We start from the raw sequence: 113,903 nt of genomic DNA on the forward strand, positions 1-113,903 counted from the left end.
ACCAAGAAAAGAAGTCTATAGGACACAAATATGCATTTGTGTTAGTTGTCATGGAAAAATCCTATGATACCCAAAAATGTTCTTTTGGGTGATCAATCATTGCCAACAGCCTCTCAAAATATACACTCTCTCCTAAGTCTCACCCATTTCCTCCTCCTTGTGGCCATTCGCTTCTTCCTTGACAGTGGCACCATGTTTTTGTGGTTAAAAAAAAAACAGGACCGAACATGATATGTGGAGTCTCAAAACCTTCAAGTCACTTGCTTGATTAGTTTGGCACAATGTTTATGCCAGATGCCCTTCCTGATGCAACCCACCCATTTTTTTTTTTTCTGGCTAGTTATTCTCTCTGCGAGTGCCTGATGTGAGTTGTGACCTACTGTGACTGATTGCGAGTGTTCTAATTTTGTATTTGTGTGTATGAGAGACCGTTTTAGCGTTCAATAAGGGACTGACGAAATCGACCAGGTATTTTGTTTGCGGAGAATGTTTTGTTCGTTGTGCCAAGTTATCAAGAGTAAAAATAAAACAACTTTAAAAATACTTCTTACTTTTAAGTACATTTCAATCTGTACTTGTTTTCCTTTTACTTAAATAAATGAGTTGAATCTGTACTTCTACCAGAGTATTTTGGGGGAAATTGGTGGATTGACTACAACCCTTGTTGTAGTGTTGTTGAAACCTTTCACACAACACACACAAAAAGCCAGCTTTGACTGTTCGTGTGAAAGGTGCTGGACAGACACTGTCCTGTCTTTACTATGCCGCTCTGATACAACCTTGGGTCAACTTCAAACCCACTCATGTCTGTACCGTCCATACAAACTATCCACACTGAAAGAAGCCATCTTTTTCGAGGCAGTGTGAAAGGGGCTATAGGCCGGATGGTGGAGGCTCTGTGTCTCACTTCTCTCGCCCCTGAAATGTGCACACAGTTGCACCAAAGTCCCGCTTTGGTTGTTTTTCTTTACTGTTACAGCTACGAAACGCCAATTAGTTGAAAACACTGCGTGAAAGGCACTAATGATACCCGGTTACACAACAACACAATGAAGGCATGCTGAGGAGATACTGTGAACTGCATGCAATCAAACAGTCATTCAGCATTGAATATTTGCAGCGATTCAAGCATCACAACACACACGGGAGGTTTGTGTTGTTCTACTCCACAAGCCATGACAGCTCTTCACTTGTCTAAATTTAAACATGGTGAAAATGCTCGCAAGCGACAAAAATAAACAGTGCTTTTAAAAAGCGCCTGCAAGAGTTTTGACCTTTTCACACCAGCTGCGTGCTATACAAACACAGCAAACGGCAATGGGTTTTACTTTTTAATTCAAGGCATAAAAGTGTGCTTAGAAAACAGAAAACAATGACTTTAAGATTGATTTTAAGGGGGTAAATACTGCTAAAAATTATCAATACATTCTTCTTGGTTTGTTTAGCACTTAAAATCAGTAGGAGATACCTTAAAAAAAAAATAGTACCTGAAAGTCAGAGGTTTGGTAAAAATTGCAAGTGGTAGATTACCGATGGAGAGAGAAAAAAAAAATAATTTTTTTTTTGACTTTTTCACCCCAGCTATCTTCCGGCCTGTTGGATAGTTTACCACATGATATCAATACAGTGAAAGTGAGGGGATTCATTATAACAATAGTTACATACGTTTTACCTTCAACCTCAGCCCACCGGGGGTCGAATATCATTCAAAATAAATCGGGTCCTTCCCCAAAGAAATGTACGAAGTGCTATTAGTTCACTGAGAGAACAAATTGGCCATTCATGCAATATGTGCATTGTAAACAGACTTTTATTATTTGCTCATAATCATAAGCGATAGATAGCACTTGCATACATTGTTACCTTTGGCACTATCAACTTTTTTCTTGGCAGTATAAAACTTGAAAAATATCATTTATGACATCCACAAGCTACATAAAACATTCGGAAGGACATCCCTGAGTAAAGAAAATTCAAAATCAATAAATACATATAATAATGACATTCCTCCATGATTATAAACCAGACATTAGACAGTAAATTGGCTTTTTCAGCAGAAAGCGACTCCGGCTGGACTTAGCTCGGCTCTTTGTGCTGACCTCACGCATGCATTGGTGCGATTATTTCCCCAACTCATTTAAGTCGCATAAAAGCCTTTAATTAATAAGCACCCGTCCAATTGTCGCATCCCCTTCATGGTTAGCCGAGCATCGCTTCCCGGCTCCGCCGAGGCCAATCCTCTTAATTGAGAAGTGTCGCGACGAGCATCCGTAAACAGAAGGCACAAAATAAATAGTCTATTGTACATTAAGACAGCCCTGTATAGCTCATTTGGTATCATGTAATTTGCATTTTTTTCTCATTAAGACTATGTCCACAGATACATGGGTATTTTTTTAAATACTTTTCACCCCCCAAAAAAGTGATTTGAGAGATCCTTAAAAACACTTTAAAATAATGTTAAAACAAACTGGTGAATTTAGAAAATAGGAAATTTCACAAGCAGAGATGCTCCACAAAAAAAAAAAAACACTACAAAAGTGCACGCAAAATAAAAAAAAATATATGTACCAGGCCATTTTAGTTAAACAGACTGGTGAAGAAAGTCTCTAGGAAAAGGCATAAGAACAACTGTAGTGCAAGGAGGAAGGGGGGAATTATTTGTTTAACGATATTCCTTACAACCCTTGAAAATTATTTTTTATTTTAAAAGTGCATACCAAGTAACAGGTGACACTGTAACACCTACAAGGCTTTTATTTATTTTGTTGCCAATCAGGCTGAATTTATTTCTGGAAAAGGCACAAAAGCGACAGTGATGAATGTAGGAACGGGAGACTCTTATATAATACTTTAAAACACTTAAAAATGACATTAAAACAAATAATTACAAAACAAATGCATGCCAAAGCAAAAGGTGGCAATACAACATGTACCAGACAATTTTAGCTAATCAAAAGGCTAAAAAAAAGTAATTTCCGGGAAAGACAAGGAACCCCAAAGGCGAAATGACAAAAAGGGAGAATCTTATACGTACTCATCAAAACCCTTGAAAATAAAGTTTGAAAAGAAACAAAACACGATAAGGGTGCATGTAAAAGCAAAAGGTGGCGTTATAACCCCTATGAGACCATTTTAGCCAGTCAGCAGGCTGAAGAAAGTCATTTCCAGAAAAGACAAGAACATCAATGGTGACTATGAGGTCAAAATACTTTAAAAAGTATCAGTCTTTAAAAATACCCATGTTCACGTAGACATAGCCTCAGAGTGCATTAGGGTTTCAGTGGGGAGGCTCAGCACCGAAGTGCATTTAGTCATGTTTGAATGATGAATCACGGCATTATGTAAGCTTGGCTCACTGAACTTGTCTGCTTATGCTTCATCCACCGTTTCGGAGTTTTTTTTTTTTTTTTTTTTTAATAAATACCAGCTTTAGGAGCAAGGAACCTTTTTTGTTGCTGTTTCGGCGTTTTCACAGCTCACATCAGCTGTATGAGCGGGAAGACGAGACAAAGGAGCAGAGTGCGACTCGTCTGCCGAGATCTGTCGTCACCTCGGCCTCCCTCGGTGAGCCTGATGCCGGCGACACAAACGCTTAATTGTTGACGCGCAACAACCACAAAGAAGAATCACAACTGACAAAAAGCAGCGCGGTGCTTTTTGTGGTTAAGGTGTGCTCAAAAGCTGCCAAAAACTGGATATTTTTTAAAGGCATGGTGAAAATGTGATGTGATGACAATCCAGTTTCCTTGTCAGTGTTCCTAATGTAAGGTACTACTAATAACATTTACATACAACCCCAATTCCAATGAAGTTGGGATGTTATGTTAAACATAAATAAAAACAGAATACAATGATTTGCAAATCATGTCCAACCTATATTTAATTGAATACACTACAAAGACAATATATTTAATGTTCAAACTGATAAACTTTATTATTTTTAGCAAATAATCATTAACTTAGAATTTTATGGCTGCAACACGTTCCAAAAAAGCTGGGACAGGTGACAAAAAAGACTGAGAAAGTTGAGGAATGCTCATCAAACCCGTTTGGAACATCCCACAGGTGAACAGGCTAATTGGGAACAGGTGGGTGCCATGATTGGGTATTAAAGGAGCTTCCCTGAATTGCTCAGTCATTCACAAGCAAATATGGGGCGGAGTTCACCCCTTTGTGAACAAGTGTGTGAGAAAATAGTCGAACAGTTTAAGGACGTTCCTCAACGTACAAATGCGAGGAATTTAGGGATTTCATCACCTACGGTCCATAATATCATCAAAAGGTTCAGAGAATCTGGAGAAATCACTGCATGTAAGCGGCAAGGCCGAAAACCAACATTGAATCCCCGTGACCTTCGATGCCTCAGACGGCACTGCATCAAAAACCGACATCCATCCATCCATCCATTTTCTGAGCCGCTTCTCCTCACTAGGGTCGCGGGCGTGCTGGAGCCTATCCCAGCTGTCATCGGGCAGGAGGCGGGGTACACCCTGAACTGGTTGCCAGCCAATCGCAGGGCACACAGAAACCAACAGCCATTCGCACTCACAGTCATGCCTACGGGCAATTTAGAGTCTCTAATTAATGCATGTTTTTGGGATGTGGGAGGAAACCGGAGTGCCCGGAGAAAACTCACGCAGGCACGGGGAGAACATGCAAACTCCACACAGGCGGGGCCGGGGATTGAACCCGGGTCCTCAGAACTGTGAGGCTGACGCTCTAACCCGTCGTCCACCGTGCCGCCCAAAAACCGACATCAATGTGAAAAGGATATCACCACATGGGCTCAGGAACACTTCAGAAAACCAATGTCAGTAAATACAGTTCGGTGCTACATCTGTAAGTGCAACTTCAAACTCAACTATGCAAAGCAAAAGCCATTTATCAACAACACCCAGAAACGCCGCCGGCTTCTCTGGGACCGAGCTCATCTAAGATGGACTGATGCAAAGTGGAAAAGTGTTCTGTGGTCCGATAAGTCTACATTTCAAATTGTTTTTGGAAATTGTGGACATCGTGTCCTCCGGGCCAAAGAGGAAAAGAACCAACCGGACAGTTATCGACGCAAAGTTCAAAATCCAGCATCTGTGATGGTATGGGGCTGTGTTAGTGCCAATGGCATGGGTAACTTACACATCTGTGAAGGCCCCATTAATGCTGAAAGGTACATACAGGTTTTGGAGAAACATACGCTGCCATCCAAGCAACGTCTTTTTCATGGACGCCCCTGCTTATTTCAGCAAGACAATGCCAAACCACATTCTGCACGTGTTACAACAGTGTGGCTTCGTAGTAAAAGAGTGCGGGTACTAGACTGGCCTGCCTGCAGTCCAGACCTGTCTCCCATTGAAAATCTGTGGCGCATTATGAAGCGTAAAATACGACAACGGAGATCCCGGACTGTTGAACAGCTGAAGCTGTACATCAAGCGAGAATGGGAAAGAATTCCACCCACAAAGCTTCAACAATTAGTGTCCTCAGTTCCCAAACGTTTATTGAATGTTGTTAAAAGAAAAGGTGATGTAACACAGTGGTAAATGTTGACCCTGTCCCAGCTTTTTTGGAACGTGTTGCAGCCATAAAATTCCAAGTTTATGATTATTTGCTAAAAACTACAGTTGTTGACCAATTACCCCATGTAATTACTTTTAAAAGACAGTAACTTTCAAAAATATCAATGTGCTTGCTAAAAATTGTGTGTGTTTTTTTATTTATTTATGTCTTTATATATTCTTAGTCGTCCAGGTCATGGTAAGCTGCAAAGGTTGAATCGGGCCAGCTGGACTTTTCTTGTTTGTAGAATTTTTATTTTTTTTTCTTGTTTTCCGAATACGTTTAAAAATGGCTTGGGCAATGATGTTATTAGGCTGATGAAATGTATTACCTTTTGGAAGTAACTTGCCCAAAGCTGTTCCTCATACCAGAACAGAATGTGAGAGAATGGAAAACAACTCACCTGCCGTGGGTGGGTGGTGTGGCCGGCACGGCCGTGAGTGGTACGGCCGTGTCTAGCGTGGGCGGCATGCCCTCGTGCGTGGGCAACCACTTTTGGAGGTTGATGATTGTGTCCAACGTTCCCGGGGCGGTGTTGATGCGATTTGTGATGGGTGTCGGTCCTGGGAAGGCTCTGGAACCGAGTGAAGGGGATAACAGGCGGCGGGGTAGGCGGTCGCGGTCCCCCGGTGGCAGAAGTCGGCTGACCCTGGGATCCGGGGTGAAGCAGGGCTGCTTGGGTTTGTTGTCTCGGGTTCTGGAAGGTCTGCGCACTCTCTGTATGGGATTTAAGTGCCGCCTGAGTGAGGGCACTGGGTTGACGCTGGTTCGAGACTGGGGCTGCTTGGCGAGGTCGGCCAGGGCTGCGGGTTTGAGCCGCTTGGCTTTGCGCTTGGGCCAGTGCCGCCTTCTGTTGTTGGGCCACTTGTGCTTGGAGGAGGTGGTTCGGATCAGCCAGTGCTCTGGTATCCGAACTAAATGGGTCACTTTGTCTGAAAGCAGCTTGCTGGCTCACAAAAGGGTTGGTACTTTGCGTGGTGTCCTGGCTGGAGACGGGTTGAAAACCAGGTGGAACCGTCGAGTCTAGCCTGGCCCTCTCCCTTTGCGTCGGGGGTTTTCTGTGCAAGTGGTCAGCGGGTTCAAGTTGCGGCACTGTCAGGGTGTGCAAGTCCCAAAAATCAGCTGAGTGGCTCCTCGTCCGGTCCCCCCGACCTGCAGCGGCTGTGTCCTCCCGAAAAGCATTTCTACCTCGCGGCTGCGTTTGGTTTTGTCTCAAAGGTGGATGGTTGGTGTAGTCCGTAGTGTCTGAGGTCAGTCCCCTCGGAAGGGTCCCGCTAGGATACGCCGGTGTCCCTCGTAGGCGATCCCACGGCATCTGCCGGTGGGAGGAGGTACGAAGGCCTTCCTGTTGGTAAGTCTGTGTCTTGGCATTGCGCTGAGAAGCGTGCGAGTGTGTGTATCGAGTCGGGATGAGCCCTGGCTGAGCTTGAAGACTCGCAGCTGGACCCTGGTGGGCGGACCCGCTTTGCATTCGGGGATTTGACTGCACTGTGTCTATTAATTGGGTAGCATTATTAATGGTTTCCTGCTGAGGGAAGGCGTTAAGGTTGACATGAATGGTGGGCATCTGTGCATTATGCTGGGAACCTTGCGTCAGACTCAGCTGGACCCCCGCAGGTCGTTGACTGCTTTGGGCGGCACCTGTCTGGATGACAATGTTTGGATTGATCTGCTGCGCGTCTGCTCGCGTGAAAGCCGGGTTGTCGACGCCATTAAGCGGGTACGAGGATGCGTTGTGTCTAACGTCGCCTCGAAGTTCAGGCGCAGTGCCGTTTTGTTGCAAGTTGCTAAGCTGTAGTGCCTGCAGGTAGCCAGGCCTTTGGCGCTGGGTGGCGTACAACCCTGGGGGACGACGGGCTTGCGTGTTTGATTGAAAGACAGGGGGGTCAGGACCTTGGCTTGGATTCCTAGCGATGTTAACACGTTGATCTGGAGGCTTAATGGGGAAAGGGGAAAAATGAAGGACGATGGTTAGGTTTCAATGGACCATCATCACCACCATGCTGATAAAAATCAATCGAGAATCATGTGCTCGGAGGCTTACTAGAGGCCGGGGATTTGTGTGGTTCTTCTGTACCACGACGGCTTCTCCTTGCCTTTGTCGAGCTGTCACAACATAGCCTCAAACAATTACCAGGAGAGTGGCATAAAGTCCTGAACATAGCAATAGTGGTACCAGTGGTATACAGTAAATCCAGGATTTTGTGCCTGTCCAATAAAGAGCATGTGCTTGAATTAATTGTCAAACTAATTGCCTCAAATGAATGCCTCAGGAAAAAAAAGATGGCAACATCCTTTCTTCTTTTTTAAATTACCTTCTCTATGACGTGATAGCACTATGTGCCACATAACCAAATTACGCATGGGTGGTATTAAAACCCTGATTCATACATTATTTATTTGCGTAACAAGAAAATATTATAGATAAGATGTTAGGAAAACAAATAACAGGTGGTATGAGATAATGATACGACCATGTAGACATCATTACCAAATTATCACAGGGATGGATTTAAAGTCTGGATTCACTTACAGTTCATTTGTGGGGAAAAATGAAAATAATTTTATTCAATCTTACTATAAAAATACATTTGCACACGGTGAAAGCTAATCAGAGAACCGGAAAGAGGAGGTTTCCTCTCTAATGTACGCCTTACTTCCAAGGGACCTCTCTGCAGTTACTGCAAGTAAATAAACATACCCAGATACTATTAGAGGCAATAGAGTACCTCACATTAATTATTTTTGCACGGTGGGAAAACAAATGCCACACAACGTGTAGGTATCATTACACAGGAAGGTGTGTAAAAAATGTATTCATTCATTATTTACTTTTGGAGGAAAACAAAGAATGTTATTATAAAAATGCAGTTGTACCGAGTCAAAATCTAACTTGAATGCTCATGGCAGAAGCCAAAAGACATCTCTCTAATAAACGCCTTACTTCTGATAAACAATTGGTCCCGTTGTACACGGATTTGAGGTAAAATAGTAGCCGTCATGATAATTACTAAGCTTTACATGATCAGGAGTTTTGGGACCGATCGGCAAGTTACATCCATCCATTTTCTGAGCCGCTTATCCTCACTAGGGTCAGCGGGCGTGATGGAGCCTATCCCAGCTGTCATCGGGCAGGAGGCGGGGTACACCCTGAACTGGTTCCCAGCCAATCGCAGGGCACATACAAACAGACAACCATTCACACTCACAGTCATGCCTACGGGCAATTTAGAGTCTCCAATTAATGCATGTTTTTGGGATGTGGGAGGAAACCGGAGTGCCCGGAGAAAACCCACGCAGGCACGGGGAGAACATGCAAACTCCACACAAGGCGGGGCCGGGGATTGAACCCGGGTCCTCAGAACTGTGAGGCTGACGCTCTAACCAGTCGGCCACCGTGCCGCGATCGGCAAGTTAAAAAACAAAAAAAAATTATAACCAATCGTCGATACGATCATAAGATGGAGCAATGTGACTGTTTAACTGACTTGTTCATTTACTGTATATACTTGTGTACTGTATACCGAGTATCTTCAAAAGTAATTCTAATCAGTCAGGTCAAACCAACATTACAACATGACAGACATAATGGGTGCTAACTTACTGTAATTCAATTACTTTATTGTAATTCAATTACCTCACACACACCAAAACTTTAAAGCATGATTTGACAGAACGCTACGTACAACCGTTAGTGCTAGCACTAGATTGCTAGGCTACATAACGTTTTGTTGCCTGCTTGTGAGCGATATCGTATTAAAAGTCCGTGAACATACCTCAAGCAATCCTTGAATTAAAATGTCCTCTCCCGAGCACTGGTGACCACCAGCACACGTTTTCCCCCCAATTGACTGTCTGTTGTCGTACTAGAGTGGCTCCAACTACCGGAGACACATTCCTTATGTGTTTTTTGGACATACTTGGGAAATAAAAATGATTCTGATTCTGATTTTGTTCCTATAATACACACAACGCCATGGTAACGAGTGTATCCGGTCGCGTTTGAGTTCACAAGATAAAGCCCATACAAGACTTTATTGCAGTAGTCTGACATAGTGCAATCGTGAAATACCAAATTTGTCTTGTAGTCTGAGCCGCGCATTACGTGTTGTCTGTCTCAGACGTGTCCCACACCGCCAATATGTTTTAAAAAAATAAATAAATTATTGCCGGTCATATATTCACCGTACTATGTCAAAAGACGTGACAAGGCTAAAAATATTGGAATTTTTTTAATTCAAATATACTGTACACGATGGCGATGCGGAGTAAATGTCTTTTGTGGAGCCGATCAATGATTGGATCGGCGAATTATCACATTAAAGCCGATCAGCCTAAAATGCTAATTATCGGCCTATACCGATCAAGCCGTTCAGATCGGTGGAAAGTCTAATCATTACTATATCAACTTATCATTCAATAAATAAAATGAGACCTAAGTTTTTCCGGACTCGATAAATTGTCATTCTTGTGGTGAGCCAGTTGTGTCATTAGCCGCGAGTGGGCTCATGGAACGCCGGCAGACACTCTTGCCGGTGTTGGCTCCGTCCAATACTCCACAGCCTTGCTCCTTTTGCAGCGTGTAGATTCACACAACAGAGACACTTAAGGGAACCTTAACTGTTTATTGGGTTCGCTAGCCTGCAAGCTAACGAGCTAGTGGGTTAAGGAGCTAAACAGCTTGCTCCATCGCGGCGATGTTGTTTAAAACATCAGCGCTTTGCTCTGAGTTGTTTTGTGTGTTAGCCCCCAATGAACACACATGGGAAAGTTAACTGGTTATTATGTTCGCAAGCAATCGAGCTAATGAGCTAAGGAGCTAAATAGCTCGCTCCACTGCAGCGAAGTTGTTTAAAACGTCACCGCCTCTCTCAGAGTTGCTTGTGTTCGTCCCCAATTAACACAAACACGGGAAATTTAACTGTTTAAGCATAACCTCCGTAGCACACATTCAGTCAGTAGTACTACAGCGAACGTCAACGTATACTAGATTGACAGGTGAAGGGCTTGTCTTCAGCAGACAATAGAGAAACAAGAATGTTGTTATTATTATGACTTCCTATCATGATAACAATACCCATTTAAAAGAAAAAATCTAATAAAAAATAAGGGCGGGCCTTATTTTCCATGATTTCAGTGGCATTAAAAAAAATTTATCCTTAAACTGTCTTTAAAAAATTTTTACTGTGACAGGCCTATAAAATAGAATCACCAAATGTTTTATTTTTCTCCAAATTATGTAGACAAATATTGTTTTGGCGAGAAAAAAGAGAAAAAGTCACAACTATTCTGAAACTAATAAATGTCCTTACCCCGGCTCCTTAGCACGAGACACACCAGCAACACAATAAGCAGCACCAGGATGACGAGCAGCAGAAAGCTGCCAATCACGATGCCCGCCACTTCCCCAGCGTCCAGACAAGTGTCTGAAACACAAACAACAACAAAAAAACAAATCACAAGCATGCCCCAAGGCCTGTGAAACCTGTGATGTGTTGGCAGTAATTTCTAATGACGACTTTTTTTCCCGTAATTTTGAAATTTTTCAGTGGTCAATATTTTTTTTAAGTTTATAAATTTTTTTAAATGTACGACTTTGTTCTTGTAATTCATTCTTATGACATTAATACTTCTTAAAGAACCAAAAACTCATGACTTTTAATCTTAATTACGCCTTTTCTCAGTGGCTCCAAAACTCATTTATCATGTGATTTTAACAAGTGAAATTACATTATAATCACAAAAGTGCACCATTAATCTAAAACATTTTAATACTTTTTTTAAAATTGTAATTTTATGAAAAGGAAAAAGCCTGTTGCAAACACATTAGAATAAAGTCTAAATTGTAACATTACGAAGAAAATTCTCAAAACATTACTTTCATTTCACTTTATTCTATTTTTACAAATATTTTGAAAAGGCAAAATTGTGAGAACAGCCACAAAAGTATTAGAATTAACTCATAATTTTAACGACTGGATGTTATAACTTTATTCTCTTAACTTTTTACTTGTAATTTTACTGTATTTTTTTTCTTTTCAGTGTGGCCCTGTGGATATTGAATGGCCATTTAAAGTTTGTGGAAATCAGTTGGGGTGCTTTCTGAGTTATGCTGGTATAAAAAAAAAAAAAAAAATCCTTTGCCCTTTGAGCTTGGCAGAGGTAAAAACAAAGATAATGAGGCAAGAGAGAACAGATAAGAAGGGGAGATCGAGAAAGAAAAACAAATGAAACAAAGACCTGGAAGTGTGTGTGTGTGTGTGTGTGTGCGCGCGCGCGCGTCTAAGTCATCGAACGACTTTGACCACATTCCCGCCAGATCAATCTCCCAGGATGCATTGTGTCCCTCTGCTGTCACAAAGACAGATATGTGGAAGGTGGGCGGGTGGCGTTCTAAGACCCTCCGCCATCATTATCCGCCTCACAGAGGTCAGCCTTGGTCATAACTCACTTTCCACGGACACGTCCGTCGCGCGCTCCGACGTGCCGCTGGTGACGGCGTTTCTGGCGGTGCACGTGTAGCGGCCACTGTCGTCTGTGGACGAGGTCTGGACGCTGAGCACACCGCTGTCGGGCTGTGCCGACGCCACGGTCTCGCCGTCGCGTTGCCACGTGAAGAGGGCCGGGGGCAACGAGTCCGACAGGCAGGTGAGACGCAAGATCTGGCCCGCCTGGACGTCGGCACTGCCCACGCAGTCTTTGGGGGCGTCCTTGGTCAGGACTGGGGTGTCAGGTCCGTCTGGTAGTTAAAAAGATAAATATAGAAATCACAGTACTAAAAATGTTTAAAATTTGCCATGTGGAATGCTAAAGCGGTACAGTGGTTTTGCTGTCATCAGAGGACGGATACGGCTGTTGTTGTGCCCATTGTTCTCTTGTCGGACAGCAGAGTAAAACAAAGAAAAATAAAAGCCAATACAAATACATGGACAACAAACTGTGCAACATAATACCTTACTTCATAGCACATGGGGAATAAAAGGTTCAAAACAAGGTGCAACGATGATATTGGGACGAATGATGTGAGTTTTATTATTTGTCGCAGTGTTCCAGTCCTTTGGGGAAGAAAATGGAAAAGATGAACCAAAAGTAGTGCAGACTTTGGGAACTAACAGGTTAATAAAACTGTTGGAATGGTGGTTGTATGCATGGTGAGACAGCAAAGATTGGGAGGGGTCTTGCCAATAAGTGTTTTATCGATCATTTTATACAGCACAGATCTGTTGAGTGAATTTTTTTCTGATTAAACGAATTTGGGGTGCTTTTGGGGGGGTGGGGGGGGGGGGGTGGAACAGATTAATTGCATTTCCATTCATTTCAAATGGAGAAAGATGATTTGAGAGTATTGAGATGCGAGTGGGGTAATCGTATCTCAAGGCAATAACTTCTGATGCCAATTTGGAGAAATCCCACCCAGGCACGGGGAGAACATGCAAACCCCACACAGGCGGGCCCAGGATTTGAACCCCGATCCCTAGAACTGTGAGGCAGATGTGCTAACCAGTCGGTTACCGTGCCAGCATGCTAAGATATCATGTTTCGCTATTACCAAATTAACACAGGGGTGGTGTTTAAAATTTGTATTAATTCATTGTGTGTTGATAGGGGAAAAAATATAAAGAATGTTATAAAATAATAGTTTAAAAAAAAAAAAAAAAAAAATGTACTCGTGTCGTGACGAATGCAAAAAGGAGACACTGAAAGACAAGGGCTCCTCTCGAATATATGCCTTAATTATCGTAAATCGCTGGTACTCTCAGCAGTTGAGTAAAGGGGTGTCGAGTCCTTCTCGTGCGGTGATGGACATAGGAGGTTGTTATCAGCATCACAAGATACACTTACTATTGATTTGCTTTCACCTCCAAAGACCAAGCTAGACTTTCAGGAGTTGTTGAAGCCAATTTATTACCTGCACCAAGGAACTTGTGGTTTTCTTTGTTAATTAGCTAGCAGAAAAAATTACAATGGAGCTAGGTACCATTGTGGTTCAAGACAAGGGTGCAGTTCAGGTATTGTTTTGCATTTTAAGACCATTTCTTTGATTTCTCAGTGGCAATGTATGAATAACGACAAAATTTAAAGAAAAGTTACGAGAAAAAGGCTTAATGTTTGTTATGCGAAAACAAAAAATATAAACCTTTTCTTCAAGTCTTAACGTTATGTGAATAAAGTTGTTTTTGTAAACTTGATAATGCAAATCGTAACAATCGCTTATTTCAACTGTGACTTTACTTTATGGGGGAGGGGGGAAATCAGAAAGTTGTGAGCGTAATGTCATAATACTACAAGAAAAAAGTCAATATGTTACCAGCTTGCAGTTGAAATACTATGGGAAGAAAAGTTATTACAATAAAGGTGTAATTTTAAAATGTGACTAATGTATTTTTTTTTCCTACTAAGTTTACAAATATAATTTGCTCAATACTAGGGCTCTCCCCCGCAAAAAAACAACAACTTTGGTATCACTTCGACTTTTCGAAGATTTCTTTCTCGTAACTTTTTTTTGTCAATTTTGTCAATAAGATTAAAGTGTTAGTAAGAAATTAAGGATTTTTTAAAATCCAGATCCATGATTTAACCTAACTTTATTCTCCTAATTTACAGCTTTTTTCTCATGATTTTACTAGGACTTTAAAAAGTAAAAAAAAAAAGTCGGAAAATTATGAGGGAAAAAAGTCATTAGAACAAATTAATAATATTACGAGAAAAAAAATCGGAATGTTCTTGGGGGGAAAAAATGTCAAACAAATTTTGGGATGTTACATAATTTAGTGTTGTTATAATTTATGTATTTTCGAAAATAAAAAAAAGTCATTGATGTTACGCAAAACAAGTTGGAAAATAATTAATTTATGCTTTAGAAAAATAAATCACTGCAATTGGCTGGCAACCAGTTCAGGGTGTACCCCACCTACTGCCCGATGATAGCTGGGATATGATCTAGCACTGCCCGCCACCCTTGTGAGGATAAGCGGCCCAGATAATGGATGCATGGATGGAAAAATAAATCAAATAAATGTTACACGAATAAAGTGGTAATAGGAGAAAAAAAGTATATTACAAAAAAATTGGGGTTTTTTTCTAGATAAAAGTTGTAATGTTACGTGAATAAAGTTGTAAAATTAAGAGTAAAATTATCAAATTCACGTGAATAAAGTACAATGAGAAAGAAATCGTAGTTATTAGAATGAAGTCCTAATTTTAACAAAGAGCTAAATTGTTTTATTATGTTTTTGTTACCAACAACAAGCAGAAAAGTTCAATTTTTTTTTTTCCCCCCCAAAGTCTTTTATTAGACTGTACCCCACCCCTCCACAAACCAGTTAAACTGCTTACAACATACAAGGCCTTCACAAAAAAACTGAAAATGTGGTTAGTTAACACCTATAGCTGCCAACACTAAAAGACAAGTATGTTATGATGTTTTTTTTTGTTTTTTTTTTTTTTTTTTATGATCAAATGATTTGTGGTTTTATTCTCTCTTAATAGTATAGTAAGTCTTTATGTATCCTGTATTATATTGTCTTGTAGATGTATTTTACTGCTTTTTTACATCATGGCCAGGGGACTACAGATGAAAACTAGCCTTCTGGCTAATTCTGGCTTTTTTAACCATGTGTATTTCATGTGTTTTATGAAATTGCATTGTCCCCTTTCAAATAAACTGATTAAAAAAAAACAAAAAAAAAACGATTCTGTTGTTTTAACATAATGCTTAAAAATTATAATAATAGTACTGATTAGAATAATAAGAATGCTCGCTAACTCACAGAAGACGGTGAGACTTTGCGTGGCAGCGAGGGCGCTGACCGGGTTGCTGACTGTGCACGTGTAGTCTCCGGTGTCGGCCCGCTGGCCCGGGTTGATGACCAGCGAGCCGCCGGCGATGGTTATCCTGCCGTCTTCGGTGACTGTGACGCCACCCTTTCCCCACTGGAAGGTGAGCTCTGTGCCGCCCGAGGTGCACATCAGTGTGATGTTCCCGCCTTCCGTCGCCACCGACGGCACAGAGAGAGTCACCCCGGATACGGCGTCTAAAAAGAAATACAGTGAACCCCTGTTCATCACAGGAGATACATTCCAGGCCCACCCGTTACAAGTGAAAATCTGCAATATAGAGATATTTTTATAGTTATACTCACACGCCTTAAAGAAATCGAATCTTATTAAAAATGTCTAAACGCATTGTAAAGGTATTTGAACACAAAAATGACAAGCAATAAGTGTATAGAAAATACTGTAAGTGCATCGTGACCGTGGCACTTCTTTCCCACAGGCGAAGAAATTGTATATACTCTGAGATTATTTACTGAATATTTACTGTTGAGGAGCTGAAATTCCAAGGATTTGGACAATTTTAAGTTAAACAAGGTCCCTAAACAATGAATCGATTATCAAAATAGTTGTCGATTAACATGATAATTGATTAGTTGTTGATTAATCGTTGCACCTCTACACTATAAAAACAATAAAAGAGAATGTAAGTGGGGAAAAAATGGTATCCTAATTTTTATTACCGTATGTATGTCAAGGTATCACTGTCTCCTGTAAAAACCCATTAAAAAATTAAAAAATAATAAAAATGAAAAAAAAAAAAAAAAAAAGACTGCTACAAACCACAGATTTCTGCGATATAGTGACGATTTCTGTGACAGGCAAGTAGGTATCTACTCTTTCCACAAAATGTCTGCGCTATAGCGGGGTCGGCACAACAGAGGGCAGTTTGATGTTTGTGGTGAGGATACCACATACAGATGCGGGCACAGATGGCGAATAAAGGCCAGATGAATGAGTTGCGCAGAGATGCTGGTTGGCGGTCGGCCGGAGTTTAATCACTGCACAGGGAGCAAAGCTTCAAGAAACCAGTGCAAATATCAAGTACTGATGCAAGGGGCCGCTGGTTTTGAAGTCAATTGAACAAGGAATTTGATTGCGAATGGAGGACCAACTCGTTGGTGGAATCAATTGAAACAGGAGAGATACAGTATGTTCTATCCTGGTTGCGTAAACAAAGAGAAAGCAATGTGGAGCGATGCAACATAATATACTGTAGCCCTTTTTCTTCAAATTGTGGCCTCGGCGCTAAAATCAAATGCCGGGCGCGGAAACAACTGACCTCAAAAAAACATTTTTGCGAATAAGGTGACCATTTACCTCAACTCAAATTTGTGTGCTTCAATTCTTTCTTTTCAACTGTTTTGTACAAGTACAATTTATTTCATGACATTAGTAAATTGCTATATTATATATTTATTAAGAGACGTGGTTTTATTACAACCTAATGTTCGCTAGAATTGAAATTACCCCCCCCAAAAAATCTGTATATTTATTTGTCCTCCCCAAAAATAAAATAAAATGTTTTATTATTAATGATTATAATTTGTTTTTATTTTTTAAATTATTTTTATATATGATTTGCTTGGTTGTATGAACAGTGTCCTTGGGTGTTATCTTAAGTTAAATGACTACTACATACTGTATACTAATAAATGAATACTACATGTACTAATATGATCAATTATATTCAGCCACCCATAAATCCATTTTCTGAACTGCTTATCCTCACTAGGGTCGCGGGTGTGGTGGCGCCTCGCTTAGCTGACTCTGGGCAAGAGGCAGGGTACACCCTGAGATGGTCACCAGCCAAGCGCAGGGCACATATACAGTAAACAAACACTCATTTACACTCACATTCACACCTACGTACAATTTAGAGTCTTCAATTAATCTACCATGCATTTTTTGGGAATGTGGGAGAACACCGGAGTACCTGGAGAAAACCCACACAGGCATATGGGGGAAAACATGCAAATTTCAAAAGGCGAGGCCGGATTTGAACCCGGGTCCTTAGAACTGTGAGGCAGATGTGCTAACCAGTCATCCACCATGCCGCCCTCAATTATATTTATTTGTAAAATAAATAGATAAAATGCATGTATTATTGAATATTATAAAAATGTATTGTACAATGTTTTGTATTATTTCCAAATAGAATATTAACACATCCGCCTCACAGTTCTGCGGACCCAGGTTCAAATCCGGCCTCGCCTGTGTGGAGCTTGCATGTTCTCCCCTTGCCTGCGTGGGTTTTCTACAGGTACTCCCGTTTCCTCCCAAGAAATTGATTTAATAACAGTAGTAGTAATATAAGAAATATCAATTAATGGTCTTTAAAAATACATGAAATAACATGGTGTGTCGCAGGGAACAATTTTAACCCGTCCTATTAAATTTTTTCAATTCCCTATTGGCGGTGTCATCAGGAGGCATGGAGTGAACTTCCACAACTACAGTATTCTGATGATACGCAGCTATAAATCTCTGTCTCCTGAGGACATCAGTCCAATGGATACTCTTTTAAACGGTTTTAGACATCACATCCTGGATGGCAGTGAACTTTTCTCCACCTTAACCAGCACAAAACCGAAGTTTTAGTCATCAGCCCTGAGGCCCTAAGAGAGAAACTTTGTGACTAAGCAACAAGCACTGTTCTTAAAACCTTCCCATCTGGTGAAAAACCTAGGAGTTATTTTACACTCTGAGCTCACATTTATTCCACACAGTAAAAATGTAACAAAAATAGGTTTCTATCATTTAAAGAACATAGCCAGAGTCCACCCCATTCTCTCTAGAGGCCAACACGGAGACGCTAATGCATGTTTTTATCTCCAGTCGGATTGACTATTGGAATACCCTGCTTTCTGGTCTTCCTAAAAAAAACTATTTCAGCCCTACAATTACTAAAGAAACTCGGCAGCGCGTATCCTGACGCAGACCAGAAGGAGGGAGCACATTACACCACCTTGAGGTCTTCCTTTTAGTTACTGCAAATATCAGGACGCACACTTACGGTGAGGCATCGTTCCAGGTTTACACCCCCCCCCCCCCCCTTTACCTATGTATTGCACTTTGAGATGCATATCATTGAATAAAAAGTGCTCTATTAATAAAGTTTATTTGATTTAATATAAATATTACATAGAATTTCATTTTTTTAATGAATATGATTTAGCATTGTTTAAAGGCAACTTTCAGGACAATCGCCTATAACCAAACAAAAACATTTGCAAATGATAATTTCTCGAAATTTCAGACTCATTCAATAACATATGTTTTTAGTTGTTTTCTTATTTTCTATTATCATCCTCAACTCTTTTGTTGAAACTACGTCTATTGTTCATACAAGAAAAAAAAATATTGTTGAATAATTTATTCTATAATTCAGCTCCCTGATTATGTCGATGGAGGAAATTATCTCGAATGTCTCTAATGCGAGGGCTGCTGTGTTCCCTTTCCATTCGCCCCGCCAACTCAACTGCAAGCGTGTGCTATTTTCTGAGTGCAGCAGGGCCAGGCGTACAAGGACGTGACATTGGCGCGCTCTTTGGCGAGCGCGCACGACGCGACCTTTCCGGCAATAATTTGCTCCACCCGTCACCCCATTAGCGACGGCGCTAGGAAATGGAGGCATGCTGGACGACGACGTGAGCTGATCACAATAGACGCTCTGCTGGACCGGCCTTCATGCAAATCAATGCAAATAGTGCATGTAAATAAAACACAGAGTGCCCAATGACACATCTAAGAGTAGGCGCTGCATATCAATTGAGCGAAGACGACTGGAAATAATCCACACGGCAGACCAGGTTATGTGAACACACAAAGTACATGTCATGATCAATACGATAACTTCTTTCGTCAGTTATTCACTGTAACAAGTAATATAGAGGAACAAAGATACATTATTTATTGTAAATATAATTTTTTGAGCAATTAAGTACACAAGTATATACAATAAATGAACAGGTCATTTAAATAGATATATTCCTCCATCTTGTGATCGGATAGGTTATCGTTTTTTTAAACTTGCTGATCGGTGATCGGCCCAAAAAGTCCTGATGGTGTAAAGCCTAGTATGTACATAGTACATACTGTACATGATAGTACATTGCACACATGCAATTTTACTCTGTGGATTATATCAAGTAGTTCAACTGTGCAATGTGGCGGCTATCGTGAATAACTGTTGAGAGGAGCGATGACACACATTGTGTGAGCATATGATCGAGTTTTTCGCAGATGTTTTCAATTTTGGATTACAGTAATCATCCGTTTATTGCAGCGGTTACGTTCCAGACCACCTCCACAACAGACAAAATCCACAAAGTAATGACCAATGTTTATACTGATTATTGGTAACAGTGTATGCATGAAGCTTAATATATATAATACAATAAATACTTGGTCATTACTTTGTGGATTTCGTCTGTAACATTTTATTGCCCGCTTGTGAGCCGTACCGTATTAAAAAAGTACGTGAAGATACCTCAAGCAAGCCTTAAACGAACATCCTCTCCTGTCCTGAGCACTGGTGACCACCAACACCCCATTTTGTCTCATAATACAGTCGGCTCGCTCCACTCTTGCTGTCGTCGCCACGGTAACGAGTGTATCCGGTTGCATTTGAGTTGACAAGATAAAGCCCAATGTTCGCAAAAAACGGGACGCAGTGGTATCGGAATACAAGATTTTATTGCAATAGTCTGACAGTGCAATCCTGAAAGAGCAAATTTGTCTTTTAGTCTGATCCGGGCATTACGTGTTGCCTGTCTCCGACTCGTTGTCTGTCCCACACCGCCGAAATTTTTCTTTTTTTTTTTCCTTTTAAATAACTTCATTGGCCGTCAGATATTTACAGTACAACGTCAAAAGACACGCGACAAATAAACTAGCTTTTGGATTCAAATATACTGTGCACGCGGCGATCCGGAGTAAATGTCTTTTGCGGAGCCGATCAATGACGTCATTGATCGGATCGGCGAATTATGACATTAAAGCCGATCAGCATAAAATGCTAAATATTGCTGATACCGATCAGCCCGATAAAATAGGTGTAAAGTCTAGTACATAAAGTATAACTGATGCGTTCTACTAGTCAGTCCTTACCAAAAACCCTCAGAGGTACTGATCTGGAGTTGGGCGTCAGGCCCGTGGAGGCGAGCGGGACCACCTCCACCGTGTATATCCCAGCGTCCCCCAGCTGGGCGCTTCCGATGCGGAGCTGCGTTGCCGTGATGGTGACCCGGCCACGAAACTGCGGCACCTCGTTGATGACGGGGGAGCCGCCGGCGAACAGACCCAGCGTGACGCCCTCGTACAACCACGTCATGGACAGCACATCGGGGACGGTTATTACGGTGAACTGGATTTCGGTGCCGCTGAGCACAAGCACCGGGTCTGTCTGGAACTGGATCTGGATTTGGTCCTGCGCCCGCACAAAAACTGGAAGACAAACGAAATAGTTGAAAGTTGGGTTAGTTAGTCTTTTTGACTGTGAATTATTTTGAGTAATTCTGTATATTTCTATCATGCAAGTTGTTAGAAATAAGTGGCAAGTGGAGCAATCGTATTACTGATGACACGTACATTACATACGTATGTGCCATGTAATTTTTTATTTTTTTTTACTGTGGATCGTTGTGAGTCGTTCTGTTAATTTCTAATGTACAAGGTGGCAATGACAATCATGACATGTACATAGCACATGCATTGTGGTCAAGCGTACTGTGGAGTACTTTTTGACTCCAAGGATTACTTCCAGTCATTATTTTTTGTTCTTTGGTTTTTTTTTTACCTTTAGCTTTGATTATAGCACATATTCACATTAGCATTCTTTAATAAGCTTACATTTGTTTGTATCCAGTTACATCAATGCCTCAAGGAATTAACTCTGGTCATGTGTTTTACTTTTTCTTCAACATTTTCCAGTGTCACTTTGTTGTCAAAGTTAAACCTGTGTTCGCGTTCTTACAGAGGTTCACTTCTTTTTTTATACACTTGTTAAAAAAAAAAAGAAAAAAAAGTGAGACGCATGACATCGCATTACTAGCAGTCAACTTATTTTTACCCTTGTATGGCAAGTGGAGCAATCGTATTACTGATTACATTACATATGCATGTGCCATGTAATTTTAGTGTATGACGGTGACAAATCTTATTTCGTCATTATTATGACTGTAACATTTTGATCCTGGAACATAATATTTCTATTCTTACACTGTTTCTCCCACTATGAGATGAGTACAATCAAAATTAATCACTGCAGTAATTATCCCGACCTAGTTGGATAATTGTACCGAGCAAGCAATTTCCCTATAGTGTCCATATACTAGTGTGTATTTACTTACACAAAGTAGAGTACAAAGGACAAGCACAATTACCATTCAGGAAGACTCCAAAGTCCAATTACTTCATATTTTCATAACAGAGTTAATCACTCTGCATTATTTATTATTTCAGAAAAACTTCTATTAGGGGAAAAGGTAAAATACACTTTGCCAGAATGTCCTCAGACTGCCTGGTGGGCTCAATCACCATTTTGCCAAATCAATTTTCAACAGGCAGCGGGGAAAAATGACTATTTAATTAAATGAGAATGTTGGCGATTACGACTTTAATTATTATCTCTCATGCACGAACAGCGGGCCCCGGACGAGGAGCAAATTGAAACGTAATTTCAAATTCCCGGTGCCTAATTTTCTACGCTTGTTTCCCGCAACACAAACGCATAAAAAATTGTATCTTTGACGCTTGACCTTATTTATTTATTTTTTGTTCATGTGGGTGCACAAGGCAGTGTTGGTGGGCTGTGACAATTTAAAGAACACCACCACATCATCATGTTTACATTATGCATGCTCTTAAAGACAAACGTTCAATTTAAGGATAGTACTCTTGTTGCTCGTCTCCCAATCTGTGATGATGCCATAAAATCTAATTATGTATTTTTAGTGTCCAGAAAATTTAGTTAACAATAATGTTTATATTTATTACAATATATAAAAATATAATCAAAGAAATTAAACATTTTAATGTTCTTATTATTTGAAGAACAAACAAACCAAAAATAATAATGAATAAACATTTTTTATGATTTAATTGATTAATAAATTTACTATTTTTTTCCAAACAGCTTTCAATAAATGCCTGGTATGCTCTACAGTTGAGTCAATGGACAAAGAAGGTGACCATGTGAAAGTAATACAGTACTTATTACCGTACATACTATATTTAATTTTGGAAGATAAATATTACAAATATATTGTAGTTACTAATATTATCATCATCATCAATGGCAATGCAGCCCTATGGGGCGCACAAGCCAGTGCAAACTGTACGCCGGTTCCAAGCCCGGGTAAATGCAGAGGGTTGCGTCAAGGCTTCCAGCTTAAAACTTTGCCAAACAAATATGAGCGTTCATCTAAAGAATTCCATACCGGATCGGCCGTGGCCCGCGTTAACAATGTCCGCCACCGGCGCCGTTGACCTGCAGGGCACCGGTGGAAATTAATCTACTGTGGGTCGAAGACAAAGGAGAGGCGGAAAGGGGGTTCTTCGGCAGAAATCGGAGAGGAAAGCACAGAGCCTAGAATTGAATGTGGGACTTTGAATGTTGGGACTATGACAGGAAAATCTTGGCAGGTGGTTGATATGATGATTAGGAGAAAGGTTGATATATTGTGTGTCCAGGAGAGCAGGTGGAAAGGCAGTAAGGCTCGAAGTTTAGGGGCAGGGTTTAAATTATTTTACCATGGTGTAGATGGGAAGACAAATGGAGTCGGGGTTATTTTAAAAGAAGAAGAGTTGGCTAAGAATGTCTTGGAGGTGAAAAGCGTATCAGATCGAGTGATGAGGCTGAAACTTGACATTGAGGGTGTTATGTATAATGTGATTAGCAGCTATACCCCACAGGTAGGATGTGACCTAGAGGTGAAAGAGAAATTCTGGAAGGAGCGAGACGAAGTAGTTTTGACCATCCCAGACAGAGAGAGTCGTGATTGGTGAAAATTGTAATGGACATGTTGGTGAAGGAAACAGGGGTGATGAAGACGTGATGGGTAAGTACGACATCCAGGACAGGAACTTGGAGGGACAGATGGTGGTAGACTTTGCAAAAAGGATGGAAATGGCTGTAGTGATCACTTTCTTCCAGAAGAGGCAGGAACATAGGATGACCTACAAGAGCGGAAGTAGAAGCACGCAGGTGGATTACATCTTGTGCAGACGATGTAATCTGAATAAGGTTACCGACTGTAAGGTTGTGGAGAATGGGGCAAGATGGCATAGGAAGGTGGTGTGTAAAATGTCTCTGGTGGTGGGGAGGAAGATTAAGAAGCCAAAAGCAGAGCAGCGAACCATGTGGTGGAAGCTGAGAAAAGAAGAGTGTTGTGCGGCTTTTCGTGAAGAGCTGAGACAGGCTGTCGGTGGAAAGGAGGAGCTTCTAGAAGACTGGACCACTATAGCCAAAGTGATCAGAGAAACAGGCACGAGAGTACTTGGTGTATATTTTGTCAGGAAAGGAGAGAAGATGGTGGAACCTCAAAGTACAAGAAATCAGCTCAGAAGAAGTGGGGAAAATGAGAGGAGAGGAGAAAGGAATACATTGAGATGCGACATAGGCCAAGCAAGAGGCATATGATGACATGTATGCCAGGTTGGACACTAAAGAAGGAGAAAAAGATCTATACATTTTGGCCAGACAGAGGGATAGAGATGGGAAGAATGTGCAGCAGGTTAGGGTAATTAAAGATAGAGATGGAAATGTATTGACTGGTCCCAATACTGTGCTGGATAGATGGAAAGAATACTTTGAGGAGTTGATGAATGAGGAAAAGGAGAGAAAGAAGAGTAGAAGTGTGGTGGACAAGGAAGTGACAATGATTAGTAAGGGGGAAATTAGAAAGGCATTAAAGAGGCTGAAAAATGGAAAGGCAGTGGGTCCTGATGACATTCCTGTGGAGGTATGGAAGCATCTAGGAGAGGTGGCTGTGGAGTTTTTGACCAGCTTGTGCAACAGAATTCTAGCAGGTGAGAAGATGCCTGAGGAATGGAGGAAAAGTGTGCTGGTGCCCATTTTTAAGAACAAGTGTGATGTGCAGAGCTGGGGAACTATAGAGGAATAAATTTGATGAGCCACACAATGAAGTTATTAGAAAGAGTAGTGGAGGCTAGACTCAGGACAGAAGTGAATATTTGCGAGCAACAGTATGGTTTCATGCCTAGAAAGAGTACCACAGATGTATTATTTGCCCTGAGGGTGTTGATGGAGACGTACAGAGAAGGTCAGAAGGAGCTACATTGTGTCTTTGTGGATCCAGAGAAAGCCTATGACAGAGTGCCCAGAGAGGAACTGTGGTACTGCATGCGGAGTGGAGTGGCAGAGAAGTATGTCAGAGTAATACAGGACATGTACGAGGGCAGCAGAACAGTGGTGTGCTGTAAGTGTGACAGAGGAGTTTAAGGTGGAGGTGGGACTGCATCAGGGATCAGCCCTGTGCCCCTTCCTGTTTGCAGTGGTGATGGATAGGCTGACAGATGAGGTTATACTGGAATCCCCATGGACCATGATGTATGCAGATGAAATTGTGATCTGTAGTGAAAGCAGGGAGCAGGTGGAGGAGCAGTTAGAAAGGTGGAGGCATGCACTGGAAAGGGGAGGAATGAAGATTAGCCAAAGTAAAACAGAATATATGTGCATGAATGAGAGGGGTGGATTGGGAAGAGTGAGGCTACAGGGAGAAGAGATAGCAAGGGTGGACGACTTCAAATACTTGGGGTCAACCGTCCAGAGCAATGGGGAGTGTGATAAGGAAGTGAAGAAGCAGGTCCAAGTAGGTTGGAACAGGTGGAGGAAGGTGTCTGGTGTGTTATGTGACAGAAGACAGTGGTGAGGCCAGCCATGATGTACGGATTAGAGAAATCAGAAAAAAAAATTTGAAATGAGCTCGGCAAAGGGACAGCCAAGGTTAGATGTTTTGGAGACAAAGTTAGAGAGAGCAGACTTCGATGGTTTGGAGACATCCAGAGGAGAGATAGTGAGTATATTGGTAGAAGGATGATGAGGATGGAGCTGCCAGGCAAGAGAGCTCGAGGAAGAACAAAGAGAAGGTTGATGGATGTCGTGAGGGAAGACATGAGGGCACTTGGTGTTAGAGAGGAGGATGCAGGAGATAGGCTTACATGGAAAAGGATGACACGCTGTGGCGACCCCTAACGGGATAAGCCGAAAGGAAAAGATTATCATCATCATCAGTTATAAAATGTTATAACATTTATTTATAAACACCAAATATATGCCTGGTACCATTTTCCATTATGGACCACAGAGAAAATGAAATGATACAACGGTCAATTATTTATTTATTTATTACAGAATATGACAAAATAATATTGTTATACGATATAATATAAAAAATATAGATAAAGACTTTGCCACTAATAAACGGCGGGTACTATCTGCAATTGAGTAAAAAAACAAATGCCTCCCATGGTAATTGTGGAAAATTATAAAGTATAATAAGCCTGTTCACAAATAGAGGCCTCCCACCAACAAATGACACACCTCTAATAAACGCCTGGTACCCTTTGAAGTTGAGTAATCGGACCCCATCATTTGTTGTGTGTCATTTATTGTATCAATTTATTTTCATTTTGCTATAAAAACAAATGATTTTTTTATTTAATTAGTTTTAAAAAAAACATGAATGTTATGTTTATATTAGGTACCACTGGTCATGACGTGTTGCGTTCATTGTCAGATGCTTCGGTGTGTTTAAAAAAAAAAAAAAAAAAAAAAAAGGCTTTCACACTACATATTCAAATTTAAATTACGCTTTCTTACGCTGGTTAAACAAGCACAATGCGATATCATTGTCATTGATTAGCGATAATTAAAACCGTCAATGGACTAAAAAAATGTTCAAACTGTTAAACAATTACCGTCTCCTGATTGAAATTAGTGATTTACGAGCCTGAAATGAGACCTTGATGGCGTCACAACGGGAATGCGGTTGCGCTGGTTTGGGAGGGAAGACAAATATCTGAATAGAAGGCGACATTGCCGTGTGAAGTGGTTTTTTTTTGGTTTGTTTGTTTGTTTGTTTTCCCCCCTCCACCTCCCGTGGACGTGTTTGAAACACCACACAGCTCGTTTTGTTTTCGTCCCACGTCACCAACTAAGAGGCCATTTGGGGGCTTTTTTTTTTTCCCCCCCCTTTTTCTGGAGAAGCAAAAGTAAAGTGTCTATTTTTATTTGTGGTTACCTGTCAGTGAGAGCCCGACGACGAAGGCCACAAGTTGTCTCATCGTGTCGCCAGTTAGGACGCCCCGTGGGCAAAGTTGACCTTTACATCAGGCAAAATAGTGGAAGAGAAGCAACTTTTTGCTAGCTCTCAAACTGAGTTAAAGCTGTAAGTGACTTCCGGGTATTAAAACAAACAAGCTATCCTTCCTTTGTCGAGGAAATAAGTTTATAATTAACTTACCCGGGCAAGTTGTATTCATTGGCATTTTGGTAAGCGATTAAAGACATGCTAAACTAATGACGTCGGCTTCCGGGTTGTCCTCACACCCACCTGGCACTGATGCACCTGTTCTCTTAAAGGGCCAGCACACCTAACAACGCTTGAAAGTGTCTACATGCTTTTTGACGATATATATATAACAAATATATTGTGGGGGGGGGAAGAATTTATTTACAATATATTTGTTACAATATTGGTATAATACCATGGGAAAGTTTCTTTACTCAACTGCAGAAAAGCATGTATTAGGGATAAGGAGTTATTTTTTCCACAAATAATGATGTTTAATTATGAAATGTTAAAAAAAATGTTATGATAAGTCCAATGAGGCTCAATCTATTTTGTTTCCCTGTTGTAGTTAGCCTTTAAAAAATGAAATGTTTATTTAATGGCTGTATTATGAATACATTATTCATTTCCAACACCCAGAAAATATTTATGAGTTGGCAAAAAAGTATTCCAGCACCAAGCCGTATGGATGGGCTAAAGAAAAAGAAAAGAAATGGGAAAAAGTGAGTGAACAAACAATTTGTCTGCTGCAAAGCTGCACTGTAGGCAATGTTCAGTCTTAATCGCCTTCTTCCCAAACGCTTGCTGCCAGCCGGCTGAGGCATAATGTGAGAGGAACAAGGTCAACGGAAGACGCTGTTCAATTATTAAAGCGCACCCACACTCTTTCGCTTTGTTTTGCTTAGCGTTCTCCAATGCCCTTCAACACGTCTTGTTGATTTAATGATCAACATACAGTACATTACTATATACTGCTGTCTGACCTGTTGTGTTTTTCCCAACAGGGGGCAACGTGCCTGAAAAGAAGTGTTATATTGACATTTTTAATTCAAGGTATGTTTGTTTGAATTTACACTCAATTCATTCAATAGGATATAATGGAACAGACTGTTTTGAAGTCAAGGAAATTTCTCAAACAACTGAACTCAGGGTTCAAAAGTAGGGATGTCCCAATCCAACTTTTTCACTTCAAATCGGATACCGATATTGCAACCTTGAATTTTAGCTGATACCGATATCGGTCCCATCCAATATCAGCAATAATCATCCATACTTTACTTATTTTGTATGATGGAATGTTAGAAAAGGCTTGATCGAGTGATATTACTCAAAGAGCGAATAATACATCAGCAACAATAGGTATGAGGAAAAACTGACTTACATAAAGTAACTTTAAAAATAAGAATGCATGACTATTGAATCAAATAAATAAAAATTATATCAGCAAATCCTGAAAAAATAACCAATAAAACCAATAACAAAAATATATATATTTACCGTAAATTGCAACATTAACCACTGCTTAACTTAAACATAAGCATATTCTACATTTGAATAGATTCAATAAAAAATACATTTGAAAACCATGAAGAATAATCTCAATAAATAATAAATACAAATTATGCAAAGAAGATAAATTCAGTTATTATTATTTATTTTTTTTACTGTTAGTCTACTGTGGGAACATCATTTGCTGTTTCAACATGTGCGGCAGTACACTTTGGAACTTCTTGCACTTGCAGTAACAAAGAAAGTAGTCATGATGGAATACTGTGATTATAACTCATTCTTCACAGAGTGTAAGAATATATGACAGAGAATATTATTATATTTCCTGTTTTTATGTGTTTATGCAGCATTTGTGTACCAATATTCATTATTTTGAGAACTATAAGAGCCGCAAATCCAATGGTAATTTTCGTTAGCTCGTCATTCATTGCGTGTTAGCTTTGGCCTAGCTAGAAACAAAGGCTGTGATGTATTTGAACATTCAATAGGTGTAATTCTTTTGTTATGCGAGTTTAGTTTTAGAGTGGACTTCGAACCTGGAGTGTCAATAAACGACTTTAAGCCAGCAACATTCAGTGAAGTGCTGGAGCGGAGCTTGGAATGGACTGCTCATATAAGAGTGGTCAAATCGGAGATTTTAGATCCAATCCGATCCGATCTGATACTCGGTTTTTTTTGCTGGCATCGTACCGATTTCCGATCTCAAACATCTGATCGGGACACCCCTTCTCAAAAGCAAAAGAAGCAAAAGCAGCACTGGCTGTGTCAGAAAACATTGTGATGTAGAAAAACTGCTGACTTGAAATTTCACACAAAAGGCCGTGCTATAAGTTTGTAAATTGTTGTTAAAATCACATCGATTTGATCTTTTACCAAAAATGAACGTAAAGATTTTTGAAAACAAATATGATTGACTTGAAATTTCTCACGCAACGCAGTGTTGTCTAAAAAAAAGATAATAATAACGCAAAAGTAACACTTTCAATTGCTGACTTTAAATTTGCTAGCTTTTAAATTGTTAAAATTATATGAATTGATCTACAATGACTGTTCTAAAGATGGATTTCTGACCTATAATGAATCTTCAAAAGAAGAGAGACGGTTGATGGATGTCGTGAGGGAAGACATGAGGGCAGTTGGTGTTCGAGAGGAGGATGCAGGAGAAAGGCTTACATGGAAAAGGATGACGCGCTGTGGCGACCCCTAATGGGACAAGCCGAAAGGTAAAGAAGAAGAATGAATCTTCAAAAGATGTTTGAGCACAAGTCTGACATCCTTGAAATTTCTCACACCTCTCGAACTATGCAAAATTGCTAACTGTTTTTTCCAATCTTTGTTAAAACTGTTATTATTTATCCATGATATAACATGAACGTTCTGAAGATGTTTCAGAGCAAGTGTGGCTGGCTTGAAATTTCTCACACAACTGAAAGTGATGGACTCCATGTTTTTATTATTATTTTGCCATGGTTACCACGTTGCATTGTTCATCCAAACAAAGTGGACATACCTGCACAACAATTGCACGCCACAGGTCAGCATGGACACTCGCAGCTTGTGTGTCAATGCCCCCCCGCTGGTTAAATTCAGCAATAATAGCGTTCAGTGGAAGTGGGGGGCTGTGTGATTGTTCATAAACACTCTGCAAGGAGGCGAGCACATTGGTAGTAATCATCATAATGGCTCCTTTTCGTGCCTCCCCCTTCATCAGTAAGTGATGTCGTTACACCGCATGCTCACTTGCTGGGAAAGAGGTTGACAAAACAAAACAGTCTAATCGGCATAATGGCTGCACCGCCGGTGGGACAAAATGTCCACACAGTATTCCCAAGGGAATGTGGACTCTCAGGGAGAAATTCACATATAAATCCTTTTTTTTTTTTTTTTTCCTACGTACAATTCAGAAGCAAAGACAATATGTATTGTTCTCTCTCATGCGGGATAAAAAGGCAACAGCACAAAGACTATTTTATGATGTCGAAGTCCTGCATTGTCACCGGTTTCCCTTCATAAGAATAATGTGATCCAGTGGTGGACAAGTGGTCAGGAATGCAATCTTTGACCCAAACTTTGCTTCCCCTGACCGCAGCTGATGCTACACAGATACTGCAACGTGTGAGGAATTTCAAGTCAATCAGGCTCCAAACATCTTTAGAACATTACTTTTAGATGACATGGATCAATAATTCTCAGAGTGGTACGAGTACGTGTGAAATCATCACTGAATAAAACGCAAAAACAATGTGCATTTAAAATCTGAAATATAACCAAATATATTAGAATAAAGTTTGTAGCTATGCATACAAACTGCATTGTTTTACTTTTCCAGTACAGTACATTTTTAGTACAGTTCAGTTGTATTTAACTTTTAAGTACATTACATTTGCACTTAATTGTTGTTTTTTTTTTTTTAGAAATTGAGTAGAGTTTTTATTTACCTGTACTTATGGTGTCAATGTTCAAACTGTGAATAATGTCACAGTGGCTTTGATAAAATTATCGGTAGTACTGTGCAAGTATTTTATTGTTGGTCATTATAGTGTTGCTTGGAAAGCTAAGTATTTTGTAATGTGGGATTTGGTGTAAAAAGCTTGAGAATCACTGATATAGATAAATAAATAATAAATAAATAAAAAACAGCCAAAGTTGTTTTGTGAAATTTTGTCAGATTTTTTTTTTTTTTAACATGACAATGATACATTACTAAAACTGCCTTCTACCATCCGAAGAACATATCCAGAGTGAAGGCTTGCATGTGTCAAGCAGACCAGGAGAAGCTCATCCATGTTTTTATCTCAAGTAGACTTGACTATTGTAATGGTCTTCTGACTGTACTGTCTAAAAAGAGCATTAAAAAGCTGCAGCTCATTCAGAATGCTGCAGCTCAGGTTATGACCAAAACAAAGAGGTCAGAGCATATTACTTCAATTCTAAAGTCTTTACACCGGCTTCCAGTCAGCTTTAGAATAGATTGGAAAGTTCTGCTACTGATCTAGAAATCACTCAACGGTTTCGGTCCTGAATACATGAATGAAATGCTAATGGGATATAAACCCAGTAGGTCTCAGAGATGGACAGATTCAGGTCAAATAGTGGAGCACAGAGTCCAAAGAAAACATGGTGAAGCAGCATTTAGCCATTATGCTGCACACAAATGGAATAAGTTGCCAACAGAAGTAATGTCAGCCCCAAGTGTGAATGTTTTTAAATCCAGGTTAAAAACTCTTGTTTTTTTCCCATGCTTTTTGAGCATTTCCACTTTTAAATTATATTCTTTGCACTTTACGCGGTTTTAATTGTATTTTTTTCCTCTTTGTTTTAAGTTTATAAGCTCCTTTTTTCCGTTTTTAATAATGTAAAGCACCTTGTGTATGAAATGCGCTATATAAATACATTTGATTTGGTTTGCTTTGCTTTACATACATGCTTAGTGCGACTTGCCGACTTACACAGAGTTGTGTGGGAAATTTCAAGTCAGTCATAAATCTTTTTTAGCGTTTCAGAACATTAGGTGACAGCTAGGTCTTGAGGAAAAAAAGTAGTCTTTATGTGAAATGTCACATCAGAAAATATTTAATTACAGTGGGTTGTGACACCCGCAACATTATTTTCGTATTACTACCTTATTTTAGAACACTGATTTGTGTGAAATTAAAAAAAATGAAATTAAAATTAAAAAAATCTAATCAAGTCATATCGTTTTTTTATATATGTCAGTGTCGTTTAACACACTTTGTCCTACTTTAGAATTACTGAAGATTTGTTACTACAATTCACATGTGTGAGAAATTTCAAGTCAATTAGACTTCAAAACCTTTCATTTTAGATTATACATTGACTTAAATGTTCACACAAAGGCCTTGCTGCGAGTTTGGTAAATTGCTGTTAAAGTCAGTATTTTCAGTAATTTCAAGCCAATCAGACTTGTTTTCAGCCATTAATTCTAGCTGGATAAAATAATCTCATTTGGTCAGAGAATATTTGATGAGCACAGTATTATTAAATTGTCAGTTGGACGTTGCCATGGTTACATGCTATGCTAATGGAGACGCAGCTGTTACTATTGTGGCTTAGTGTGAGCTCGTTTTAACAATGGAGATATCTAGTCGGAGCCCAGAGGAAGCTTTTAGTGTACAGGAAAGAGGGGTGGATTCCAGTGCGAGGAAACCGCTTGAAAACAAGGTGTTTCCTCGCTCAAGCAACGTGACCTGCCCACACTTTTCCCAAGTCCGCGACATCCATCTCAACACGACGTCTCTGTCTATGCGTTGAGATTTTTCGATTTGTCTTTTTCAGGGTACTTTAGCAGCTGAAGTTTGACCATCAGGAAGGCAAAGAGAAAACTTCTGGGGAAGGTGGGTGAATTTTCAGGCTTTCCAGTCACGTGCGTGAGGACCTCAGTCCAACTCTGGGAAAGTTGCGATCGCGCCAGTGCTATACACGACAATTAAACTGAATGAAAGAAATAGCCTCAAAATTTGCATGACATTATTGTTTTTACTTCTGCTAACCACAAAAAGTCCAATTTTATTTTTTTGCGCCGTTTGTTGTGTATAAACAGCATTACGCCAAAACCATGCCAACGAAAAGTATGTGAAAGGGAAAGGCATGTGAGAAAGTTGATAAACTTAAAAAAATATATAATTAAAAAATATATATATTGCACATTTTTCTTTGGTATTTTTTGATAACATCCTGCATTCATCTTGCCATCAATTTTGACCAAGTTCCCCGTGCCTTGGTAGCTCACACATCCCCAAAACATCAGCAATGTACCTCTATGTTTCACAGTAGGAATGGTGCACCTTTCATCATCGGCCTTGTTGACTCCTCTCCAAATGTAACGTTTATGGTTGTGGCCAAAACGTTCAATTTTGCTCTCATCACTCCAAATGACTTCGTTCCAGAAGTTTTGAGGCTTGTCTCTGTGCTGTTTGGCATATTGTAAGCATGATTTTTTTTTTTTGTGGCATTGGCGTAGTAATGGCTTTCTTCTGGCGACTCAACCATGCAGCCCATTTTTCTTCAAGTGCCTCCTTATCGTGTATCTTGAAACATCCACACCACTTTTTTCAGAGAGTCTTGTATTTCAGCTGAAGTCATCTGTGGGTTTTTCTTTGCATCTCGAACAATTTTCCTGGCCGTTTTTTTTTTTGTTGGTCGACCTGATCGTGGTTTGGTTTCAACAGAATCTCTCATTTTCCACTTCTTCAATTCGAGATTGAACACTGCTGATTGGCAGTCTCAGTTCCTTGGATATCTTCTTATATCCCTTTCCTGTTTTATACAGTTCAATTACCTTTTCCCGCAGATCTTTTGACAATTCTTTTGCTTTCCCCATGACTCGGAATCCAGAGATGTCAGTGCAAGTTTCTGTCAGACACACACTGATTACAAGCAGACAGGTAACAGGTGTAGATGGTTACATTTAGTAGCCATTCGAACCAATTTGTGTCAACTTGTGTGCATGTTATCAGGCCAATATCTCAATGCTATGTCAACTTTTGATCAAGGTCATTGGTGTAGTTTCTGTTGTCATTATGATTGAAAAAGAGTGAACACAGTGGTTTGATAATAAATGGCTTCACCCAAGCACTAACCATGAGTGAAAGAAAGGTTTTTGTGTTATGATTCATAGTTCTGAAAAATAGCCAAGAAATCATACATTCTGCCAGGGTATGTAAAATTATGAGCACAACTGTATTTTAGATAATAGATTGGCTTGAACTTTCCCACAAAATCCTTTCACGTTTATTGTTTTCCATCTGTTCCAACCATCTGAATCTATTGTTGGCACTTTACACGACTAACTGTAGCTTTAAAAATAAAATCCCAAAACAAAATTTTATCTGCTAAATTGTTTTGGGTTTTTTTCAGCATTAGGACTGCAATTAACAATTATTTTAAGAATCAATTATCTGTCCATTATGTTTTTGTTTAATTGATGAATCGGATACAAAAAATAATTCCTTTATTTAAAAAAAGAGGACATTACTGTATTTCAAATTGGTCGCGCAGAAAATTCACAAAGATTCAGTGACTTGTTTGGTCAGGAAATAGGCAAAAATTAGGAACATTGTTTTCCAAAGTAAAAGCAGATGCTTGTAAATGTCTTATTTTGAATGAACACAAAGATAATCAGTCTGCTTTAATGGAGGACTAAAGAAATATGAGATATTTACTAACTCGAGAGGCTGAAAAACGATTGATCGATTATCAAAAAAAGTTGTCGATCAATTTGATAATCAATTAGTTGTCGATTAATCAATAATTTTTTGCACCTTTTAGTCAGCACATTTTTTTCATGTAATATATTTTTTGGGTCAAAAAATTGTTGACATGGATCAATAAAAGATGGGAGGCACTGTAGTAGACAGAATGGCGATGCTAAATTGTGAATGTTTTTTTTCCTATAGCAGTGGTTCTCAGTGGTATGTTGGCTCCCCCTACTGGTATGTGAAAGAATTACCATCCAAGTACACTTCAGTTGTATTTAACTTTTACGTTCAAAACATTTGCATTTCATCTTTAAGATACATTTTTTTTATTTACCTTTAATGTGCAATAGATTGAATTGAATCATTTAAATAGTTTATGTTCCTATAATTAAGTGCAGAGTTAATGTTAACTGTGCATAATGTTAGTGTTCTACAATAATATTCAACATACTTTCTAGGAATAAAACCTCTGTCTTGTTTTTTTTTTTACCAATACTTAGACCTTCTTTTACTGCATTTTAATTTCAGTCATGATGGTGGTACAGTATATGGAGAGCTAAGTATTTTTTGATGTGATACTACTTTGCTTGAATAATTCATATTATTATTAACGAAGTAACGCCATACGCTGATATCTGTGTGGGTTGTGTGTCCACATCAGCTGGCGTCATGGGTCTACTGGACTTCCTGTGCTGGAGAGCTGCCACACTGCTGCTTCTGTGTAAGTGATGAATTGCTTGTTTTTCTCATGTTGTCTATTGTCCCATGTACTGGACACGATGTAATAAGAACAAACTTTAATAACCTGCTCCACCCTGCCTGTGTCCCTTTATCACCATTTTGCCTGTCTCCATATCAAGTGGCCTTATTAGGAGTAATAGGACTTTAAATATGCTAAAAGGTCAATCAAAATCTCATTATGTGCACGTGTTTATGTTTGTATTGTATTATCTAGAATTTTGGCATGTAAAAAAAAAAATGTTTTCATATTCTTTTGTTTATATATTGTGTATTCCATATTAATACTGTACATATCTTACTCTTTTGATTACTTTTTTATTTTATAAGCATTTTTTAATTTTTCTTACATTTTTTTATTTTAAGATTTTTACTTTTAAAATAAGCATTTAAATCTGTCAATTTATTTGGGGGGATTTTTTTTAGGAAAATTCAGATTTAAAAAAAGAATTTCCTCATTGATGACAGTTTATTTTTATTTTTTTTAAATCAAATGCTGGAAAAGTGTGACGTTAACCATTGAACTGCAAACATCAGTACAAGTACAGTAGCCCCTTGACGTACAATTTTAATTAGTTCTGTGACTACGCTCAAAACACAATTTTGTATCGCAAATCATCTTCCCCCATTGAAAAGAACGGAAATGCCATTATATCCAGCGCCTCAAAAATAACACGAAATTTGCAATGTGTTTTTTAATAGAGCAAATAGCACTTTACAGTATTGTACTTTATATAAATATACTGTAGTTTAAGATTAATATTAGATTAAACGGTGCATTGTGATAATTCAATGGGCATTGTGCTGATCATTCTGGTGTGGGCGGCTCGGCTCGGCAGTATAATACATAGACATACTACACATAGCTTTAATGATGAAACACAAGAAAACCATGCAACGAAGCTGGAATAATATTCGTCGTTTTTTTTTTTTTTTCCACAGGGGATAAATAATATGTCTGTGACTGTTGTTGCGTGCTCCGTCTACATGTTGCTACTGCTTATGTTCAAATGTAAATTGTTTAAAGGTAAATAATTACGGCGACGTCGATCCTAGTTTTGTTAGTCAATGGTGTTTGTGTTTCTGTTACCATTAAGATAGTCAATTTTCATATGACAATGACAGAATCCTCTTTATTTGTCAAGTTTGTCAGAAACACACAAGGGTCTCGTGTCTCCGGTAGTCTAATACGACAATAGACAGCCATTTTGACAATAAATACTTTTGAGACACAAAAACACACTACGGAGAGTTACTTAGCCTCGAGCAATTTGATGACAAGAGGGAAGAAGCCGTTGGAATGTCTGCTGGTTTTAGTTCGCATTGATCGATAGCGCCTGCCTGAGGGAAGAAGCTGGAAGAGGTGGTGACCAGGATGTGGAGGGTCCAAGAGGATTTTGCACGCTCTTGTCTTAGTTCTGGCAGCATGTAAGTCCTCAAGGGTGGTTAGGGGGGGTACCGACAATTTTTCCGGCAGTCCTGATTGCCCGTTGCAGTCCTAGTTTGTCCTTTTTTGTGGCAGCACCAAACCAGACTGTGATGGATGAACACACGACTGATTCGATGTGTAGAACTGCCTCAGCAGCTCCTGTGGCAGGCCATGCTTCCTTAGAAGCCGCAGGAAGTACATCCTCTGCTGGGCCTTTTTTGAGGATGGAGTTGATTTTGGTCTCCCGCTTCAGGTCCCGAAAGACTGTAATTTGCAGGAACTTGAAGGTCTCGACTGTTGACACAGGGCAGTTGGACCGCGTAGGGGGCAGCTGTGGCAAAGGATGCTTCCTGAAGTCCACGATCATCTCTACAGTCTTGAGCGTGTTCAGCTCCAGGTTGTGACAGCCGCGCCAAAGCTCCAGCCGCTCCACTTCCTGTCGATACGTAGACTCGTCACCGTCTTTGATGAGGCCGATGACTGTGGTTTCATCTGCAAACTTCAGGGGTTTGACCGCCCGGTGCGTTGAGGTGCAGTCGTTCGTGTAGAGAGAGAAGAGCAGCGGAGAGAGGACACATCCTTGGGGCGCCCCGGTGCTGGTGGTGCGTGTGGGTGAGGTGGTGTCCCCAGCCTCACCTGCTGTGTCCTGCCCGTCAGAATGCTGTAAATCCACCGGCAGATGGCAGGCGAGACGCTGAGCTGGAGAAGTTTGTTGGAGAGGAGTTCGGGTTGATGGTGTCGAACGCTGAGCTGAAGTCTACGAACAGGATCCTCGCGTAGGTCCCTGCGTCGTCGAGGTGTTCTAGGATGAAGTGCAGTTCCATGTTGACTGCCAAATCCGCAGACCTATTTTGCTCGGTAGGAAAACTTTTGCTCGCAGCTCAAGTAAATAATAATTTTAAAAAAAAAAACGGCCAAACGACAGCTCGTATCTTGAAAAACGTGCAAGTTGGGTTACTCGTTAGTTGAGGCACCAGTGGCGCTCAAGATTAATATCACAAGGCAATGCCCATAAAACGCCAGTAGGTGGCAGTGTCGCCCAGCAAACATCTTGTTCCCATTAACGAGAGAGAATTCACTGTGAGTCGTCTGACTGTAATTGAATTTTTTTGCGCTTCGTACCTGAAAAATTCATAAAATATAGCACATCATATTTTTGTAAAAGTATTTTCACATGATTACTTTAGTTATGAAAATGATATTTGCATGACAATAAATACACTCTTGCCGCACGCAGTTCCCAACGGGCAGGAGTGCCTATCGGTGCACATCTCCAACGAGGAACCCCTGTACATCATCCCGGGCTCCACCCTGGTCCTGCGCGCCCACATCGAGTCCGGCTCCCCGGAGGAGGTGTCGGCCGTCACCTGGGCGCGGGAGCCCGAGAGCGGCGCCCCCGACGGGCGGGCCGCGCTGGCCGCTTGTCCCGGAGAAAGCCCCCGGCTGCTCGTCCAGTGCGCCGCCGCCCGAGCCAACGTGCGCGCCAGCGTGGAGCTCCAGGCCAGCGTCCTGCACGTCAGCGAGTACGCAAAAGCCGACGCGGGCGTTTACGCCGTCACCGTGACGGGGAAGGCGGGACAATCCAGCACGGCGCGTTGCATCGTCAGAAACTACGGTGAGATTTTAGGATATTACGTGCGGGACACAACATTAGGTACAACAGGTAGCAGGAGAGCATTCAATGAACAAAATGTTTGATTCGTTTTATTTATTATTTTTTTTTTTTAAGTGTTGGTTCTAATAGTTTGTCTACCTTACCGCAATAGGAAAAGGGCAAAATAATAGAAACATTGCAAAGCATTTTTTTTTGTGGTCAAATAAAAAGAAACAATATCTAAATATATAGTTTCTTTACCATTTAATAATGATGTAATTTAAAAACCTTTTTAAATCGTAATTATTACGCACAACAGTTTCAAGATGTTATAGCCCCCCCTTGGAGGGACAATATTGAGGTGTTTTTTTTCTCTCTTTATGGTTGAATATTTGTGTTAACCAGTATATTTCTTCATTTATTTTTATTATAGTCAGCTATTTTTATTAGCATTTAAATCTGTCAAGGAATAAATTTACTGGGATTTTGTTGTAATTTGTTTCCTTTTGGAGAGCATATTGAATGATTTTCTCCACATTTTTATGGTTATATTGTTTGTATTACATTATCTAACACATTTATTTTTAGAATATAGTATTCTTTATTAGCGTTTAAATGTTGTAGTTTTGTTTATTTTCCTCTCTTTATTTGGCACACATGGAAAGATTTACTATTTGTATCTTTATATATTTTATTTTATAATATATTTTGATTTCTTAGAGACCATATTGAATGTTTTAATATATATATATTTAATTATCTGACATTTTTATATTATTGAATACTTTTATTAGCATTGAAATCTGTCAGTGAATGGATTTTGTAGGATTTTCATTTACCTTTGAGGAGAGCATAATACAGGGTTTCTTTTATTTTGATGGTTTCATTTATATCTAAACAAAAATCTGTAATTGCTTTGAATATAGCATTTTTTTAGGGAATTTTTAAATATATTTTGATTCTATGTATATTTTGAACACTATTTCTATGATCAGACTGGTCAAGAAGCAATCCAACGTTACCTTTTTGAACTTTGTGTGTCCGTGCGGTGCAGAGGCGGTGCACCACGTGTCGGTGAGCATCAACGTGTCGCATTCGTCGCTGGTGTGCGGCGAGGCTTGGGGCACGGAGCCTCAGTTCAGCTGGCTGCACGAGCGCGACGCCGTCACCGGCAGCGTGGGCCGAGTCTCCACAGACGGCGCCACCCTGGTGGTCACCAAGGTGCCCATCTGCGGACACTTCACCTGCGTGGTCAGCAACAAGCTGGGCTACAGCTCCGCCACGTACACGGCCGGTACACAAATACATTTTACATTTCATACAGAGCAAAGAGTGTGTGAAATGGAAAACATCTGAACACTTAACTGTTATACGTGCTCGATGGGACTTAGTAGTTCTTCGAGATAAGAGCCGTCGTTCGGCCGAGTTGTGAGCAAAATTTGTTACAAGCACTAAATTCACAACAAGCAGTAGATAGTGAACAATTCTTTAAAAGCAAAACAAACAAAAATATTCCAAAGAAACGATAGCAACGGCGTGTTTAACCAAACCACATAAGTCCACTAGCTTAATGCTAACACACAATGAAAAACACTATAGGCATGCTAATGAAACTAGCATTGAAGTTCGTCTGTCCTTCCGTACATACCATACTGGTAACCTTCTTCCCTTGTGTCTTGACCTTGACCCCCCCCCCCCCCCTTCTCTTGGCCAGCACCGTGTGAAACGGACAGCATCAGCGGGTCGACGGTGGCGATTGTTTGCCTGGTGGTCCTGCAGATCTTAGGAGGAGGCCTGGCATTTCTACTGTGGAGGTACACAAACAAAAAATAGTACACGATATGGAAGGCTCCCCTCTGCCATTTTCATCATTTTGACCATTTCCAGGGTTCCTTCAAAGACAAATTAGTCCAAGAGATTTTGTCAAGTGTTTCTGAATGTGAACTAATTATGATAGACATATTTTGTTATTGGTAGATTTTTTATTTTATTTGACTTAGCAACATGAAATTTGTTAGGCATGTCTATCATGAGTAGACCCACAAAAAAAAGTCTCAAGAACCCATGTCTGAAAAGAGACAAGGTCTGTCATTTTGGTTTGAAGTGACCATTTTTGGCTCATTTTCCAGCGGTCCTTCAAAGATGAACTCGTCCTCACGATTTTTTCCGATGGCTACTAAATCTGAAATACGTATGCTTGGCAGATGGGTGATGCTCGATAGTGAACCATGTGAGTTTTGATCGTGTGGGCAGAGCAAGATGGCAAAGTTTGATGACTCTCCATAAAACACGAAATTCTCCTGCCTCCACTCGAGTGCATTTGAGACATGTCTATCATGAGTAGACTTACAAAAAAGTATCAACAAAAAAGTATCAACAAGCCATGGCTAAAAAAGTTCTGCCATTTTGATTTTATCTGCCCAATTTAGGCTTAACTGGGATATTGTTAGGCGGCATTCAAAGACGTACTCATCCTAGAGATCTTTTCCCACTGCTACCAAATTTTAGTAGTAGTTTATACAAGGTAGATGGGTGACGCCAAATTGTGAAAGATGTCAGTCTTGGTTGCTTGCGGGCGGAGCATGGCGGCAAAGTTTAATGATTCGTCATAAAACACGAAATTCACATGCCTCCGCTCAAAAAGAAAGTCTGCCACGAGGTTTGAAGCAACTATTTTAGGCTAATGTTGGCTATTTCCCATTGAAAATGTTTCCCCCCGATTACTACCAAATTTGAATTAATCATACTAGACAGATGTACAACACAAAAAAAATGAAGGATTTAATTTTTGTCATTTTCGCGTGTGCTTGTACCTGCTTTCTGTTTTGTTTTTTTCCTTCCCAGGAGGTACCGGAAAAGGAACCGAGGAGACAGGCTGCGTGAACATATGGACGACAACATTTAAAAAGTGCCCAGAAGCGGGAAGAGGAAATCTACATAATGAATTTGAGGAACTCTTTGTATGGTCATCAGCAGGACTTTCACTTCCAATTTCACATGGTGTAGTAGACTACAGGTATAGCTACACTGCCTCCTGCTGGGCTACAATTGACACTGTGTGTTTAATACTGTCACTTTCTCCTAATCTTTGTCTGCTGGGTGATTTAAAAGGTATAGATCTTCCAAATAAACATGCTCAACCAATATTTGTAATTCTAGCAATCACTAAAAAAAAACAAAAAAAACCCCAATACTGTTAAACTGGAAAGATAAACAAGCTATCAACATTAACCAATGGCAAAATCTTGTCATAGAGTATATAACACTAGAAAATATCTCTGCCAAATGTAATAAGCAAATGGATAACTTTAAGAAAAGTTGGTCACCTTTCATTCTCTGCCCTTGCCGGTCCTCCAGTTTTAATGCATCATACACCCATCTGTGGGGGGAGGGCAGTGTTGGGCTTGGGTGGACACTCGGCCAGGTGTCCTGGCAATCCGGCTTGCTCTCTGGCCCGCCATGCTTTCCCCCCGCGGATTTTTAATGCACCACATACATTCGCACATCCTTTGGGGTGCTGGTTGGCCTGTGTGGGGGTGACGGTTGCGGGTCATTATTGCCCTGTGACCCTCTCGCCTCACCCCCACCAGTCTCCCCAATTTCATTACACTATATCCCACCACACACACGATCAGAGTACAGGGATAACGGTTGCCAGGAGGGGACCTGATAACCATAGTAATAGGGTGGGTGGTGGGTTTTCACATTTCTCTTGGCTTGCCAACGTGGGGCCAATTGGATTCAAGTCTGGACATTTACTAGGCCATTCCAAAACCTACGTTTTGTTTTTCCAAGCCATTCAGAAGTTGACTTGTTGGTGTGTTTTGGATCGTTATCCTGCTGCAGAACCCAAGTGCACTTCAGCTTGAGGTCACAAACTGATGGCTGAACATTCTCCTTCAGGATTTTCAGTTAATGAGCAGAATGCATGGTTCCATCAATCACAATATGTTGTCCTGGTCCTGAAGGAGCGAAGAAGCCCAAGACCATCACACTACCACCACTATGTTTGACTGTTGGTATGACATTCTTTTTCTGAAATGCTGTGCTACATTCACGCCAGATGTAACGACACACACGCCTTGCAAAAAGATCAACTTTCATCTGATCAGTCCATATTATATATTCTCCCAAAGGCCTTGGGAATCATTCAGTTATTTTGTTTTGCAAAAGTAAGACAAGCCTATGTTCTTTTTTGTCAGCAGTGGTTTTTGCCTTGGAAGTCTGCCATGGATGCCATTTTTGCCCAGTCTCTCCCTTATTCTTGTATCATGAACACTGATGTTAACGGAGGCAAGGGAGGCCTGCAGTTCTTTAGAAGTTGTCCCGAGTTCCTTTGTGGTCTCCTGGATGAGTCATTGTACATTGTTTATAATCTTTTGTAGGCCGGCCACCCCTGAGAAGGTTCACCACTGTTCCATGTTTCCTCCATGTGAGGATAATGACTCTCCCTTTGGTTCGCTAGGATCTTAAAGCTTTAGAAATGTCTTTTGTCACCCTTTCCAGACTGCCCATCCATCCATTCTCAACACCGCTTATCCTGTTCAGGGTCGCGGGTCGCTGGAGCCTATCCCAGCTGACTTCGGGCGAAAGGCGGACTTACGCCCTGCACTGGTCGCCAGTCAGTTGCACGGCATATATAGACACAGACTCGCACTCACATTCACACAGTCACTGAATGGGAACGGAACCCACGCTGCCCGCACCAAAATCAGGCGAGTGTACCACTACACCATCAGTGACCCTTTCTAGACTGATTGATGTCTATTCATTTCTCAACTGTTCTGGAATTTATTTGATCGTGTCATTTTGTTGCAGCTTTTTTTTTTTTACATCTTTTGTCGGGACAGATTCTGTTTCAGTGATTTATTGATTAAACGGGTCTGGGGGTTATCAGGCTTGGGTGTTATCAGTAAAAATTTACCAAAAACTGGGATGAGTCACAATTAATTCATGATTTAACAAGGGAGGTAATTACTCTTTCACAGAGGGTTAGGTAAGTTTGAAGTTTTGTTTTCTTTTCCTTAATAAATGAAATAATTTAAAAACAACATTTTAAGTTCACCTGGGTTATATTTGTCAGATATTTGCATTTGTTTGATGATCGTAAACAGAGTGGGGAAACGATGCAAAATATATAATTTCGGAAGGGGATCAATACTTTTTCACAGCACTGTAAAAGAGGGAAACCATTTTGTGTGCAGACAAATGTAGGCTATTAAAACAGGTACTATAATTGTACATTTTAGAATCTGTACTATTTTGCTTAAGTACAGGAGGAAAATGAGTTTTTTCTCTCCCCCCCACCCCCATACAAGTATCTGTACTTCTGTTTACAGGTTATCATCTCACACACAAAGGTTAAATTCCGAATTATAGGAGGACTTCACCAAAAAGGTCTCTGTGCATACGACCAAGGTAAAGCAAAGCATTTTATTGCAAGTATTAGTCATACGTACATTTCAAACAGAAGCAAAGCAACACTAAAATATGCAAACAACCTAAAGGAAGAAGTTACAGAAAGGAATCGAGCATTCAGTACATTTGCGACAAATGCAAATCATGTAAGCGTCGTCACGGAGATCTTAGACATGCGACTGATGCAATGAAATGTTACGTTGTTGAAAAAAGTTTTAAATGACGTTTCCTTGGCCACGGACGAGCAATCGGGACATCTAATCTCTTTCGCAATATTTGGTTCAACGTCGGTATTGGAATGCTGACGGGGTGAAAAAAAAAAAGGATAAAATAAGTAATGGGGGGTTTACAGTATTTCGCTTTGTAACAAAAGAAAAAGTACAATCTTGTTTGCTCAAGTGCCGAAATACGCAATACAGGCACAGGTCTCGCTAGCTAGCCTCCTGATCGGGATCGGATCTTGTCGTCCCAATGTACTCGACGCTCGGGTTAGCCAGACAGAACAGAAAATATGCTGATAAAAAACTTGGACCGTCCCGAACGTACACAGTTTAGTGTAGCAATTTTAGTGGTTTTGGAAAGAGAAGAGACAAAATGTATGATCGGTTTCAAGTAGGCAGGCTTAGGACACACTTAAGGTTTTTTTTTTCTTTCCCCTTGACACCCGTCCTCCTGTGGCGCAAGAACTTGACACAAGACCATTTTGTAGATCCGCTAGTCACAAAACATTGTGATATTGTGCATGGGTGACATTTCAGGATTAACCTCAAATGCACTATGACCTTTACGGGTGTTCAACTGTTAATTTTTTCAGTGCTTTTTTTTTTACATCCAACTCTGCCTTTCTGTGACTCCTCCAGTCTCTCTGTATCTCTGTTGCAAACTGGAAAAAAATAAAAGGTTATAGTGCATTTTTGGTTAATCGGGAAATTTCACCCGTAAACACAGTGAAATCCTCCAGATGGAATTGACATGCCAGACACTCGGGTCCGAAACCGTTTGTCGGGACTGGCATTTGGAGGCTAAATTAGGAGGACGTCCTGTTTAAAAATCAGCCCGTTCGCAAACGCCTTTCGTTGTGCTTGCGTGTATGAAAATAAGGTTCCAAACACCTTCCCAAAAAAACACAATAATAAATATGCCATAAAATACTCCATATAGCTTTTATATATATATATATATATATATATATATATATATATATATATATATATTTCAATAACGCATTTAAATAGGATAACAAAAAGGAAACGTCGGCTCAAGAACACATTTTTAAAAAATGTGATAACTGTTAAGACAAATTTTATATATATATATATCTTATATATATTTTTTTACAATTATGTATTTGGACTCTAAAATAGTTCTAAGAATGTCAGGCATTACTCGAGCATGATAGATATACTCCTGATCAAAATTTTAAGACCAGTTGAAATTTGTTTATAATTTACATTTTCCACTGTTGAATCTTAAAAATGTTCTAGAGTTTCAAAATTCCAAAAGAAAAGTTATAAAATTGTTTTGGAGAAGGCACTTTATTGCAAACAACAAACTGAAAAAGGCCGTTCATAATCGGATCAAACGTTTAAGCCCATAGCTAAAAAAATAAAAAAATTAAATGGAAAGAAAGTTACAAAAAAATGACTTTTAATGATTAGCTCCACCATTCCTTTTGATAACTTATAAATAAAATAATAAAAATTAGTTTCAGGATGCTTGATACGAGTGGTTCCAGGCAGCTTGTGGGAACATTGCTCCAAGTAAAGATGTCAGTCAGTACCAGTAATCCCTTAATTTGGGTAGAGGATCATCATGTGTTTTGACAGACAGCCAATTGGATCCCCCGGCGCAGCGCCAGTGAAATTTTATTGAGTCTACCACTTGACGTTTTTGTTCCGTAACACTCAGGATATTTCAAGAAATTAAAAATGAATGTGTTACTGCATCCAACCTCAGCAGTGACGGGCCGTTGCAAGAGGGCTTTGCTTACGAATCTCAACATTCCAACAACGTTCAAAAACAAAAGTTTTTGACATGACAGTGTGTATATTTGACAGAAAATGACATTGGGCCTCATTCGCTGATAAACCAGTCATGTTCTCACTCTGTGCACAAGTTGAGCACATACGCAAAATCACAGTCAGATGCATGATGCTATATTCTTCACACCACCATTCATATGTTAGTGAATCAAAATATATTCTAAATGACGAGCTCGTGAAATCTGCATAAATCATTTCCCGATAAAAGGGCATCAATCTGGCGCATCTCAGCCAATGCATGGAGTTTTAGTCACAAGAGACAGCGCCAAAACCAAGGTCTTTATCCTTTTTTTTTTTTTTTTTTTTTATAAAAAGGTGTTGATATAATCGGAAAGCTTGCTCAACACAGAAACTGACAACATATAATAATCATGTTAATCAGTTATAATTAATACCGAAGTTAAATTACAGATTGTGGCACAAAATATACACGAAAAAACAATTTAAGCGCAGAGAATGAACACTGTATTGTTATTCATTACTCATTACAGAGTAGTAATGAATAAATATAGCACAGCAAATAGGCTTTTGTAGTTGATAAAATTCATGAAATTAGCGTTGGAAGTTAAAAGAGAAGAGAAAAAGAGTATATTGAGACAAATGCCTATAAATGACTGTAGTTCCAATATGTTGTGCATCTTGGGTAAAAGATGTGTTAGATGTTTTTTTGAAAGCTAATCCTGCATTATTTGTTCATACGCATGGTCTGAGGAGCTTCTAGATTTTGGTCGCAGAGTACAAATGTAGAAGAATTACAGATTTGTGCATCAAACGTGCATATGCACAATTTAAGCAAAAATCTGTGTACGCAGTTAGTGAATGACACCCACTGAATCCACATTTTTGCGCAGATCTTGGCTTTTAAAGGCTGTGGTCTTTTGATCAGCTGAATAATCCATTTCACTTTGTTGTTTGCAATACATTTCTTACTTTATTTCCTCTCACTTCAATTTGTTATTTTTGCATTTTGAAAATGGATGGATGGATGGAAACTACCTGAACCAAGATCCAACAGTGCAAAATGCAAATTATTGCTATTTTTCAACTGGTCTGATCAGGAGTGAATATGTATGTCATATAAGAAATTTGCATTTTTCTCTTACGACGTAGAACATTATGCAGCATACCAAGGTAAGTGAGGTGCAGTGTTTCCGAGAACTCCCCTATTAAAAAAAACAAAAAAACAAAAACAACACAGTTCATCCCCCACATCCCTACTAGACTGAAGACCCTTTCAGTCTACGCCCTACTGGCTCATTTCCCCCCCGACATTGCACTAGCATTAGCGTGTGCCAGGTCTCAGTGAACTGTTCAATACTGATGCTGGCCTCTATCTTTTTGAATGCCCTTCAGGACAAACAAAAGCTTCAGTCCTTATCCACCACCACCCACCACCATCTATAAAGGTCAGAGTGGTGATTAAAGACTCCGGGTTGAGACGGCACGGACTGAACGTCAAGAGTCTAAACGGCAGCCTCTAAAGTGCTGTGTTTGACATTCATGGTTTTCCACATTGCGCTATACCAACAACAACATCCAAGGTCCAAGACACTGCCAGTTTTGTTTGCCAGTCTCAGGGAGGAAGAAAAAAAAAAAAAAAAAAAAGTTTCTTGAAAAAGTAGAGTCAAGAGGAAAGGCACTTTCTGTGTGGACCGTTACTTTCTGTGGAATAACACCTTCCACTTTAAAGGGAGACAGCTTTTCTACAAAAACCTAGCAAAACGTCCTTTGAACTTGCACCACTCCCTTTCATGTTTGCTCATTAATTGGCAAGTGATGGTTTTCTGGCTAAAAGCAAAGCCTTGTAAACGTGTGTCAGACCACCACTAACCTTCCATGTTGTCACAAAGCTGTGACTGATAGAATATGTCATTGTTGAATCCAAATCGGAGACACCTCACCAACCATATATCACTTGCTTCAAGTTTAAAGGGGTTTTGTGTAGGAACTTGAGGGTAAAGAAACAAGTTCTCTGGGGTTGGGGGGGGGGGGGGGGGGGGGGGTGATTTGCCAGCATGTAAAATGTGTCCCAAGGGGGGAGGGGAGGGGGAAAAAAAACAAAAAAAAAAACATCCATCTTCCAACAGTTCTTAAGAGTGGTTAACATGCCTATTCGGGAGCATGCGTCAGCAGCAGGTGGGCAAAAAAAGGACAAAACGAAAGAGTAGGGTAGTGGGGGCAGTCCCACACCCATAAGGGTAGTGGGGGCATTTGATACAGACAGGGATAAAAGGCCTATCCCTCAATCACCGAAGTGGGGGGCCGTACCATACTCAGTGTTTTTGTGGGCTGCCTCAAATTCAATGGGTTAGTTTAGGTCATGTGATATTTAGCAGAGTAGTGGGGTTATCCCACGACCACCAGGGAAGTGGGGATTGTGTCACACAAATTTAAGTAGTAGGGATCATCCCGTACCCACCGGAGTATTGGGGACTGCCTCAGACCCAACAGGGTAGTGGGGACTGTGGCACACCAACCATGGTAGTTGGGGCTATCAACCAAGGAGATTGGGGGGGGTAATCACACACCTGCTCAAATACCTGTGCCACACCCACCTGAGTACCAGTTTTTCCAGCTTTCCTACCCTGCCCACTAGTCTGAAGAGATGTTCAGCTTTAGACTCTACATGGAGAAGCACCAGCAACTGCCGTATATGCCAAATTGTGAAGATGTTTTAAAAAAAAAAAAAAAAAAAAAAAAAAAAAAAATGTATAATAAATAAAAAAACAATTAAAAAACCTACTTCAGTCTTCAGACATCTTAAAAATGGATCACTTGCCCGTTGAAGAGCAGGTGTCAGCACCAGGGTGGACACACAAAAAAAAGCAAAAGAACATTCAGGAGCCATACGACATATTTTCTCTTTGAATACACAAACTAGCATTCGACGTCCGGTCGGCGGTTTCAAGTCCGCCACCCGATCGCTAACAGTATGACAGTCACAGTCAAGACACGTCACTATTTTGGACCACCCGCCACCGGTTGCACATACACACTATACAATTTACAGTGACACAAGTCAACAGTCTATTGCAATAATAATTATAATAAAAACTTTGTAATTAACAGTTTTTTTTGGTTTTTTTTGTTTTTTTACCATAACATACGATGATACATTTATTACTAAGAATAATTAGACTACATCTTTTTTAAACTGTTAGCAAAAATAATCGGTGTGCATTCCATCATTTCAAATGTACAAATATACTTTTGATCTGGCTTTTTTAAAAGGCTTTTCATCACAGAGGCTGAGACCACCGCAAGCTTCCACGCTGGAGGGAAACGCCTTCTGACGGTAGTCCAATGCAACAGCGGATATATAGACAACACACGTTTTCCAGACTGTACCGTTTTCAGGGCTACCCCCACATTCTAGACCTCTACCGTGGTACTGGGTGGCTGTCCCATAGAGGACAGGGAAATGGGAACCATCCTGAACCCAAAAAGGGTACTGGGGTTGTCCAACATCCATCAGGAGAGTGGGAATAATCCAAAATCATCAGGGAAGTGGGGGGCATCCAATACCCACCAGGGTAGTGGCGCTTTCCCACCATCACCATTCACCAGGGTAGCTGGAGTGGTCCGACACCCAAAAAGGGTAGTGGGGACTGTTCCATAACCACCAGGGTGGCAGGGCCGTACCACAGTCACCAAGCCGGAAGCCGCCCATCACATCACCCAAAATATGTAGATGGCCAATCCCACACCAACCCGAGTAGAGGGAAGCCATCTCACACCTATCAGGGTGTTGGGGCCAGCCTTAAACCTAGTGGGGTAGTGGAGGCCTAGCAATACCCAACCGGGTAGTGGGGCCAGGGAAGTCGGGAAGTCCCACACGCGAGTAGGAGGGACTATCGCACACCCACTGGAGTATTTTGGGTGAGCCCACCACTGGGGTAATATGATACCCAGCAGTGTCCTAGGACGATCACAAAATCACCCGGGATGGGAAATGGTGCCTGTCTCACACCCAACACAGTAGTGGGAGGGTCATCCCACACCCATCAGGCTACCGGGGGGTGCCCTGAGCTTTCCTGCTTTTCCTAACCTGCCCATTAGTCTCTAGTTCAGATTCTCCATCGGTTCGAGCACCACGCCTGTGTTCACAACCAGAACACATGCTTCTTTTAGTGCAGATATTTTTGTAAAGCAATATCCATACTACCCCCCCGCCCCCAACACACAAAAAAAACAAAAACAAAAAAAGCTTCAGACCATCAGCAGTGCAGACGAGTCGAGTGGTGACCACATGTTTTTAACAGAGCACACCGGATGAAAACTGGTCAGCCACTCGACTCTTCAGCTTTTTTTTTGGGGGGGGGGGGTTCTGAAGCCAGTCTCAACTTAGAACTATGATGATGATAAGACAATTGGACTGCTGTGTCCAAGCAAAGCTACCAGCTAACACTGCGGTACAGGCTAAAACATGATATACACACACCGACGTAAGGATGATGAAGTTGTGTAGAAAAGTCGGTTTGCCGAGAAGAACACGAGGCATCGGGTGAAACTTTAGTCGTTTTTTTTGTTATTTCGCCCGCTCGGCATGGCGCGATTCACAATTCCACCAGGCACTTAAATACTCCCGTCTTCTCTTTTATGGCCTTTGTACTCAATGATGCTGAATTCAGGTCCAGAATAAGTAATTCTTCAGGAATTCCAAAACGACGCACGCGTATAAATCCTTCAAGTAAGAATGTGAAACGTCGCCGAAACTGCACTTTGCACACCCAAAACAGGAAAAAAAAAACTGAAAAAGTGCCTGACAGTCTGCGAACCTCTCGCCAAACTTCGATTATTTCACTCTTCCCTTCCTTCTGCACATTATTGCACAAGTGGAGACAATCAGACATGATCTCCCACTCAAAAGGAGGAAAAATAAAGCGCTGCGAGGAAAATAAAATGGTTCCAGCAAGTTAAAAGAACATGTCAAAGCTTCACATGATAAAAACGACATGGGGATATAAAAAGAAACAACAGTGTTATACTTTAAATAAGAAATAAGTCCAGAGATGACTGTGATGAATATATCAAGACAAGAAACTAGTGACAGTGGATATCTTTAACCCTCCTGTTATGCTGCAGGTCAAATTGACCCGTTGTAAAGTTTAACCGTCTTATGTTGTGGGTTAAATTGAAATGAAAAGTTTAACCCAACTGTGACAATGTGGGTCAAATTGACCTATTGTAAAGTTTAACCCTCCTGTTATGTTGCAGGTCAAATTGACCCATTGTAAAGTCTAACCCTCCTGTTATGTTGCTGGTCAAATTAACCCATTTTAAGTTTAACCCTCCTGCTATATTTGGTTTGTTTTCATGGATCAATTTGACCTGCTATTTGATTAATCATACACAAAAAATGCAAATCCAAAAATAATACCAAAATATATACTTTTTATGAATAAGACCAACGAAATAAGATATCCTGAAATTTTGGTATATTCAAAAACAAAATCTTGATTTTTACACGTCAAATTGATCCAAAGTCGCACAAGAGAAACAAAGAACTAGTTACTGGTATTTCACGAGAAGGCAATGCAAACAAATGCAAATTCCTGAATAACAAAAACAAATACAAATCTAAAATAAAATACAAAAACAGAAAAAAAAAAGACGAGGGTAGTAACCCTAAAATGTGTGTATAACTTTATAAACATTTTTTTGATTCTTAATGGTCAATTGTACCAGCAACAGAACAGGAGAACCAACATTATTTCACTAGAGGGTAATGCAAGAAAGAAAGAAAGAAAGAAAAAAACAATTTAACAAAAATATTTTTTTAAAGTAAAACAAAATAAGGTGAGCAGAAGAAGTTTTAACCTGAATTTTTTTCACATTTAAAAAAACAATCCAGATTTTTAATGGTCGAATTGATTCACTGTTAAAATTAGGTTTGACCCACAGTAGAACAGGACGCTTTAGTGAGGCATTTTAGGGGAGGCCATTTTACCTCGTAGCCATCTGGTGGCAGTGTGCTCAAAGAACTGGTTATTTCATGAAAGGGAGGGAGGAAGGGAAGCAGGGAAAAATGAATTCGAAATCTGAGAACCTTCTGCTATACTCCCTTGTTTGCTTAAAAAAACACACATACAAAAGAATGTAAAAGTGCTGCTGCTTATTAACCGATTCGAGGTGCTGGGGAGCAGCTTGGTAGAATGTGAAGCGGGCGGGAGGGCATACTACAGCATATAAGTAAACACAAAAGAAAATAAGGATGGAAATAAAATGAGTTGGCTGGTTTCTATTGCATATTAGTGCTGAGTTTTGTTTTGTTTCTTTTTTCTGGGTTAAAGCAGCGTTTTTGCATCCTCAATCCAGTGTGGGGTGCCGCCTTCCTCCTCCCTGCTTCCTTCTGCACAGTGTCGGGTCCGGATTGACTAGGACAGTGTGTGTGAGGACTTTCTGACTGTCAAGCCATCTGTGAATGGCTGTGTGTGTGAGTGTTTATGCGTGGAGGATGGAAATGGGGGTGGTAAGTGGGTGGGTTGCAGCTCAGGCGAAGTACATGGTCCTTAGGGTGTCGTGGTGAATCTGGACAGCTTTGGCCAAGGCCTGCGGGTCTCGACCGTTACTCTGACCTGACACATGGCTGCCCTCGGCGCTGCACAGTGGAGAGAGACCAATTAGTGAGTGCAAAGATGAACCATTTCCAATAATAAAAAATCTTTAGGTTAAATTGGTAGTTTTCTATCAGCTAATCGAATACCGTAATTTCTCGTGGATGATGTGCATTTTTTTCCCCATAAAAATTGTCAAACGCCAATAGTGCGCATTATACATAGGGATAAGGTGAAATGGGAAGAGAAAAAAAACTTTCACATTTTATAAATGTATGCCGCCATCTAGAGGTTATGAAAAAGCTGCACAGTTTCTTTCCAATAGCCCATCGCCACCTAAAGGTTACGAAAAAGCTGTACACTTTCATTCAAGTATGCCACCGCCACCTAGAAGTTATGAAAAAGGTGTAGCCTACACTTCCATACCAATATGACAGGGGTACATATGACTGCATAGATCTACAGTTGTGCTCAATAAGTTCATATACCCAGGCAGAATTTGTGAATTATTATTATAATAATGTATTTATTTATTTTTATATATTTATTTTTTAAATACGACTGATAACTGAACAACAACCATCATTAATTTATTTATGGTTATGTTTTGTTTAATGATAATGCTTTTCTGAAATGCTTGACAGTTTAATTTGAATCCCATTAAAATAAAAGTAAGTGTGTTTCACATGGTCCTTCATGAATTGTACACATCTTACAAATTCTGCTTGGGTAATCAAACATATGAGCACTGTGTTTTCTCATTTACTAAATAAAGGTAGGGCTGTGTATTTCAAAATAAGTGCAAGTAAATGAAAAGAAAGTATTACATATTCAAATAAAGTGCTTAACTTCAGAATAATTACTTGAAAAAACTAAAAAAAATACAGACAATACTTCATGTGTTGATCATATGGATAGAAGCAAAATCATGCATTGTAAAAATGCAGAGAAAAAGGAAAATTGTTTCCAAATGATGTTTGCAAATGTCTTTTTGTCTTTTGATGAAAACAAAAGATAATCAGTCTGCTTTCATGAAGGACTACAGAAATCCAGGAAAATTTATTTGCTGAGAAGTGGACATCAGAGAATTTGGAAAATTTTAAGTTAAACAATTGGCTCTAAATTAATTGTGTCTTAATCGATTAATTGTGATACGATTACAAGAATAAAGTCGTAAAAGTTGTTCATCTTCGAGAAACAGCTGCAACGTTGCAAAAATAAATTCCTAATTTGATGAGAATACAGTGTGGTACCTTAACCGACCGATTTTTTTCTTTAACTTGAGAGCAAAAATTTGATACGAGCGCTGGATGGTGGCAGCAAACTTAAAAAAAAAAAAAAAAAAAAAAGAGCCCTGATGCTTGCTTCAAGAAGTTTTTTGCGACTCCCTGTTGGAAGTTTTCGGTCAATCTAAATAAAGTCCACTAGCTTTATGCTAACACATAATGGGAAACGCCATAAAGGGCTAATGAATAGCATCAATGAAGCTGTGTTATAACCCACAACAGATATTTGAACACAGACGGCTCAGCAACACATGTAGACGGACAATATAACAACTCTCATAGGCATTTGTATCCTCTGCAAAAACTACTTGTATTACTGCAGCCAAATGACCAGTTGTGACCGTCTACTTCGTGTACATCTGTATGTATGTATTAAACTAGTGGCCAAGGCGCACACACCAAAAGGAGCCGCACAATTAATTAATCGTGATAAAATAAAATGTTCAATTATTTACATTGTTTAATTATATTACTTAATACTTTACAATACTGTAGAAAATATTTTTTTTGTTAAAAATACACATTACAAAATATTTTTTGTTTTGTGTTACGAGCGTGGTCACTGAACCAATTAAACTCGTAAAGTCAACACACCACAGTAATAAGTGCCTTCAAAGTCCGAACCTTATGGGAATAACATCTTTTTAAGCAATAAAATTAGAATAATTGTATTGTTGGCGGCGGCACGGTGGATGACTGGTTAGAGCGTCTGCCTCACAGTTCTGAGGACCGGGGTTGAATCATGTATTATTTTGATGATTATAGCACATAGCAAATAAAAAAAAATAATTCCCCATATTGCGGCACGGTGGGCAACTGGTAAGAGCGTCAGCCTCATAGAGCTGAGGATCGGGGTTCAATCCCCGGCCCCGCCTGTGTGGAGTTTGCATGTTCTCCCCGTGCCTGCGTGGGTTTTCTCCGGGCACTCCGGTTTCCTCCCACATCCCAAAAACATTGCATGGAGAATTGATGGATGGTATTGTGGGCGACTGGTTAGCACATCTGCCTCACAGTTCTGAGGACCCAGGTTCAAATCTGGCCTCGCCTGTGTGTAGTTTGCATGTTCTTCCCATGCCTGCATGGGTTTTTTCCGGATACTCCGGTTTCCTCCCACATCCTAAAACTATGCATGTTAGGTTAATTGAGGCGGTAAATTGTCCGTAGGTGTGAATGTGAGTGCGAATGGTTGTTTATATATGCCCTGCGATTGGCTGGCAACCAGTTGAGGGTGTACCCCACCTCTCTCCCAAAGTCAGCTGGGAAAGGCTCCAGCACGCCCTAGTGAGGAGAAGCGGTATGGAAAGTCATATTGTTGAGGGACACAAATCATCATCCTCCGAGTGCATACCTTAAATTGTTTACATTTTAAGGAAGTATTAATATTTTTAGAGACAAAAAAGGGTTGAATTTTTTAATAATAGGGTTGTATTTTTTTCCAGAGAAAGTCATCATCTTATGAAAAAAGCCCCCCCCCCCCCCCCCCCTCAAGAAGTTCTAATTAAGCGAGCAAAAAGTCATTTTTCAGGAAGAAAATCCTGATTAGTCCTTTTTTGGGGAAAAAAAAACCTAATCTTACAAAAATATTGCGATGAGAAATTTTTCAATAAAAATCAATATTACAAGAATAAAGCCAGTTCATTTTTTTAGTCAATCTTACGACAAAGTCATCGTTTTCAAGCATTAAGTTTGATTTTTTTTCAAAGTTCGTCTTTTAGAAAAAATGCATATTTTGTCGAGGAAAATCAGAATCTTACAAGAATTATGTATTTTAATAATGTATTAAATGCAGGACTTGCGCCACGTTGACATACTCGTATTGTTCTCAACAAGGATCGGTAGGTTACGGTTTATCACAATTGTTTGTTTTTCACCGAATTGACAGTGCACTGAATTTCATGATGGTTACATCTCTAACTAGTATTAAATGGTGTCTTGTCCCAAGTTTGAAACTGAGCAAGATTCAGTGCCATTTTTCCCGGCATTCATACCGGAAATGCCATCCCGAAGGCCTCACCTGTCGTGCTCTTTGTCTACCAGATGGTAACGGGCACGGAAGGCCACCAGGTGGGCGTAGTAGGCAGGCGCGGGTATGGACACCGAACGGGTACAGCGCACATAGGTGTGGCACAACTGGTAGGTGAGCAGCTGGAACTCGTCGGCCGTGAAACAGTTGTCGTCCCACAGCACGTGGTAGTGGGAGGGCCGGCTGGTGCCCTGCGACACAGACGATACAAATATTTGGATTTCATTGCCAATAGTCATAATAAATAAAACAATATCATAACAAGAGCTTGCTTACCTGTATTCCAGCATGACTGCAGAGGTAAAAGTCAAACTCGTAAGGATGTGTGATGTCAGTGTCCACGGTCGTACCAGCAGGAATGTTTCCACTGCGTCCAACCTGACAAACATAGCACACATCACTTACTTCGCACTACAGTGTGGTGAAAAAGTATTGGCCCCCTTCTCAAATTCTTGTATTTTTGCATAGTTTACCCACTTTAATGTTTAAGATCAGGATTTTCAGTTAATGAGCAGAATTCATGGTTCCATCAATCACAATATGTTGTCCTGGTCCTGAAGGAGCGAAGAAGCCCAAGACCATCACACTACCACCACTATGTTTGACTGTTGGTATAATGTTCTTTTTCTGAAATGCTGTGCTACATTCACACCAGATGTAATGACACACACACCTTGCAAAAAACTTTCATCTGGTCAATCCATATAATATTCTCCCAAAAGTTGTGGGAATCATTCAGAGAGAGAGAGAGAGAGAGAGAGAGAGAGATCTATATATATATATATATATATCTATATCTATATATATAGATATAGATATATATATCTATATATATTTTTTTTTTTTGCAAAAGTAAGACGAGCCTATGTTCTTTTTGGTCAGCAGAGGTTTTCACTTTGGAACACTGCCATGCATGCGATTTTTGCCCAGTCTCTTCCTTATTGTTGTGTCATAAACACAGACTTTAACTGAGGCAAGGGAGGCCTGCAGTTCTTTAAAAGTTGTCCTAAATTCCTTTGTGGCCTCCTTGATGAGTCATTGCTGATCTCATTGGGTAATCTTTGCTGGCCGGCCACTCCTGGGAAGGTTCACCAGTGTTCAACGTTTTCTTCATGTGAGGATAATTGCACTTCCTATGGTTTGCTGGAATCGTAAAGCTTTAGAAATGGCTTTTGTAAATCTTTCCAGACAGATAGATGTCAATTACTTTCTTTTAAGACTGTTCTGGAATTTCTTTGGATCGTGTCATTTTGTTGCAGCTTTTTTACATCTTTTGTCCGTCTGGAGGTAATCAGGCTTTGGTGTGATCAGTGAAAATTAACCAAAAGTTGTGATTAGCCACAATTATTTCATGATTTAATAAGGGGGGTAATTACTTTTTCCACACATGACTAATACATTTGAAATCGTTTTTTTCCTAATAAATTAAATCACCATTTAAAAATAGCATTTTAAGTTCAGTTAAGTTATATCCATCCATTGTCAACACCGCTTATCCTGGTTAGGGTTGCGGGGTGCTGGAGCCTATCTCAGCTGACTTTGGGGCGAAAGGCGGACGACACCCTGAATATGCCACCAATCCGTCGCAGGGCACATATCGACACGGACAACCATTCGCACTCACATTCACACCGTCACTGAGTGGGAACTGATCCCCCACTACCCGCACCAAAGTCAGGTGAGTGTACCACTACAGCATCAGTGACCAGTTAGGCTATATTTGTCTGATATTTACATTTGTTTGAGGATCACAAATATTAAAGTGGGGAAACTATGCAAAAAAATATAAGAATTTGAGAAGGGGCCAATACGTTTTCAGGGCACTGTATCATCCATTACACACTTCATAATTTCCCTTTCAAACTCTTTTCCGTACTTCAACAAAAGCTTTATCATACAAGAATAAATTCTCATTTTATTTTAGAAGAGATTTAATAATGTATGATAAGTTTTTTTTTTTTTTAAGAGAATATCGTCTGATCTTTTGTTTTAGTAATTTTTTGAGAAGTTGTAATGTTACGTGAAGAGCCGTATTTCTGAGAAAAAAAAGTATTACTACAATAATGTATAAAAAAAAACTTAAGTTTTGCAAGAATGAATGTGTATTTTCTGAAAGTCAAATTTTTCAAGAAGGCCCTAATCTTACGAGAATAAAGTTTAATTTATGAAGAGAAAGGGGGCTGAAGAGTTTACAAAAATCTTTTTTCCAGAATTTTTTTTGTAATCTTGCAATAATAACAATTGATTTTATGACAGTCTAATTTTATGGAGTCAATTGTAATCTTACAATAAACTCATATTTCTGCCAAAACAGTCGTAATTTAAGTATAAATGTGTATTTTTTCCTTTCATTAAAGTCAGAATTATTCAAAAACAGTTTTTTCTTTCAAGAATGTGAAAGAGAATCTTTCAAGAGTAAAGGTGTATTTTTGGATAAAAAGTATTATCTTTTGAGAGTAAATTTCTATGTTGTAATAATAACTTCTTATTTTGAGAAGTCATTATCATTAGAACAGTCATTTTTTGAGAAAAAAAAGTCAATCATATTTTTTTAAATCTTAATTTTGTCATAGAAAAAAAAAGGTGTAATTTGCGAGAATATAGTTATGTTTTTCGAGAATGGTTTTATTTTTTCAAGAACGTCATAATCTTACCAAGATCGTCAGATTATATCAAGAAATTTGTTTTATTACAAGAATAGTTGTATTTTTATAAAATAAAACTACTTTTCCCCAAAAAAGTTATAATCTTTTGAGGATGGTCAATAAAGAAGAATAAGGTCCTATTTTTCAAGAATAAAGTAATATTTTGAGGAGGAAAATGTAAAAATCTTTGAAAATACTGAAGTCCTTTTTTCAATAGAGTAGTCATTTTTTGTGGGAAAAAAAAATCTTACGATAATAAATTGTATATTTATTCAAGAAATAAATTCAATCTATAAGAATAAAGTCAGTCGTATGCCACTGTGTCCAATCTTGACAAATGCATGTCCATTCTGACAACGCCGTCAGTTGGTTCCCACTAATACCACCCATTATATATTTTCCCATTTCCCCGAGCCCGCTTCTTAGTACTTTAACAAAAGCTTGTAGAAAAGTCAAATGGAAAACATTTCATTGCAGGGTGCTCTCTTAAAGAATTAAAGTCCCACTTGGAAGCTAAATTACTTGATGGAGCAAGCGAGTAGGTCCCACTCTTGGTCAAACGATTAAAAGCCTAATGTTTTTGAGAGCTTACGGCTCCATGTGAACAACACAAGCTGAGTATAAAGTCTCCGGGGGCCTTGAGTGGCACTCCGCAGCTCTTTGGGCCCTAATGCTTTAATCGAACACAAGGGCCAAAAAGGTGAATGGCGGACCCCGCAACAAAAGGTAATCAAAGTGGCCCATTCCGAGCGCTTTGCTGAGAGCTTAAACATATAGCAAGAGCAGACGTACTCGCTCGTTGCGGTCCGCGCAGAAGAGGCGTGTGTGGTGGCGTTTTTGCACCACGATGTAGGTGATGCCCGGCTGATACTCCTTCTCCAGGCTGATGCAGGCCTCGCGGATGGCCAGCAGCTCGTAATACAGCACCTGTACAACAAAAAGCACACACCTAATCCACAAATCGGCACACTCAAGAACAAACTATTCAAAACAAAACAAAAACAACCCAAAAAAAAGGGCTATTCGGCTTTGGGGAATTATTTCAGGTTGAACCTATAAGCTTTACGGGCTAACTTAATTTGACCTTTTCTAAACTTTTGAGTTTTCAATGCACATGTAAAACTATTAGCCGTTTCAACACTTTATGCAGTACTTGCTGTTCTTTGGCAAAATTCATTCATTGGTGTTTGATCCAAGAAAAAGTCTAAGGACGTCCACTTCTTTGCCTTTCTGTAACTCTTCCTAGTTCTATTTTGCAACCTACTGTTGACACTCGAAACTCCTTGGCCACTTCCCTCCTTAAACTGTACCTAGTATGCAACTAGACCTGAGTAGGACTACATTTTATATTAATCCTGAAATTTCACCTTGAAACCGAATATCCCTATCTTTTTATGATTAGTGCAAGTGAGAACCAGACCTGTCTGAACTGGCCTTCAGACACTCCATCCCTGTAGAAGATGATGCGGGTGGGCTTGTAACGCGTGGACTTGTAGAACTGGATGAGCAGCTCACGGACCATTGAGGCCAGATCCTGGATTACCTCCTGTCTGGGCCTCTGCACCCGCACGGTGGCACAGTAGCGGCTGGGGTGGGCGTCCATGCTACCCACCACCTGGGGGAGACAAAGCACATTGTGTCACTAACAATGTTTGGAAGATTACTTTGGAAATGTAGTTGGTTAAAATTACAAATTACCCTGTTGATAATATAATAGTGATGTAACTATTTCAATTACTTTCTCAAAGTAATAATTAATTACATTTTGATTACTTTTCTTAAGTAAGTTTGAATGAATGCATTAACAGGACCCTTGGATGTTTCCTCTAAAAAGAGGATCAAAACCTTAGATCATTATTTTGGAATTAATCACATATTTGTTCTTTACACAAATAATAAACCGATAACAAAACATGATGAAATGTAATTAAATAAAATGTGTTTGCTGCATTATAAAGCATGTGGAAAACATGACACCATGTTGACCTAATGACAAATGTGCATAATTTAGACAATAGCTTCATATGACAACCCAGAGAAGCCGTGGCATTGTTCCATAAAAAAGACCAAAATTATAAAGATGAAATTGTTCTAAAGTCAAATGTTCTTTTGTGTGTTCAAAAGCTTAACTATATATTATGAGTCTAACCTGGTCTAACTTTTTTGAAATCTCAGAAACTCAAAGATTGTGCCACAGGGTGGTACTTCCGAGGTCATATTGGGGAAAACTGTCATGTTTGAGACTACGGCAAGAGAGAGCCAATCATAAGAGTCGGCTTCTCAAAGGTTACCAAAATTGTAATCATGGAAATTTCCAAAAGTAGCTGTAATTTAATTACACATTTTCTCCTAATAATGTAACTGAGTAAAAATAACGTAGATTTTGTAATTAAATTACGTAATATCGCTACATGCAATTTATTACTCCCCAACACTGGTCACTAATGGGTAATGGTTACATGACAGTAATAGGGACACTGGCCCATTCTCTTGTACCAAGATTGGGCCCTGATGAATGTAATACAATGTAATACATGTAAACAATGAATGTGAAACTTACTGCTGCAATTGAGGGCTTCTTGCCATCTCCGGCAGGTGGATGTGTCACATCTGCTCCCAAAAAGATGACTGGCTGCTGAAACACTGAAGGCCTGTGAAGAGACGCACACAAATGAGATAGTCATTGCTTCAGTGAGTATTCGAATGTTCGAGAAGGGCACGCTTACCGTTGGTGAGGCACCAGGATGTTGTTGATGCCCCCCAGCTTGACGTTAATCTTGAGGCAGAGGTTGGAGAGGGTCTGGGGGGACGTCTTCACCACGTTCTTCACCTGGACGCACTGCGTGGCCATGCCCAGCAGAGTATCTCCCACACGCTTCACCTCAGCTAAATATGGACATACAGTGTCATCTTACACATGCCTCACTGAAAGTTAGAGATGCTTCTTTTTGATCCATCAACATTTTGTAAGATGACCACTTTGATGCCTTTCTGTGACATGTATCGCTCTAGAAACCACTTCCCAAGTCTGAGGAGCATCCTGTTTAAAGCTTCCCAAGGGCAACGCGCACTGTTGATCAATGGTTAAGTCTTATGATGTCAAAATGTGAACAGCATGCTGAAAAGACTAAATACCAATTAGAATTGAACTAGGAAATGTAATGGTCGATTAACGGATCAAATACCGGTTTGGCTCATTGTTAGAGAACAGCAAGTTGTCCAAAAAGTAATGAAACATTGAACAGTTGGACATTCAAAGTTTAGAGAAGGTCAAATTAAGTTCACCTGTATAAGTAATAGAGCATTTTAAGGTCATTCTCAAATTTCTCCCAAAATCTAGTATCCCAAACTTTTTGTGAGTACTGTAATCCCCTGCGGGGGATAGGGACCAAGTCCTGCTACGAATAGCATTTTTTTTTTGTTTAAAAAGCTAGTAATTTATGCACCAAGATGGTGCTAAATAACCTTTCTATAAAACAGTGCTTTGGCGGCAACTTGTGTCATCTTTGAGTGTTTTCGTAAGAGCATATATACAGTGGGCGAATTTTTGAGCGAATACTCTCCGGTGGTATGCGAAGAAGTCCTGCCTAAGTACAATTCAGTTATATTTAACTTTTAAGTTCAATACACATCTGAGAACCGTTTGTTTTTTAAACATTTCATATTTTTTTTTATATCTATTGTTTTTATTTTTATGTGCAATGCATTTTAACTGAATCATTATGCAAGTACTTGTTTTTATTTTTTCTATATTTAAGCGCACTATTAATTATATTGTGCATAATATAATAGTGGCTTACAATAAAATTAAATACTTTTTAGGAAAACCTGACCCATTTTTGATGAACACTTAGGCTGCTGCATTTAAATGTTGGTGGTACTCGAAGAGCCAAGTAAGTACTGCACTGACACAAAGCTAGGACTACCCAGGACTTTAAAGCAAAAAAACATTTTTTTCCCCCCTCTTTGGCCGTCACTCTGGTGGCTTCGTCAATTCTCTTGCTGGCCCTAAACTTTTACAAACAAATAGTTCACTGACCTAGAGGCAGAAAATGGACAGGTTGTTGCTTTGACTACTTGATGTATTTTAATGATAGTCATGATGGTGGTATTTGTTTTAGGTGGAACTAGGTGTAAAAAGTTTGAGAACCACTTTTGTAGTGTTTAGTTTGTCATGTTAAGACGACATCATTTTCTTACCATAGACAGGGGTTTTGCCGGGGAGGATGACAATGATGAGCTGCAGTCCGGCATATGTGTTCTTCAGGTGTCTGAACATGGGCTCCACGCTGTCCGCTCCCTGGGCATACTTGCAGAAGCACGGCTGGCCCTGGATGGGCATGCCGGCGTCCTTGGAGATCTTGCGTAGCTGGTCTGTGAACGCCCTAAAAAAACATATTGTAACAATAATACCTTGTCGAGAGCATCATTTAAAACTGAGGGATTTTTTTCTCTTCTGACTTGAGAATGTCCTCCCGACACTGGCGCTGCGTGGCAAAGCAGGCGATGGCCCACATCTTAATCTCCACACCAGTGTGGAACTGCTTGCCCCTCATGTCCCAGACACCGTGACTGGGCGTGGCCACTGTGCGGTTCTGAAACAAAAGGTGCAGTCTCACCGCGTATACTTGTGATTATTGGAGCAGACCATGCAGACATTCACAAACTAAAACACGCACAATAGGTCAAAGAAACACACATTATACATTGCGTATGGAAAGTATTAACTCGTGATGGGAGGAACAAAACACTGATGCGTCAGCACTGTGCCGAGCGCAAAAGAGTGAAACCCCATATTGGTGTGTGCATCGCTGTAAGAAAAAAATCATGTGACTGATACAGGAAGTGTGTCGTTTGGATGTGCCACACCAAATTGTGTTTGTAAGGAAACAAACTGTCGAGATGTTGCGGATTTGTTGGATGGAATTTTGCTGTTGGATTTCGGATTTTTGCTCGCCCTCACCTTGTTCCACTGACTTCATGGATCGTTCCAACAACTTTTACCCAGTCTGGAATAATTTTGATGCCAAATAAGGTAAATCTTTTTCTCCTTTGGGCATTTGCTGTTAGTTTTTTAATTAAATATGTTTGTAGTCTTTTCTGGTAAGAGATTTGAATTGTTTTCAGATAAATTAACTTCTTATTTTATTGTAGGTGAAGTGTCGGCTCTACTCCACAGAGCTATTTTATATCAATAAGAGCACTTCATCAATGCTGAGGGATAATAGAGCTCGGCATGGCAATGAAGAATTGGCAGATACAGGTATGTTGAAATTCTCACAAAGAAAATTGGAATTTTCAAAAATAGTTTATTACACACAAAAGGCATTGTGTGACTCTGTAATATTGTTTGTAAAAATGTGTCCTTTAATAAGCATTTAACAAAATATTTCCTTTTGGCTTGCGTTTCCTAAAAAGCAAGTAGTGGATGAGGCTGTGGTCAACATGATCATCAAAGACTGTCAGCCACTCACCATTGTTGAAAATGAAGGATTCAAGAGAGCTCCTGAAGCTCCTATCAACTTGCACTTAATTTTTTATGCTCACCATCTTCATCTGTACCCTGTGAAAGAGTTTTTTTTCTAAGGCAGGGGGAACTGGTGTCTAAGAGGAGAAATCACCTTGGAGCAAAGACACTTCAAAATATTTTGTTCAATAAAAATGCATAATGAATAAATTTTTATTCTTTTATTTCATATGATTGAACACTTACGTTAACAAAATTCCATACACAAGTTAAAAACTTTAACTACATTTTATTACAGACAAATTTGCTATATCTTTCATGCCAACTCATTTTAGCATTTACACAAACAAGGTTTTAAGCAAATTTTAAACTCTTCTCATAAACAACTCAGCAAACAAATTGAGAAAATTATACAATGATGAGATCATATTTTAAGTAAAGGACTAGCGATTAAATATTATTTTGCAGGCCGATGTTGGGTTTGCAGCATGTAAGCTTTTCCATCTTATTTTCATTTTGTTTACCTGCAATGATTTTAGAACTACTGCAGGGGTCACTATTGAGTGACCAACACAGTGTCAATACAGTGCCAACACAGTTTGTGTAGTGTGTCAATACAGTCCTTGAGGTATCATCATCCCATCACTAGTATTCACAGTGCTTCGTTTTTCCCCCCACATTTTCTTATTTGCATCTGATTTATTAAAATCAATTTGCAAAATATATAATACTTAACGTCGTTATTGGGTGCTTTGTATAGATTTTTTAAATTGTAAGTTAAAGCTTGGGCACAAATGGGTCTTCCAAATCGAAAATGGCCTGAAGCATACTGCCAAACTGGTTACAAAGTGGCTTAAGGATAAAGTCAATGTTTTTTTGTTGAGGGAGGGGGGGAATGGAGTGGCCATTACAAAACCCTTATCTCAGTCCTATTGAAGATGTATGGGTAGACCTGAAAAGGCATTTGTGAGTAAAGGTGGCCTACAAACTTGGCTCAGTTACACCAGTTCTGTCAGGAGGAATGGGCCGAAATTCCTGGTAACCATTTTGAGAAACTTGTGGAAGGATATCTAAAATGTTTGACCCAAGTCATACAGTTTAAAGGCAATGCTACCAAATACTTATATCTAAACTTCCGACTTGAAGAAAGTCATGAAAAATTGACTAAAAAAATCCTTCTCAATATTCTGACATTTAGCAAAGAAAAATGTTGGTAATCCTAATTGATCTAAACAGGAGAGGTTTAGTGTGATTTCATGTCAGACAGTGAGGGGAAAATGTGTGTAAATATCTGGTTTCAACTGTAGATTCATTAACCACATGAAAATATTTTTAAGAAGGCAGATCCCTTCACAAGTTGGGATTAAAAATAACTTTTTTCTCATGTAATATTCTAATTTCTTGAGATGGTGAATGTAAGGTTTGCTATAAGGTAAGCTATAATCATCAAAACTATAACAAAAACAGGAACCATTTCACAGTATGTGTTGTGAATCTGCATGATATTACAATTAGACTTTTCTTTTTAATTGAACTGCTGAAAGACGTTTTCTAGGCTAATCTAAATTATTGAGATGTACCAGTACAAGCAATAATAAAGACATATTTCCATAATATGCCCCCTTTAAAACTCTTTCAAGGATATATACTACAAAAATACATTCATTATAAAAGGATCTAAAACTATAACACAGACCCAATACAGACAGATGTTAATTCACATTGTGGCTCAGTCCCAACTTCATCCAACCTGGATCAAATTGTTTTTCTTTTTTTTTTTTTTTTCTTTTTTTAAAGCAATTGCTTTAAAAATGCATTCTCCCCACCATAACAATGTTAACAGATTGAGCCACAAGTAAGCACAACAAACAAACAAAACAAAACAGAAGCGAGTGTTAGTTCCCTCCTAAGGAAAGTGGGGAGGACAGCACGTCAGACAAAAACAAGAGAGAATGGGTGTGATTTAAAAGAAGGGTACCATAAAGTGCTCTGTGCTCACCCTGCCGCCGTACTGCAGCATGGGAGCGGGTAGCACTCGCCCCGTCACGTGGGCCATCTCGTCGCGCACTTTGAACTGGAACTCCTGGACAAACGGGTCGGCATCATAGTTGGCGCTGCGTACCTGAAAGACAGAGGAAGGTCAGCTTTGAAGACTAGATTTTGAGATAATGAAGATTTGTTCTGTGGAGCTCACCAGCCTGCTGATCTCTTCCTGTCTGTCAGGCGCAGAGCGAGCTGTGGCCTTGATCATGGTGGACGTCTGATTATCAGTCAGCTTCTTGATACATCGCTGACCGGCTACAATGTTACACACCTACCAAAAACAACAGAAAGCTTGATTTTTTTTTTCCTCCTATCTGGTTGTTTTTGTGTATGTTTTGGATGAATGGTCAATCACCTCCAGCGGCAGGTAGGTATGCTTTTGCTCCTGGCCAACTTGGAGACAGGGTAGGTGGGGGTATTTGAGCTGTAGGCTGTACTTCTCCCTGAAGTACTGGGCTACGGTGCGTTCCACGGTCTGGCCGTTCTCCAGCTGGAGGGGGAACCTGCAAGAGAACAACAAAGAGAGAGCTGAGATCAGACTCTTTGGAAGCTTATAGAACAATCTGGGAAGCTAGTTTAGGAATAAAGATTTCATGAAATATTTGGAATGAGGGTCTACGAAGCGTGCAAGGATACTGTGCCAGACACTGTTTAATTCAATGCAAAATATTTTATCGTGCTCACTGTACTAAAAAACATTTGGCAAGAACGTTTGAGAATGTGTCACCAGCTTGTGATCGCTGTCATCACCCCCCCCCCCCCACACACACACACAATTATTTCCATGTTTTGGCAGTGCCTCCAACTATTGGCAAGAAATCGCCACTTCATCTACAATCCGTTCACAGCTATTTTTGGTGTTCCATTGCCCCTACTCAGTCGCTGCGCCTCACAAAAACACACCATGGCCTTTGTCACCCTTCTGGCCTTTGTCACTCCTTGAACCATGAGGTCTGAGAGGCAATGCACTAAATTTAAATTGTTTGTACTGGTGTTCATGAGATATACACTATGTTTAATGGAATGTTTTTACATTTATGACACTTTTGGTAGAGGTGTCAAATTAACACGTTAATTGAGATTGATTAATTACAGTAATACTTAGTGCATTAGGTTTTTTTAATCGGGTTAATATACTTTTTAATCTATGTACTGTTTCCTGTGTGCAAGCAAGTTGTCCTGTGTGGCTTGTATTTGTTGCTTTGCCTCCCTCCGCTTGGTGGCGTTTTAGGGTAATTATTTTCTTGTTAAATAAGCCTCTTGTTGTGATAGGTAGATTTGCTTCCAATACAATCAGGTTTAGCCTACCACCTCAATGCCTGCACAGCTAATGCTAGCAGCAAAGATGTAGTGAGCCATTGCAGAACTGAACTTCAGAACACCTCGCGTATGAGTAGGTCTGAGAAAATTGACTTTTTAATGAACAGTGTTACTTTTGATGTGCTAATTTACAGCAATGTAACTGATATTTTATATTTTTATTTTATTCTTATCTGAAACAGAGCAAAAGCAACAAGTTCAGTCTTCAATACTACTTGTATGCTAAGAAAAGTGTTCTTACCGTTTTGAATGTGTTAACTTCAGCACCATTCCGGTTATCCTCACTAGGGTCGTGGGAGTGCTGGAGCCTATCCCAGCTATCTTTGGGTGAGAGGCAGGGTACACCCTGAACTGGTCGACAGGCAATCGCATAGGTTTTATATATTTTTTCTAATTATATGGAGATTGACAAAAGAACACAGCAATATTTCTCCTGGTGGCTGAAACTCAAGTTTGTAGCCAGCACTTAAGACTAGTCTCAAATCAAGGTGTGAATGTGAGTGCAAATGGTTGTTTGTGTGCCCTGCAATTGGCTGGCGACAAGTTCAGGGTGTACCCCGCCTCGCGCCAAGAGTCAGCAGGGATAGGCCCCAGCACGTCCGCGACACTAGTGAAGATAAGCGGTACGGGAAATGGATGGATGGATGTAATTGGATAGGACTCCATCTGTTATGTCAATCATTTGATCTGCCACAATTATAATAATTTAAGACTAAAATATCTCAAATTGAGGACTTTTCTCAGCATTTTTTAGGTGAGATTAAAAAAGATTAATTTGATAATTAATTGCAGATGATAATTAATATCACTAATTATTTTTTTAATCATTTGACAGCACTAACTTCTGGATAATTAAACAACACGAGGGCATTATTATTGTTTTCCCTGAGAAACAAACAAAAATATACATATTCATGCACTTTCAATTAGTCACTTTACCACTATTAAGCAAATAAATGTCATTTACAACTGGAGATTAATATGTTTAAGTGTAACTATAAGTAACAAATCATTCATGCTTAAAACTATTCCTTCCTTGAGTTTTGAGTCATTTAAAAAATAAATGAGATCACCCAAGATGACAAACGGTTCAGGGTTGTTTCCCTACTGGATGACTAATGCTGACTCTGTAATGAGCCAGTCGGTGAGCATCTGGTTTGCTGGGTTTTCAATGTGCAGCTGGTCTTAACAGCCCCCGTCCCGATGACCACAGAACCCGGATGCCTTGTGCCAGGCCCCGAGGGTGACTCACGTTTGATGGCTGGCTGGCCGGCGGGTCACGTTGCAGACACGATACTTCCTCCGCATGGTTCCACAGTGCGTCACTTCCACCTTCAAACCTAATGAATGAAACAAAAAACAATGTTTCTCTCAAACACAAGTAACTTGGGAGGACTAGTTGTACCACATGGCGGCTTCTTTACCTTTGATTTCTTTGGTGAATTTGACCCGGTGCGAGTCTGTGAGAGGGCGGGGCTGCTCGTCTATGTTGTGTATGTCCAGTACTTCACACATGAACTGGATGACCGGCTGGGCCTTGTAGAAGGCGGTGGCTGACACTGCCAGATAAAATACAAGGGACGTCATGGCTTGTACAGCCAACTTGTTAGAAACAAAACAAAGCAGCCAGCATCCAAGGACTTCAAGGGTACAGTTATGTAAAATGGACGCTTTAAAATGTTGTATAGAAATAGCTGTTTCACTGGAGTGCCTGGCTGTCCATCCATCAAGTGAACTTAAACCACCAAGTACAATTTTTGTGAGCTGCCTTTTTCTAAAAATTAGTCTGAGTGAGTTGTTCTGAATTTGTGTCCTACTGCTGTTACCAAACAGTCTCACTGATTTACATAATTCCACTATCACACCCAAGTTTCTTTGCCTAAGACTTGACAGCTAGCCTCAGTGAAGATCTGCCATTTTTCTGTCTAAAATGGTCCATCAAAGTAAAAAGGTAAGCAGAGACACACAAATTAGTTAGCGCTATCTTTTTATAATCTACACAACTTGATTGTTTGGTGAAGTTGTCGACATCATGGGAGTTGGTATTGTGTCTGATTTGGAGAGTTGTCCACTGCTTTCACCACGGATCAACACACTAACTGACAAGTGTAGTGTATGAAGTCCTGCCTTCACAAATCACTAACTGCCTCAGTCACAAACTGTGCGTACGGACAGATTTGTGCCTTAACCGTGTGTAAGCACGTTTGATGCACAAATTTGTCATTCATCAATATGTTCGTTTTTGTTCACACTGCGAACAAATCTAGAACCCCTCAGGACATGCGTACGCACAAATAATGCAGGCTCAGCTTTAAAAAAAAAATAAAAATAAATAAAAATAAAAATCTTTCAGCCAAGAGTCACAGAATATTGGAACTATAGTAATTTATAAAAACAATAACTTTGCCGATAACTAAATTTTTTTATTTGCTAATGGGTTTAATGTCCTAAATAATGAAAAGGTTACTTCATCACTTTTAGCCTCGTTCTGTTCAAGTGCTTTGTACAGTATGTGCATTTATGTGTGTGTGCCCACTGCAGCTATGTGTGCAGTCCAACTGTCACTCAACGAGCAGCAAGTGCGATCGGACCGCCCGCATTTCCTAGTTTTTGCAAAGATTCAGTATTCTAATCTAATAATGTTACTAAAATTTTCAAAATACCTTTACAGCAAAATAGACTATATAATTGGATAGAGGAGTGTTAAACGAATAAAATCAGCCCAAGTTTGTAAGAATCGGATTACGGGTTTTATGTCACTTTTTAGGTCAAAAATTTGCAAAACAATTCTGCCCAGAAATCAATGTAAATTATTAGGAAACATTTTTTTAACATTTTAAGTGAGCGAGTCTCAGCCATACAAATACAGTCTATAGATATACATATGTTTGTTAGGTTTTACAACAATACTTAACTATATTTACTGTATACATTTTAATGTAACTGTGGTGGATGACATAGCGACGCTTGCATTCATTGTTCCCAGCAATGATCATTGCGGCAAGTTCAATTCAAATGAACGGGAGTGGATGATGAGCATAACCTCAAAATAACCATCCAATTTCCGTACCGCTTATCCTCACTAGTCACCCATGTCCCCTTTCAGATCATGTTCCCTATTATTGGGCTAACAATTCAACCTTTGGTCAAGCTTGGCTGCCCTAAGATTCTAGACGCTAGTATAGACACTATGATATGGACTAATGAGAACTAAGGTGTTTTCCATATTTACACCATGTTCAAGCATAAGGGTGTCCACACGTGCACTTGTCCAACAGGACACCCTAGGTCGCAGTTCGATGATCGACTTTGTGGTCGTGCCATCGGACTTGCGGCCGCATGTCTTGGACACTCTGTGAACAGAGGGGCGGAGCTGTCAACTGATCACCACCTGGTGGTGAGTTGGCTCTGATGGTGGGGGAAGATGCCAGTCCGACGTGGCAGGTCCAAACGTATTGTGAGGGTCTGCTGGTAACGTCTGGCAGAATCCCCTGTCAGAAGGAGTTTCAACTCCCACCTCCGACAGAACTTTGCTCATGTTCCGGGGGAGGCGCGGGACATAGAGTCCGAGTGGACCATGTTACCCGACTCCATTGCCGAGGCGGCCGACCGGAGCTGTGGCCGTAAGGTGGTCGGTGCCTGTCGTGGTGGCAATCCCCGAACCAGTTGGTGGACACCAACGGTGAGGGATGCAGTCAAGCTGAAGGATTCCTATCGGGCCTTTTTGGCCTGTGGGACTCCTGAGGCAGCTGATGGGTACCGGCTGGCCAAGCGGAATGCAGCTTTGGTGGTTGCTGAAGCAAAAACTCTACTATGGGAGGTGTTCAGTGAGGCCATGGAGAAAGACTTCCGGATGGCTTCGAGGAAATTCTGGTCCACCATCCGGCGTCTCAGGAGGGAGAAGCAGTCTACCATCAACACTGTGTATAGAGGGGATGGGGCGCTGCTGACCTCGACTCGGGACGACGTGAACCGGTGGGGAGAATACTTCGAAGACCTCCTCAATTCCACCGACACGCCTTCCCATGAGGAAGCAGAGTCTGGGTTCTCTGAGGCGGGCTCTCCTATCTCTGGGGTTTAACCACCTTGGTGGCAAGGTCCCGGGGGTGGATGACATTTGCCCAGAGTTCCTAAAGGCTCTGGATGTTGTGGGGCTGTCCTGGTTGACACGCCTCTGCAACATCGTGTGGACATCGGGGACAGTGCCTCTGGATTGGCTGACTGGGGTGGTGGACCGGAGGGTGTGTTTGTTCCAACTACAGGGATATCACACTCCTCAGCCTCCCTGGTAAGGTCTATATAGGGATGCTGGAGAGGAGGGTCCGTCCGGAAGTCGAATCTCAGATTCAGGAGGATCAGTGTGGTTTTCGTTCTGGCCGTGGAACAGTGGACCTCGGCAGGGTCCTCGAGGGTGCATGGGAGTTCGCCCAACCAGTCTACATGTGTTTTGTGGACTTGAAGAAGGCGTTCGACCGTGTCCCTCGGGGGGTCCGTCGGGGGTATAGGGTACGAGCTGTGGGTCGTGACCGAAAGAATAAGATTTCGGATACAAGCAGCCGCAATGAGTTTCCTCCGCAGGGTGTCCTCCGGGCTCTCCCTTAGAGAAAGGGTGAGAAGCTCGGTCATCCGGGCAGATCTCAGAGTAGAGCCGCTAATCCTCCACATCGAGAAGAGCCAGATGAGGTGGCTGGGATATCTGATTCGGATGCCTCCCGGACGCATTCCTGGTGAGGTGTTCCGGGCACGTCCCACCGGGATGAGACCCCGGGGACGACCCAGGACACGCTGGAGAGACTACGTCTTTCGGCTGGCCTGGGAACGCCTCGGGATCCCCCCGGAAGAGCTGGATGAAGTGGCTGGGGAGAGGGAAGTCTGGGCCTGCTGAAGCTACTGCCCCCGCGACCCGACCTCGGATAAGTGGTAGAAAAATGGATGGATGGATGAGCTTTGCAGGCAGACCAAAGCTCATTTACATTTCGCATGTTAATGACAAATCCGCCAATTCCAAATGCTACGCGTAAAAGACCAACTAGAATAGCTTGAAAACGGACATTCTGGGCATTTCCAACTCAAATTATCTTGCAAACATGATACGAGCACATCAAAGATTATGGGGGGAAAAATATTAAAGGGGACCTTTAATGAGCGACACTAAAGACATCTGCCAAGTTACAAGCATTTTGGTAATCGATTCATCCTTTATATCTATTTTCTGACATTACAGACACAAAACAGTAACTGAATCATAATCACGTTGTTTTAATTTAAAACAATGAATAAAGGGACTGAAATAAAAAAAAACTTTTATCCGATTAATCCAAAAATAATTAATCGACAGATTAATAGACGATTAAAATAATTGTTAGTTGCAGCCCTACACGCAAGAGCAAAAAGATTCTCACACACAAATGGCCATTTCTCTCATTGTCTCATGTACACACGCAGCGACTACACACAGGAACACTCCACGGCAATCTCACACACAAAACAAACATATGGCCACCTCTCGCACACACGCACATACCCCCAACCACACACACACAGCCACATCACACACAGCCCTCCCTCACACACAGCAGACACACACACACTAACCACACAGCCTCCCCCCCCACACACACAGCTCCATTCACACAGCTACACACTGCCCTGTTTCCATAGCAACCAATTACTCAGCTCCCACCCAGCCCAAAGGACCTTGCTTCCTTCCGGCCACAAATGTACACACCCGTCATTTCAATAGTCCTAGTCACAAGTGTAATAGAGTAGTCCACAACCTGCCGCTTACCGTCAATGTTTAGCATCATCTTCCACATGGCGGGGCGCACCGATTGGTGGAAGCCGAACCACACCTCCCGGCCTCCGCCCAGAGGGTGATCATAGCCCTCCGGAGATGAGAAGAAGGAACGGCCCACCGGCGTGTATCTACGGGGAGGAAACGTCTAAATGTCAATCATGTGCAAACACGGACGTTATGGAGAGTTGTATTTATGCATAGATTTAATTATTAGATAGCGGGCACGAATCTGGATTTTTTTTGGTGCCAAATTGAGTTCCCCAGTGGTTCCAATAAAATACGAAGCGAAGACATCAATTCCTAATACTTTTTTGTCATTTTGAAATGTTGAGCAGGAACAGCAGCACCTTTTCTTTCAACTTCATCTTAACCATCAGCTTTACAGATGTCACAAACATTAGCTTAAAAGTAAAGGTTATCACTTGCAATGAAATGTTTGTGTCACTTTTACTTACAGTTCCCTCTTTTTCTCTTGTGCTGCCTTACTTTTTGATTGCAATTTTTGGCACAAACATCTCACATGGGCAGGCTTCATGAGGAATGCATCCTCAGTGGCTAATTCGTTTTGAGTGACAGCTAATGCCCCAGGATGTGATGTCTTTCCGTGTCCCTAAACAGAGTGAGTGACAAGGATCCAAGAGTCAATCACCCTAATGAATTGTAAGTATCAGTATACATATTGTCAATGCTGTAACATGTCAGAAGCGAATCCACAGCTTATCAGCAATTTAATTAAAAAAATCTAATAAGTTAACTATATTATAACTTAATGTCAGCTACAATACGCTTCCGTATTTGTAGCCTACTACAGTGTAGGGCCCTGTTTCAGATGTGTTAAAGTTTGTCGCAGTTGAAAATAATATTTTGAGATGTTTGTGCCAAAAATCACAATCAAAATGTCATACAACGCAAACACAGAAGCGGTCATCGCAGTCAAAATGTCAGGCAGCGCAAGAAAGAAAACTGTAAACAAAAGTAACAAACATTAATTGCAAGTAATAACCTTTAAAGATTTATTTTTAGTTAGATTATATCTCTCAATGAAATAGAGAGATATACTTGAAATTCAAGACATTTTGTTTGACAGTCTTATTTTCGGTTTGCTATTTAAGAAGTTTAGTTTGATACTTTTGGGCAGAAATCTGAATACATAGAAGCCAAGTTTAGAAGGGGCTTTTAAGAGACGTTACAAAGAGTTTTTGCTGCATGTGCATTTACACTGTTAGTTCCAGTACAATTTTTCAAAATCAAATGATCTGTAAGCCATTTGTTTACTTTTTGGTTGCTGAATATTTTTATAGATTTTATTATATTTATGGGATGTGTACAGAAAAAGGCATGGACATTACAAGGTGGTCACGTTTCAGGTGTGTTAAACTGTGTCGCAGTTGAAATTAATACCTCCATTAAAACAAAAGGTCCATTAGAAGGCAAGTACCCCTTCCTCACTCAAACAACTCACGCAATCACATAAATTTACACCACACAAATTCCACAGGAAAGGACAAATGTCTGACGGTATTGACAAATAGAGAAATATTATACAAGCCATTTATTTGTAACAGCAATGTAAGATAAGTTTGAAATATTAATGTTCTAAGATCATAGTTTGTGATATATATACGGTTTAAACCATTAATGCAGGTATTTGCATAAACATCAGGGGCACCATCAATCATTTATTTTTATAAAATTTCTAGATTTGTCAAATCAGAATAAAGAGTTCCCATGTCCATCCCTCATGAAAATGATAACATGGTATATTGAAAGCTGCCCTGAAAGCTGACTGGTGTTTACAGTAAACAGTATCAGCAGACATGAGGGAGGCGGCAAGCTCATATTGTACTGCATTGTGACATCCAGGTGCAAAAGGCGCACATTGTCCAATGCGACAATGTGTCAGAATGCCAGTGCAATAGCAGGGCCGCTGTAAACAAACCCAAATGAAAGATAAATAGAGACGCGTTTTGATAAATCTTTATTGAAGTCACAGTGAGATATTATTTATGATTGCAAGAGCTTAGGAAGGTGATATCGGGTTAGAAGATGGCCTGGCTAGAGTGAATGAGATCCCATTTGCGCCGGGTTTGATTTCCGTCTGGACATAGTGGCTGATAGTGACGCTTAGCGGATAGACTGCACTGAAACCCTGTTCATTGGTTGAACATGTTCCAGACCCACCCCCTTTAGGTTAAAATGTTATATCAAACGTTACAGGTCAGGACTCTTAAGTCAAAGGTACCACTCACTGTATACTGTAAAAAACAATTAAAACCTGCCACAATAAATTCTGATTTCCGCAAGAGACCGATACATTCCACACAAAAAAAAAAATAATAATAATTTCAAGAGCTGTCACGGACTCTGTGAAACTTACTTCATGGACGGCAGGTGTCTCAGCACCACGTCCACGGCATGCACTGGGTTGGTGCTGATGGGTTTGTCCAGCTCCAACGGCTCAGGCATGCTGCGGCCCGTTAGCACCTCATGCAGCATGTGCCAGCTCACCAGAGACACAAACTTGATGGACACCTTGAAAGGACGATCTTTGCCCCCCTCGCCCGGCAGAGTTACATCCAGGTCGACCTGAGAGTGGGAAGAGAAGAAGTTAACAGTCCAGAGATTGTTTTTTTTCCCCTATAGGAGAGGTTGGCAATAGCGTATTTATGTTGGGATTCTGCCTGAGTCCTGTGTGGCTAACGGCAAAAATGTACAATACAGCCTGAGGTGATTGAGTTTGGAATTCTCCGACTAAAATGGAAAGGAAAGGTCACACAAAGCATGAAAGGATTATCTTTGGGCACATGCTTGGCCTTTCCTTCTACTATTTTGTGACACACACAAAAAGTAAGAGGAGCCTCAACGAAGGGTTTTAGGAGAAACGCTACGTGACAAGAAGATGAGAAGAGGAGGATGACAAAAAGGAGAGAGAAGGAGAAAAAGAATGAAAAGACACGAGAAAAAGTGTCAAAGGGGCATGAGAAGAAAAAAATGAATATATAAAGGAGAAGAAAGTGAAAAGAAAGACTATGGATGAGAGGAAGGATAAGCAGAGGGTAGGAGGAGCACAAGTAGGAGGATAAGGTGAGAAGAACAATGTAGGAAGAGGACAAGAGGAACAAAGAAGGAGGAGGGTAAGGAGAAGGGGGAGAAAAAGAAGAAAGGATGCAGAAGAAGTAGAAAAAATGAGAAGAATCTGAGCAAGATGAGGGAAAAATGAGGATGACAAGGAGAAGGAAGAAGAGCAAAGAGATGATGAGGAGAAGAAGAATCAGGAAAAAAATTAGATTTAGAAGGAGAGGGAGGAGGAGGCAGAGGAAGAGGTGGTGCAGAGAAGAAAATTGTAGGAAGAGGAGAATGAGAAGGACAAAAGGAAGGAGGATGAGGAGAATAAAGAAGGAGTATGAGGAGCACAATAAGCAGATGGGGAAGAACAAGGTGAGAAGAGAAATGTGAGAAGAAAAAGAGGCCAAGGAGAAGGAGGAGAAGTAGATTAAGTAGAAGGCAAAGGAGAATGAGGAGGGAGAGATGGAGAAGAAATATGAAAATAAAGGAGAATACACACCAGATTTCTAGTAAGCACACTCACATTCAAAGTAGTGAGACTCCAGCAGTGTCCCTATACTCTTGTCTGTCATAACTATCTGTGTTAGGTAGGAGTGTTTTATTAGAGTTATGCTTATATATGTGTGTGTGTTGTTGGTGGTGGTGATCTGACCCCCGTGGGCGCCACAGGCAGCGGGTTGGCCGTGTACAGACTCCTCTTGCCATCATAGACTGGCCTGCGATCCCCAAAGATCGTCACCTTGAAGTGTTGTACCATGGAGTCCACCACCTCCCTGTGACAACCAACCACAGCATACTTACACTCCGTATGATCACATCTAAGGCCTGGTACAGCCATAAGGATATTTAAAATCTTAAAAGGTTTGTTTTTTTCTGTGACAGACGCCAAACATACAGATAAAATATCAGGCATAAAACAGTTATGGCCACATTGTATGTGGTGTGCTCTGATATTCTCAACACATAACAGACAAAGACTGGTGCACCGCCGATCTAGGAACAAGATTTCCAAGGCAGAGCTCTTGCATGATCACACGTGATCTCACAAAAACAAAGATGGGCAGACACTGCCACGTCTTGACGAAGGCACTGCAGAATGGACTCTTGTAGAATGGCAATATTGACAATAAAAAGACAAATACATCTTGCTGTCTGGTAAACCCCCTTTTATACAAAATACGACATCAGGTAAGACGTTTGTTGTCAATCAAGATGCGACATTACCGATGAACAAGAAAGCCGCCGTAAAAAATAAAAACATTCTGTTTCACATCACAACTCACGGCGTCATGACTCAGGGAAACGTCGGCTTTCCTTTCACACAAAGGTTTTTGGTCATAAATATTGAATACGTTCAACATTTAAGGTTGTCGTCCCCAAACTGTTTTGGACCCTATTATCGGTACAAATCCACATACCTCAGACCTAAGGATAATCTTATAAGACATAAGATAGTCTGGCATTTGATGTCCTTGGTTGAAAAATGGGCAAAATGGGGACAAAAACAGCCCAATTTTCTTTGTGTGTACCAGGCCTAATAAATAAAAATAGTCTCCCGGAGGAGGACGCTTACCGGTTAACTCGTCGCGGGCACTTGTCAGGCTTGATGTCCACCTCGTAGAGGTAGACGTCCATCTTGGGGATCTCCACCTGGAAGCAGTTGGCCAACAGCTTGATGGGCTTTCCCATGGTGCCATAGCCGGGCCGCCGAGGCATGGCGAACAGGGACTGGGCCCCAACGGCTCCTGTACAAAATGGAAACATGTATATGAGATGAGCCCTTTGAGCCTCGCTGGTATGTGCGGCATCAAAATCTAATTTAGGACCTTTGTATCACTAAATATGACTAGTAGGAGTAGGCGGTACGAGGCTCATTATAATATTTATATATATATATATATATATATATATATATATATATATATATTAGAAGATATTTTGTGACAATAGTTTTGATATACTAAGCATACTCAGCTTTTAAATACAGTGGTATCTTGAGATACGAGTGACCCACCTTACAAGATTTTTCTAAATACGAGCTGTGGTTCAGATGTCTGCTCACTCCAGAACAAGCAGCAATTGGGCATACTGAACAAATCTTGAAAAATACAGGCTTTAAGCTGTTTATTGCCACTCTGTTAAAGTTTACTGTCAAACTAAACATAAAACTAAGATAATTACACATTGTGTATGCAAAAGAAACATAACTGCCTTAATTCCACTAGTTTAATGCCAACACATAATGGGAAATGCCATAGACTGGCTAACAAATAAGCATCTATGTGGCGATGTTATAACGCTTCAAAGAACAAATATTTGGAACAAAAACGCTGCAGCAACATATGCACACAAATAATATAACAATACATCGAGCATTTATTCTTTATCCTTTGCAAAAAATGACTAATATTACTGGACATTACTGAGTCACTTAAAGTAGTTGAATAAATCTGTTCTTCATTTGTGTCTGCATGACTGTATTATACTGCTGCCCGGTGGCCAAGTCGCATACACCAAAAAGAGTCTCAATGAATTCTTAAAGCACAAATGTTTAATTCTACACTATTTAATTCTGTTTATTACTATATCTTTTTATAAATTACAATATTATAGAGTGTTTTTTTTGGGGGATGATGAATAGGAATAATGGCATTTCTATTCATTTTGATGGGGAAAGACGAGTTGAGATATGAGTGAATGTTTATATCTCCAGGCATCACTGCACTGTATTATGCGTGTGTTATAGCTCAAAACATCACTGCACTAGCATTTATTAATGAAAATCACCTCAATCAAACATGTATATTGGGTACCCACAGGTTTAAAGACAATGAATTTAATACATAAGACGTAAAAGACATTAAGACGCAAGACAAGACCTAAAACAAGTTAGTAAATTACACAAATAAAAATTTTAACTTACTTAAAATGTAAAACGTTTAAGTCACAACCAAAGCAAAAACCTGACAATAATTAAGTAACCAAACTTTTAAATAAAAATTTTATGAAAAATGCAATTACAAACATAAAACATGAGGAAAAACAAATTAAAACATAAGCCACAACATAAATCATAAAAAAGATTAAGTGAATTTTAAGCTTATCGCTGACCTTCAGAAAAAGAGTCTTTCACTAAACAAAACAGAAGAGCAAACACACACACAGTAACTGATAAACCCGTCTGTGTACAACAGCAGAAATTCCAAATGTCACCATTAACGTGGGTGCTACTGCGGAGGGGAAAAAACAGTGAAGAATGAACTGTGAGTGACATTTTCATACACAAAAAAAGCCCCCCCAACCACACACACACCCTCTACGCTCTGAGACTCAAAACATATTTTATTGCACTGAGATGTCTTACAAATGAGTCACTCTGACTCCCTTTGCCCCTCTTACAAAAAAAAAGCCACGTGGCTTAAACGTGCTACACTCATGCCAGAGCTATTTTAGTCTTTTAAGTCACCGGACTATTTAAGCCAATATCCCACTTGCGTTCCCCCCTGTTCACCAAAAATTGAGAGCGTAAGTAAAGCCTGCACCAGTAAATCAAAAATGATTCATCGCTGATTTGACTCACATGTGCGTGGGGGGAGGGATTTTGAGGCCCACGCGGAGGGGGAACAAAAAAAAAAAGTACCAAAACAGTCTTAACTGAGGCTGTGCTTGTTTACAGTCAGTGACCTGTGTCTCCAAGGGGAAGTCTGGAAATCTTGCCACCACCCCCAAAAAAAACTGCAACCCCTGGTGTTCTTCAGTAAACCACATTTTAGGGCTCCACATACAGTAAGTACAGAAAGTATTCAGAGACCCGTACCCCCTTAAATATTTCACAGTTATATTGAACCCATTTGCTAAAATCATTTAAGTTAATTTATCCCCCCTCAATTTACACACAGCACCCCATATTGACAGACAAACACGGAATTGTTGGAAATTTTGCAGATTTATTAAAAAAGAAAACTGAAATATCACAACCATAAGTATTCAGGCCCTTTGGTCAGTATTTAGTAAAAAGCACCCTTTTGAGGGAATACAGCCATGAGTTTTTTTGGGAATGATGCAACAAGTTTTTCACACCTGGATCGGGGGATCCTCTGCCATTCCTCCTTGCAGATCCTCTCCAGTTCTTCCAGGTTGGATGGTGAACGTTGGTGGACAGCCATTTTCAGGTCTGTCCAGAGATGCTCAATTGGGCTCTGGCTGGGCCATTCAAGAATAGTCACGGAGTTGTTCTGAAGCCACTCCTTCGTTATTTTAGCTGTGTGCTTAGGGTCAATGTCTTCTTGAAAGGTGAACCTTCGGCCCAGTCTGAGGTCCTGAGCACTCTGGAGAAGGTTTTTGTCCAGGATATCCCTGTACTTGGCCGCATTCATTTTTCCTTCGATTGCAACCAGTCGTCCTGTCCCTCCAGCTGAAAAAGACCCCCACAGTATGATGCTGCCACCACCATGCTTCACTGTTGGGACTGTATTGGACAGGTGATGAGCAGCGCCTGGTTTTCTCCACACATACCGCTTAGACTTGAAGCCAAAAAGTTCTGTTTTGGTCTCATCAGTCCAGAGAATCTTATTTCTCACCATCTTGGAGTCCTTCTGGTGTTTTTTTAGCAAACTCCATGCGGGCTTTCATGTGTCTTGCCCTGAAGAGAGGCTTCCGTCGGGCCACTCTGCCATAAAGCCCCGATTGGTGGAGGGCTGCAGTGATGGTTGACTTTCTAGAACTTTCTCCCATCTGCCGACTGCATCTCAGTTACAGTGATCTTTGGATTCTTCTTTACCTCCCTCACCAAGGCACTGTAAGGTCTTATATAGACAGGTGTGTGGCTTTCCTAATCAAGTCCAATCAGTAAAATCAAACACAGCTGGACTCCAAAGAAGGTGTACGACCATCTCATGGATGACCAGAAGAAACAGACAGCATCAGAGTTAAATATGAGTGTCACCGCAAAGGGTCTGAATACTTATGGCTGTGTGATATTTCAGTTTGTTTTTAATAAATCTGCAAAAATTTCCACAATTCCATTTTTTTTCTGTCAATATGGGGTGCTGTGTATACATTAATGAGGAAATAAATGAACTTAAAATATTTTAGCAAATGGGGGAATCTAACAAAGAGTGAAAAATTTAAGAGTGTCTGAATACTCTCCGTACCCTCTGTATACTGTACTGTATTTTTTATTGAACCACAAACAATATGGCGTGATTGTCAAGGAAGAAGCGCATTCCCTGGCTGTTGGAGCTACATTATAATAAGAGAAAAATAGGAATCGGGCAAAAAATTAAGGACAGTAATTATTTGAGAGGCTGTTGGCAATAATCAACCCATCATTGACTGAACTCTTGCAGTTCAGCAACAGGGACTCTCCACACTTCACTTTTAGCAACAGGTAGGACATGGCATTTTTTATTTTGTCATTATATCTGCAACGTTCCGACGCCGCTCCTCTACAAATCAAATTTCTAATCATAGCAAAACTAACGTTTTTCATGACAGTACTATAATTGAAATTTAACACAAAAAAAACACGGGAAAATGGAATGCTTTCCAACAATATATTTTCCTTGACAATGGAGTTCTCAAACATTGAACTCTTGTAGAACATATTCGTTAGAACATAAGAGCATGGACGCGGCTCACTATTTCCTGCCAGAGGGGGGAGGGGGAAACAAAATAAAAAATCCTCTCTGTGCTTGCCACTGCACAGCCAGGCAACATTTGCACAATTCGGCCAACCGGTGAAATCTATCCTTGGTTGTCACTATCAAATTTTTTTAGAATTGATTATTATTATTCAATAATTATTCCATTGCGTAATTGAGTAATGCCCCCCAAATTATTATAATTATTTATTTTTACTACTAACGTATTTTATTCTCGCTTATGAGGGATGGACTTCTATCCTTTAACTGCATCTGCTGGTGCTGAATGTATGAAAGAAATGCGTCTGGTTCACGGAACACAGTCGTCCATGAGCCAAAAGGTCCGTGGACACAGTGAGAAACAAGACCGACATCCATCACACCCGTGTACACAAACAACCACACCGCTCACGAGTCCTCACACACACACACACACACACACACACAATAGAGCAGTTGTGCTTGTAATCCACAGAGGCTTGAGCTGTGGGAAGGGAGCACAATGGCGTCAGTCACATACACAAACGCAAAGTGATTGACAGTGTCTTGACTACTACCCCTCCACGTTCCCTTCCCGGGCCTCTCTGGGGTGTCGCATCTGGCGTCCACATCCTGCACGGTTCGTCGTAACGATGTGATAAAAATACCAGAGGAGGAAGAAGAGGAGATGACTGGATGGAGAAATTTCAGTGGTCCAGCCTTAAAAGGGATCAATGGACCTGAGCCAGAGTGTGTCCGTTTTTTATTATTATTATTTTTTTTTTATTTTATTGTATTTTTTTGCCCAACCTGAGCTACTTCAAGCCAATTGACACACAGGCTAGTAAGTCAAATATATTGTCGCTGTCGGATAAAACCCTCCAAAGTCCACTTCATGGTCAAAGTATCTCCTATTGTTCCCAGAACTGTCCTTCAAAAACAATACTTGAAGAGTTACAATCCAAAAGCAGAAATCTCAATTTTTGTATCCTGAATAAAATATTGTATTTATTTTTTTACATACAGTATAAAGCTTAAGGTTAAAGCTATTTTTCCCCATTCAGTGCATTCTAAGTTTATAGTCAGCCTGCTAGTAAGTGCGTTATCAGCTTTTGCGTTTTAACTTGTCACTTCCACTTAAAAGACCACACCTCCACCATTCACTTAAGCCCCTTTCACCACAAAATGACCAAGTCAGCTTTGAATAAGCTTTTATACAGAAGCCACCTGCATTTTCACAGTGTCATTGCGTTCAGATATCAGATTATTTGATATGTCAGAGCAATTGCTTTCAACACAACATGGTGGGAGAAGTGAGTGTTAATATGCACAAACCTTTGTCGGAATTAGTGTTGCAAAAGATTCAAACAACTTTTTTTTCTCCCCAAGGGCAATTCAGTTTTCAGACTACCAGTCGGGTTACATAAAAACAGTGATCACGAACAACAGAAATTACGGAATTTTCAAAGCAGGAAAAGTTCCATGGCAATTAATTGGAATAAACCAGGAATTTACAAAATTTAAGGTTGGCCATTAATTAGGAGTTTAAAAGGAGGTACAACAATTAATTATTTGACAATTAAACGATTATCAAATTAATCAACTTTTGATAATTGATTATTCATTTAGAGACAGTTTAACTAAAAATTGTCCAAATCCTACAAATTTTTGTAATTCTCCATGAAAGCAGCGTTTTATCAAAATAAGACTTTTGCAAACTTTACTTTGGGAAAACATTGATTAAAATGTTTGCCCATTTTCTGACATGTTACAGAACCAAACCAGTAACTAAATCATAATCCATTCCTTTTTATGCATTTAATGCAGTGTCAATTTGAAATAATGTCCTGTTTTCAAATGAAGGGATGTAATTTTTTTTTTAATCCATTAAATGTAAAAACAATACAATTGGCAGATTAATCGTTTATTTAAATGATTGTTAGTTGCAGCCCTAAATTTAAATGTATAGTATTTAGAGAAAAATATTTTTGTACAGTATACATTACGAGCCTATTGTCTGAAAGGGCTTGGCAAAAAATGCTGAGGCAAGGCTTGAGAAGCTTGACGGAAGATGCTTTTTTATTTGCCTGCTGAGAAGGACTTTTTTTTTTTTTTTTTTTTTTTTTTTTTAAGAGGAAGAGGAGCGCTTTTTACTAAACATTTAACTCATTCACTGCCAGCCTTCCCAGTTAAGATGGATATTTGATTTCTAAAGCAGTCAATGGCAGTGATTAAATGGGACTTTGTATTATTTAATGGTTTAGGTCAGGTGGGAAAGTAATATGTAACTCCACATTAACATTTTTGCTCTTCAAAAAAAGACTTCACTGTTCAATGAAATATTTAAAACTTGACAAAGTTCTACTTATTAATAAATCTGCTGAAATGTCATGCTTACTAATAGTATTATTTTGCATGGATGTCTTCTTTATGACCAAAATTGTGTACATTTATGTTTATTATTTCCAAATTTCTCCAGCTTAAGTAGGGTTGGGTATCGTTTGAATTTGAGCGATTCCGGTTCCTTATTTCGATTCCGATTCTTTTAGGGCTGGGTCAAAAAGTTTGCAAGTTTTAAATAAAGGGTGTCCAAATTATGAACATCCATTTTCTTAGCAGCCCGCAGCATAGACTAAAATGAATATTTGACTCTTGAGTTCCTTATAACCAGTATCAATATCAAACCTATGAACTAAAAGCCAATGTGTGTAGAAATAACCCAATTAACTTAATATTTATTAATTAATGTTTCAATTAAAAGTTAAATACAAAATTGTTAAAATAGTTATTTGGGACACCTACAAACAAGCAAGATTTCTAACAACTTCTTTAAGCGGCTCCTCTGTCTGCCACTCGTTACCTGTATTAATGGCACCCGTTTGAACTCGTTATCAGTATAAAAGACTCCTGTCCACAACCTCAAACAGTCACACTCCAAACTCCACTATGGCCAAGACCAAAGAGCTGTCAAAGGACACTGGAAACAAAATTGTAGACCTGCACCAGGCTGGGAAGACTGAATCTGCAATAGGTAAGCAGCTTGGTGTGAAGAAATCAACTGTGGGAGCAATTAGTAGAAAATGGAAGACATACAAGACCACTAATATTCTCCCTCGATCTGGGGTTCCACGCAAAATCTCACCCCGTGGGGTCAAAATGATCACAAGAACGGTGAGCAAAAATCCCAGAACCACACAGGGGGACCTAGTGAATGACGTGCAGAGAGCTGGGACCAAAGTACCAAAGGCTACCGTCAGTAACACACTATGCCGCCAGGGACTCAAATCCTGCAGTGCCAGATGTGTCCTCCTGCTTCAGTCAGTACGTGTCCAGGCCCGTCTGAAGTTTGCTAGAGAGCATTTGGATGATCCAGAAGAGGATTGGGAGAATGTCATGTGGTCAGATGAAACCAAAATACCATCCATCCATCCATTTTCTGAGCCGCTTATCCTCACTAGGGTCACGGGCGTGCTGGAGCCTATCCCAGCTGTCATCGGGCAGGAGGCGGGGTACACCCTGAACTGGTTGCCAGCCAATCGCAGGGCACATACAAACAGACAACCATTCGCACTCTCAGTCATGCCTACGGGCAATTTAGAGTCTCCAAATAATGTTATGTTTTTGGGATGTGGGAGGAAACCGGAGTGCCCGGAGAAAACCCACGCGGGCACGGGGAGAACATGCAAACTCCACACAGTCGGGGCCGGGGATTGAACCCGGGTCCTCAGAACTGTGAGGCTGACGCTCTAACCAGTCGGCCACCGTGCCGCCACCAAAATACCACTTTTTGGTAAAAACTCAACTTTTTGTGTTTGGAGAAGAAAGAATGCTGAGTTGCATCCAAAGAACACAATAGCTACTGTGAAACATGGGGGTGGAAACAACATGCTTTTGGGATGTTTTTCTGCAAAGGGACCAGGACGACTGATCCATCTAAAAGGAAAGAATGAATGGGGCCATGTATAGTGAGATTTTGAGTGAAAACCTTCCATCAGCAAGGGCATTGAAGATGAAACGTGGCTGGGTCTTTCAGCATGACAATGATCCCATACACACTGCCCCCGGGCAACGAAGGAGCGGCTTGGTAAGAAGCATTTCAAGGTCCTGGTGTTGCCTACCCAGGTTTAGAGAAAGTCAAATTATATTCACCTGTAAATAGTGTAGGGCGATATGTATATCGTGGGGATATTAGAAAAAAAGTATGACGCTATTTATCTTTTCTTTCTATTGTAATTTCTACCTCTCTGCCTGCTGTGATTACTTTTTCTAGCTTTGTCCCACTCACAGCAAACCATCTGATCAAAAACAGAGCAAGTGCATTCTATCTATATTTATTACAGAAAGTTGTAAATGATACAGTGGACGACATGGCGCAGCGTACTCCCTGCAACCGGGGGGTCACTGGTTACTATCCCCGCCCAAGCGCATGTCGTCGTCGTGTCCCTGGGCAAGACACTCAACTCACATTGCCTACGAATGAATGTGGTCGGAGGGCCCATAGATGCAGAATGGCACCCACGCTTCCATCAGACTGCCCAAGGGCAGCCGGAGCTACTGTATGCAAGTACCACCACCAGGGTGTGACTATTGAATATTGGCGGCTGTAGCCCCAATTTAAGCACTACTGGATTCATTTCTCATTTATGACAGGTCTATTTAACTTCCAAATAAAGTGAGGAAAAAGTAAGCAGTCATAGTATGATGCATAATTTGTCATAGAATAACTGAAAACATACTATATCATTATCATGATATAAAATGGCCCATGTCATGACAGATTTTTTTCCCCATATCGGCCAGCACGGCCTGGAAAAGGTTAGTGGATTTTAGGTTCAACCAAAAATTCCCCCGAAATTCGAATCTTTAACCTTTTGCGACTCATGTACATTCTGTATGGGAACTCAGTAGGCTACAGTACTGAAATATCTGAATACATGAACCTTTACACACCTAATATGAAGCATAATAATCCTTGTGTGAGGTCTACAGTGAGACTGTGACCAAGTATAGCTTCCCACCTCCTTCGTGTAACATAACATGGCAAGCATAACAAGCCATGTATCAAAACGGATTTGACTTATTTACTGCCAGGGGGAAGGCTTGCCCACATTTATACGGCAGCTGGTGTTAATCTGGTCTGCCGCTCGGACAAACACAGCAGTGTCGTCTTTCAAAGCTCGTCAGTTGCAACAGTCATTTGCATGTTCTCACGCGACTCTGCTTGTCTGCAACAAGTGTGTGTGTGAGCATGACAGGAAAAAAAAGATCAAATTTCAACAGGAGGTGGGTGGCGGGGGCGTTTGGCGCCATTGGGCCAGGCGCTATATCAAGATATGAGTGGAAAGCTCAAGGTTGACTAGAAGCTGACACTCTGTGATTCAAACACACGGCGACCAAGCGAGCAAACACCACGCTTGCCGGGGGCCCTTTCGTGGCAGACATTTTGGGTCAGTGTCATCATTACCTCACTTGCAAGCGCCGAGATCAGAGGGCCCACTGTTTACATCTCCTAGAGGGGATTCGGTCCAAAAGTCAAGGAAATCATCGAGGAACGATGTGTTTAAGAGAAATGAGTCGCCATTTCACAGAGACATTGGAACATAATCAATGACTGGAGTAACAGCGTAATAAAGAAAAGGAATTACTAACTGCGTTACTTTTTCTAGTAATAAGTACCGTAATTTCTCATGTATAATGCACATTTTTTTCCCCAAAAATTGTCAAGTCAACAGTGCACATTATACATTGGGGGGGAAAAATAACTTTCACATTTTATAAATGTATACTGCCATCTAGAGGTTATGAGAAAGGTGTACACTTTCATTCCAATAAGACACCGCCACCTAGAGGTTGAGAAAGGTGTACACTTTCATTCTAACATGCCACCGCTACAGAGAGGTTATGAAAAAGGTGTAGCCTACACTTTCATTCCAATATGACAGGGGTACGTATGACTGCATATATGTACAGTTGTGCTCATAAGTGTACATACCCTGACAGAATTTGTGAAATAGTTTTTTTTTTTTTTTTTTTTTTTTAATACGACTGATGACTGAACAACAACCATCATTAATGTCTTTATGGTTAAGTTTTGTTTAATGATAATTTTCTGAAATGCTTGACAGTTTAATTTGAATCCCATTAAAATAAAAATTGTGTTTCGCCTGGCCCTTCATGTTTTCTTTAAAGAATCTTACCCATCTTACAAATTCTGCCTGGGTAATCAAACATATGAGCACAACTGTGTGTTTTCTCATTTACTAAATAAAAATAGGACTGTGAATTTTAAAATAAGAGCAAGTAAATAAAAAAAGTATTACATATTCAAAGTGCTTAACTTCAGAATAATTCTTTGAAAAAACTAACAAAATACAGATAATACTTCATGTTTTGATCATATGGGTAGAAGCAAAATCACGCATTGTAAAAATGCATTACAAATCAGAAGGGTTTTTCCAGAATTTTGATGTCAACTTTGGGTGGTGTGCATTATACATGGGTGCGCATTATACACGAGAAATTTCAGTAATCAAATTACTTTTTCAATCACAATGCTGTTACTGTTATTATCATAAAATGCACCATGTTATTTGTATTATTAGATCACAATCATTTATCATCCCTCATCAGACCAGCAAGATCTCTAAACAGAGAGGCATTTTTTTTAAAGTGCGTAAGTGATGATGATTGGTTGAGATAGTCAAATTTCATTGTGGGTGGGTGTTAACACAAACAAAAGCAAGGATGGTTACCCAGAAGCACACACACACCGAGTCGACAAGTAGTGCTGTGAGAACTGAGGAAATGATCAAAAGGAATGGAGATCCTGGTTAAATATACTTTTTTTCTTGTTGTTGACGAAATTAAAGGAAATAGTGTACATGAAGAATGCACATTCTGCCATGGACAAGCATGCATCTGTCACTGGCACATGCTTCTATGAAATCAGTGGCCATTAACACCCAGGTCTGCAGTAACATTAGTCCGTCTGGAAAAATTATCACTGCGAAGCTCCAAGGCAGAGATTTTGCTTCGATTTTGTGCTAGTTTAAACCGTAAATATAGCATAAACTATGACCCCAAAACAGTTTAAAATAATTTCAAACTTATTTGACAACATAATCCTGAAATATAAATGGCTTCCAGATGATGATTTTGAAAATGAAGACACTCTTGTAACTTCTTCTGCTAACAACCCAGACTAAACTTCGCTTCTCCCCGACATATAAAGCCCGTCTCCCAATAGAGATGCATCACGTCACCATACTTCCTTGACACTGATTCCTATTTAGACGGGGCTTTGGTGCCATCTTGTGGCAAGAAACGCGAACTGGTGAGTGCGTCAGCTGCGGATAGGTTCCACGGAAAAACGCAAATTTGTGAATAGTGAACCACCAATATGCAGGGGATTAACTGTAACCCCTTTTTAAAAACCAACTCAATCGTACTGGTTCAAAAAAAAGCCAATTTTTCATTGGTTTGCAGGATAACTGGGAACTATTGTAACACTATTGTTGTGTGCTATAAGGTGCTCAGTTACTGTGAAAACACCTTCCAGTCTCTCATGTTAAACACCGTGGGAACTGCCTTGACACTAATGACGACGAACAGGAGGAGGAGGAGGTGGGTGAAGATCAAATGACGTCAACTGAAATTCCGGCCAGTCGGTTCATACCGTCACATAAGTGGAACGTTTCCATTACAGCGTGGACAAAGCCGGTAGTTTGGGCCGTTTAACCGCCACTAGGATTACAAAAGAGTTTGCCTGTCAAAGACTCACTGTTGACATTTGTTTTATTTCTAGATGAGTACAGTAGGCGGGGGAAATTTATAACGGTCAACACAGTGTTTGCGATCAGTGTGACTTTTGTTGCCATTTAGTCTGATTATCTTTTTTTATTTATTTATTTATTTTATTTTTAATAAGAGAGCCCCCGACACCAGTTTCTGGTATCGACACGAAATTGGGTAGACGTATATCATAATACGGCGCACCAAAACCCAAGGACCCATGCACGAAATTGAAGTTGGCCGCTATGGCTTGAAACAACCATTTCGCGAAAAGTATATGTACAGTGGGGCAAAAAAGTATTTGGTCAGCCACCAATTGTGCAAGTTCTCCCACTTAAAAAGATGAGAGAGACCTCTAATTTTCATTATAGATATACCTTACCTATGAGAGAGAAAATGAGAAGGAAAAAATATATATTTTTAAAGAATTCATTATCAAATTATAGTGGAAAATAAGTATTTGGTCACCTACAAACGAGCAAGATTTTTGGCTCTCACAGACCTGTAACTTCTTTATGAGGCTCCTCTGACCGCCACTCTTTACCTGTATTAACGACACCTGTTTGAACTCGTTATCAGTATAAAATACACCTGTCCACAACCTCAAACAGTCACACTCCAAACTCTGCTATGGCCAAGACCAAAGATCTGTTAAAGGACACCAGAAACAAAATTGTAGTCGCCCAGGCCGGGAGGACTGAATCTGCAGTAGGTAAGCAGCTTGGTGTGAATAAATCAACTGTGGAAGCAATTATTAAAAAAAAAAAAACGGAAGACATACAATACCACTGATAAGCTCCCTAGATCTGGGGATCCACGCAAGATCTAGTGAATGACCTGCAGAGAGCTGGGGCCAACATCACAAAGGCTACCATCAGTAACACACAATGCTGTCAGGGACTCAAATCCTGCAGTGCCAGACGTGCCCACCTGCTTAAGCCAGTACATGTACAGGCCCATCTGAAGTTTGCAAGACAGCATTTGGATGATCCATGAGAGGATTGGGAGAATGTCATATGGTCAGATGAAACCAAAATAGAACTTTTTGGTAAAAACTCAACTTGTCATGTTTGGAGGAGAAAGAATGCTGAGTCGCATCCAAACACCACCATACCTACTGTGAAGCATGGGTGTGGAAACATCATGCTTTGGGGCTTTTTTTCTGCAAAGGGACCTAGACGACTGATCCGTGTTTCAACGAAAGAATGAATGGGGCCATGTATCGTGAGATTCTGAGTGAAAACCTTCTTCCATCAGCAAGGACATTGAAGATGAAACGTGGCTGGGTCTTGCAGCATGACAATGATCCCAAACACACCCCCGGGCAACAAAGGAGTGGCTTGGTAAGAAGCATTTCAAGATCCTGGAGTGGATACTTGATAGAAAATCTTTGGAGGGAGTTGAAAGTCTGTGTTGCCCAGCGACAGCCCCAAAGCATCACTGCCCTTGAGGAGATCTGCATGGAGGAACGGGCCAAAATACCAGCAACAGTGTGTGAAAACCTTGTGAAGACTAACAGAAAACTTTTGACCTCTGTCATTGCCAACAAAGGGTATATAACAAAGTATTGAGATGAACTTTTGTTATTGACCAAATACTTATTTTACACCATAATTTGCTAATAAATTCTTTAAAAATCAGACAATTTGATTTTCTGGATTTTTTTTCTCTCATTTTGTCTCTCATAGGTGAGGTACACCTATGATGAAAATTACAGGGCCTCTTTCATCTTTTTAAGTGGGAGAACTGAGAAAATTGGTGGTTAACTACATACTTTTTTGCCCCACTGTATTTGCCCAAATGAGAAGACTGTGTCCAAGACAAATATGTGACTCTAGATGGCAACACTTTTTTTGCCTACACAATCTATTGTGGACAGAGCATTTGGAGCATTCTCGGAAATGGCACGATACCAGTTTTACCGGAATTTACCCCCAAATGAACCCTGAAGCAGGTATACTACACAGGCGGGGAGAAAATAAACCTACTGTCTGCTATAATTGCGAGCACTCTGGAACACTCAACAATGGCAGTACACTTTTTAAATAATGACTCAAGGCCTAACATACCAAGAGCAAACACGGCATGTTTGCCACTACCAAATATGCCGAGGTTAGCGAGGGGTCAATGCCCCCACCACAAAGACCACCACCCAGAGCCTTGAAAGGAGAGACCATTGTCACTAGTAGCCCCCATTACATAGGAAATACAGTGAAGCCTCATCGAGTCGCCATTCACAAACTTACCCAATGTCGAACATAATCAAAACTATCTATCCAGGAATTTTTGTGCTCTTTCTGTAAAACCCCAAGATGTCAGAGGGGGGTCCTTGTGGGGTCAATGCCAGAGAAAGCACGGTGGTAAACTTCAAGATGATGCAGAATAAGGTCCGTTTGCTTTTGGCCTTGGTGGACGTTATTAGGTGATCAGCTGTTAACGGCTAGCTACTCAATGTAAAATATATTAAGTGCCAAACGAAATACAGAGTCCTTTCCAATATTTGTATTTTAAAAACCCATTAGCCTAATAGCATGAGTGTCTAAGGCATTTTTAACTTACTTGTGCTTGCTAAAAAAAAATTTTTTCTTTGTCTGTTCAGTTTCTCAGTTATCGAGTTCATTGTAAATCGGCAACGGACTATTCTCGATTGTTGAATTTGTTGGGCTGTTTTCCGAAAACATTCAAAAATGAAAAAAATAAATAAATAAATGACCTAGGCTAAGGCGGCCTCACAGTTCTGAGGACCCGGGTTCAATCCCCGACCCCGCCTGTGTGGAGTTTGCATGTTCTCACCGTGCCTGCGTGGGTTTTCTCCGGGCACTCCGGTTTCCTCCCACATCCCAAAAACATGCATGTTAATTGAACACTCTAAATTGCCCGTAGGTGTGAAAGTAAGTGTGAATGGTTGTTTGTTTGTATGTGCCCTGCGATTGACTGGCAACCAGTTCAGGGTGTACCCCGCCTCCTGCCTGATGATAACTGGGATAGGCTCCAGCACGCCCGCGACCCTAGTGAGAAGAAGCGGCTCAGAAAACAGATGGATGGATGGATGGAAGGATAGTTGTCGACATTGCACTTCTCCGAAACAACCAACTTTATAGTCTAACTGTAAGGTCAATTAGGCTCTTGTTCGTAGCAGAAAAAGAAACCTTACTGACAACCTTACCTGTATGAAACAAGCCACAGTCAGAGTTTTATCAAATAAATTCACATAAACCAACCTTAGCCTGAAGAATAGCTAACAAATGTAAGTAAAGATTAATGTTTGGCTTGATTTTCTACAACTACAATACAGTAGTTTAAAACATAACCGCAATGAATTCTGGGTACCCATAATGCTTTTTGCTGACGACATTGCAAGGACAGTGAGTGTGAGGAACAGTGCAAATGGTTAACCCAGGAAAGCACCTGTTCACACCATGGTCGCATGGGAAGTAATTCACGTCATTCAAACAGCAGGGCATGCTCAAACAGCTTGTGTTGTGTGGACGGCGACCTCAAGTAGAAAAATAAAATACTTGCACCTCTCTTTAGGTGCAGCTTTACAGATTGGCATTGAAATGCATATATGAAACTTATCATTTTATATCGTAATATAATATATAACTGTTGCTACTTCGGAGATTTTATTTACTGCGGGGGTTTTCTGAAACGTAACTTGCCTTCATTCAAACAAATGTTTAACGAGTGTTCATTATTTTGTGACAACCAAACTTGTGCCCCACAGGTTGCATTTTGTATCAAAATCAAGTGACTCAACTCTGACTTTGGGCCAAAGAAAGTGTAATATAGTTAATTACAAAATATTCTTATTGGCAGTCTATTTTTCAGTCCCTAACCTTCCTAAATAGCTAGGGTTCCCAACCACTTCTCAACAGCAAATTATTCAATTTAATGTAATTGGTCTAACAATGATTTATTTACTTACTAATGGATCTTTGTTCATGGATCTATGCTAGCGTCGTATAGTGACAGGAAGAACAATTAAATGTGTTCCACTAGAGGGCAGAAGGTACATTATTAATGCGTACAGTATCCCCTTTTTGCGACAAATGTTCGGTGATGTGGCGTGATATTTTTCTCATGTCAAATACGAACTTTACTCTGTAAAGGTATGTTTGCAAAAGCCTCCGGTTGATGCGTGTCGGTGACAGTCTCCCCTGACTACGGTAAACAACTTCGCCGGCTGTTAACCTGCAAGGCCCTGGATAAAACCAAATGGGGTCAAACTGAAGAAAATGTCTCACCTGTAGTTCCGATTTCCATTCATGAGGTCACTGCCCGGTTTACTTCCCGGATCCCACTTGTCAAAAAATTGCCTGGTCCACGTCGTCTTCCGCCTTCTCCTCCCTTCAAGCCGGTGTCTCCCCGCGGCTCAGCGACGCCTGTGCCCCCGCAGAGTGGCGGCCTGCGGGCCTCTCCGAGCCTGCCTTGGCCGGGGGTTGCTGTCAAGCCTTAGGCCGCCACCCCCACCTCCTCCTCCTCCTCCTCGCCGTTGGCGACGTGTCCAATCCCGGGTGTCGTTGCTGCTAGCGCGGCGCCTCTTGGGTTAGCTCAGTTTAGCTCGCTCGTTAAGTCTCTCCTTCCTTTTGGGGGGTGGGGGGGGGGGATTAAAAAGTATCTTGGCGGTCAGAAAGTCATCGCAGCGGGGTTAAAGAGGACAAATAAAGCAGAATACACGCTTTTGGGATGTATTTAAAGCCGTGTCATACGCATTTACGCGTCGGAGAAGCAAGCTAATGTTAGCTGGTTAGCTCAATTGCGACGAGGTGGAATTCTGATGGTTACTTTTATGAGGGAGGAAAGAAATAAACAAAACAGGCACTTTCGCCGGCTAAATTACGCGACACGACACCGGCTTCTTAGTCTTCGAAAGCCTGGTAGTCCAAAAAAGAAAAACAAAAATCTAGCTGTCAAGTCCTTGGTGTACGCCGAAAGAGTTGAGATTTTTTTCCCCCCCCGTAGGATGACAGATGAAGTGTGCGGCTGACTAGCTTGCTCGGCTGGGGCTCTCTCTGTCCGAGGCGAGCCTGCTAAATATGGGCAAATCGGGTTCTGCGCCGGTTATGTCACGGCTAGAGCTCCGCCCCCAGCTTCCTGTTAAAGTAGTATTACGCAGTTATGCTGTTACGCCCGACGTGAAGCCGTGATGCTTCCATTGTCGGCTTCGCTCCCACACGTATTACGAGTACTTCTCTACATAGTTTACATTATTTCATTACTTATACCTACTAATTGTTGTCAATTTGAAAAGTTTTCCATGTATTAGGAAGGACTTACGTAAATGTGAACATAAATATGATGCTTCCTGCTAATACTTTTAGCAGGAAGCATTGTTTTTTATTTCTTGATTTTTGAAATGGTATTTGTCATCGATTAAAGTGTTTATTCGCATGTACGTTTGAAATAAATGTATAATCGTCAATATTTTATTCATATTAAATTAAAATTAATGATGCTCACATTTGACTGACATTGCCTGAAAGGTATTAATTTCACAATTGAATACTATTTAGTAATTAGCTGTACACACTGACTGTTTATTTTTAATTCGTGCTACTTAAGTTAAGACTAGATTGGTGTATTCCAATTTTATTTCATGTATCGTTTAAATTTATACTCTATATGCTGCGGTGAGCCAAAAGCAACACAATTCCATCCTATATACACTTGTGCATGCCTGAATGACAAAAAAGTCCAAGTCATATATTACATATATAGAATAGCAATATTTCAATATTTTGACCCTCTCTGAAGGGCAGTTCCAGTTCCAAAACATCATGCTGAAAAACAAAAATATATTATTAAATATATATGATCATATATATATAAATTTAAATATTTTGACATTCTTCTGTAACTAAATAGCCAAAATATTAGCAACAGGTCACTGCATGACACAAACTACAATCATAAAGACCAAAAACGTTCTAAGCTGCCTTTTTTTTATTATTATATTGCGTGAGTGTACAGAAAGACACAAAGGTTGTTATTTAAAAAACAAATTTATTTTCTTCTTAAAAAATAACACTCCCCAACAGAGTTTCCATTACTACTACCACATACAGAGCCAAGAGACCACGATGCTTCCATGTCCTTTCGTTCCAAATATATTGGGAAGTGCTATGACGAGGACTGTTCTTGATCAGTGGCTTCAATATTGCTTAGTCAGATGGTGAGGCTGCCACCTGTCATCCATACAGTATGTTACCCGCCACCCCAGGCCAACCCACCCCATCCGGCCCTCCCGTTTGCCGCCCGCCCTCTCTTGCAAGGTGCTTTGTGGCTTCAGTGAGTGAGAACTGCATCTGGTTTTAGCGGTGCAAGGGAATGCCCCGAAACTTTGTATCATTATTATATGGAGGGCGGGGGGGGACGAACGAGGCGGCGGGAGACTATTGGCCCTCGACGAAATGTGACAAGGCCTGGCAAGTGGTGAGCCAAAATACATAACAGGTTAATATCATATATTTATATGTACAAATCACCTTCAACACAATGACAGGTCGGTAAAACTTCGTACAAAGGCTTTTTTAATAGTCTAGTCTATAAATGTGATTTAAAGACCCCACAAATGCGTTGTGAGGACGACTAAGGTGGCATTTGGACCAAAGCCTCTTTCACACAGATATCCTGCAATAAAAGACAAGATTTACCCACCTGCGCCTATGAAGAACCCAGCCAAGGCGAGATAAGTACACATAACTGGCTGTGATTACAAACAGAGACCAGGGATCCCACAAATGGATAATGGACTAGTGCTTTCGACACAACTGTTGTAGAATGTCAGGTGCTAAAACTTCACATGCCACTGGTCCCCGCATTGTGAAATCATATTGTCTCAACTCTTACTACCTCCAAAAGGTGGAGCAAAAAAAATGAGTAGGGTTGGCAGAAAAAAAATGCCCGGCAGGGAACATTACTTTCGACTAGGGGTGGGCAAAAATATCGATTCAGCAATGCATTGCAATGCTTCCCTTTGCAATTCAAAATCGATTCAGCAAATCCCCTGAATCGATTCACCTTCTGGCAGTGTGGGGGGGGGGACTTTGCATGTGATTCACATTGGCGGAAGCCGCACTCGACCAAACGACAACAAAATGCAGACTCGAGCAAACAGCAGTCTATGGCTACAGCGTGAGGTGAGCGACATCTATTTTTAAATCTGATGTTTAGAGTCATTTTGGATTTCCTTGTAAATCCGGATCACAGGAAATGGACAAAAGACACTCCCAACTACAAAACGCAATACCAACACGAAAACACGTCAGAAGTCGCCATCCCGAAGCTGTACATAAGAATCAAGACAGCAGTCTTGGAGTCGTGAAATCGGCAGAAAGAGTGGTTCTTATGTGATGGTTGGGCTTTCAGAGAGACTGACCCCTACGTACGTAACTACCACTTCCCATTTCATTTCCAACAAGTGGGAATTAGTGTCAAATGTTCTGTAGACGAGAGCCCTCCACACAAGCCACACAGTAAGCAATATAGTAAACTTGTTGACAGACGCAATAAATGAAGGTTTGACGAAGAAATTGAAAAAAAAACTGTCAAGTTTCACGTCGCAAACACTATTCAATTAGGTTTTACTTAAAAACCCTGCAAATAGTAATAGTAACCCTAACCCAAATAAGTAAGAAATATTGTATACGTGCACTTTTCCAATACAGAGCTGTCAAGTTTTGACTTTTCTACTCCATATGCGCAAATAAGTTATTCTTGTGCACATTTTTTATTTTGATAAACATTTCTAGGAGGAAATAAACATTAAGTTACATGCACTTTACGTTTTCAGTGTTTATACACCACTGACGGAAAAAGAAAAAGTTGGAAAAATGACAGACAGCAATAACTGCTTTTCACCCAACTGTGAGGGACATGTCAGGTATTAAAACTTCTCTTCCCCTCGAATACCCTTAGAGACATTTGTAATGTCTCTACCTTACACTACCTCCAAAGGCGGGAAAAAAAAAATAGCCAGAAAAAATGGCAGAGTAACAATTGCTTTCGACACTATTGTGCAGGGAAGTGCATGTCAAGTGTTACACTTCAAACCCCTTGGTCCCGGCATTGTGGAAAAGCCTTACACACAGGGAGCGTCCCGCCTCTGAATGCTGACACTACCGCTGACTGTGGAAAACATTTGAGAGGGTTGGCAGAAAAAAATGCCGGGGAGGAATAATTGCTTTCGATAAAATTTTGTGGGAGAAGTGAGTGTCAGTTGTTAAACTTCAAACCCCCTGGTCCTGTCATTACCCTTCTACACACGGAGGCAGAACTCTGTACTCTGACACTACCTCTGAAGGTGGGGGGGAATAAAAAAAAAATGGCAAAAGATTGGCATAAAAAATGCTGTGCAGCAACAATAGCTTTCGACACAACTGTTTGGCGAATGAATGAGTGTGAGGTGTTAAAATTTCAAATCCCCTGGTCCTGGCATTGCAGAATACCCTTAGAGACACTCGTAACGCCTCCAACTCTCATCTATAAGATTTTCCCAGAAGGCCTAAAGAAGCGTTCATTACTTAAAATTCCAGACATTAGATTATTAGCCATGTGTAATGTTGAGAGTTGCACTGATTTCCACATCTTGGGCCTTCCAGAAAAAACTCGTGAAGGGCGGAATAGCTGAGAACAGCAACATTGAAAGAGGCAGGAGAATGCCGCACAACAACAACTGCTTTCAACACAATAGGGCGGTAGAAGTTCAAACTTTAAACCCCATTTGGAACACCTGAGAGAAACTCATAACACCTCAACTCTGATACTACTTTCAAAGGTGTAAAAATTCCCTATTTGGCTTTGTACCCCCATTTGTCGGAGCTGTTGATACATTATGTATAAATGGCATTGACACTGAATTGTGGGGACAGAGTTGGAAAATTTAAAAAAAATTATAATAATTTTTCCATCTTTGGAGGTAGCACCAGTTCCATGGGGGGAACAGGGGACGGAAAAAGTGATACTTTGTTAGGGTTTTTTTTTTTTTTTTTTTTTTTTCTCCATTTTAAGAATAAAATCTTATGCTGGACTGGATAGAGGGTCTCAAAGCTACGCGAGTCTGGCTGATTGAGAGGGACCATACTATTGCAATTGTGCAGCATGTCCCATAGGAAATTAATTCCTCTGACAAAAAGCGCGGCTGTGTGAAAGGGGTTTTGGTCTCCACAGACACGAGTCACGATACTCAAATGATGTGGTGGGGGGAAAAAAAAACACAGATTTTTGTTACCACTTCACAATTGAGGCAAACAGGGAGCGGCGAGCAAAAATAATGCCCTCCGGACAAAACAATAAGGTGGCTCAGATAATCCAGTTTTACGTTTTACATGCATTATTATCATCACAGTTAAAAGGCAGGGTGTGTTAAGTGGTCGCAACCCCCCTTACCCGTGCCACCCATGCACACGGAGCACCAAGGGAAATTGGCTCACACACTAAAAAAAGGCAGGGTTTCCCAAATTGTGCGTCTATACATTTCTTGCAGTACAGAGCACCGTGAATCTCTTGAAATTGTATTTTTAGCTTTTTACTTAAGCGAGCTTGACAGCAAGAACTGAATTACAGGCCTCAAGTGCAAGCCATATGAGTTTGGCGGACTAGACAGTACCATTGTAGCTGTGTGACTGGTGCCATAGTGGTAAGAGAGAAAATCAATTCCTTTGACAAAGGCAGAAAATGATCAAAAACAACCAATTTAGTGTAATCGACCCGTCTAGTACAATTAGTTTAAAACTTAGTAGCGATAAGGCAAAATCTCTAGGATTAGTCTATCCTTTGGAGCCCTGGAAATGGTCAAAATGACTGCTAAAATGGGTGCTTCAAACCAAAATGGGAGACTAGTGTATTTTGTGGCATGGCTTCTTGAGACTTTTTTGTGGGTCTGCTAATCATCGATATGCCTACCAAATTTCACATTGCTAAGTGAAGCTGGATTCGGAGACAGGGTTTATAAAAAAAAAAAAAAAAAAAAAGTTTTGTTTTATTGTGAGCCGTAAAATTTTGCTTCAATGGTCAGCCTACACACAATGACCAACACACAAAAAAGCCAATTTAGTGTCTTTCATGTGTCTAGCATACATGGTTACAATCTATCAGCAATCAGACAAAAAAAATAAATAGCTTTGAGGAGAATTAGGCTGTATTGTTTGCTTCAAACCAATATATGACTTCCTGTGACATTTTTGTAGGTCTACTTATGATAGACAAAACCAAATTTCATGTTGCTTAGTAAAACTGTCTTCAGGGTTGAATTTTGGAGTGGAGGTTTTAGAAATTCATGTCTTTTGGCGAGTCAATCACTGCCCACACACAATGACCAAAACAAAAGAAAAATCTGGCAATTCCGTGTCATACTGTACATCGACAGAGCAGACGTAGTTAAAATGTGTTAGTAATCAGACAAAATCTCAGGACAGTGACAGTCAAAGTGTGGGACAAGCGGAAGTGCTAAGCAAAATAATCACTAAGTACAGTTCAGCAGTATTTAACTTTTTAGACCAATACAATTGAATTTAGTCTTTAATAACTATTTATTTTCAAACTTTTATTGAGGTTTTTTTGTTGTTGTTTTTGTTTTTTGTTTTTTTACTTCAATGTGCAGTTCATTTAATTGGCCCCTCCTGGAAGCCGTCACCTTATCGCGGTGGAAGGGTTTGTGTGTCACCATGATCCTAGGAGCAAAGTTGTCTGGGGGTTCACGGCCCTGGTAGGGTCACCCATGGCAAACAGGTCCTAGGTGAGGGACCAGACAAAGCACGGCTAAAATACCCCTATGATGAAAAATATGAAGGGATCTAGGGTTCCCTTGCCTGGATGCGGGTCACCGGGGCCCCCCTCTGGAGCCAGGCCTGGAGGTGGGGCTCGAAGGAGAGCGCCTGGTGGCCGAGCCTGCACCCATGGGGCCCGGCCGGGGACAGCCCGAAAGGGTAACGTGGGTCCCTCTTCCCATGGGCTCACCACCTGTGGGAGGGGCCATAAGGGTCGGGTACAGTCCGAGCTGGGCGGTGGCCGAAGGCAGGGACCTTGGCGATCCGATCCCCGGCTACAGAAGGTCACCTCTCTGGCAGGGAAGAAGCCTAAGCTGGTGTGTGAGGTCGAGAAGTTCCGAATAGATACAGTCGGACTCGCCTCCACACACAGCTTGGGCTGTGGTACCAGTCCTCTCGAGAGGGGTTGGACTCTCTTCCACTCTGGAGTTGCCCACAGTGAGAGGTGCCGAACAGGTATGGGTATACTTATTGCCCCCCAACTCGGCGCCTGTACGTTGGGGTTCTCCCCGGTGGACGAGAGGGTAGCCTCCCTCCGCCTTTTGGTGGGGGGGACGGGTCCTGACTGTTGTTTGTGCCTATGCACCAAACAGCAGTTCAGAGTACCCACCCTTTTTGGAGTCCTTGGAGGGGGTGCTGGAGAGTGCTCTCGCTGGGGACTCCATCGTTTTGCTGGGGGACTTCAAAGCTCACGTAGGCAATGACAGTGAGACCTAGAAGGGTGTGATTGGGATGAATGGCCCCGCCCCGATCAGAACCCGAGCGGTGTTCTGTTATTGGACTTCTGTGCTCATCACGGATTATCCATAACGAACACCATGTTCAAGCATAAGGGTGTCAATACATGCACTTGGCACCAGGACACCCGAGGTCGCAGTTCGATGATCGACTTTGTGGTCGTGTCATCGGACTTGCGGCCGCATATCTTGGATAATCGGGTGAAGAGAGGGGCGGAGCTGTCAACTAATCACCACCTGGTGGTGAGTTGGCTCCAATGGTGGGGGAAGATGCCGGTCCAACGTGGCAGCCCAAACGTATTGTGAGGGTCTGCTGGGAACGTCTGGCAGAATCCCCTGTCAGAAGGAGTTTCAACTCCCACCTCCGACAGAACTTTGCTCATGTTCCGGGGGAGGCGGGGGACATTGAGTCTGAGTGGACCATGTTCCGCACCTCCATTGCTGAGGCGGGCGACCGGAGCTGTGGCCGTAAGGTGGTCGGTGCCGGTCATAGCGGCAATCCCCGCATCCGTTGGTGGACACCAACGGTGAGGGATGCCGTCAAGCTGAAGGAGGAGTCCTATCGGGCCTTTTTGGCCTGTGCGACTCCTGAGGCAGCTGACGGGTACCGGCTGGCCAAGCAGAATGCAGCTTTGGTGGTCGCTGAAGCAAAAACCCGGGTACGGGAGGAGTTCGGTGAGGTCATGGAGAACAACTCTCCTATCTCTGGGGTTGAGGTCACCGAGGTGGTTAAAAAGCTCCTCGGTGGCAAGGCCCCGGGGGTGGATGAGATTCGCCCGGAGTTCCTAAAGGCTCTGGATGTTGTGGGGCTGTCCTGGTTGACACGCCTCTGCAACATCACGTGGACATCGGGGACAGTGCCTCTGGATTGGCAGACTGGGGTGGCGGTCCCCCTTTTAAAAAGGGGTACCAGAAGGTGTGTTCCAACTACAGGGGGATCACACTCTTCCCTGGTAAGGTCTATTCAGGGGTGCTGGAGAGGAGGGTCCGTCGGGAATCATTTAATTGGCCCATTTAAGTAGTTTTTTTATATTTTGCTATATTGAAGCGCGGAGTTAATTTTCAAAATTGGAAATTAAGGTAAAATGAGTACTACAAAGCAAAATTGCAGACTTGTCTTTTTTTTTACCATTTTGTGGCTGTACTCACCATCAAGTTTGGGAAACCCTGCGCTAAGAGATTGAGGAGCAATAAATGCAGGTGCAGCGGGAGGAAGAAGGTGACAATGGCAGAGGATGAGGAGTGTTGAGGAAGTGCATTTGAAGAGGGATGGTCATAGAGCGTGTGCTTCTGCTCTCTGGGCGGTGAGGTAAGAGCTAATGTGTATATGTGCGAGTTTTTGTGTACAGAGATGAGACCATTTGGAAGTAATACAAAAAATAAAATAAAATAAAAATCAATATGTAAATTACACGAAAAAAGTGCCTTGTAAATCCTTAAAGAGCATACAGACAAAAATAAAAACGAGCTACCTCTTTTCAAGTGCCCCTTTTTTCCACTGGTTGTTTGTTCTTTTTTTGGCTGGTTAATAATGCTGGTTCAGGTGCATGGGGTGCAAGTATCTTTTACACACCAGGGGTGGGGAACCTGCAGACTACCAACACAGAAGAAGGAGGAGGGGAAAAAGGTTCCCCGTCCCTGGCTCTACGCAATGGTCCCTCTATTGTTATGCTATGCAAAGGCTTCTAAAGATTCTAAGATATGCTACACCCGCTTAAGAAAATGAAGACGAGAGCCTACGATGTGCAGGCATCTACATGCTAAACGCTAAGTGCTAATGTACCTCAAGGCGGGTCTAACAAAAAAAAAAATATACAAAAAGAACAACATTATTTGTTTAAAAAAAACAAACATTCAAAACAACAAAAGTAAGCACAGGATTCCCAATCCTCATGATTTTGGAACACAGGCATCCGGACTCCGGATTGTGTTCAAGAGGCAGCATTGTGAACCACCTACTTTCCTCCTCTATTGCATACTTACTTGCATGTGTGAAGGTAGTACACAATATTACATCATAATACCAACGAAAAAAAATAAATCCAACAGTCCTGGTCAAGTAAAAACAAAGGAAAAATAACAATAATAATAATAATATTCATAACCTTTTGAGTGCATGAGGCTGGAGAGTGTTTTTGAAGATTGGATCGATGCGGCTGGCCGGCTGTGGAGGATGAGTAGTGGGTAGTCACAAGGGGACAAGGGAAGGGGATGAGGTGGTGGTGGGGAGCTACATGCCCACTCAAGTGGAAGTGACTTGGCCAGGGAAGTGGTGGGTGGCTTGACACGCAGCTCAGGCGAAGTACATGGTCCTCAGGGTGTCGTGGTGGATCTGGACCGCTTTGGCTAGCGCCTGGGGGTCCCGACCATTACTCTGACCCGAGACGTGGCTGCCCTCCCCGCTGCAAGTAGACACACAAGACCAGATGTTAAGGCTGGATTTACACGAATCCGATTTTTGCCTCTCAATTGGGACAACTGTGATATGTCAAAATCCATAGAATCGGATATATTCAGATGGGAATCAGGCCTCTTCCATATGTAAAATAATAATAATAATAATACATCTTGGATATCTGCCTATTTGAGCTTCAGTGACGTATACACACTCGCATCTGCCCAAACAACATAAATACATTAAAAACACCTGCTATCTAAACTACATAGTGCATTACATATGGAACAAATATGCTACATTATTTGAATATCAAATGTGTAAATTACAGGTTTATAGACAATTAAATATGGTCTACGATAAATATGGTCCATTAGAGGTATAGCAACCATTAAACATAAATATACTGCAGTAGACGCATATAGACCAGTGTGTATATATATATATATGTTACATTAGGGGTTAAGTCTCAAGTATTTAAGTATCAATTACGTCATTGATATTTTTTTAACACAGTAATAGCGGTCCCCAACCTTTTTATGCGCCACGGACCGGTCTCACGTTAAGACATATTTCGACGGACCAGCACTGAAACAAACAAAAACAGACTAAAAATATACGATTCAACTCACTAATAGACTGGCTGTAGATTAGATTAGTGGGAGCCTGGCTCATGTTTTTCTCATCAACGAGATGGCCAGTCTCATCCTGTGTTTCATACCATAGCGTGTTTTAAAATGGGACATCGTAGCCAGTCGCCAAAAAAAAAAAAAATGCATTTATCTGTTTCTCCTTCATTTGTGCTTTTATTGTATTTGACGATGGTATTTTGCATGTCCGCGCTTCCGTTCTCCCTTTCTATAAAATATTTCCATATGCTAATTGCTTAGTACAGCCGAATGTCATCACATTTGTTGGTGCGTGTTGCGATATGAATAAAATTCTCATCACACAGTTGTAGCCCGCGCATTATTGGACATAACATTTTGCCGACAAAGACGAAGCTTTACTTCGCGCCACTGCCCTCATTCCTCGCCGCCAGTCCCAAGGTACCGTAGGAATTAAGCTTTTAAGACAAGCGGTAATCGGAATGGCCAAAGCTAGCGAGGCTAACCGCTATTCTCAGCCTGTGCAGACGGATGGAGACTGTTGCCTTGTTGGACAGATATTTCACAGCTCCATAGAGCATTATAGTCCGGTGACGGCAGCAGACGGTGGGGGTCATATGTCCTCTGTAAATTGGCTGATTGGAACATGAGGTGCCTAAAACACGTGATTAGCAGTTGACTTCAAGCTTTAAACTCTCATGCAGAATAGTATAGTCAACTCCTTGATTAATAGGTTCAACCCCTATGCTACATTAGTTGCATAGACCATTAGGATGTAAATCTGGTACATTAATGGTGCATAATATAATCTAAATATGGTACATTAGAGGTGTATATAGACCATTACATATGTAAATATTATACATTAGTGGTGCCACAAGCTTTATGGTAGTTGGTATGGTAGTTTTCCCAACCTGTCGTGCTCTTTGTCCACCAGATGGTAGCGGGCGCGAAAGGCCACGAGGCGGGCGTAGTAGGCCGGCGCTGGGATGGACACAGAGCGGGTGCAGCGTACATAGGTGTGGCACAACTGGTAGGTGAGGATCTGCAACTCGTCGGCCGTGAAACGATTGTCATCCCACAAGACGTAATAATGCGACGGCCGGCTCGTACCCTAGAGGCGGAGAGAAGGCACCAAGTAAAATAATATTTTCAGAATCCCACAAGTTTTATGGTAAGTCATCAACCTTTATGGCCATGCTACGGCCATACGCAATGACAACAAGTAAATTCGCCCTCAATTTAGTGTCGCCCACCTATCAAGTATACATACAAATTTGTTAGGAGTCAAGTCCATCTTGAAACCATGGAGATGGCCAAATTGGCCTTAAAATGGCCTCTTCAAAACAAAATGGCTGGCTTCCTGTCTCGTTTCCAATATGGCTTCTTGAGACTTTTTTGTGGGTCTACGTATGACACACATTATTTAGTGTTGTGTTTTATGGCAAACTCTTGGATGACGCCTTCGAAGGCCCCCTGGATATAGCCAAAAAGGCCTCTTCAAACTAAAATGACAGATTTCTGGCAGCTTCTTGAGACTTTTTTGGTGGGTTTATTTTTGACAGACATGACATGAAATTGGCTTCGTGGGCTATGATTGCAAACTTTTTCAGCCAAGGCCAAAATGGTAGACTTTCTGTCTTTTTGGTTATGTCTTCTGGGAATGTTTTTGTAGATCTACTCATGATAGACATGCGTACCAAATTTCATGTTGCTAAGTGAACCTGGATTAGCGATTAGCATATTGTACCTGTATGCCTGCGTGGCTGCACAGGTAGAAGTCAAACTCAAAGGGATGAGTGATGCTGGTGTCCACTGTAGTCCCAGCAGGAATGTTCCCACTTTTTCCGATCTGGTTTTAAAAAACCATTTTTTTTTTAAATAAATAAAAAAAATACAAAGAACAAGGGGATATTATTAATATAAATAAGAAATAGTGCCGTCAAGTCCAAAAATGCTCACCCTTTCGGACTTGTCGGCACAGAAGAGGCGTGTGTGGTGGCGTTTCTGCACCACGATGTAGGTAATGCCAGGCTGGTAGTCCTTTTCCAGCTTGATACATGCATCCCTGATGGCCAGCAGTTCATAGTGGAGAATCTGAAGAAAATACAATACAGTTTATATTCAATTTTAGTGGAAAAAAACTAAAGGAAAGTGTGTTTTTCGACATGGATATTTTTTATTTAAATTAAAATGAAAAAAGGCCATTTGAAATTTGTTTTAACAAAAACAGCAGCACCGACTGCTGCACGTAGACAAGCTTCCTGCGCAGTAAAGACGTTTTTTTAAACAATTGTTAGTGTTCTAGTTGTGCTTGTTGACCAATACTGGCCACTCATGCCAGAGTAGCATCTGCACCACTTGCACACTGCCTGAGGTGTATCTGCAACATTTGCACAATCAACATTGTCCCAGATTATCGCGCTACTAGTCACTTTAAACTTGCATACAGTCCTTGAAGTCTCGGCACCCTTTTCACAATGGTCATTGCACCGGACTATTGCTATATTAGTCATTCAAACTGCTCTCTAGGTGCTAGAGGACTCTGCATCTTTTTGCACAATTGTAAAAAAAAAAATAATAATAATTAAAAAAAAAAAAATGTACGGGCATTACCAGATAACAAGCAACCCTTTATTGCTCAGTGACTGTTTTCTCAATGTGTTTATGTCTCAAAAGTGTTCTCTGTCAATTGACTGTCTGTTGTCGTACTAGAGCGGCTCTAACTACCCGAGACAAATTCCTTGTGTTTTTTTTGGACATACTTGGAAAAATAAAGATGATTCTTATTCTTAAAAGTGTGGTTGATCCATGATGATTTATGTTTAAGTGCTTATTTTGTAAAAAACGCCATATTCCCTTGTACATAAATTGTAAAACACCAGTAATGTTCGATATCATTCAAGAAATTTAGAAAAAAGGCCTTGCAACCAAACAAATACCTCCCCCATCAGCAGTTTAGTGATGAATTGTGGACATAAGACCACTTGCTAACCTATTGTAGCACCAGTTGGGTTTTATATGTTTAATGGGTATTGGCATAGGTGGTACTTCTTGTTCTATTATGGATATTTATAAACCTTGAACTTGAAATAAAGAACAAAGGGTGTATTTAATAATATGGAAATTTTAATTGCTTCAAGTATAGAAATAGCTAGATCTCTGGAGTCTATCCGTCTATGGCTTGGCAGCTCGGCTGGGTGAAGACCATCCATTTCTAACAACAGCGGAACAACACTGTCTGAAACACTGCCATGTCAAAGCAAAAAGTATACAGTAATTCTTCCACTTGGTGATGAAGTGCTGCTTCCACCATTGAAAATTCCGTCCATGCTTTTACTGTCTTATGGAGGCTCACTCCACACTCTGCATTGTAGAGGTGGGCGGGGAGAGCAGTGGCTCATTTGCATAAAACAATCCCAAAACTCTTTCAAGTGAACGTAAGAGAGCTGTAATTTTTGTATCCATTTTGTACTCTGAACACAGAATGTCACAGAAATGTAACATATTAAGACACCTGGGAACTATTTTGAATAGTAAGAAAAATGCATAACATCTCTCATTTCACAATTTCATCATCCCATCGTTCGGTATCGACCTGCGGCAGCTGTCCCTCGGGAACGCCGTCCCTGTAGAAGATGATCCTGGTGGGCTTGAAACGAGTGGACTTGTAGAACTGGATGAGCAGCTCTCGCACCATGTAGGACAGGTCCTCGATGATCTCCTGCCGGGGCCGCTGGACCCGCACAGTGGCGCAGTACCGGCTGGGGTGGGCATCCATGCTGCCCACCACCTAAAAGAGCGAGAGGTAGAACCGAGGTGAGCATTAGTGCGATCTAGTGGCAAGAGACGGGGAAGCGAGGGAGGATCTAGAACAGGGGTGGGCAAACTTTTGTGCTCAAGGTCCAAATTAGATTTTCAAAACAGAAGGAATGATGAACCAGGTTATTTGTAAAGTAAAAAAAATAAAACTTTTAAATAGTCTTTCAATTAATTTTTTTAAAAATAATTCTCATTTTTTATTCATACTTCATTTATAATTCATTTGTTTAAAAAACTAAATTTAAAAACATTGAATTCTGTATGTAAATTATGTAAACTAGTTTATTTAAATTCTCATATTTTTATGTAATTTAATTGAAATTTTAATGTATATCTTTTTAAAATCTCAAAAAAATATTTTAAATTAAATGGGTGTGTAAATTATGTACAATTGTAAATTCTAACAATAAATGTTTTTTATTTATCCAATTAATTACACCTCATCAACCAATTAATATTTCTAGGTTACATGCAGATGTAAAATAATGTATTTTGATACGTTATAATGTATCTGTAAAACTGTTGATTTTACGAACATAAGCTGAATTATTATTTGCAATAAATTAATAAGCAATTATTTAATGAAATATACGAATAACTACATTTGACCGATTTTAGGAAAAAAAAGTATTTGCAAAGAAATCACAGAACTCTTGATCATGTAAACGCTCAGCACCCTCCCTCCTCCGTGTGATTCAAGCATCTGTCACCATTGCTAGGCAACACGGCGACCAATCGCAGCACGGCTGAGGTCAGCGGCGGCTGAGGGGTTGACGTCATCTCAATTTTTTCAACGTGACTCAGTATGATGAGACATTTGTTTCCTTTTACCGACACCTTCCTCACTCTCATTTTTTGTTCAGTTTTTCGGCATCAGACACGTCCTTTAGAAGATAGAATCTTTTGTTTGAACCTGTCATTTCATGCAAGCAAAGGAATTGGATCATGTTACTGACAGGTGTGTCATATATTGATTATTCAAAAAAATAATGCTGAATTTAAGATTTGCCAGTTTTTCCTTTACAGACTGCTTTCATAATAGTTAAGAGGTGTAACCAACATGAAACCAGAGACCCATCTCTTGGTGAAAAATTAAGAAAACCGGTGAGTTAAAGGAATTGGACTCGCTATTTTACAGCAATTGCTCGTGTGTAATGCGCATTTTTTGGGGGGGTGCGCATTATACTCGAGCATATTATACACGAGAAATTACAGTAATACTTTGTGCAGGGGAGTGTATGAGTTAATAAATGATAAATTCTCAGAAACAAGTAGGAAGTCACATGTGACTTTTTCAAGTCACGCGAGACTTCAATTTGTCTCACATCAAATAGATCAATGCTGCAAATGTTTTTTCTACCTAAGAGGAAAACCTAAGAGAAATGCAACTTTGAAAATCTAATGCTAACTTAAATAGATTAGAATACATGACCTGACTAGAGAATACTTTTGAAGATACTCCGTATTCAGTACACAAGTATATACAGTAAATGAACAAGTCAAGACAAGTACACATTGCTCCATCTTGTGATCAGATCAGTGATCGGTTATCGTTTTTTTAAACTTGTTGTTCGGCCCCAAAAATCCGACCCATAAACCACCACTACGTGACAGTATCACCTTCCTGTTCACTCTGGGTTATGAGACTTACAGCTGTGATGGAGGGTTTCTTGCCGTCTCCAGCAGGGGGGTGAGTCACATCAGCTCCTAGGAAGATAACAGGCTGCTGGAACACCGCTGACCTGAAAGAACAAACGCAAGCTATATCATGTAACTTAAAGGGCGACATACGATGGAAAATTGACTTTTTCATGCCTTATACAACTAGTTAGGTCTCTGGAGTACCCACTCTTCAAATTAAATAACCAAGTAAATCTTTGGTCAGCTACATAGTTCTGAAAATGTGTGTCGTCCCCTCGGTTATACAACAGTGGAGCTAATTTACGTAATATTTGCCCTCACACACTGTTTCTCTGCACATGCCCTGCTAAGCTGGTTGAAGATCCAGAATCACTTGCAAGCGACGGCTGGACTACACTGTCTGAAACACTTCCATGCAGAAGAACTACAGTATTATGCAGAAACACCTATATCTGACACAGGTGAGACACCCCTGCATCACGTCAAAGCCAACTAGTAAGCAGAGCTGTGTTGAGTTATTTTGGATGCACAGACTAGCATTAGCTTCTAATATGCGGCACAAACTTGATTGCGCGGTGAAATTGTCTATTTGGGGGTTGGGAGGTATTTGTAGGAAATACTGCTACCACGAGTAAATAGGCTTTTATTGTTTTGATGGGTGCTCACCACAACCCCACCCCCGCACACACACAGACATGCTCTCACAAGCAGAAGCCGCTGGAGTTACGGTGCTGCTCCCGGTCGTCATGGTAACAAAAGCCAGAACTGCCATTGGCCCAGCAGTACATGGGGGGGGGGTATACAGTACAGTCGCGCTCTTACATCAGACAGGGCCAGCCCCTAAAATGGACTAATTTCACCTAGACAAGAAATAGAGTCTGAATAGTATCCTATAATTCTTGCTACTTGATGTATTTTGACGAAAGCATTTCACAGTCGTGTTTGTCAAGTACCTGGGGACTGTTTTAAATTGTGAGAAAATGCATCCTGTATGTCTTGCTTCCATCCACAATCCAAAAACATCCATGTTAGGTTAACTGAAGATACTATATTGTTTATAAGTGTGAATGCGAGTCTGAATGGTTGTTTGTCTATATCTGCCCTGTGATGGACTGGCCCCCAGTCCAGTGTGTAAACTACCTGTCAGCTAAATTCAGCTAGAATAGACTTTATCCCTGACCCAAATGAGGACAAGCCCTATAGAAAATGGATGAATGGATGCATGATGTCTCCTCTAATATTACAATATAAAAAATATGTATATTACAATATAATGGGTTACCTTTGGTGAGGCACCAGGATGTTGTTGATGCCCCCCAGCTTGACATTGATCTTGAGGCAGAGGTTGGAAAGGGTCTGAGGGGACGTCTTCACCACATTCTTCACTTGGACGCATTGCGTGGCCATGCCCAGCAGAGTGTCTCCAACGCGCTTCACCTCGGCTGAACATGGAGATGCAGCATCAGCTTGTATAGCTCACACCACATTACGATGACATCATCTTTTTACCGTAGACGGGGGTTTTGCCAGGCAGAATGACGATGATGAGCTGCAGCCCCGAGTAAGTGTTCTTCAGATGTCTGAACATGGGCTCCACGCTGTCCGCTCCCTGGGCGTACTTGCAGAAGCACGGCTGTCCCTGGATGGGCATACCGGCGTCCTTGGAGATCTTCCGTAGCTGGTCTGTGAAGTTCCTAAGAAGATAGAATAATAATTTATTCCATAGTTTCTTCCCTCTCCTATGTTATGGCTCTGATACTAGGGTTGCACGGTGTGTGTGCTATATGCGGGGGACGGTATAAATTTTTCCTACGGTAGGGATATGGACTCCGGCCTGACTGAGGAGTTTTTGATGCCGATTCCTATCCTTGGCAGATAAAATTCCGATAGCTGATTAATTTAAAAACTATATAATGAATAAAATAACTTTTTGTGTCCCTTAACACTTACAACAACAACGATATGAATGAAAGGCAGAACATTTGACTGTGTTACACTACTTTGTCCTTTTGTGTTTAACTTTACAACAGAGATGAATTTTCAAGTACAAACAAAAACTTCTGCAGTGTATAATCAACATAGTGAGTGAAGTTACTGGCAAAACATTATGCATGAAGCTCTTTAACATTAAAATCATTTTTTTTTCTAATCCATTATTTTCTTTGCCATCAAGTGAAGACTAATAAAAACCAAATAATCCTTTCTTAGATGTCAAAACGTCATCAGGTTGCATTTTAAATATATGATGTACAGAGAGAGCATTAAACTGAAACGGGAGCCAATCTTTTTCTTAATTTGTTTTTCAAATGTTTCGCGGAAACAATGTTTGCCGTCAAGAAATGTGTGTCCACAGTCACGCAAACGCCGAAACTTATCCAAAAACGCTCTCCTGTTGTAAGCGGTAGATTTAAGAACGTGCTGCATAGTGTTCTCTATGCCTGTTGGTGACAGTGAGAAGCTGTAAATATTTTGCTGTAAAAGCAATATCATGCTCAGGAGTTTCTGCAGCACGAACGTAGCCCAGTAATCCCGCAATGTTGCTGTAAATCATGCCCGCCCGTGTTCGCGCCAGCTATAACTAGGACTCTGTAAAGATGCTCATTAGATTGAATGGAGTCAGAGCTTTATCTAATGGACAAATGGGGCAAGGACATCCAACAGTGAACAGCATTTACTGTTTCAGCAAAACTGTATATCAGCGTTGCAGAGGTCAGGCAGTCAAGCCCTAATTTGTACTCTACCGACTAATCACGATAACGCTTGTTTATGATTTATTGTATCAGCCGCAGTGTGAAAAAGGCTTCAAGCATGTCACTCCTAAGAGTGGGAGGAGCAGCTGCCACACAGCACCTGCGCCTACGGTGCGCCTACGTGACAATCACTAATTCTCCCTGCTTTCCCAGCTGCTCTGGAACTATTGGGGCAATACTAGGCAGCTACATCGCTGGCGTCGATTAAACACCATCTTTCCACGGTGCAGATCCTCTCTTCCATGTTATTAATCCTTGCCTCATAGGCAGCGAATAAACTACACTTCTGACACGTATCGTTATCACTAAAGGAGGAAGAGGAGTAACTAAACGTGACAAGCTAAGCAAGAAGATAGAACAGGAGAAGACGGAGAAGCCCTGCTAACTACTAAGATAACATGAAATGTAGCAAAACCACCAGAATAAGTGTGGAGGTGGTACAGTAGACTTTTAACAGAAGTCTGTCTGGAACCGCATGACAGCAGAGAGTAACCAACTATGAACAACAAGTTAGCAGGTAAATTAATAAGTGTCTCGAGAGAAAATATTTCAACAGCTACAGAGTTAGCACAAATGTCCAAAAACCGTAAATTAAATATTTAATAATATCAGCAATGCTATTTGGGTTCGTTTGCACTATTTTAGTGTGCTGATTGTTTTTGTTTTGTTTTGAGATCTGCACAATAAATGTTCTCAAAATTACATTATATGTTAGTTTTTTATTTTGTGTGTTTGTGTGTTTTTTAATCCATTTATCTTTGCTGAGGGACTACATAATCCATTAGGAAATACTTGCATTATCTTTACACTTCAGTTTATAATGCATTTTATACTGTAACAGTGAAGGGATTAGATTTTTAACATGATATAAAGTTTGGCCATATCTGCCAAACCTCTCTGATACTACCTCCAAAGTTGGAAAATTGCCAGATCAACTTCGCATTACCAGTGTGGGAGAAGTCTGGTGCTAAACTTTCCACCCTATACACACAGCCAGGGTCCCACCTCTGTTACGGCTCGGATACTACCTCCAAAGGCAGAACATTACTAGATCAACTTCCTCCCATTCCGTGTTGTTACAGATTATGCAGAGCATCCTGGCTAGTTTGGGCAGCGTAAAAGGGGCTTAGGCTAACATTCACACTTACTTAAGCACCTCCTCTCTGCATTGCTTCTGCGGGGCAAAACAGGCGATGGCCCACACTTTGATCTCGATGCCGTTGTAGAACTGCTTTCCCCTCATGTCCCACACACCCTGGTTGGGGGTGGCTATGGCTCGGTTCTGTGACGGAACACACCCCAAAACATGTTCACTATACAGTTTTCAGGGACAAAGTGATGCATCAGTTTGTTGTGGTTAAAATATTTACCCGTCCACCGTACTGCAGGATCGGGGCTGGGAGCACTCTGCCCGTCACCTCAGCCATGTCGTCTTTCACCTTGATGCCAAACTCCTGTATGTACGGGTCGAGGTTGAAGTTGGCGTTCTTCATCTGTTACGAGAAAATCAAAACTCATCAGTCCTCCTGGAACATTAGGAACAAATTTTTGCCCCCGACACAAAATTGGGTGGACATGTCTATCAAAACAGGATGCACGAATAAGTCTCAAGGACCCATGTCCAGAAATGAACAAGACGTTGGCCATTTTGGGGCAAATTCCAGGGCTCGTACTTTAACACACTGCAATTAGCAAATTTGTCCAAATGAGCTCAATTAGGAGCCCCAGACAGATGGGGAAACGCTAAATTGCTCATCTTTTTTGCCTATGCCGTCTAATTTGGCGTCAAAGTTTCATGATCATTTCGAGGAATAGCCGAGTGTACATGGAGACTTTTTTGTCATTCCAAATTGAAATTATTCCGACTGAAGATACACGTGTGCACGACATTTAATCAGAACAGCCATGT

At 40.7% G+C, this 113,903-nt stretch overlaps 4 protein-coding genes and 1 long non-coding RNA gene across 18 annotated transcripts in view; 2 read left to right on the forward strand and 3 right to left on the reverse strand.

The window, feature by feature from the left end:
• Positions 1-227: 227 nt before the first annotated feature.
• Positions 228-26,945, reverse strand: si:dkeyp-97a10.3 (dual specificity protein kinase splA). Of its 3 annotated transcripts, XM_061674610.1 has the most exons (9): positions 26,880-26,945; positions 26,658-26,738; positions 20,503-20,838; positions 15,327-15,590; positions 12,008-12,295; positions 10,869-10,982; positions 7,601-7,662; positions 5,960-7,492; positions 228-3,573 (listed from the first exon to the last, which is right to left on the reverse strand). In XM_061674610.1, exons 1-9 carry the CDS (start codon positions 26,902-26,904, stop codon positions 3,550-3,552), a joined length of 2,727 nt encoding a protein of 908 aa, XP_061530594.1. In that variant the 5' UTR covers positions 26,905-26,945; the 3' UTR covers positions 228-3,549. The 3 variants fall into 3 exon arrangements, with proteins under 3 accessions (XP_061530594.1, XP_061530592.1, XP_061530593.1); XM_061674608.1 differs by lacking the exon at positions 228-3,573 and having other exon boundaries at positions 5,278-7,492; XM_061674609.1 differs by lacking the exon at positions 228-3,573 and having other exon boundaries at positions 5,278-7,492; positions 26,658-26,939.
• A 5,459-nt stretch (positions 26,946-32,404) lies between these two features.
• On the forward strand, positions 32,405-43,009 carry si:dkeyp-97a10.2 (uncharacterized). Of its 8 annotated transcripts, none has more exons than XM_061674611.1 (9): positions 32,405-32,572; positions 34,634-34,669; positions 34,964-35,156; positions 36,909-37,122; positions 37,260-37,378; positions 37,840-38,217; positions 39,251-39,417; positions 39,911-40,010; positions 41,041-43,009. In XM_061674611.1, the coding sequence occupies exons 4-9, from the start codon at positions 36,946-36,948 to the stop codon at positions 41,099-41,101; spliced, it is 1,002 nt and encodes a 333-aa protein (XP_061530595.1). In that variant the 5' UTR covers positions 32,405-32,572; positions 34,634-34,669; positions 34,964-35,156; positions 36,909-36,945; the 3' UTR covers positions 41,102-43,009. The 8 variants fall into 8 exon arrangements, with proteins under 8 accessions (XP_061530595.1, XP_061530596.1, XP_061530600.1 ...); XM_061674612.1 differs by having other exon boundaries at positions 34,637-34,669; XM_061674616.1 differs by lacking the exons at positions 36,909-37,122; positions 37,260-37,378 and having other exon boundaries at positions 39,251-39,490.
• A 4,687-nt stretch (positions 43,010-47,696) lies between these two features.
• Positions 47,697-94,284, reverse strand: LOC133401517 (protein argonaute-3). Of its 3 annotated transcripts, none has more exons than XM_061674621.1 (19): positions 93,520-94,284; positions 77,434-77,605; positions 76,513-76,633; positions 75,172-75,380; positions 72,786-72,922; positions 68,422-68,556; positions 68,250-68,337; positions 66,033-66,180; positions 65,829-65,948; positions 65,634-65,756; positions 62,629-62,762; positions 62,368-62,552; positions 60,894-61,053; positions 60,728-60,818; positions 59,588-59,782; positions 58,960-59,094; positions 55,799-55,900; positions 55,514-55,713; positions 47,697-52,257 (listed from the first exon to the last, which is right to left on the reverse strand). In XM_061674621.1, exons 1-19 carry the CDS (start codon positions 93,536-93,538, stop codon positions 52,149-52,151), a joined length of 2,583 nt encoding a protein of 860 aa, XP_061530605.1. In that variant the 5' UTR covers positions 93,539-94,284; the 3' UTR covers positions 47,697-52,148. The 3 variants fall into 3 exon arrangements, with proteins under 3 accessions (XP_061530605.1, XP_061530604.1, XP_061530606.1); XM_061674620.1 differs by having other exon boundaries at positions 65,613-65,756; XM_061674622.1 differs by lacking the exons at positions 76,513-76,633; positions 77,434-77,605; positions 93,520-94,284 and adding an exon at positions 73,250-73,404 and having other exon boundaries at positions 65,613-65,756; positions 75,172-75,250.
• Positions 94,285-102,652: 8,368 nt separating this feature from the next.
• The window catches only part of LOC133402102 (protein argonaute-1), a 35,075-nt gene continuing 23,824 nt past the window's right edge, over positions 102,653-113,903 (reverse strand). For all 3 annotated transcript variants that reach the window (XM_061675687.1, XM_061675685.1, XM_061675684.1), the window contains exons 10-19: positions 113,365-113,487; positions 113,143-113,276; positions 110,754-110,938; positions 110,527-110,686; positions 109,255-109,345; positions 107,380-107,574; positions 105,744-105,878; positions 105,532-105,633; positions 104,696-104,895; positions 102,653-103,180 (exon numbers count right to left, since the gene is read on the reverse strand). In XM_061675687.1, the coding sequence (XP_061531671.1) occupies positions 103,072-103,180; positions 104,696-104,895; positions 105,532-105,633; positions 105,744-105,878; positions 107,380-107,574; positions 109,255-109,345; positions 110,527-110,686; positions 110,754-110,938; positions 113,143-113,276; positions 113,365-113,487 (1,434 nt within the window). In that variant the 3' untranslated portion in view covers positions 102,653-103,071. The remainder of the gene's footprint in view (positions 103,181-104,695; positions 104,896-105,531; positions 105,634-105,743; positions 105,879-107,379; positions 107,575-109,254; positions 109,346-110,526; positions 110,687-110,753; positions 110,939-113,142; positions 113,277-113,364; positions 113,488-113,903) is intronic.
• Positions 108,648-111,084, forward strand: LOC133402103 (uncharacterized). Its single transcript, XR_009768496.1, has 3 exons — positions 108,648-108,707; positions 109,596-109,705; positions 110,759-111,084. It is a non-coding gene; the product is annotated as an uncharacterized LOC133402103 (long non-coding RNA).

The sequence above is a fragment of the Phycodurus eques genome, chromosome 4 (assembly GCF_024500275.1).
Source record: "Phycodurus eques isolate BA_2022a chromosome 4, UOR_Pequ_1.1, whole genome shotgun sequence".
NCBI classification, from domain to species: Eukaryota; Metazoa; Chordata; class Actinopteri; order Syngnathiformes; family Syngnathidae; genus Phycodurus; species Phycodurus eques.

Coding starts and splice junctions, on each gene's coding strand:
- si:dkeyp-97a10.3 (XM_061674608.1), bottom strand. CDS start 26,904: ATGCCAATGAATACAACTTGCCCGG. Junction 20,839..26,657: donor CGTCGGGCTCTCACTGACAG/GTAACCACAAAT, acceptor TTTGTCTTCCAG/TTTTTGTGCGGGCGCAGGAC. Junction 10,983..12,007: donor GACGGACGTGTCCGTGGAAA/GTGAGTTATGAC, acceptor TTTGTGTTTCAG/ACACTTGTCTGGACGCTGGG.
- si:dkeyp-97a10.2 (XM_061674611.1), top strand. CDS start 36,946: ATGCTTCCTGAAGTCCACGATCATCTCTACAGTCTTGAGCGTGTTCAG. Junction 37,123..37,259: donor TTCAGGGGTTTGACCGCCCG/GTGCGTTGAGGT, acceptor CCTGCCCGTCAG/AATGCTGTAAATCCACCGGC. Junction 37,379..37,839: donor TCTACGAACAGGATCCTCGC/GTAGGTCCCTGC, acceptor TGCCGCACGCAG/TTCCCAACGGGCAGGAGTGC.
- LOC133401517 (XM_061674620.1), bottom strand. Junction 65,949..66,032: donor ATACCTACCTGCCGCTGGAG/GTGATTGACCAT, acceptor TGTTTTTGGTAG/GTGTGTAACATTGTAGCCGG. Junction 55,901..58,959: donor GCGCGGACCGCAACGAGCGA/GTACGTCTGCTC, acceptor TATGTTTGTCAG/GTTGGACGCAGTGGAAACAT.